The sequence below is a fragment of the Elgaria multicarinata genome, chromosome 15 (genome assembly GCF_023053635.1).
Source record: "Elgaria multicarinata webbii isolate HBS135686 ecotype San Diego chromosome 15, rElgMul1.1.pri, whole genome shotgun sequence".
Lineage (NCBI taxonomy): Eukaryota > Metazoa > Chordata > Lepidosauria > Squamata > Anguidae > Elgaria > Elgaria multicarinata.
In genome coordinates this window covers 30,634,732-30,762,118 of record NC_086185.1, presented here as the reverse complement: position 1 = coordinate 30,762,118, position 127,387 = coordinate 30,634,732, and the positions used below count along the sequence as shown (strand labels likewise).

At 45.0% G+C, this 127,387-nt stretch overlaps 1 protein-coding gene across 1 annotated transcript; it reads left to right on the top strand.

Annotated features, from left to right (window-relative positions):
- The first annotated feature begins 29,887 nt into the window (after positions 1–29,887).
- EDA (ectodysplasin A) lies at positions 29,888–124,129 on the top strand. The gene is made up of 9 exons (XM_063142091.1): positions 29,888–30,204; positions 30,244–30,271; positions 75,650–75,752; positions 109,161–109,187; positions 114,041–114,211; positions 116,444–116,478; positions 116,880–116,931; positions 119,243–119,373; positions 123,021–124,129. The coding sequence occupies exons 1-9, from the start codon at positions 29,888–29,890 to the stop codon at positions 123,270–123,272; spliced, it is 1,116 nt and encodes a 371-aa protein (XP_062998161.1). The 3' UTR covers positions 123,273–124,129.
- The last annotated feature ends 3,258 nt before the right edge of the window (positions 124,130–127,387 follow it).

Sequence of the window (127,387 nt, the reverse complement as noted above, 5' to 3'; positions counted from 1 at the left end):
CACCCAGGATCAGGGGAAGCTGGAGTGCAGCTGCCACCTTCAGGGGGTCATTTTGGCACCCCCAGAAGTTAGCAAGTACAATAGCCATCCTGTTTGTGCCCCCCCCCCCCAAGAAATAGCCCTGGGTGGGGATTTTTTGTGTGGCCTTTTAACTTGCGAGTCCCAAAATCCTTTGACCCATCCAGCTTCTCCTTCCACTCCCACTTTCTCCCAGAGCAAAAGAGAACAGATGTTCTGTAGCAGTGGGGTAGGTTAGACTCTCACTCCCATCAGCCACAGCCAGCATGGTCTGCCATGATGGGAGTTGGTGCCCACCCCTGGTTGAAATGGAGGAAGAAACCCGAGAAGTCCCTCAACCAGACCACCTTCAATGGGCAACGCAGCTCTGTGCTTGAAGGGCACCGTGGATTCTCCTCCGTGGCACAAATCCCCACATCGTTCCTCAAGGAGGAGTTTTTGTTCAAAGATATAATAAGCAAAGTTAGCCGTGCCTGTCCATGAGTAAAAAATCCAGGGTTCAGAGGGAATCCAAAATCCCAGAGAGCTTCAGCTGTGGGGCGGTATATAAATGAAATAAATAAATTAAATAAATAAATAAATAAATAAATAAGGATTAGGAGAAACCAAAATGGCACAAAAATATGCAACCAGTTGAATTCTTCAGAATTCTTCATCGGGTGGTGCAAATGGCAGGGGGAGGGAGGGAGGAACAGAAAAGTCCAACTATTCGGGCAGTTGTTGAGGCCTGCAGCAGACCCAGTTTCAAAGTGGTGATGGCAGAGAGAAGGAATCACTGGTAGGTGCTGCAGGCCTCAGATTCCACCTAGCATTCTGGAGCAAAGAAGCAACGGCTGATCGCTGTTTCTGAAAACCAACTCAGGTCCATCTCTTACTTATCATAGCTGAGACACAGAGGAGGTTCCTGGTCAGGCAGAGGGCAGAACGAGAGAGAAACTTGTCTGTCTTCTTATTGGCAACAATGGAGTGTTCTCAAAGAGTTGGATCCTCAGACGCATCTAATACAGCAGCTGCGGGCCCACAAATATTTCCGCCAGAATAAAAATACTGAAGATGCCACAGAAGGTTTCCTTCATGTTGTTGCAACAGAATCACACACACCATGTTCCTCAGGTCATGAGGCAATGGCTATTTCCCATGCTCTCTGGAATGCGTAATGTGGTCACAGGAGTGCTGTAGCCCAAATTTCTCCCTGGCCCATTCTGTGACCTGCCAGGTTACAGGGAAGTGGCTGGTGGGGGCTACAAGGCAGAGTGAGGAGGCTTCCCTGGCTGTAAGCCTTACTTTGGGCCTTTAGGTGGACTGTTGGCCAAGTTGAAATTGGAAGGGGCTTTGCCAGACTTTTATTTAGTTATTTTATTATTGCACTTATATCCCGCCTTTTTTTCCTCCAAGGAACCCAAGGCAGCATATGTAATCCTCCTCCTCTCCATTTTTATCCTCACAACAACAACCCTGTGAGGTAGGTTAGGCTGAGAGTCAGTGGCTGGCCCGAAGTCACCCAGTGGGTTTCCATGGCCGAGTGGGGACTAGAACCCAGACCTCCCGACTCCCAGTCTAACACTTTAGCCACGACACTCACTTTGCATGACAGCTGATACTTAAAACCTGCTCATCTGGAAGAACTGCCAGTTGTGGTTCTCACCATAGATGGCACCATTGTTTCTCTCAAAAGAATGAGAAGCATACAAAAGAAGTAAACAACACAGGCATAATGAGAGATGTGAAGGGCCTGATGGCTCAAAGAAAACAATATTTACTTCGCCAAATGCCTGTGAAAACCGGTCAGATCTCCTTTTCTATCTAGCCCTCTCAAGGTGGTGAAAGTAACATCATTCCAGAAGTTTCCAAATAATTTCCCAGAGTGTTTCTGTTTGGGTTTGCTTTGGAAAGGTTGAACAGCACCGCTTTTACTGCTCTACAGTTGAAATTATCCCCGCCTAAGAGATAGGACATGAAACTGCAAATGTAGGAGCTCTTGCTGATGAGACCCGGCTGGCCCTGGGCTCCCTGGCCCTGAGCCTTCAGGCTGGCACTCTGAAATGCAGCTGCTGCCATCGCACAAAACTCAACCTCTGATGAGCTTCGCGCCGAACTTCCGCCGTCTTCAAATGGTCAGAAGAGGAGAAGGCCGGTGCTGCTTCTACGAATTTACAGTCTGGGAATCAACATGCAGATCCAAAAGATTGAAATGGCCTCTCCTCTGCTGTTTATACAGAATGAAAGGCATTTTAACGTTTGGTAGGCTTAAGTTGATTTCAGTTGAACTGACTTCAAAGAAATGTGTTTGGATCATGAGATTAGGTTGGAAGCCAGTTCCTCAATCGACAGGAACTGCCTAAAACGAAGTGTTTACTGTTTATGGTGCCAGCAAATGTGAAAGCAAGTACACTGGTTTGCATTATAGGTGGACTGCACCGTTGGTTTTCATATTACTCACTCCTAGTTGTGTCACACTCTTCATTTCCTATCCCCTTTCCCCTCTCCTCTGAGTGGCAGACATTTCCTTCAGTGGCTGGATTCACATAACACACTCTAACCCACCATGGGTTAACGTGTCGTCTGAACGCAGCACGTTTTCTGCAGGGTGGTTTGTTAACTATGCAGTGTAGTTGGTTTACACGTGTATTTATCTATGGCAGCCTTCCTCAACCTGGGGCGCTCCAGATGTGTTGGACTACAACTCCCAGAATGCCCCAGCCAGCTGGCTGGGGCATTCTGGGAGTTGTAGTCCAACACATCTGGAGCGCCCCAGGTTGAGGAAGGCTGATCTATGGAAAGGCAGTTGAGTACCCTGTGCCAGCTTTGCACGTATGTATTTTTAAGCGACCGCAATGGTGTGTACAAAGCCAACCTGGGATGCACTGAGGCTCCTGCAGACGAAGATAACCAGGATGGGAATAACCAAGATTTCCAAAAGCAGCCACTGCCTCCCTCAGAGGCAGCCAACGCACCAGCTGCTGTGCTCTTTAAACAGTGGAAACTACCAATAACTGGCTACTTTGCCTTTCTGTTGTTCTAAAGGTTGTTTCAGGTCTGCACTATTTCCTGGCGTGTATGTATGATGGAGTGAAAGGAGCAGCGGGGTTTTGCTCCCTTCCCCCTTTCGGACAGTATTCCAACTATCTCAGGGCAGCATCACTCGTCCACCAGGAGCTGACCCCCGCCTGTCCCTGTTGCTGTGCCGACCCAGTGATTAAGCCACGACTTCCTTTCCGCCTGCTCTGCTTCTCTCCGCCTTGGCTGGCCTTTGGCATGGTGAGCAGTCTTCCTCTGGGGTCCCACTCTGAAAGTTTCCTCGTCTCTTCCTCACTGCTGATCTCTAGGAAAAGGCTGGGGGGCAGGGGGGAGACAGGCATGCATCCGTGGGGGAGTTCGTGCTTTCATGGTTGTGTGCAGCCCGCGTTGTTGCTCCTTGCACAGCTGCCTGCCTCTGGAACTGCCCCGAAGGCACTAGAGTCCCCGTCTGCCTCTCAGGCTTGGTGGCTGATTGAAAGAGATTTGGGAGGAGGAGCTCTGGGTAGGATATTCATTTGTGGAGGGGGGGACAAATTAATTTCAGCCAGTAGATCTGGGTGAGTTACCCTGGAGGGAATGTGGCCCCCGTCAGAAAAAAGATGTTGCCCGTCCCTCCACTGTAGGATATTATTCTCCAGCAATGAACGTGAAAGGCTTTCCTCCATCCAGTCAACAGTTGCCTGGGCAACAGGGCTCAAGCCACTTACTTTGCATTAGTCCAACAGAACTTCTCATCTTGAGGAAGCAGGACATACAAAAGCAGGCCCGGTGCCAGACTATTTTGCGCCCTAGGCAAGGTGAGCTACTTTCACCCCCACCACCAGCACCCCAAAAATGCCAACTTTTGATTTTTAAGAACAGATGTTTCCTGGAAAAAATAAGAAGCACAAAACTTGAAACTGCTAAATTTATTTTGAAGTGCAAGAAATACGTCATGCCAATTATAGCGAACAAATTGGAAAGGAACATCTATGGGTCTAAAATGCATTATTTAATAGGAATATCACCTTCAAATCATCCCCCCCAACTCACACACGCGCGCGCAGACACGCACTCAGCATCACTCACTCCAAACAAACACACGCATGAACACATGCATCAACTCAAAGACCTTATGCACCCCATTCACCCATACATTCTCTCTCTCTCTCTTCCGGGCGCGTTCCGGAAGTCCGAACGTGGAGCCGCCCCACCCCCACCCCAGCGTCCCTGGCTTCGCTTCAGCTGGGCGGGCGCGGGGCGCCATTTCGCCTGCCCAGGCCCAGCTGAATCCTCGGGCCGGGCCAGCTCACAGCCAACGCGCCTGAGTGCTGCGCTGTGCCCAGCGCCCCTCTTAGCTTGGCGCTCTAGGTGGCCGCCTGAGTGGCCTCTATGGTAGCACCGGCCCTGTACACAAGCACATGCCATGTGACGAGCCTCCACTCCGTCAGGGCCCAGCATGGGGCCATTTTCAGCAACTGCCCAACAACTGAGGAATCCCCTGCTGAAAGAAATGTCTTTATCTCCCTTTATGGTTATGGAGGGCAATAAACACCGACCGAAAGCTCTGGCGTTGGCTGGTCCATGAAGTCACGAAGCGTCGGAAGCGACCGAATGAATGAACAACAACAATTCACTGAACGTTGGGCAGGTTTCATTGGTGCTTCTGCTTACTGCAATAGGTTAGATGGTTTTAAAATATGAGGAGGTTATTCTGTTTTATTGTTGTGAATTAACACGACCTTGAGTGTCTGGTTGAAAGATGGTGGGCTTCAGTCTTTCAATCATGGGCTTTACTTGTCATGGGCACAGGGGACTCAGGCCCTGAATATTCCTCTGAGTCCCTGAGATCCCAACCAGTCTCCACCTTAGCACCTGGGGGGGGGGGGTGTCTGTATGCCACCACTTTGCAGTTGCTTCCCCCCAAACCTTGTAGCATCGCTGCTGTGGGGCGGGAACGCAGGAGAACGTAGATGGCAGGAGGGAGCGCAGGCTCTCTGGCGGCCAGCCTGCTTGTCAAGCCAACCCCCTGCGCAATGCCCTGCGTTCCCCGGGCATATCCATCTCTGGGAACTGCTCCTAGGCACGCCCCCAAATTGAAGCCACCACTGACAAACAACGTGGTGGCATCAGAGCAGACGGAAAAGTTGCAGTAAAAGGACTCTGTGAGAAAGCGCAGTTTCAAAGGTAAAACCCCAAATTGGCGGAGAGTTGGTGGCTGCATCATTTCAACAATGCAGAGCCACTGCGCAGCCACTATGGGGTTAATAGAGCATATAGACACCCACCACCAGCACCCCCACAGGTGGCCGGAAGCTGTGAAGCAGAAGCAGGAGCTGCCTGGAGGCTGACCTGAAAGAAGCAGGGGGTTGGACTCGATGGCCTTGTAGGCCCCTTCCAACTCTGCTATTCTATGATCCTATGACTCTAAGTGGAGGAGCCAACAGGCAGCTCAGCCTCTGCAGGTGACACACGAGATGGAAAAGGTGTGGCACAGACACACATGACTAGGCCAAGTGGGTGAGTGTGAATGAGAGAGACAGGCAGAATTATAGAAGGGATCTTTAATACACCCCTAAATTAAATCTCTCTCTCTCTCTCTCTCTCTCTCTCTCTCTCTCTCTCTCTCTCTCTCACACACACACACACACACACACACACACACACACACACACACACACACCACCTTCCCCTTAAAAAAAATGGAGTGGTATATAACTTCTCTTAGACCCACCAAAAGGATATCATATCTAGAGGTGACCTAGGGGGTTATGGCAATTACCTGAAGTGGAATTTATTTATTATTTAATTATTTCAAACTTTTATAAGCCACGTTTTGGGGGAAACTCTCCCAAGGGCCTATAAAACAATCTAAACCACAAAACAGAATAGGGGTGCAACCCTATTGGTTGGCCACCTCTAGCCAGTTGCCTCCGAGTACCCACAGAGAGGATACTCACACTCCGGCAATCTCCATTGGGATTATTGCAACAGGTTATATGTGAAAACAGTCCAGAAAATTCTGGGACTGGCCAATATGATTGTATTATGACAGCACTTTCCCATCCACACTGACTACCTGTCCATTTCTGGCATCAATTCCAAGTGCTGGTAATAACCTTTAAAGCCCTAAACAGCATGGGGCCAGGTTAACTGAAGGAAGGTGTCCTTCCATATATAAGTACATAGACATTAAGATCATCATCTGTGGTCCTCCTCAAAGTGCCCCCAACCAAATAATGCAAGGTGAGAGAGGGACTTTTCAGTGGTGGCACTCCATCTGTGGAATGCTGGTGTCTAAATTATGGTATATCTGGTAGGGTGACCCTATGGAAAGGAGGGCAGGGCTCCTGTATCTTTAACAGTTGCATAGAAAAGGGAATTTCAGCAGGTGTCATGTGTATATATGGAGAACCTGATGAAATTCCCTCTTCATCACAACAGTTAAAGGTGCAGGAGCTATACTAGAGTGACCAGATTTAAAAAAGGGCAGGGCACCTACAGCTTTAACTGTTGTGATGAAGAGGAAATTTCCCCAGGTTCCCCATACAAATAACACCTCCTGAAATTTCCTTTTCAATACAACTGTTAAAGATACAGAACCCCTGTCCTCCTTTTCATAGGGTCACCCTAATATCTGGTAAATAACCATAGGTATAAGCACACAACAATGTAGTATTCCTGGGGAAGTCCCTCTCCCCTGCCCACCAGCTATCATGGGATTTGCAGCGAAGTTCAGGAAGAACAGAGAAGCCTGAGAGGAAAGGAAAGTAGCAGATGACACCATCCTCCTTGCTAATCAAAACATCCTGGTGCTTTACTCCCTTCCACACCGTGCATGCTCTCTCAGAAAATTGGTAGGCCTTGCCATAAAGATCTTAAGGAATTTAAGCTTGAATCTGACCCCTTTTTGTAAGGTGGGGTGGGGCAGACAAATTCAGAATCCCTTTCTGTCCTGAGACTAACTGAATGTTCGCCTTAAAGGCAAAGTTAGATACGGACAGGGCTATTGTCATTAGATCTAGGCTATTTATGTAAGAGGGATTTGGGGCATAGAGACAGCTACTAGACAGATGCCTTCAGGGTGCCTAACCCTAGGAACATGTGTCAATGCAAGTCACAGCTGAGACATGTCAAAACTGGTCTACATGTCTGAGTAAGGAAAGGGTGTGAACCAAGGAGAGGCGGGTGAAATGGGATCTATTGGAACAGTTATTCTATTCTGAACAGGGCTCAGAGGACATGTTAGTGCTAGATCTCTTCTAGAAGGTTATGAGCCACACCAGCTATTAAAAGTGGTGGGAGGGCATCAGGAAGAAGACAAGGATATATAAAATGGTTTACTAAGTGCTACTTAGGCTACAATCCTTTACCCAATTACCAAGAAGGAAGCCCCATTAAACCACTGGGATTTACTTCTCAGTAGGCATGTATAGGATTGCAGTGTTCGTTGCCTTTTAACCAACGAGCACTGATAAAGTTAAAATGAGTTCTCTTACCCTTTCAATGCCTGCTGATTGGAGAAGTGGGGAGTCCAATCAATGAGCATGTACTCAAGACCACTTAATGTGGTTTTGTAACTCCTTAATGCCATTTTGAACTCAAAATTGATTGGTTGAGAAAGAGTTGGTTCATCTAGGGTTTAGAATCATTAATCCAGGGTTTGATAGCTATTGTGAAGGAGAAGTGGATGGCATTTATTCTGAATTCTGAAAACTATTCTAAAAAGAGTGTGGTTTTGCATACATGGTGTGTGAGAAGAAAGATGAACAGAGCAGTCTTTACAGCTTGGCTGCAAGGATAACCACTATCTTTAGCATAATATTACTGTAGTTGAGCTGTGATCCTTCTATCCACTCTCAATAGCAAGGCTGACAGAAAAACGATATTACTCTAAACAAGACAGACTGCACCACCGACTCTAGCAGGCTCTTCCCAGCATTCATAGCTCCGCCCACCAGTCACAGAAACACGTGCCGACACGGCCCCTACATTAGCCTTACACAGAAGGAGCCAATCCGCACCCAGGGGTGCTGAACACCTGGTCCATTATGTGATCACGCAGCACACACAAGAAACAAAGGCCTCCTGGTGCCCTCAAATGCATCCAGTATTGGACAACTTTATTTATTTAATATATTTCCACCCCTTCTTTAAGGGCAAGCCCTCACAATGCAACTGAAAATGAAAATGGCAAAAATAAAGCAATGGACTAAACATAATAAAAACATCAGATTAAAAATATATGGGAGACAGGCGGAATTCTTGGGGGGAGGGAATTTCACCAGCACCCAAAAGGCTCTTTCTTGGCACGCATCAACATAAGACCAATCAATATCAGGACCCAGGCAGGTGCTCCTTCATATGACCTGACCCCAAAGCGTTCAGTGATTTAAAGTACTTTAAACTGAGGGTGTTAGTGAATAGGTAATTAATACAACTAATGCATAATTGGTGTAATATGATCACATTACCCGGTCTCCACAAGTATTATGGCAGCTGAATTTTGCACCAGCTGAAGATACTGTCCTGAAAAGGCAGCCCTATTGAGAGCACATTACAGTTACCTAGTCTGGTTGAAACCAACGTGCCCGTAACTCAAGCCAAGTCCTCTTTCTTAGAATCATAGATAGTAGAGTTAGAAGGGGCCTATAAGGCCATCGCGTCCAACCCCCCAGTCCAACTCTTCACATAGGTGGAGTTTGGACGACACGCCAATCAACGGTTGTTTCCCATTCTGTTCCTATTATCCTCCCCCGCCCCAGTTGATTATAGCGTGTCATCCGAACTCAGCCACAGTGTCACGGTTGGTGAATCAGCCTAAATTAGTATAAGGCACTCCTAGCCACTGAGATCACCTGAGACAAGGAATATACCTCATACCTGATTATTCAGTGGGGGTTTAACCTCAACCAAAATTAGTTGCAAACCTGATTCTTCATCCAGGTCAGCAGGTCTTCCCAACCAGCAGTACATCCACACTATGTGAACAGGTCATCTGGAGATGATGAAGCTTGCCTCACTGACAGCACTATCCATGTACTACTGATGTCCAGGCTGGATTACTGTCATGCACTGTACATAAGGCTGCCTTTGAAGATGGTTCAGATACTTCAACTGGCAGCTGCCTGAGTGTTGGTGGGGTGAGATGATTTGATCATATCCCACATATACTGCACCAGCTGCATTGGTTACCACCAGTGGGTTTCCATGCTGAATTCAAAGTGCTGGTTGTGAAAGCCTTAAATGGTTTAGGACCAAATTCCTCAAAGGATCACCTTCACCCATATCAGCCTGCCCTCACTTTAAGAACAGCAAGAGAGGCCCTTTTCATCTGCCCACCGGTGAGTTAGGATGGCCACCTATGAGAGGGCCTTCTCTGCAGTGGCACCACAGGTTTGGAATAAATTGCCATGCTCCATCATTGCAGGCTTTTAAGAAGGTCTTGGTTACATATTTTATCTTGGTCTTCTCCTGATATGATTGTTGTTGCTGCTGGTGGTGGCGGTTTTATAATTGGCTTTGTGTTTATGTTTTTTTTAAATCATTTATGGGGTGGTTTTTTTTTAATTGTTTATGGCTTTTTTAAATCACTTTGTCTATCTTAATGGTTATGTTTCATTGTTGTAAGCCACCTTGGGAAGGCTTCTGCCCTGAAAGGTGGCCAAGAAATATTTTAAATAAATAAATTATCTGGATTAAGTTTCAGTTTGCCCTCATCCAACCATCTGTCAGGGATGCTTTAGGGTGGATTCCTGCATTGAGCTGGGGGTTGGACTCGATGGCCTTGTAGGTCCCTTCCAACTCTGCTATTCTATGATTCTATGATCCCTGAGCTGTTTATGAGCCCCCTTGTCTACCCAGGTTTAGTGGATGGAAACGAGATGTAGAGCTGTGTGTTATCTGCATTCTGATAGGACCTCAGCCAAAATCTCCAGGTATCCTCTTGTAACTGCTTCAGGTAGATGTTAAAAAGAATGGGGGTCAAGATGGATCCCTCAGGCATGCCAAAGGCCATGGGGTGGCAAGGAGTCTCTCCCTCCCAACCATCTTTGGGAGCCACCAGTCCAGAGAAGTGTGGAGTCACAACAACACTCTGCCTTCAAGCTCTGTTCTGTTAAGGCAGACCAGGAGGATACCACAGCCATCCAATGGCATCAAAAGCAGCTGAGGAGTCCAGGAGAACCCAGAGGACTGCACTCCCCCATCTGTGTCCTGGAAAGCACATTGATAATTTAGTTGATTGTACATTTAGTTCTTTCTATAGTTGTTTTTTCTTTTTTGTCTTTCTTTCCTTTCTTTTTTTAATTCCATCTTTTTCTACTCGAATAAGCTTCTTTCCCCTAGAAGTTGTATCAATCAACTTTTTTCCTCTTTTTTTATACTACACATATTTACATAACTGTTGGGTTGATATTGTTAGGGGATTGTTGTGCTCATTCCTTTTTTGTATCCCTTTAAATAAAATAAAATTTTATTTATTTTAATAAATATTTTAATAAAATAAAATAGGATGACCAAGGCAATTCCAGTCCCATAATCGGGCAGCCAGCCAGATTCAAATAATCAATGTCACTCAAAGGGTTTGGGAACCTCTTTTATCAGTAAAACACGGCTCCTTTGATTAATGAACACAAAGGGCATGTGGACAGTCTAGCCAAAGACTCAGACAACTTCCTTGGGCGAACACACAGGCTCCATGGGACAAGGGTTCCAGCTACATTGGGGAACAACACATAGGTGATGAGAGAGCATTTTTTGTCCAGGAGGGGGAGGAAGATACCAAGACAAGCAATGAGAGAAACTATTTGTTCTATAACTGCCCCATCACAGGCACAAAGTGTGTTCACACTCTGGGAAAGAGCCCTGGGCTGAGAACAGGTGACAGGGAGCTTGGGTCCCATCAGGGGAACTGTGGACCTGGGACCTATGCACGCTTGCCTGGAAGTAGGAGCAGAACCACTGCAACATAGCGCTCCCTGCTCCCCCATCATCTCAGAAAGATACCATGGCCAATGGTATTGAAAGCCACTGAGAGATCCAGGAGTATCAACAGGGTCACACTCCCCTGTCTCTCTCCCGGCATAGGTCATCATACAGGGCAGCCAAGGCTGTTTCTGTGCCAAAACCCAGCCTGAACCCCAACTTGTTCATGCACAAACCCATGAATTTCTAATTGTGCATGCCAAAGGTTCCAGAGATAAATGAAGTATGTAGGGAGAAAGAGAACAGCCCTGCCTTGTATCCCTCCGTAGGCAAAAGAAGAAGAACTTTGAAAGAATTTCACTTGTCATCATGCATGACTTAAGAAAGAGAGGTAAGATTCTAATCTATCTTGAAAATCCCTGCAGAAAGGTGATTTTTCCATAGGCACAGACATAAATTGGTAATATAATTTGTCAAATATTTTCTCAGCAGCAAGTGAAATAACCATGCTTTTGTTATTCAAGGCAATAAAATTTCTTATGGCCTTTAAATTAACTGCACCTTGCCTTTGGCAAATAAATCCCACCTGATCAGGATCCATTAATATATGTATCACCTGCTGAAGTCATATTAGCAGGTATCCATAGGATGTAGTTTCACACTTTGAAATAGTCCAGTCCACCCACATGCCTTGCTCAGAGTCAGTTTTAGGGCAAATTAAGGGGCAAATCCAACGGCAGGTCAAGAAAACAGCAAATGGTCAAACACCGAGGTACAACCTGGTAAGAGAACAGTTCAAGGAAGGAATACGCAGGTAACAGACAATGTTCAAAGGCACAGAATTACTAGGCAGGAGGGTAAGTTCCAAAAGAAAAGCCTGAGGAGCAGCTAAGCAGGCAAATACATATGCAGTCCAAAAAGCAGGGCCAAGCATGTGTCCAAGAGGTTCAGTGATGGAGCACGGTCACAAAAATCAGTGTCCCGGGCACAGAAGTGAAGGTAAGATGTTGTACCAAGCAGTTGGCAAGTTCTAACAGAAAGATTATATAGCCTCAGCTTCCAGAGCCCCAGCCAGGACTCAGCTGAAGTTCATCACGGGTCCTCTGGCAAAGTCCTACTTGTGAGAAGGGCCTTGCTCACAAGGAGGCCTTTACTCTTGAGGAGCCCTCCTCTGCTACCAATCACTCCTCATAGGAGCACTACTGGCCTGCCTTTTTGAGACAATGACATTAACACTCTCTGTCTTAGAGGCAGAATCCCCCTACTTTTGCAGGGGTGGACCCACAGCCATTTCACCTGTACACCTAAATGGGTCAGACTCTTCCACAGAAGTGGAATACAGGATCCCAAAACTAATCTAGTGCTAGGAATGTGCTATTGTCCCCCAGCCCAGAATGCTCAGGGTGACCTTGAGATGGAAAACGAAATCAGGGAGGCCTCCAAACGAGGAAGTGTTGTAATAATGGATGACTTCTATTACCCCAACATTGACTGGATAAATGCATACTCCAGTCATGACAAAGAGGTTAAATTTCTTAATTCTCTGAACAACTGTACCCTATTGGCCATGATTGGTCAGCTTGGTTCCAGATCATGACCTGGTAGTTGAATCTCTTCATTGCAGGTGCGAAAGCACTTCTTCTAGATGGTAATTTTCCCCAGCCTGTCTGTTTCTTAGAAAACATAGACCAGCACAACTGTGCAAGTTTAGTTACACTGGTTCTGGGCTGATAGGCTTGGCAAACGAATTCTTCCAGTTTATCCAGTACCGGTTCAGGAATTGTGTTCCTAGCGAATTAAGTGCCAAAGTTGCTGTACTGAATGCTTTCCAGTATGAAATTTTACCTTTCCCTGACAAATTACCTGTGCAATCAGATCCAGACAAGGTGTGAAATGCAGGCAACGTAGAAGCTTCTAAGGAGCCTAGCGATATTAGTATCTCTGCCATTTATTTGAAATAATGTTTCTTGAAGTAGGTACAAAGTAAGACTCAGTGGGAAGTTTGGGATACCCTCTTATAGCAAAGAATCAAAACATCTGTCCTGTGCAAATATATAGAGTTTTGTAGCTCCTCTTTCTCTGCCATTCATAGCATGAAGAGTTATCTTCATGTCGGCCTCTTTTTGTGTACTACGAAGACAGTCCAAAGAACAACGTGAGGCGGCTACTTCTATACGCCACACCACTATAGAGTCTTTTCTTTTTGGGGTAATTTGTGCCTGCTGGAGCATTTTTTGAGCTAGGTAAGCAGTTAATTCATCTTTGGGGCTAAGGGGAGAAAGTTGCTTCTTCATAGTAACATTACCTAAGTTGGTTTTGTCGTGGGTCGGCGCAATCCCCCAGAGCCTCTTTTGCCTTGTCATACTCTTGATTGGTTTTTCTTGGTATGTGTCAAACACTAAGTGTATTCATTATACTCCCAGCACTTCTTTTGAATTGTTTTGGTGAAGGCTTCAGCCAGATCTTTGCATGTCTGAATGCCTTTTGACTTATCCAAGGTTTGTAGCTCCACCTTGTCATCTACAATTGCAACAGAGAAGGCGCTTTCATGTGGAGTTTTGGTAATTGCTGTTTTTGGAGTTGTTTGTTTACCGTTCGTGCTGCTGCTTTGCATTGGTGGTGGTGGAATCAGTTTGCTGGCAAAGATGCATAGCCCCATTCTCATCATTAAACAGTGATCGTGGTACAGCAGAGAATTCATCGGGCCCTAATGTCTCACGTAAGTCGACTTGATGCTGTGAACTGCTTACAGCAAGTAGTCAGGCAAATAGTGATCTGTCTGCTCTTCACTCTTTAACAGTACCAGTCACTTCTATATTTATTTTTTTCTTGGCACTTGAGCACAGATTTAGTTTGTTCTTCTTGATGGCAGTAATTTGTTTATTGCAATATTCTCCCTGTTTACTGCTTCTTCAGAGTTGTAATGATGTTTGAGTGAAGCTGCTTGCTCTGGGATCCCTGTCATACTTGGTGTTTCTTCAGATATATGGTCAAGTACTGGTGCTGTTAAAAAATATTGTGCGAGTGCCCTAGGGTGTTGGGTTATGCCTACTAAACCTCCAATAATCTTCAAAGCGCTGTTTTGATGTTCAAGAGCACAGAATGGAATAGTAGTTTTCCTTACAACCATTTCCTTTTTCAAGCTCTTCCCATATTGCAGGATTTGACTCTTTCAAAGCACTCATTTCTGCAAGATAGTATGCCATCATCTCAGAGTAATTATGTAAAAATGCAAAGAAGTACCCAATGATTCCTTCCACTGATGAAGGTTCTTACTACTTGCAAAAAAGATTCCCCCATTGCCATGTATTCCCGCATCATTTTAAATGTTGGGTTTGACTGTCCTTGAACATTGTCAATTCCTTTATATTTTCAGAGATGTTACATTTCTCGATGGCTGCCAGCAGGTCTTGAGTATCACAGCTTTTGATACAATTGCTTTGCAATTCTTCAACCTTATTAAGAATTTCTGTACACGGATGCTTCTTGAAGAACAGTTCCAGGTAGTACTCATACAGTGCAACAAGTGTGTGTATGTGAGCTTCTTCAGCATGTTGAATATGTGAAAACTTTTTGCACAGTACTCTCAAGCCTTAGCTAGACCTAAGGTTTATCCCGGGATCGTCCCGGGGTCATCCCTGTTCATGTAAATAACACACATGATATCCCGGGAGCAGGCAGGGATGATCCCGGGATAAACCTTAGGTCTAGCTAAGGCCTCACAGTACCAACATTCCACATTTCAGAAATACCAGGTTTCAGGCCTGGTTATGGGTCAGAAACAGCCTTGGTCATCCTGGTTAATGACTTACGCCGGGGAATGGATAGAGGGAGTACAACCCTGTTGGTTCTTCAGGGCCTCTCAGCAGCTTTCAGTACCATAGAACACGGCATCCTTCTGGATCATTTATCTGGATTGGGCTTGGGAGGCACAGCTTTAAAGTGGTTCTGATCCTTTTTGGAGGAGCAGTCTCAGAAGGTGGTACTGGGGACTTCTATTCCACCCCATGGCCTGTGGGGTGCCGCAAGGTTCTATCTTGTCCCCGCTGCTTTTTAACATCTACATGAAACCCTGGGGGAAGTCATCTGGAGTTTTGGGCTGAAGTGTCATCATTCTGCAGATGATACTCAGCTCTACATCTCATTTCCGTCTGCACATCCCAGGGAGGCTGTGAAACTCTTGATGCAGTGTCTGGAGGCTGTTTTGAGATAGATGAGGGTGAAGAAACTGAAACTTAATCCAGATAAGATGGAGGTACTGTGGGTTGGGAAACCAGCTACTTTGGATGGAGGTTTACAATTGGTCTGAGATGGGGTTGCACTCCCCCTAAAAGACCAAGTCCTTCTCGGTGAGCCCCTGCCAAAGGAAGTGAGGCAGGTGGCTACTAGGAGGAGGGCTTTCTCTGCTGTGGCACCCCGGCTGTGGAATGAGCTCCCCAGAGAGGTTCGCTTGGCGCCTGCAGTGTACTCCTTTCGCCATCAGCTGAAGACCTTTTTATTTTCTCAGCATTTTAACACTTAATTTAACTCAAATTTAAACTTTGCTGTTTTAATTCTATATTTTAACCTATATCAATTTTTGCTGTGTGGTTTTAATCCTGGTTGTGCTTTTTATATTGTATTTTGTGTTCATGTTCTTAAATTGTTGGTTGTTTTTATGCTTTTCATGGTTTTAATTTTTGTGAACCACCCAGAGAGCTTTGGCTATTGGGTGGTATAAAAATGAAATAAATAAATAAATAAATAAATAAAAGACGAAGTTCACAGTCTGGGAGTCCTTCTGGACTCTGAGCTAACTGGGGAAACCCAGGTGGCTGCCGTATCCAGAAGTGCATTCTACCAGTTTAGGCTGGTACATCAGCTTCAGTCCTATCTGGAGAGGATGGACCTTGCTTCAGTTATCCATGTACTAATCACATCCAGGCTGAACTACTGTAATGTGCTGTACATGGGGCTGCCTTTGAAGATGGTTTGGAAACTTCCACTGGTACAGAATGTAGGTGTCCAAGTATTGGTAGGGGAGATTTGATCACATAATGCATTGGCTACCTGAGTGTTTCTGAGCTCAATTCAAAGTGCTGGTTTTGACCTTTAAAGCTCTGAAAGGTTTGGGACCTAGTTACTTGAAAGACTGCCTCCTCTCATGTCAGCCTGCCTATACTTTAAGATCAGAAAGAGAGGCCCTTCTCATCTGTCCACCTGTGAGAGCAATTAGGTGGGTGTCCACACAGGAGAGGGCCTTCTCTGTGGTGCCCCCAAACCTCTGGAGGTCCACCATGCACCATCCTTGCAGGCTTTTAAGAAGGCCTTAAAAACATTTTGTTTTTACCTTGGCCTTCCCATGATGAGTACTGTTATTGCTGCTGCTGCTGCTGCAGTTCTTGCTGATTTTATTGTAGGTTTTATTGTTTTTAATTGCTATTTTATTGTGATTATGTTTTATTGCTTTTAATATTTTAACTGTATTTATGTATTTTATTGTTGTAAGCTGCCTTGTGAGGGTTTCTGCCTTGAAAGGCGGCCAAGCTTTTTAAAAAATAAAATGCATTTAAATAACATTAAATAGAATATCAGATCCATCAATAAAAGTGCCAATAGCACTAAGTAATGCCATATATGTGTGTAGTTCACCAGGCCTCTGGACGAAGATACTATTGAGACATTATTAGTTGCTACACAGGACGACAGAGACTCAAATCTAATGTCACAACACTTTTTGGATGCTGATAGGGCAAGATTTTGAGTTTACCATGTCGATTATATTGACCCACATTTTGTTTTGAGTTGTTTGTCAGTTTATTTCATGTTAGCAACACATGAAACTCAAGGCCTTCCCTCCTTACCTATTTAGAACACAATCCTATGTATGATTAGACAGAAAAAAGTCCTACAACCCCAGCATCCCCCAGACAGTATGGCTGGCTGGGGCTTGCTAGGAGTTGTCAACCTTCTATCTGAACATGCATAGGATTGCACCTTAGCTATAATAATAATAATAATAATAATAATAATAATAATAATAATAATAATAATTTAAAAAATACATTTTCCATAGGTTTATTTATTACTGCATTTATATAGCTGCCCATAACATCCATTCTTTGGGCGGCTCAGAAACAAATACAACACTAAAATATGGCACAAAGCAATAAAAAACATTAACGCTATAAGCACAATTAAAAGCTCAGAATTAGTCCCAGGCTAAAAAAAACCCCATAATTTATTTAAAGGATCTTGGTAGATGCAAAGGCCTTCACTTGGCACTCAAAACGCACAAAGATAGGACCGTGAGCATGTCTGGAGAGGCCGTTCCGTTCACGGCGTGCGCCAGTTCTGGAACATGCTCTAGGGAACAATCCAGGCCAGTTTGGAGAGATGCTTTGGGAGCTCCTCACAATCCCTTTTATTTTAACCACTCTAAATAATTTGGTGTCATCAGCAAATGTGGCCATTTCACCACTCACTTCTAATTCCAGATCATGTATGAACAAGTTAAAAGGCATTGGTCCCAATGCAGATCCTTAAACAAACCTTACCGTCTACAACCCTCTATTGAGAATATTCCTATTCTCTGTTTTTAACCAGGTACTGATCCGTAAGAGGCCCTCGGCTCTTGTTCCAGGACTACTAAGCTTGCTCAAGAGTCTTTGGTGAGGGACTTGGCCAAAAGCCTTTTGGAAGTCCAAGTAAACAATATCTGACGCTGTCAAAGAACTGTAAAATGTTAATGAGACTGGACTTATTTGTCTGGATGTTCAGCTAACCAGCCTGTTATTTCCCAGATTCCTCTCATGGATCCCGTTCTAAAAATAAGTGTTACATTGGCCATTCTCCAGTCCTCTGGTACAGAGGCTGATCTTTGGGGCATGCTACTTATTTTTTATTAGAAGATCAGCAACTTCACATTTGAGTTATTTAAGAACCCTAAAATGGATATCAACTGAGCATGGTGATTTTATTAATGTTCAATTTGCCAATAAGATCGATAACTTCAACTTTTGTCACCACTATTTGTCTCAACTCCTCAGATTTCCTTCTGGAAAACTTCAGTTTGGGCACAGGCATCTGTCCTACATCTTCTGCAGTGAAGGCAGATAAAAATAATTCATTCAGCTTCTTTTTATCCTCCCTTTGGACTCTTTTAGCTCTGCTGTCATCCAAAATGTCTAACTGCTTCCCTAGCTAGCTTCTACTGACATTCTCAAAGAACTCCAAAAGATTAGTGAGACAGGACTTACCTTTGCGGAAGCCATGTTGATTCTTTTCCAGAAGGACTTGTCCTTCTAGATGCCTACTAATTTTGTCTTTAATAATGCTTTCAACTAATTTACCTGGAACAGACACCCTCAGAATGGAGCTACTTTGGTGCAGAGGAGCCTGGTGCTGCTGCCACCTGCTGCTACATCTTTGCCTTACAAAGAGGTGCTTCCTCAGCACCCATTAAATACAAGGGCATCCCTGCTCCCATGTTTGACTGACCTCCTGTCCTGTCTAGAGCCTTGCCTGAGCTGTTGGGAAATGAAACACATGCCAGAGACATCTGGTCAGGCACTGGTCAATCACAGACACAGACACTGGTCAATCACAGTAAAGGTCTCGAAGCAAGAGGGTGTCATTCTGAGGAAGAGGGAAACGATCCTTTAGAAGGGACCCATTCCTCAGAAGAGAAGCAAATATCCTCTCACACTGAGCATGTGCCTCCTGGGGGAGGGGGGCTTGAGGTAGTGGGAGATTCAGTCATTAAACACATAGACAGCTGGGTTTGTGACAGGCGTGTAGACCACATAGTGAATTGCCTGCCTGGTACGAAGGTTGTGGGTATCATGCGCTATCTAGATCATATGGTAGACAGTGCTGGGGTAGAGTCAGTTGTCGTGGTCCATGTTGGTACCAACGATGTGGAGAAATGTAGTTGTGAAGTCCTGGAAGCCAAATTTAGGTTGCTAGGTAGAAGATGTGGTGATGGCCATCAATTTGGATGGCTTTAAAAGGTGGCTGGTTAAATTCCTGAAGGAGAAGGCTATCAATGGATACTAGTCCTGATGGCTATGTGCTACCTCTAGTATCAGAGGCAGTAAGCCTGTATACACCAGTTGTTGGGGAACATGGGTGGGAGGGTGCTTGTGAGTTCCTGGCCAGTGTGTGAAGAGTGTGCTGGACTAGATGGACCCTCGGTCTGATCCAGCAGGGCTCTTCTTCAGATACGTGAGTAGTAAAAGACAGAGGAAAGAAATGGTGGTTCAACTGCTTAATGAGGATGGTAAATTGATAACAGATGACAAAGAAAAGGCTGAAGTGCTCAATTCCTACTTTGCCTCAGTCTTCTCCCAAAAGCGGGTCTATGACCCCCCTGGAAAAAGTGAAGCAGAAGTTGAGGGGGCAGGATTACAGTTTGAGATTGATAAACAAATGGTCCAAGAACACCTAATTTCCTTGAATGAGTTCAAATCTCCAGGGCCCGATGAACTGCATCCTAGAGTAATGAAGGAGCTAGCGGAAAAACTCTCAGAACCTTTGTCTATTATCTTTGCAAAATCATGGAAGACGGGTGAGGTGCCGGACGACTGGAGGAGGGCTTACGTTGTCCCTATCTTCAAAAAGGGCAAAAAGGAGGAACCTGGGAACTACAGACCAGTCAGTCTGACATCCATCCCTGGGAAAATTCTGGAGCATATTATAAAGAAGTCAATCTGTAAACACCTTGAAATCAATGCGGTGATCACTAGAAGCCAACATGGATTTGTCAAGAACAAGTCCTGTCAGACTAATTTGATCTCATTTTTTGATAAGGTAACCTCCCTTGTGGACTGTGAGAATGCTGTGGACGTCATATATCTTGACTTCAGCAAAGCTTTTGACAAAGTACCACATGACATTCTGATTAACAAACTAGCTAAAAGTGGGCTAGATGGAACAACTATTAGGTGGATTCAGTTGGCTACAGAATCGGACTCAAAGAGTACTTATCAATGGAACCTTCTCAAACTGGGGAGAGGCAACAAGTGGGGTACCGCAGGGCTCAGTCCTGGGCCCAGTGCTCTTCAACATTTTTATTAATGATTTGGACGAGGAGGTGCAGGGAACGCTGATCAAATTTGCAGATGACACAAAATTGGGTGGGATAGCTAATACCCTGGAAGACAGAAACAAACTTCAAAGTGATCTTGATAGGCTGGAGTGCTGGGCTGAAAACAACAGAATGAAATTTAATAGGGATAAATGCCAAGTTCTACATTTAGGAAATAGAAACCAAATGCACAGTTACAAGATGGGGGATACTTGGCTCAGCAATACTACAAACGAGAAGGATCTTGGAATTGTTGTAGATTGCAAGCTGAATATGAGCCAACAGGGCGATATGGCTGCAAGAAAGGCCAATGCTATTTTGGGCTGCATTAATAGAAGAATAGCTTCCAAATCACGTGAGGTACTGGTTCCTCTCTATTCAGCCCTGGTTAGGCCTCATCTAGAGTATTGTGTCCAGTTCTGGGCTCCACAATTCAAGAAGGACGCAGAAAAGCTGGAGCGTGTTCAGAGGAGGGCAACCAGGATGATCAGGGGTCTGGAAACAAAGCCCTATGAAGAGAGACTGAAAGAGCTGGGCATGTTTAGCCTGGAGAAGAGAAGATTGAGGGGAGACATGATAGCACTCTTCAAATACTTAAAAGGTTGTCACACAGAGGGGGGCCAGGGTCTCTTCTCAATCCTCCCAGAGTGCAGGACACAGAATAACGGGCTCAAGTTAAAGGAAGCCAGATTCCGGCTGGACATCAGGAAAAACTTCCTGACTATTAGAGCGGTACAACAATGGAACCAGTTACCTAGGGAGGTTGTGGGCCATCCCACACTAGAGGCCTTCAAGAGGCAGCTGGACAAGCATCTGTTGTTGATGCTTTAGGGTGGATTCCTGCCTTGAGCAGGGGGTTGGACTTGATGGCCTTGTAGGCCCCTTCCAACTCTGCAATTCTATGATTCTATGTTCTTATGATACAAATTCTACTAATTCAGCTTACAAGTAACATGAAATAATAATGTCACAATAAACAATATTAACCATTTAAAATTAATAAATAAACAAATCATTAGGACACTTTACATAGGGCAATGGTGGAAGAGTGAAAGAGAGCCCAGGAGGGGGTGGGGGTGATCCAACTGGAAGAGGAGGAGGTGCTGGGTGTTTTCCTCATCTGTCTTCCTCCTTCCCTCCCATTCTCCTGGAATCCTTCCCACTGGGCAAGGGAAGGGAGATAGCCCTGGGGGGAGGCTCCAGTTGGGACAGGCCCTCAGGTCTTCTAGCACTGCTTTCAGAAATGGAGAGGTTGGCGATTAATGGTGACCCAGCGACAGAGAAGCGGTGTTTTTTTTAATAAGAATAATCTTACTTTCTTGATGAAGATGCAATGCTCTGCTCAGAGATGCAAGCGGTTTGGATGAAGAGGCATGTGGCAAACGGATGGCTGGGATTGCAGGCATATGACTCAATATGTGTTGATGTTGAGTTTCTTGGCTAAGATAGGGCAGAGCTGAAATCCCTAAAATGTGGTGCTTGGCAAACGTTGTTGCATTTGGTGCCAAATTATGTTTTAATTAGGTGCTGAAAGCAGCCTGAGTAATTGTAATTTTGATGAAATCGTCTTACCTCAAATTCAAATCTTGTTTGGAATTATTTACTGGGATTGACACTAAAATTGTGTTGAATATGTACCATCCCACTCTCCGTGCGTGTGTGTGTGTGTGTGTGTGTGTGTGTGTGTATGTATGTATGTATGTATCCTGAATGAACAACCAGCCTTTGGCATTTGGAACATTGCAACTTCAATTGCCTTCAAAGCCCTCAGTACTAGAACAAAAAAAGAAGGGGGGGAGGGGAAGGAGAGAACCAATCTGTAAAATCAGAGGCAGGACAGCATTATGGTGAAGGATATTTTGGTCTGGCACCGCAGCAACGGTCAATCCCTCTATGCCTTATCTGGAGACAGCATCAAATTAAAGTAATGTATATATCTGTTAAGTCAGATGATGTTATCACATGATGCTTTTAAAAAAAAAGGCTTTTACAGTCTAATCCTATGCAAGTTTACTTGCGTGTCCCAAATGTGGGGCTTACTCACAAGTACATGTGAATATGCTTGCGGCCTAATTGTATGGCTGCACCCGAGATGGCCACTGCTACATCATCTATGAAAACCAGAATAGTAACAGAAGAAGGGAGCTAACGCAGTCGCCATGATGCTCACTCCCCAGAGCAAGAGCAGCGTCACAAGGTGGCTCCTGATGAGAGCCCCCCCCCCTCCCCGGGACCATGTACAGAAGGAACAAAAGAGCCAATGGACTCCATTCTTTCTTCCATAGGCTTGGAACTGGCTCCCACCATGTCTCTGTGATGTCACTTCCCTTCAAATCCCTCCTCAAAGGGTTCCCCCTCTGTAAAACCTTTCCTACAACTTCCCAGTTCCAGTGTAACTAACCTTAAACATATCTAACTGAAATAGTCACCATTCTTCCCTTGTTTATCCCTGCCTCCACTGTCCGCCCCTTCCAGTGTGCGCATTGCTAGATCTTAGGCCCCTCGGGGCAGAGACCTCTCCTCTAGTACTCTGAAAGCATGGTGGAGATGTTGTCCCAGCCCAGGACATTTTTCTGCCTGAGGTGCAGGACAAGATGCCTCCCACCCACCCAAGTCAACTGGCAGCTATATCTTTCTTCAATACTGACAATAGCCAGGAGAGAATCCTCCACTGCACCCAAGGGCAGCACGAAAGCTTAGGGGGCACAGGGCAGAGTATGTGAGTGGCATAGCCAGCCCTGTCCTCCAACAGTGGGGAATAGCCAGGGGGCTCAGGAGGTACAGCCAGGGGCAGCATGGGCAACTGCCCATAGGGGCAAGGTGGGGCAACTGCCCCTTCCCTGCTGGATTCCAGATCTGAGGTGCAATAGCAGCTGTTTGTATTGTCCCTGCCCCCTTAAATCTCTACCAGTTTCTAGCTGCTGAGGCAAGGCACCAGACAGCTGAATATGAGCCAACAGTGCGATATGGCTGCAAGAAAGGCAAATGCTATTTTGGGCTGCATTAATAGAAGTATAGCTTCCAAATCACGTGAGGTTCTGGTTCCTCTCTATTCGGCCCTGGTTAGGCCTCATCTACAGTATTGCGTCCAGTTCTGGGCTCCACAATTCAAGAAGGATGCAGACAAGCTGGAGCATGTTCAGAGGAGGGCAACCAGGATGATCAGAGGTCTAGAAACAAAGCCCTATGAAGAGAGACTGAAAGAACTGGGCATGTTTAGCCTGGAGAAGAGAAGATTGAGGGGAGACATGATCGCACTCTTCAAATACTTAAAAGGTTGTCACACAGAGGGGGGCCAGGATCTCTTCTCGATCCTCCCAGAGTGCAGGACACGGAATAACGGGCTCAAGTTACAGGAAGCCAGATTCCGGCTGGACATCAGGAAAAACTTCCTGACTGTTAGAGCAGTATGACAATGGAATCAGTTACCTAGTGATGTTGTGATCTCTCCCACACTAGAGGCATTCAAGAAGCAGCTGGACAACCCTCTGTCAGGGATGCTTTAGGGTGGATTCCTGCCTTGAGCAAGGGGTTGGACTCGATGGCCTTGTAGGCCCCTTCCAACTCTGCAATTCTATGATTCTATGACAGGGCAGGAGGTCAGTCGATTAAAGATGGGAGCAGAGGATGTGTTTAAGGGATGCTGTGGGAGCACCTCCTTGTAAGGCAAAGAGGTAGCAGCAGGCGGCAGCAGCAGGCTCCTCCACACCAAAGTAGCTCTGTCCTGAGAGCAGCAGCAGCAGCAGCAAACACCTGCCCCATCTATTTCTACTCTCCAGCTCTCTGCAACACAGGTGGCAGAGGCAGTAAATTAAAAGCAGGGTACGATTCCATTCAATTCCAATGAGAGCAGCTGCAAAGCAGAGGGCAGGATGTGGACCTGGAAAGGGGGGTGAGGCCAGCATTCTGGCAGGCCCCACCAGGCAGCACCATTGCCTGTTAGGCCTTTGGCTTGGTAGCCCGCGGGAACACTTGCCCTGTACAGCACCCCTCGCTGGCTGTGACTATGGAAATCACTGACTTCCCATCCTGTTTCACCTGGCATGGGTCCCTGGCTGAGTTCACTTTCAGTTAAAGTGAACCGATGAGTTGTTTTCCAGCCCACAGGTGGTGGTGGTGGTGGGGAGAGGAGAGAAAACAGGAATGTTACCCATCTGGGAAGTGGTGTGTGTGTGTGTGTGTGTGTGTTGCTTGAAAGGGAAATCCCTACCAGCCCCAGAATCACAAGGGAAGATGCACTCCTAACTTATACTGTCTTCTTGTGGCTTAAACTCATCCCCACCTGGTAAAAATGCACAGGATTGGACTGTTAATGTTGGTAGGTGTAAGCACCTTAAAAACCCAATGCTTTCACCCACAAAGGCTGAAAAAGTGCTGAAAGAGAACGTAAAGGAAAGAGCGAGATGGCTAACTGTTACGTTATGAGGATAGCCATTCCAAATTTCATCCATGCTCAGGGACATCCACAGGAAGGGGCAAAGAAGGGCAACTGATCCTTTCGGGGGAGCCATAATCTCCAGATTCCCTGGTTTCTTTCTTTGTTTTTTAAAGCAAGCCACTAGCCCTTGCAGAAACCAAGATATGAGGCAAAATGTGAAGCTCTATTCTGTCTATTCATTTTGCGAGGAACTAGCTGGCTCCCACCTTTTAGTGTTTTAGCTGATGCATGAATTTACAGGAATGGTTAACATACGCACTATGTGGGTGTGTTAACCCTTTTGGGAAGTAATTGGAGCTTTATAAAAAAAACAATTTAGAAATCCAGGAGTATCCTGTAGTTGGGTTTGGGCAGTCGTGGGCCTCCCAAAGGCAAAAGGTAGCAGCAAAGACAAGAGTCCATAATCTTTCTAGCTCAGGCTTTTGTTAATTTCTTAAAGGAACCTGCCATCTTTAGCCCTTGCAGGAGGCCCAAGTGGAAGCTCTTCCCCATCTCTCTCTTGGTGTTGACCTTGGAGCGGAGACCGTGTGTCTTGCAGCTCCATGGTGTTTTCTCTTGGACTGCAGAAACAAAGAAACCTCTTGTGAAGGAACCTGACTCTATTGTGTGTTGCCTGTAGAGCAGAGACTAGCAGAGGGCTGCAAGCTGACCAAATCACCCCACCTCCCCTCAACCCCAATATTAATCATGCCGGTCAACTCTGTAATGGCCTTTGGCCCAAAGGGAGACTGAGCGTTGCAGTGATGGGTAGGGAGATAGTGTCTGAACACCAGGTTTACCCTGTGCGAAACAATAGAGGAGTAGACCTGGTACACAACTTTCTGAGGCAAGATCCACCTATCTTGGTAGACCTGGTGATCGGGCCTTATTTCTGCTCAGTCACCAGATCTAACAGGAGTGGCACACCTCATCTAAAAAAGCTATTAGAGCTTTTTAAAAATGTGCAACCATACACAAAATGTACTGTTCAAGGTAAAAATATGCAATTCCAAAATAATGCTGTAGTTCAAAATTCAAGCCATGAAAAAGTTGTAATGGTAGCTGATAACAATGTGAAAAGTAAAGAGAGTAATCCAGGCCCCTCTAGAACCCAAAAGCCTCATCAAGTCTACCCATTTCTCCTCCCCCTGCTAAAGATACTCCCCGTGGACTCCACTGCTGCTCTCTGGAGCAGCTTTCTCCAACCTGGTGCCCTTCCGATTTTTGGGACGTCCAACTCCAATCAGCTGCAGCCAGCATGGCCAAAGGTCTGGAATGCTGGGATTGCGATCCACATTAGGGAAGACTTTTCTAGAGTGTTCTCCAATGTTTTCAAGATGAAGGAAATCATTCTAGGTCATGTGAAGTTGTCAACATTATAAAAATGGCTGCGAGAGCTGGACCGTAAGGAAAGCTGAGCGAAGGAAGATAGATGCTTTTGAACTGTGGTGTTGGAGGAAAATTCTGAGAGTGCCTTGGACTGCAAGAAGATCAAACCAGTCCATACTCCAGGAAATAACGCCAGACTGCTCACTTGAGGGAATGGTATTAAAGGCAAAACTGAAGTACTTTGGCCACATAATGAGAAGACAGGACACCCTGGAGAAGAGGCTGATGCTAGGGAAAGTGGAAGGCAAAAGGAAGAGGGGCCGACCAAGGGCAAGATGGATGGAGGATATTCTGGAGGTGACAGACTCGACCTTGGGGGAGCTAGGGGTGGCGACAGCCGACAGAAAGCTCTGGCGTGGGCTGGTCCATGAAGTCACGAAGAGTCGGAAGCGACTGAACGAATAATAAAAAAAAAACCTGTGTTTGTATTTGGGATTTTTTCACCCTCTTGTTCCTAGGTGTTTTCTTTTATCCCTCATTCCAAATAGAGCTCATGACGCATCTTGAACATAACACTTTTGAACTGCCGTTGTTCAATTCCCAGGACCTTCTACTCTGTGTAGGCTTCTAAATGTCATAGAATGTGATGTTCAGCAACCAAGAGCACCCACAAGGAAATTGCAAAGGTGTGTTGCAGTGGTGGGCACTTTGCACACGAATTAGAAATACAAATGCTGTGCTGCTTTGCCACATGCACCCTCTCAAAATTCCAGCGTATTGAAACCGGATCCCTGTAATTCTATCTTTGTTTAAAAACATCCATGCTTCGTTGTTTACTCATGTTTACATACATTTCCACAAATGTGGTTTTTTGTCCCTTTGTAACCACTATGTTTTACACCTGGTCAGCTTTTCTTCGTATGTAATTCTTCAGACTGTATTACATTCTTTCTTTCTTTTTGATATTGCATTGGCTTGTTTATCCGCTTTTCTGTCATTTATTACAATATTGTTTTTTCCAACTTTTGTGCAGTTGTACGCTTTTAAGCATTTATTTTCGCAGTCTGTATTCAACTGGTGCCGTAGATTGTGTTTTCTCTCTCACTGGCCACCTGCTTTTCATGTGGGCTAGCATCATCCTGCTAAGCAATCCTTTGGTTGAATGCCAATAGCTGCTGGGCTGTTGCCCCAGCTGCCCCAGCCCTCTCCGGGCTCCAGCCCAAGTGCCAGTGGTGTTGTGGGAAATGTTGTGGAGCAGAAGCTCATCATGCTATTCCACCCAAATTCAGGCAGTTGGTTGACCTCGAAAAAACAGCAGTTGCACAGAGCATTATTGAGATAGGAAGGGGAAAGTGCGGGGGCATTCCCCCCCGCCCCCACTCCAGCAGCCCAGTTCTCCACACCAGCAATAACCAGGGGGAGTGTGTGGCACCTGCCCTTCCCATACTGGCTGGAACTCAAGTGGGCTGAGGGTCAAGCAGCCACACCTGAGCCCAGCTGGGCGGTGGCAATGGAGAAGAATCCCTCCCATTCAGGAGGCAACATAGGGACAGCACCGCTTTTCACCGACAGCATCATCCAATGTCTTTGGAACAGTGGTGCCTGCTTCCTTTCCAGGCGGAGTCCTTTGCCTTGGAGAGCTGCACTGTCCATTCCACAGGTGGAGGAGAGCCAGGGGCGAGACCTGAGTGCAACAGCACCATCACTTGGGGAGAGCCAGTACCTGTAGGAGAAGGAGGGACCATCACCCAGGGGAAAGGGGGTGCCTGTTGCTTACCACAAGCACCTAGATGTGAGCCCTCATGGATTTGGACCCTGTTCCTCTGCCTGGTTCTTTTCACCTGGCCTGGGCAGGGCCACAACCTGGCTCAGTCTATAAAGGCGGCTCCTGCTGCTGTAGGTGCCAGATACCATCCAGCTGTGAGCCCTGCAGGACTTGGACCCTCGGTCTGGTTTTCTGTGAGGCTTGCCTTTCTTTTCCAGGCCTGAGCTAGGTGACTGGGAAGGAGGACACCGGTCCACGTGTAGTGATTTTATTTTATTTATTTATTTATAATAAATAAATAAATAATGGGCAGAAGGAGATATGACGTTGTGAGGACGACTTGCCAGTTAATGGTCGTGCCGTGTTCTGGTCCTCCCCGCACCCCTATGAGCCAGACCTCAGGTCTCTGGATGCGGCTTTTAAATGCCAGATTGGTGCATAATAAGACCTTCCTCATCCACGACTTCATTGTGGATGAGGCAGCCAATCTGGATGCATTATCGAGACCTGGGTGGGTGAGCAGGGAGGAGCCAGTCTTTGTCAGCTCTGCCCACCAGGGTACTTGGTTATGTTCAAGTCTATAGTGACACCCTCCCCTTTACTTTCTACCTAGTTATGGAATCTCCATAGATCTCCGTTATTGACCAGGTTTGCACATGACAGCCCATCCTGGCGAATTTACCTGCAGGGGCTGTTGCATTATGCCACGTGCCTGAAGGTGCTATTACTGCCTTGCATCCAGCTTTCTGTGGCTTGTGTGAACCCAGGTAGCAGGGGTTGTTTGAGGGTTGTCTAACCCTCAAATAACCCATTGCTTGCTTTAGGGTTGTTTGAGGTTGTCTAACGCTCAAACAACTGCCGGGGTTCACATGACATGACAAGCCACAGCAAGCCCCTGGCACAATGCGACACACTCATGCGTAAATTCAGGCACAGTGGTTGTTGGGATGTGCAAAGAGTGGCTGGAGGCCTAGTGGTTGGCGCGCGATTGTTGTAAGTCAGTCCCTGCATGCCAGCTAAGGGATAGCAACAGAAGACTATATTGCAAGGTTATTGTATGCCTAATACACTGCTCTTATGGAGATAATAATTAAAGTGCCTTATCTTAAAGGGTTCATTGTAAGGTGAGAAGAGATAATATTATACAACATGCCCTGTAGATATTAAAGCACAGAAAAAATGCTCACTATTGTAGAGTTGCAGTGAAAGTTTGTGTCCATGTAATTTACTTTCCAAAAATCCTGCCAGTATTGTTCTAGGATCGAACAAGCCCAATTGGGATTAAGACTCTGACAAATTCACCAAATGCACCAAAAAACACATGTAAGTTATTAATGTTTTGTAAGATACATGTTTCAATTCTGAATTTTTAATTCTGACAGCCAACCTCTTGCAAAGTGTAACTTCACCTGTAGAATACAGACTTGCTCATATTTAACCAAAAACAAAACCAGCAAAGTAATTCTTCAGGCCATCAGAATTGTCTTAAGCTACCCGAAGCTATAGAGGTGAGAATTTGGATGCCAGGTTACATACCCGGGCACTCCTAGCACATGTGACAACCTCTGGCCATTTCTGCCTCCTCTCCTCCCCTCCCCTCCCCTCCCCATCCTTTCCCCCAGTTCCACGCGGTTAAGAGGAAGGGCGCTCTGGATATGCCTAAAGGACCGTCTGGCGGGGACCTTGTAGACCAGATGGCGCAACCCTGCTTATTATTATTACTATTATTATTTATTTATATAGCGCCATCAATGCTTGATGCAGGCCACGCAGGGCTGGAGCACCCCCACACCTGGCTGCCGATGGGCCCGCCCGCCAGCGCTGTCCTGGGCCACTGGCTCCGCTCTCGTGCGGCTCTTACCTGGAGGGAGATCGCAGTTTTACAAGCCCCCGAGGTCGGCCCCCTGCGCTCCTGAACTGGGCCAGGCGCGCCCTCTGCGAAGCGTGCTTCGGGGCGAGGAGGCCGGCCGGAGAAGGCGCCCGGCCGCCGGCCCGCACTCCCGCCAGCCCCCGCGTCCCGCATCCAGATCGTTCACACGTGCACCGACAGGGCGGAGCCGGAGCCCGCCCCTCGCGGCAGAGGCGGGTCTCTGGGCCGCTCCGCCTCCGGGCGTCCTTCTCTCTCTCTCCCCCTCCGCCCCCCACCCTGCAGCGGGGAATCTTCAAGCGGCTGCGGGGAGGAGGACGAGCAGGCGCAGCGCTCGCAGCCCAGCCCAGCCCAGCCCAGCCCGGCCGGCGCAGAGGAAGGCGGGCAGGCAGCGGCGAGCGGACGGGCGGACGGACGGACGGACGGGCAGGCAGGCAGGCAGCAGGCGGCGGCGGCGGCGGCGGAGGATGGGGGCGCCGCAGTGACCGCTGGGCCGGCGCGATGGGCTGGGAGCGCAGGGCGCCGCCCCCGCCGCCCGGAGCCCCGGCGCTGGACGGCGGCGGCGGGGGCTGCGCCTGCGGCCGGCGGGGCTCGGGCGTGTGGCGCGCGCTGGCGGGCTTCTTCGCGCTCTCGCTGGCGCTGCACCTCCTCACGCTGGGCTGCTACCTGGAGCTGCGCTCGGAGCTGCGCCGCGAGCGGGACGGCACCGAGCCCGAGCCCGCGCCCGCCTGGCCGCCACCGCCGACGGGCAGCGCCACGGCCCAGGCGGCGGCGGCGGCGGCGGCTCCTCCGCCGCCGGCCGCTCCGCCCGCCTGGCCGCCGCGCTTCGCCGAGGACCCCGGCGGCAGCAGCAGCAGTAGCAGCAGCCGGCGCCGCCGCCAACAGGTGAGAAGCGGGCGGGGAGCCGAGGGCGAGGCGGTGCGCCTGGCGCGGGGCCGGCGCTCCTGGAGAGCCGGGGCCGGCGGAGCTCCGCGCGCGGGGCTGCCCGCCAGCCGGCCCGTCCCTGGGGGCGCCGGCGTCGCAGGGCGCGGAGCAGGTTCAAGGCTGGCGGCGGGGCGGGGACAGCTCCTGGGCTTCCCCCCCCCTCCGCCCCCCGCATGGGAGAGAGGAGAGCAGAGGAGGGTCCATCCCCGTGCTTCGCAGCAAGAAGGCGGGGGGGGGGACGCGCCCCCCCCCCGTGACCTGCAGCTGCCCTCCCTCTCCTCAGTGCTGCCCCCACCCCCGGTTCAGGTGGTGGTCTGTTTCCATGGGTTGAGGCTTCGGGCAGTCTGGAAGTGGGAAACGTTGCCTGCTTTTCAGGTGCATGTCGGGAGGTGCATGTCTAATGGGCAAATGCTTTTTTTCAACAAAGCATTCTTTTCTCCCCCAGGAATTATATCGGTATTCTTACTAGATCCAATTTATGCTGCAACACATTTCTATCCCTCCCTGTCCGCTAAGAAGCCATTGGGGGGGGGGGGTTCCACACACAATAGAACCCTGCAACAATAAACAAACAAACAAACAAGAACATCAAAAACTTACATATGAAAAGGCTGAATTAAAAAGATGCGTCTTTACATCATTTCTAAAAGCGGAGTGGGGAGGCCCAGTCGTAATTCTTGAGGGAGCGCATTCTACAGCTTGGGAGCAATGCATGAAAAAACACTTTCACGGGAGCCCCGGTTCAGTCGAGCAGTCTCGGAAGTAGCCAGGTCTTAAGCCATTAGGCCTAAATGTTAAGACCAACATCTTGAATTGGGCCTGACAAGCGAGTGGTAACCAGTGCAGGTCTTTCAGAACAGGTTTAATTTGATCCCAATGTCATGCACCGCTGAGTAGCCTTTCCTGCTGCATTTTGCACTAACTGAAGCTTATGGACACTCTTCAAGGGTAGCTCCATGTAGAGCACAGTGCAATAGCCTAAATGTGCTGTAACTGAGCCAGGGATAATTGTTGCCAACTTCCGGAAGGATTGCGCCTTGTGCCTCAAGCATAATTGTGCAAAGGCACTCCCTGCAACTGGCACCGCCTGAAGATCCAGGGATAGCGTAGGATCAAGGAGCACTCCCAAGCGATGGACCTGATCCTTCAGGGGAAGTACAGCCCCTTCCAGAACAGGGGGTTGAATCCGGATCCCGAAGTCAGACTTTCTACTGGCCAAGAGCACTTCCATCTTGTCTGGATTTAACTCCAGCTGTTTCACCCTTATCCAGGCCGCTTTGCCATCACAGCTGTGGTGATGAGTTCTGCGTTCTCCTCTGAGAACATCACTCCTGCGGACTGAGGCATCCTTCCGAGATGTAGAACTTGGCATTTATCCCTATTAAATTTCATTCTGTTTGGAGGACTCAGGTGCTCAACTAACCAGTTTGTGGTTGGCATGTGGATAAGGAGTCCTTAGCCACAAAAGGGTTAAATGTGTCATCTGCTAGCCTTCCGCATGTGGCTAGCGTTAACCACAGCTGAACATGGTTAAGCTAACCACAAAGCCCTGATTGTCGTCTGAACAGGGCCGTAGAGTAGTAATGGTTATTCACTCACCATTTGCAGTGAGGTAAAAACAACAACCTGAAATGTCTGTCATGTTCATCTGTAGCTGATAGAAGGAGTTGTAGCATATTTTCTGCAACTTGAAAAACAGAGCTTGTGATCTATGCTAGTAGCACAGATGTGCTGGTGCAGCCAGGGATGCAGGCAGAGGCCCCTCCTCTTTCTTCCCCATGCGCCCCATGGTGGGGCTTCATCTTTCGTGAACTGTGCTATGGCCATGGGCTCCTGCCTCCCCTAACTATAGCCTGCCGCACAGTCACTCTGTCTCTCTCTGGCCACCAGGATGCTGCTCCTGGACCACTCCTGCATGCCACCATCAACCGTGGCAGCTGCCAGCTCTGTTGTGATGCCCCACAGGAAAGCAGCTAGCCATCAGCCCAACTGGTCGCAGCCCATTGGCCAACTTGCCTGGTGCATGTGTTGAACAGGGGTTGGGGGAGGGAAAGGCAGAGTGCAGCCAGGCAGCCCCAGCAAGTGCTAGAAGTAGTCCTACAACTCAGGTTTTGAACCTTTTCAATAACAAGATGAAACTATTCAAAATTTGGTGTGCAGAATTAGATTACTTGGGTCAGAGTCAGGATTTCAGGTTCAAGATTTTGGAGGATTTCAGCCTCTCCTGGACAGGGACAGCTTGGCCACGGTGGTACAGGCATTGGTAACCTCAAGATTGGATTACTGCAATGCACTCTATGTGGGGCTGCCCTTGAAGCTGCTCCGGAAACTGGAGTTAGTGCAGAATGCTGCAGCTCGGCTGTTGTCTGGAGCTGCTCCTATGCTGAGAGAACTGCACTGGCTGCCTGTTCACCACCAGGCCAGGTTTAAGGTTCTTGTACTTGTGTACAAAGCCCTAAACAACTTGGGACCAAGATACCTGAGAGAGCGCCTTCTATCCTACCAACCTGCCTGTTCACTGAGTTCATCCGAGGGCATGCTCCTGGTGGTTCCACATAGACCCATCTTCCGATTGGTGTCCACCAGGGGAAGAGACTTCAGTGTGGTGCCCCCCCCCCCCCGTGGAATTCCCTGCCTCTGGAGGTCAGGCAGGCACCAACTTTGTATTCCTTTTGGTGCCTCCTGAAAATGTCATTCCAGGAAACCTTCACTATGCATTTTGCTTCTTTTAAAAATCTATTTTAATGTGTTTTTATTCCGTTTTTATTTTATCTTGTACACCACTACAAAATTTTGAATGGGGAACAGTATATAAATATTGTAAATAAATAAATATATAAATAAAATAAATATTGCAGGCAGCTAAGGGACTGGTGAAAATCTGAAAAATCTAAACTGCAAGTCATGAAAATGTTTCACATATTTGGGCAGTTTTCTCATGCCTCTGACTTGTAGCCAGTAGACCTGGCATAGAAATTGGAGGAAAGTGTGTTCGCTGCCTCATAAACACGCACTTTGCAAAGTGGGCTGGTCTGTAACTGGTGGGGAAAATTGGCAGGGAGTTTGACATTGACCAAGAACAGCAGGCGGATCTGGGCTTTCCGACTGGTAGCTGGCTTGTGGCTGGGGAAGGAACACATGTGGGTTTGAGACCAAATAAACCCCTTGGACAGGATGTAAATGTGGCTTGTCTAAAGCAAGTTTTGTTTACAGAGGCCAGGCTCATAATGAGGAATGCTCAGAGCACAAGCAAAGGGGAGTTGCAACATCTTGACAAGAGTGGAGGTTTCTGAAGCATATTTTATTTATTGCATTTATATCCTGCCTTTTTTTCCTCCCAAGAAACCCAAGGCGGCGTACCTAATCCTCCTCCTCCTCTCCACTTTATCCTCACAACAACAACCCTGTGAGGTGGGTTGGGCTGAGAGTCTGTGACTGGCCCAAAGTCTCCCAGTGGGTTTCCATGGCTGAGTGGGGACTAGAACCCGGATCTCCCGACTCCCAGTCCGACGCTCTAGCCACTACGCCACACAGGCTGATTCCTGTGAATTCCTGGTATGGTAGACCTGTCTGCCTTAAGTCTCTAAGCTTACAATAGGAATAGAAATGTCAAACGAGATGCAGCATGTCCTTGTAGGAGGCCCATAGAACTTGCGGTAGAGCACATGATAAGAGGTGTAAAGGTAGGGTGACCATATGAAAAGGAGGACAGGGCTCCTGTATCTTTAACAGTTGCATAGAAAAGGGAATTTCAGCAGGTGTTGTTTGTATATATGGAGAACCTGGTGAAATTCCCTCTTCATCACAACAGTTAAAGGTGCAGGAGCTTTACTTGAGTGATCGGATTTAAAAGAGGGCAAGGCACCTGCAGCTTTAACTGTTGTGATGAAGAGGAAATTTCACCAGGTTCTCCATATATACAAATGACACCTACTGAAATTTCCTTTTCTATACAACTGTTAAAGATACAGGAGCCCTGTCCTCCTTTTCATATGGTCACCCTAGTAAAGGTCCAGGCTCATTGCTGAGCGCGTCCAGTGGATCGTGTCTGTGCCTGATCCCTAAAGCTATCCAAATTGGTGGCCCAGACTGGGCATGAGCTGGTGTCTTTTGGCTTCATGAAAGTATATTAAAAGCATGGCATTTGAAGAAAGGCGAGCCTTCTTCCATGTGCTGTACACCTACATGGTCCTCCTCCTGTAAAGGAAGCAATTGAGGATAATGCTTCTAATTAACCAGACTCCTGCTTACTAGTGACAGTCCCTTACTTCCTGCCTACATCTGGCTTGGGTGTAGGTGCAGGTGCCCAGCCCTCTTTTAAATCTGGTCACTCTAGTATAGCTCCTGCACTTTAACTGTTGTGATGAAGAGGGAATTTCACCAGGTTCTCCATATATACAAACAACACCTGCTGAAATTCCCTTTTCTATGCAACTGTTAAAGATACAGGAGCCCTGTCCTTTTCATAGGGTCACCCTATCCTGGAATGCAGACCAGATGTTCCTAGTCAAGGCTCCTCGCCTTTGCACCAGTTTGAGAAAGGAGACAAAGGTCTCTTCCAGACTACTTGACAGACAGGGGCTTTTGGGCTTTCAACAATGCCCCTGTCCAATCAGGGAAGTATTGCTCAGTGCACCAAGATGACGCTTCAGTCTGGACGACCCTTTTGCAACCCCTGCCCCCATCCTTTCTCTATCAATTCCTCACAGACCGCTTCTCTGCCAAGGCCAAAACAAGCAGGTGGCTTGCGGGGAGTAGAACCACTCCTCCATCTCTGCTCTGAGAACACTGACAGAGATCAATTCACACAGATTGTAACATTCCAGAGGCTGAACAGGCCCAAACCCTTCCAGACTACTTCTAATTAAATCTTGGCTAAAAAGTACAGGACCCCACAGCAATGGCGAAACTATCCCTGACAGTTTAAGTTGAATGCACCCTGAAAGCAAGGTTAGGGTTGGCTAAACCCATCTTATTTATTTATTTATTTATTTATTTATTACATTTCTATACCACCCAATAGCCGGAGCTCTCTGGGCGGTTCACAAAAGTTAAAAACATTCAAACTATAAAACAACAGTATAAAACCATACTATAAAATACAGTATAAAAGCTCAACCAGATAAAAACAGCAGCAATGCAAAATTACAAATTTAAAACACCAAGTTAAAATTTATTTATAGACAGTTAAAATGCTGGGAGAATAAAAAGGTCTTCCCCTGGCGTCTAAAAGCATATAATGTAGGTGCCAAGCGAACCTCTTTAGGGAGCTCTTTCCACAACCGGAGTGCCACAGCAGATCTTGTTTTAGAAACGTACAAATAAGTAATTTTACCTCTATAGATTTGACATGGTCTATACTGGCCCTGGCAGGGAGCCAAGAAATTATCGTCCCAGATATTTTGGACCCTATTACTATCATACCAGAAAATGAAAGGACTTGTTGGTTGTCAGTATTTTTTGGTTCTTGTATCCCAGTTTTAGTGATACACAGTATGTAAACCTGTTAACATTTAGCTTTCTGAAAAGCTGAAGCCAAGCTGATGTGAGCTCTCTAGACATACAAACAGGCCACGATAGGGAAAGGTCAAGGCTTAAGGAGGTATTTAAAGGCAAATGGCTCCTTGAATGCCACGTAGCATCCTTAATGGTATCTGAAGCACATTTTTAATTAAGTGGAATATGACCACAAACCCCCACTCCACTAGACATGCTCAACATAACTTAGTAATGAGAGAGAATGTTTAATGCTGTATAAAGCTTGCAGAAGATGCATGAGGTGCTTTGTTTGAAAGAGCTATTTACTGTCATGTCTATTAAAAGAACAGTTTTAACAGACATGATATATACTATCAAGCCTGTGGGTATTGTTTATAAAACTTGGCAACAATCCATAAGCTGCTGGAAGCACATAGTAGAAAATGCCAAGACAGAAATCCGTCAATTTCAGTGGTACTTTGGATATATTTTATCGTTTTGCTTCTGAAACTTAAGAATATTGTATATTTGCATCCTCAAACCACTTAAGCATATTAATTTAAAATATGATTAGCATTGGCTTGGATAAGACTCTCAAGAACTTATCCAATGTGTTTGCTTGCGGGTTGCCTGGCCTCTTCCAGTTGGGTTTTATGGTTTCCTCCAGTGGCAGGTTTGCTTCCCTGATTATGACTAAATAGTCCTCTTAAATGCAAACCGCTTGAAATAGTGATATACATCTGTGGTACCGTAGTAATACCACACTGAAACATTGTGGTGTCATGCCAAAGCATGATGGACAAGTCAATGCTGAATATCCTCACCACCACCACCACCACACCACACACACACACACACACACACACACTGTGGAACCACGTGCAAAAGTGATCAACTCCTGCTGGACAGAATGGACACTAGAGAGTGGACAAACGCATGATAGCAGCAGAAGAACACCAGCATGGTGTTATCGTATCACGAATCATTCCACACCACATTGGAATGAGATCTTCTCATTCCAATGTGGTTGCACTAGAACAATGCGACAGCACATCTGACGCCCCCTATATATTGGGACAAGGAGGTTTCTTGAGTGTGTAAGGGGAGCAGTGGAGACATGCCCTGAAACAGTGTTGCAGAAAGACAAGTTGCAGTGGAAGTACTTTTCATCCCCTCTGGAAATGCTGGCCAAGGTTACCTGAAGTCATTTCGTGCTGTCTCTTCTCTCCCTGCCCACAATAAAGTCTCCCTTTCTAACATTTTCTCCACTTACCTGGAGCTAGAACAAGACAAGTACTCAGGATTTTGATTTGGACAATGCTTGTGTGGATGTACATATAATGCTGTTGCTGACAAACAGTTCTGTACTTTAGCCAAGGCAGAAGGTGAGGGAGGAAAAATAGCTCAGTGGCAGAGCAGTTTCTTTGGATGTAGAAGGTCCCGGGTTTGATCCCTGGCATCTCTAGTAGTGCTAGGAAGGAATCCGGCCTGAAACCCTGGAGAGCCACTGCTGTCCGTCATTGTTGACAGCACTCGGCTAGATGGACCAAGGGGCTGATTCTCTGTAAGGCTGGTTTCTCTGTTCCTAAGATAGATCTGGATCTACTGGTAGATGGTTGGATGATTTTGCAGTAGATCAATGCAGGTTTCTGGATTCTAGTTGTTTAAGAATTGCTGAGCAATTAGCAGGCTTCTTTTTTACCAGTGGCAAAACCTATGGTGTTTGAAAGTGGTGGGAAATCATTTCTCCAACCATAACACCAGCCCCTTTTCAAACCACAACGTGCCAGGGGCAAAGGGACTAGCCGATGTGTGATAGGTGATGAAGGACAGGAGGAGCCCATTGGGATTCTCACATGGCTGTTGAACCACAGGGTCTGGGTCTTATCAGTCAACAGCCTGAGTGCTCAATTTATCCAGAGTAAGTCACAACACAACACAGTCAAGCCTAATTGGTAGGTAATTCCTTCCCTCCACTGGAGCCACCATTTTCCACCCAGCTCCTCTTGGTGGACTTTGGGCTTCTAGTCAAAGACAAAAGTCTGTCCACATCTGCTGTGTTCTGTCCTTTTCTGGGCTTGCCATAGAAGCTCCCTCCTAACTGACAAATCATGGATATTCCTTCTCCATTCCCTACCTTCTATAATAGTAATGTTTCCGCTTGCTATTGTATGTGTGGGACAACATCATTTGGTTACGTTCATCTCTCCCTGCTGCATCCTGGTGGGATGGCTGCTGAATGACAGTTGAGGGAGAGGCAAAGGCCCAGGAAATTGGCTTCTTTCTCCTCATGGGAAAGACGCTCTCCCCTCTTGATGATTTTAGGTGCCCGTTTCTGCATCTTTTCTAGGTTAATGATTCCCTTTCTAAGAGATTATGACCAGAACTGCCTTTTGTTTGGAATTTTAAATTTGTGATACACTGCTTTCCCCCTTTAACATCACTTAGATATTTCTATATTTCTATGACAAAACATACTTGAGTGGGCTTACGCAATAAATACAACCCAAACAATGCATCTGCACACTATAGTCCAAATATCTCTGCACTTGGAGTGATATAATGGCATTATAATACTGGTTGTTTGGTTTTCAATCCTTTTCAACATGCAGGTGCACATAAGGTATGTCTAACGTCTTTTGTTTCTACAAGTGCTTATACTTGAACCAGACTACTTAAAGGTTCTTGACACTTCAGTTGCCAATTAGAGAAATGTTCAGTAGAGGACTGTGGTTATGTGGAGCTAATTGTTTATTAGCAGTAATAATGGCAAAATGTTGGAAAAGGCTCACCAAGTTCTAGTTCGGCGATTCAAGTCTGAGAGATACAGTCCCTTTGCCTCGGTTCTCAGTGACTTGAAACAACCCACTAAGTCTTCGTTGCGTTGGTCTCTCAAGAAGTAATAGAAATGGAACACTACTGGCTTGCCTTGCAAGATTAACACGATCTTTATTTGTTTGCAGAACGCGAGGCAATTCTTCCAACAAATGTATTCTAGACATAGAACATAGTAAGGTACTAAATGCATAAAAGTTCATATGGTTCTTGGCACGCCTTTTTAGCCCTTGGGCTTTCTGGAAGTAATCCAGGAAATAAATTTTGGAATCGGCACAGTCTTAAGCTCTAAGGGCTCTGCTGAATTCTTGCCAACCATTACTTTTTCCAAGGAGTCTAAACTATTTTTTATATCTCCTAGATGAACCTAACACACAACATGAGTGTGCTTTTCTATAATAAGAACTTGTTTGCTTTTACTATTTGTCTTTATATTCCCTTTCTGGGATGGTTCTGATGGCAGCTTGCTCAAAACTCTAATCATGCTTTTGGACTAAACTTATTAGTAAAGGTTGTTGTCTGTGCAGGGCACCACAACAGGAGCTCGATATTCTAGTTCACAGAAGAGGATTTCTTATACTCTCTGTTAGCCTTCCCCAATGTGGTGCCCTCCAGCTGTTTTGGACTTTACTTCCCATCAACTCCAACTAGCATAGTCAGTGGTCAGGAATCCTGGGAGTTGTAGTCCAAAATATCTGGCGTGCACCTGATTGGGGGAGACTGCTCTAGCTCCTTGTGGTATTTCAATTCCAAGATTTCTTGGATGATCTGAATAAAAGTCAGTCTGGCTCCGAGCATGGCTATAAAATGGAGAGAGTCTTGGTCACTCTTGATAGATGGCTCACACCAAGAACTGGAAGTCCATTCTGCTTGATTCTTTTGGACTTTTGAGTGGCTTTTGAGGCCATCAACTCCTTCTGAATTGCTTGGCTGTGATAGTACTGGAGGCACCTCTCTCTAGAGGGACAGATGCATATGTTGGTGCCAGGAGATTCCTGTTTATCTCCTTAGCCAGTGTCTCACAGGGTTCTGTGTTCTGTCATCTGGGAGAGGTCATCTGAGTATTTGAAGTATGACCATAGGTCAACCTATGGGGTTCACTTCCACAAGATGTAGTAATGGCCACCAATTTGGATGGCTTTAAAAACGAATTGAACAGATTCTGGAGGAGAAGGCTACCAATACCTGCTGGTCCTGATGGCCATATGCTACCTCCATTGTCACAGGCAGTATGCCCAAGTACTGGAGAACATCAGCGGGAGGGTGCGGCTGCAGTCATGTCCAGTTTATCGGTTTCTTGTAGGCAGCTGTTTGGCCAGTGTATGAACAGAATGCTGGACTAGATGGACCCTTGGTTTGATTCAGCGTGGCTCATCTTATGTTCCGTTGACTTCCAGCTCTATATCTGTTTTCCATCACAGTTCTAGAAGGTGGTTAAAGTGCCTGCAGTTAGTAATGAACTGGATGATAGTGAACAAATTGGGCTTAATCCAGAGAAGACAGAAGCGCTAACTTGGGAACAGGAGTTCCGTCTATCTGGGATAGGATAGCAATCTTCTTTGAAGTACTGTAAATACGCTCTACTTTGAAATCTACTTTGAAGCAATGAGCATTTACACCAGAGTCGCTGATTGTGATTGTTGCCTTGCAATAAGTTCACTAGCTTCTAGTTAAGAACATCAGAAGCGCCCTGATGCTGGATCAGACCCAGGGTCCATCTAGTCCAGCACTCCATTCACACAGTGGCCAAGCAGCCGTCGACCAGGGATGAATAAGCAGGGCATGGTGCAACAGCACCCTCCCACCCATGTTCCCCAGCAACTGGTGCACCCAGGCTTACTGCCTCGAATACTGGAGATAGCACACAACCATCAGGGCTAGTAGCCATCGATAGCCCTCACCTCCAGGAATTTATCCAACCCCCTTTTAAAGCCATCCAAATCGGTGGCCATCACTACATCTTGTGGCAGTGAGTTCCATAATTTAACTCTGCGCTGTGTGAAGAAGTCCTTCCTTTTATTTGTCCTGGATCTCCCACCACTCAGCTTCATGGGATGATCCCAGGTTCTAGTATTTTGAGAGAGGGAGAAAAATGTCTCCCTGTCCACATTCTCCACACCATGCATAATTTTGTACACCTCTATCATGTCTCCCCTTAGTTTGTTGCTGAGCCTGATTCATAGTGTTTATTTTTATTTAAATTATCCAGCAGAAGTTTATTTAATGCCTCCAGATGCTGGGACTTTATTCTTTTGTGTGCGTGCACATGTGTGTGTGTGTTTGTGCGTGCTTGCAACAGCATCTAAAATTATCTGCTCCTTTGTTAATACAAACACTGCCTAATTTCTCTTTGTGGCCTACTAGTAAAAGGAGCCTGTGTACTTTATCAAGGATGGAAACCATTTCTGAGAACAGCTGGATTTTATATTTTCAAACATGGAGAATCTAACATTCCCCCCCCCCCTTTCTTCGACTCAGCAGGCCCTTCCTTTAAGCATCACGTGACTTATATAGCCTAATTTAAATGTCTGCTGACCCCTCCTCCTCCATTCTGACTTGGGACTCTGAACATGCAGACAGTGTGACTTGCACCATCAGGTACATTCCTACGCACATTCCTATGTACACTTGCCTGGGAGTGAGTCTCATTGAACTCAGTGGGTCTTACTCTGGAGTAGACTAGTGCACTATTAACATTTGCATCCACACAAATTAACGTTTTGGTTTTAATTCGATGCCTGCAAATATTTTAAGGTATGACGACTGAATGCCATGTACTTCCCTTACCTTTGACTGGAAAATGAAGACACTGTAAGCTTACTAATGGCAGCAGGGCTGAAGAGCTGCATGCATAAGTATATGCGCAGAGGGTGTGCCATTGTTGACTGGATCTGCTAGCCAAGCAAAGACATGTGGATGTTGAGTTCGTCCCCTCACCAGCTGAACGGGGAGAAGTGCCTCCGCCTACCAGCAAAGGCGCCACCCCCACCCCCTGCTCTTGGGATGGCTGAAAGGGAGTGTTCTGGTTTCAGCTGGAGTTCAGCGAAGGGGCTCAGTCCCTCCACAGTCAAGTGGCGGCTACAGGATCCTCGCCCCTCTCTTGCAGAAAGACTTAGGCCATAGCTAGACCTAAGGTTTATCCCTGGATCATCCAGGGGTCAAACCTATTCATCTAGGTGACACACAGGGGATCCCCAGTGCTCAGGCAGGAGCGAACCCTGGATGATCCCAGGATAAACCTTAGGTCTAGCTGTGGCCTTAGAGTGGTCTGGCAACCTCACAGAAACCTGCAAAGCTGCTGGGGCGATTCCTCACACCTCCATAGAAGCACATTTGGGAGGGCAGTTTCTTGCTAGTGGGCAACGTCATACTCACCATGGCGAGCACCATTGTCAGTTCCTGGATAAAAAAATAATTGCAATGTTATTTTTTGGTTTCTCTGGAGTATATCCATTCCAGTTGCCCAGTGTTACTTTAACTGTACTCGTTCATTATTAGTAACCAATTTATGAAATGGATTTTTTTCCAGCCTACATCACTGCCTTACACCAGGATGTCTGCCTGCTCATTAAGATCTCCCTAGAGGCTCTTCTTTGCATCCCACCAACATCTGAATTACGTTTGGCTGGGGATGGGGCAGAGCTGATGGTGTGGAACTCCTTGCCAGGGGAGACCCACCTTTCTTTGCCTAGTAGCCTTCCACGAGGTGCCAAGACTTTTCTTTCATTTTGACAGTTGTCTGAGAAGTCTTTTGAGGAGTCTTGATGTTTATCCTGCTTAATTCTTGATGTTTTCAACTCCCTGTGTTTTGAGTTCTCCCCATGGTCTCCTGATTCTTATCTTTTGTTTGATATCTTTAATGCATTGTGAGTCTTATTGTAACTCTTGCTTAAGCTGCCTTGAGCATTTTTATAGAAAGGTGGGATATTGTTTTGCAATCTTCTCCAAACACCTAGAATCTGCACAAATTAATAGCAGCTTTGTTGCAACTTCCATGCCAAGAAAAGAACATTTTGTGCCTCTCTCTGATCATGAGGTTTGGAACTTGCTCTCTTTCTTAAAACAGGCTGAGAGTTTGAGGAAACACATCATATCAAATATCAGACTGCTCACAGTGCACTTCATCCCATGCTCTAGATAGCACAAGGAAGAACAATGTGCCATTCTTCTAATCCATACAGTCGGGGGCAGAGTCAATGTTTCATGAGTTCCATTCCTCAAAGGTCGAGAAGGCTGCAAGAGAGCAAGTGTGGCACATGGCTTTCCATTGTTAAAACCTGGAGCAGCACCCACTGTGTCGTTGCTGCTAGTGCTATATTCTTCTTCGTGGTTTCTGTTCATCAAACATATGGGCTTTGCATCTGCGTGGAACCACGCTTTGGGAAACCTCTAAAACTGAGGAACTCTTTTTTGGTGGGAACCCTACCCCACGGTCTCACTGCGCATGTCCCAAGGGGTTCCCACCCACCTCCTCAGGACACATGACTCTTGCAGGACACATTGTTGGAAGCTTCCTTTTTCTCCTTGGTGATGCTACTTCTCGTTTTTTCCCCACATGGCATTTGGCTTTTTTCCTACTTCCTTTTCTCGCTATATATATTTCTCTTCTTTTCTCCATTTTGTTGACGTCTCTGGGGCATAGGTTACTGAAGGCCCTTTTCAGAAAATGTGTTAGATCTGGCAGTAAATTGCCACCAGCGGACAGACACTCTCCGTTTAATTTCCTTGGGGGAATCTCCATCATGCCTGGATCCAGATCCAGCTGGGGGGGGGGGCTTCCCTCCTGCTACCAACTGTTGCTGAGGAGGCCATCAGAGTGAAAGGAAGTGGCAGCCAGGCAACCTCTATCATGCCTGAATCTGCATGAGGCTATTAGAGGGAGAGGAAGTGGCAGCCCTTCCATTGTGTCCATGACTTTCTGAACTTTGCAACTAAGTATCTAGTGTCTAAATTTGCTTCCCCCCCCCCCCCAATCCCCTTTCCTTTTGGGTCATCTTTTTGGATTTTATGCATGTGGGCAGGGATTGTCTTAAGAATTATTTTTGTAAGCCGCTTTGAGAGCCTTTTCTGGCTAAATGGCAGGATAAAAGTGCTATAATAAATACATGTGATAGAAGCTTGCCCCCATTGCATTAGTTTTTCTAAACAACCCAGACGCAACTGCTCTGACCGTCTCCAGGTGGTCTTCTGGAAGACGTCAGTACCAGCGGTTCACCCTAAGAAGCCAGTGAACATTTATTTATTTATTAAGTGTTTACAAAGTATAAGCCTGTATTTGGTGGTGGTAAAGTTGCCCATATTTTTAGTTGTGACTGATCAGGATAGCGAAATGATCTGAACCTTTGTTCTAAAGGAATGGTAAAACTGCCCCTTGTTTTAAACAGACACACACAGAGACACTGAAATTAAACATAGATGTTATATCAAAGCACTTCTCCAAGGGAAATTGGCATAATGTGCAAATGGTATGATAAATTGGGTGGTTTATTCTTTTAGAAGTGCTACTGGTGCTTTGGGCATCTCGGTTCTTGTTATAATGATGTTTCCCTATTGAAAAGGGGAGAGTGCTGGCACATCCTTCTCCCTACCAGAAAACACAGTATGGCCTAAAACATTCCTTCTTTCCAAGATCAGAATGCAGCTATCTGCATGCTTTGTATATCAAAGAGATTTTGCCTATACGACATCTCTGTACCTATTATTATTATTATTATTATTATTATTATTATTATTATTTATTTATTTATATAGCACCATCAATGTACATGGTGCTGTACAGATAACACAGTAAATAGCCAGACCCTGCCGCATAGGCTTACAATCTAATAAGTTGTAGTAAACAATAAAGAGGGAAGGAGAATGCAAACAGGCACAGGGAAGTGTAAACAGGCACCGGGTAGGGTGAAGCTAACAGTATAGAGTCAGAACAAACTCAATATTTGAAGGCTATAGGGAAAAGAAAAGTTTTTAGCTGAGTTTTAAAAGCAGTGATTGAGTTTGTAGTTCTCAAGTGTTCTGGAAGAGCGTTCCAGGCGTAAGGGGCAGCAGAAGAAAAAGGACGAAGCCGAGTAAGGGAAGTGGAGGTCCTTGGGCAGGCGAGAAGCATGGCATCAGAGGAGCGGAGAGCCCGAGCGGGGCGATAGTGTGAGATGAGAGAGGAGAGATAGGCAGGAGCTAGACCGTGAAGAGCTTTGAAGGTCATGTTTATACCACCTTCTGAAGGTGTGTATCAATCAATCAATCAATCACTTTATTACGGTCCGAGACCAGCGCAGGTGTGCATCAACACTTGTACATAGGGATTTTCAGCTGTTATTTAATCCATTCGGTAGATTGTATGTAGTTTTCTTCTCCAGCATTCACAAACCCAGGCAAGTGGATTTTTCCCCCACTGCAAAAATTACATAAAGAAATCCATACAAAAGAATGCAAATTCTATAGCAAGTTATGCAAGTATAGAATTTATGTAGCAATACACAGATTTTTTTTGTAATACAGTGCATATTCTTCTTGGGTCCACTTTTTGCCACCTTTTGTGTGCACCACAGCTGCGTTTTCTCTGACAGGTTCTGTGCAAAGAATGTAATTTTACTAAATTCTTATTATTTCTCAAGTTTTGTCCCTTTCCTTTATTGGTCTTTTAATTTCTGAGTTTGTGAAAACCCTACTCATGTTTTTAGAACATAAGGACATCAGAAGAGCCCTGATGCTGGATCAGACCAAGGGTCCATCTAGTCCAGCACTCTGTTCACACAGTGGCCAACCAGCCACCAGCTGTTCCAGGGCACAGTCATTTAGGACATCAAGAAATTTAACCTCTTTGTCATGGCTAGAATATGAATTCATCCAGTCAATGTGAGGATTATCACCCATTATTACAACACTTCCTCGTTTGGAGGCCTCCCTGATTTCATTCTCCATCTCAAGGTTACTCTGGGCATTTTGGTCTAGGGGATAAATTTCCCCCCCTATGAATTTGTTTACATACATTTCATAGGTTTAAAAAACAAAAAACATGTCCACAGGTCCTGCCTGATCTGCAGATAGCAATCAGATGCATAATCCACAGATTGGATCAGTCACTTCAATCCATTTTGGATTTATTCAACATCCCTACTTGTACTTGGGGATTAAGGCTGCTATGTAACTGGTAAGAAATTACTGCCACCTAAAGACCAACTAATGAGTTTAGATATTAAGTTGCTGGTGAGAAATGTCTTTGCTCTCCCCAGTTGTAAAATCAGAAGACAGAACTGATTAGGCTTGGCTGTTGCAATATTATTATTATTATTATTATTATTATTATTATTATTATTATTTATTTATTTATATAGCACCATCAGTGTACATGGTGCTGTACAGAGTAAAACAGTAAATAGCAAGACCCTGCCGCATAGGCTTACAATCTAATAAAATCATAGTAAAACAATAAGGAGGGGAAGAGAATGCAAACAGGTACAGGGTAGGGTAAGCAGGCACAGGGTAGGGTAAAACTAACAGTAGAAAGTAACAGTAGAAGTCTGCACAACATCAAGTTTTAAAAGCTTTAGGAAAAAGAAAAGTTTTTAGTTGAGCTTTAAAAGCTGCGATTGAACTTGTAGTTCTCAAATGTTCTGGAAGAGCGTTCCAGGCGTAAGGGGCAGCAGAAGAGAATGGACGAAGCCGAGCAAGGGAAGTAGAGGCCCTTGGGCAGGCGAGAAACATGGCATCAGAGGAGCGAAGGCTTACGTCCAGGTTTACATCCAGGCTTACGTCAGGGTTTCAGCAGGAGAGAAGAAAGGCAGACCCGTTAAAGGCTTTGTGTTGGTGCACGGTGCGGTTCCTGTTTAGGGACAAGGTCCTAAACATCCTGATTGTGAACTAAACTTCTAGATACTAAATTTTCTGTGCATTGGGCTAATGACAAATGTTATATATTAGTAGTAGTAGTACTCAAACGTGGAGTCCCTAATCTGAAATGGTGCGGTTGTAAGAGGGCTGTTTCATTCGATGCTTCTGGATTTGAAACCATGAGCTAGATTTTACAGAGGGGAGTTGCATGCTGATCAGATTTCTCATTTTTGCTGAGTTATTTCTGTGTTCTTACTATTTGCACAGAAGCACAATGTTTTTTTGGCCTGATCTTGTGCACACCTGTGCATTTGTATTCTCTGCCAATAACTTGTTGAATCTAAGTGCTGGAGGAATTACCTTTTGAAAATGTAGACATTTTGTGCCATAGGCACTGATGGCTTAAGTCAGGAGTGAGATCTCCCTCTTAAGATTTGGGCGGTGTAATACAAGTCAGGCTCCACTCTGTGCTAGTAGGTAAACTGCTTCGCTGCTAAAGTGTTCACATCAACAGACAAATACTTCCTTCTGTTTTGCTTCCTCAAAGCTGTCTCTGTGTGTGTGAGTGTGCGTGAGTGTGCACGCGCAAAGGACAAGTACCGTATTTCTTCGATTCTAAGACGCCATCGTTTGTAAGACGCACACTAATTTCAGTGCCACCAACAGAAAAAAAGCTTTGATTCTAAGAAATAATAAACGCACCAGTGATTCTAAGACACATCCGTTTTTAGAGATGTTTATATGGGGGGAAAGTGTGTCTTAGAATCAAAGAAACATGGTATTATAGGAGGATGTTAATTCTTATCCCAGAGGCCATTTATAGCAATCCTGGCCCATATAATTTAATAATGTGGGACTGAGGTGCAGATTCTTGGGACAGCAGTGCAGTTGTTTCAGTTTTACAACAGACTTCAGTCCTAACTGTCTCGGTAATAACAGTGTTGTCATATGGACTCTGCTGGAGTCATTTACTATTTGAACCATGGGCCAGTCGGGGCTGCAAACCAGAGCGGTGAAAAGAGATCGACTCGGGAGGGCCTGCGTTCTGAGGGGCAGATGTCGGTCGCTCAGACCCACTAACCTTGATAATCTTGCTGTCTGCATCAGCTTGAAAATGAAACCTTGCAGTAATTTGAAGCAGCAGCAAGCATTCCGTGGTACTCATTATGAGTGGCAGGAATGATGCAAAGTTTGTTTTCAATGCTGACTTCAGGCTCTTTGAGGTTTGGTTGAAAAACTTCAGTGAAAACCACAAGAAAGCCATTGAGTGCATAACTGAACAGGTGGAACAAATTTGTTAAATCTGTTATTAGAAAAATAGCAACTTGCTTTTAAGTAATAAATCAATCCACAGTTCATTGTTTTTCAGTTGCAAGAGGGACTATTAGGGTGAGCTAAAATCTAAAAATATCTCCAAATACAAAATTAAAATCTCTGTGGAACTGCTCTAAATTAGCATATTTGGTTGCCAGTGCTGGTGACACGGAATAGTTCAAAGCTCATTGAGATGTCTCTTGTGATGCAGATGTGACTTACAAGAGCCAACTGCACGCATATGTTTTAGTTTAATTAAACTTCATAATTGCAGCTCACAGATCCAGCCTGAAGTTGTGAATCTCATTTATGCAATATCTGCACCAAAAAGCTGATAGTGTAATTAGCAACTGTTTTCTTACCATGAGTTGTTTATGCCCCGGAAGGTCATGTGAACAGAATCACTATTAATGTAGAATTCAGTATTACTGGAGGCAATGCAGCACCACACTGGACTTGCAAGTGTCTTAGTTTTGAGCATTGCGGAAAAGCTCTGGGATTTGCTGCCCTCCTCAAGCTCCCACGTCCCTGGGAGGACTGAGTCGAGTTGGCTGTGACCAGAGACAGCCTGATCCGATCAGGTAGAGGGGGATCACACAACTGCAAGCCATTCTGGGTGCCGGAATGAGTCAAAGCTGGAAGTGAGTCGGCAGAGAATTATGGCAGCTTGACACTGAAGAGGCAAAGGAGAGAGTGGGGTGCAGGAACAGAGAGCAAAAAGCCCCGAGGAGGAGCACAGGCAAGTGGGGGAATCCAGAGGAAGAAAAGTAGCAGAGAAGTGCGGAGACAGAGATATGCTTACCTCTTCTTAGGTGGGGTATTGCGGCTACTACCTTTATCCCAGAGTATGGGGAGTTCCTCACGCTGAGCCTGACTGGCCATATGTCCCAGCCTCTTGTGGTGAGCAGGCCATGCAAACTGGGAATTCCCGGACCTCCAGATTTGGCCAGTCAAGGGCAGAGGCGCTGGGATGCAGGCAGGGATCATCAGCTCCTAGAAGAGAAACATGAGGGTAAGAAAAAGAACGGATCGCCTACAGTTGGGGCCTGAGAAGGCTTCCATGAGGTGATGATCTGACAGTTCTAGGAGTGAACGACGGAGCAGTTCTGCTCTCTAGGCACTAGGGCTTGCAAGAAAGGTGTGTTTGCTTCATTTTGACTCTTTGGGTCAGTGAAGTAACAAGGATATAACATGATCATTTCATGGAATCTGTGGACCAGACAGTGGGGGGCTCTGCCTTCCCCTTCTTTGTGACCAGATAACAAGCATATATATACCACTTTTCAGGTATTAAACCTCTCAAAGTGGTTTACAAAACTTTGAGATTATTGCAGATGGAATACTCTTTAGTCCAGCCATTCTGTTAGTGGAATGAAGGAGGAGGTAGTTTTTGGCAATCCCGCAGCCCTGCAAAATATGCCCTAGAGGGTCGGGGAAACCCTTTGGAACAGCGTGGATGGTGGTGGAGGGGGGATAGCTGAAAATGGCTGAGGCTCTTGGAGGGAGAAGAAGCAGTTGTCAGGCATCCATCATTGAACCTGGATACCTACTGAGAGCCTTCCTCCCTCCTGCTAAAGAGTAGACCACCCATAGCTCTGGTTAGCTTCGCAAAGCTGCCCACAGTGGGGGGCACTAAAGGCACTCCTCAGCCAGGGTGCTCGTGGGCAATGCACTTCACAGGATGGAGGGAGAGAAGCTGGTTCCTGAATGCAGGCGGCACATCTTGCCCCAAACAGGAGCTGAAGCCGAGAGCCAGAGAACAAGAGCGGAGCCGGGCCCTGGTTGACCAGCTCCCGTGTCCCACCATCACCAGTTAGCTGATAAGATAATCCCATATTGTATGGCCTGGAGGCTGGCAAACTATGGCTGCCTGTAAAGGCTTCTGGGTGAATGGCTACTTCTGCCTTTAAGCTAGCAAACTTTTATTGCCTTCTGTAGCAGTCAGCAACATTCCTTTGTGTTATGGGAAAGATGGGTCAAAAGCGCCGTTAGTGATCTCATGAGAATAGCAAGTGTCTTATCTATTTATGTCTGGTACTGTATCTGGAAGCTCGTAATGAGCTGACATTCCAGCCTCCTCATCCAGTTAGTAAGTGCACCTGGGTGAAGAGGATCCTTATGTGTGCCAAAGAAATCATAGAATCATAGAATAACAGAGTTGGAAGGGGCCTACAAGGCCATCGAGTCCAACACCCTGCTCAATGCAGGAATGCTAAGTAGTGCCTTGTTTATCACAACAATTTACACTTATGCTATAGATTCCTATGATGAGAAGAACTGCTTTGTTATTGGTAGCTATGAAATCCATCACTTGCTTAACTTGGCAGCAATGCCAAGTTCATTTATGCTATAATAGTTCTTGTGCCCAGGGGTGGGGGTCCAGACTGGTTGAAGGGGCTTCCTAGCAGGATGCTTTCGCAGTCTGGTCCACTTTTATTGGGATATGTCTGGATATGCTGTAATACCCTAATACATTAGTCTCCTTGTAAGCAAACCTATGAGTCTGACTACTTTGTCTTCTTGGCAACCCTGAAGCAACCTGAAGGTCACGGCTGGAGCGAGATGGACTGTAACACATATTAAAGAGATGCTGCAGGGTCCAATTGACACAAACGACAATTGACCCACACTAGAGGCCTTCAAGAGGCAGCTGGACAACCATCTGTCAGGGATGCTTTAGGGTGGATTCCTGCATTGAGCAGGGGGTTGGACTAGATGGCCTTGTAGGCCCCTTCCAACTCTGCTATTCTATGATTCTATGATTCAAAACAAAACTTGAGGAAAAGATGCAGCCGAAGTTCCATAGTTGTAAATGCCAAAGTGGCGACCCACTGATTAAGCATCTTGTGGTGGTGCCCACAGCAGTTTATCCCATTCCCAAATGTGGCCACTGGTCAAAAAACGTTTGCGGGGGACATGTTTAGATGGCCAGAATTTTGAGAGGGGCTCTAGTAACCATGAGATTGCCAAATAAATGTAGGTGTTTGTTTTGTCCTTGAACCGTCAGACCTCCTGTCTTATTCTTAGGGTTGGGGGGGGGTTCATTTCTGAGTTTTTTTTAGGTTTGTCTATCCAACCAGAACTTAATACCTATTTGCAAGGTATGGGTCCTTTGGGAGAGTCACATGCTGCTCTACCTTGGTGGTTGGATGCTACAGAGTAAAGTATGCAGCAACATGAAGTCAGAACATTATTGTTCTGCCGTTTCTTCACAATCTGTCCAGTCGGGTTGGCATTTGTAAGAAAGGCTAGCAGCACCATCAGTGAAGGATGCTTGCTGTAGTGTGGCCTGTGTGTGTGTGTGTGTGCGCGCGCTCATAGGGAATCTCCCTGCAATGTTGATTTGGCATAAGCCCAACAAACCACACAGGATCACATAGAAGTAATTATTTCAGTAAACAGGAGGTGGCATTGCTGACAACACAGAGCAGACTTTCACAGTGTTACACTGAGCACAGTGGCTTGGATATAGTTTTTCATGGACAAACCCCTCATTCTCAGGGATACAACCCTTTAAACTGGGTTTAGTTGTAGGTTGGATTCATTGGTATTTCTTAATTCTCTGATTCAAAGACCTTTTTGAAAAAAGGAATATGTTCTCTTCCACCTGGTTTGAACTGGTTCAGATATCTATAATGCATAGAATGATAATGATGGTATTACAGTAGTAATAGTAGTAGTAGTAGTAGTAGTAGTAAACAGTAGATAATAGATTTCTAGCCCACTTTTCATGGTAGAACAGTTGCAAAGCATGCAGCCATGAAACTCACTGCATGTCTTTGGAAAGGTCAGGGAGTCTCAACCTAACCTACCTTACAGGGCTGTAGTGAGAACAATTGAACAGAGGACAATCAATACGTATGCCACCTTGGGGTCCTTGGAGGAAATGTAATTAATTAACAACATTCAACAAATCATAGAACCATAGAATAGCAGAGTTGGAAGGGGCCTACAAGGCCATCGAGTCCAACCCCCTGCTCAATGCAGGAATCCACCCTAAAGCATCCCTGACAAATGGTTGTCCAGCTGCCTCTATATAAATATAAATCACTAGAATAAATTATAAGTTAGCAGTAGCAGATAAACCTTAGTTAAACGCACCGTACACTAAAATCCAATGAATTAATGTTTATTATGGTCATATGATCCATTCAGTTTAAAATATAGAACACAACAGAATTGCAGTAAAACATACAATTTATCTAGTTTGCCTGAATTAGTTAATGAGTCAGCTCTTAAGCTCATAGCAGTTAGAGAAAGGTTAGTCTCCTGCTCAGTAATGTTTGGAACCTTATCTGATCCACAGTGTATAACCAGTCTTTCACCTGGATGCCCTGGCAAACAAGTCAGAAGAGGATAAGTTATACCATATCTCAGATCAAACTACAAGCAGCAGTAGAAAAGTACATTTGTCAGAGTTCCAGAACTTCCATCTGTATTGAACACAATCTATATTGAATTGATACTCTTAAAAACCATCCCTAGGGTACTATCATAGGTAGAACACTAAAATTGGGTTTGGACAACACGATAACCCATGACGGGTTAATTAAGCCAAAATAACCCACTCTGATAACCCATGGTCTGCAGTGTGGGTTATTTAACCCATCATTTGGGTTTTTAGATTCTTGATTGTTTTATCATGTTCCTCATGGTTTTAATTTTTGTGAACCACCCAGAGAGCTTCGGCTATTGGACGGTATAAAAATGCAATAAATAAATAAATAAATAATCATGGGTTATTGTGTATTGTGGTCAACGGGTTATTTTGGCTGGCTACAGAGCTGTGTGGCAAGAGCAGTCAAAACAGCTGCCACGCTGCTGTTCACTGACTTACTGATTAGGATCATGTCAAAGCGATCAAGCCAGCAGTGTAGAGGAGGCAGGCTATGAGGTTTGGTCCTGATCCTGCAAACCCCTAAGATGTTACAGGCATTTGCTTTTTGCTGCACCTTGGATTTTTGCTTTCACAGTTAATGCTGGTTTTTCATAATGTATCAGGTGACTTCTTTGTAGAGGAGGCTGGCAATGAAGCTTGGTTCCAATCCTGCAAACCGGCAAGGTTTCCTAGCCGTTTTGGGGGATCATGGGATTTTTGCTCCTCTGGAGTAAATGTGCAAGGGTTTGTCGGTGGAACGGGTCCCTCCCAAATAGGAGAAGCTGTGTATGAAGTTTTGTCATGATCCTGCAAACCTCCTACTCTTCAGAGGTGAAACAGCACCACTGCTTAGGCAGGTAGACTGCAGCAGGACACGGGGTGGGGATTGAGTCAGATTACACGCAGAATAGCTTAATAAGCTACTCACAGTAGCTTATTGATCTGATTGTGTGGGTGGTAACAGTAGTTTATTTTCAAAATAAGCTATTGTGAGTAGCTTATTAAACCAATCATGGCATAAAGTGATGTCCAAATGCAACCTAAGTCTTGCAAGTATAAATGCTCTACCGGCTTGTATATGAGCAATTTCCCCCAAAAAAGTAGTGAAGTGCCATAACTCAGTAAATTCCATGAGCCTTGGGGAATTTGTTCTACTAGCCAAAGAATATAAAATTTGTTTTTCATAGGCTGGATAAAAATTAGAGATCTAAAACTAAAAAAATGGGATTTTAAAAAAATTAAATCAGATTTTTTAAAATTATAATTGGTTGTTTTTTTTAAAAAAAAACTTCCTCATTTAAAAAATAACAGTCACAATTAAGTCTCATCATCAACATGTTCATCCTACAGAAATAAGAACATAAGAAGAGCCCTGCTGGATCAGACCAAGGGTCCATCTAGTCCAGCATTCTATTCAGACAGTGGCCAACCAGCCATCGGTCAGGGACGAACAAAGCAAGACACAAGTGCAAGAGCACCGTTCCACCCATGTTCCCCAGCAACTGGTACAGACAGGCTTACTGCCTCGAATACTGGAGGTAGCACCCAATCATCAGGGCTAGTAGCCATTGATAGACTTCTCCAGGAATTTATCCAACCCCCTTTTAAAGCCATCCAAATTGGTGGCCATCACGACATTTTGTGGTAGTGAATTCACAGTATTTCCTTTTATTTGTCCTGAATCTCCCACCAATCAACTTCATGGGATGACCCTGGGTTCTAGTATTATGAGAGAGGAAGAAAAATGTCTCCTTGTCCACATTCTCCATACCATGCATAATTTTGATGAGAGTTGAAGTTCAAAACATCTGGGGGCTATCAGGGAGGGGAAGGTTGGTCTAGTAGATGACTTCTAAAATGTTTTGATATTCAAAATGTGCTGGTTTTCTGACATCTATTCCCATTTCTTTCTCTTGGAAGAGAAATCATGTGTTATATGGATGCATGTGAAATAACAAATACTGTGCGCTTAACAACTGCCCTAGGATCTAATGACAAAAGGCATATATTTCAATACATTTACTGATTACGGTAATGTGTTCTAGATTAGGTATGTTTGGTAACATACTCCAACTTCTTAAAAAGCCAGCTGTACTCTAGTTCTTCCAGAGATCTTCTCAGGAGTCTAGTTTACTATTGTACTGTATTTAGTATGCAAATACAGTCTGCTAATAAAGGCACAGTATGTTGGTATATTCGTGAAAGCATATGAAAATAATCTTCGAAGGACTTTGAAGGCAGTCTTTTTACTAATTGCTTAACATAATGAGTAAAGCACAGTGGAATGTGTCAACCAACGCTCAGGTGTTTAAAAACAAGTCACTTGACGTTGTGTATGTGAAATAGCAAATTGAGACTGATGAGGCTGCTGTCATGACATGCAGTTGGGCATCATGTCTGTGCAAAGCCAGCTGCTTTTCTATAGTTCCACCAACTGCTGAAAATTACTAAATACCTTTAGAGTTCAGAAAGTGCAGTATAAGCTGTCTTCAATTAAATACGATGAGCTGATTGAAAAAGCTGGCTAGTGTTCATCTAGAGTTTGTAAAAGTTCTTACACATTCAGATAATACCACCCTTTTATCTTTTCAAAACGAGTCTCTCTTTATTGGGCTCTTGAAATCTTATGCTCTCGTTACATTTAGGAGTACCCTGGGTATAAAAAAATGCCCAGTGCTTTATTTGTTGCTGGAAGCTGAAAACATTCACAATGATATATACTTTGTTGTATGAAGAGAGCAGACAGTCAACAACTGAAGTTCTGGTTCGAAAAGTCCTGGTGCAAGTCTTGAAGCTTTCACATGCTGCATAAGCTGATGGTCAACAGAAGTCTTCGAATCTTAGAGCACGTCAGATGCCTCCGTTGGCTGCTCAGAGGATACAGTCGTATTCCTGCTATAGTGTTGTATATTGGTTGTGTAAATGTTTCTGCAGCTATCTGTAACTTTCCATGACAGAAGCTAGGATGAAAATCCAATAGAGCTAAATAGCTTAAGAACATAAGAGCCCTGCTGGATCAGACCAAGGGTCCATCTAGTCCAGCACTCTGTTCACACAGTGGCCAGCCAGCCATTGGCCAGGGATGAACAAGCAGGACATGGTGCAACAGCACCCTCCCACCCATGTTCCCCAGCAACTGGTGCACCCAGGCTTACTGCCTTGAATACCGAAGATAGCACACAACTATCAGGGCTAGTAGCCCTTGATAGCCTTCGCCTCCAGGAATTTATCCAACCCCATTTTAAAGCTGTCCAAATTGGTGGCCGTCACTACATCTTGTGGTAGTGAGTTCCATAATTTAACTCTGCGCTGTGTCTACAAGGATAACATTCTTAGGATGACATTACTTGTTGGAACCTCCATCTTGCTTGAAATTGCCTTAGAATTCCCCCACAGGTTTGGACATTCTGAAGTTGTCTTACACTGAAAAGATACACCAGGTGTTGGGGCGTCTTTAGCACCAATAAGCACTCACACCATTAGATGTTCTATGGGCTGGTTAGTGAAATGATGGTAGAACTACATTAAATGGTTAATAACAAAACCCCTTTGCTTCCTCGATCGCCCCTCTAAAGAACTTCAGATATTCAAAAGGGCCATGGGAGAATGGGAATTGACTTGACCTCCTTTCTAACTGCTGTAGTGATGTGTGAAGTAGGGATTTGTCCACTTCCATTCCACACACACAAACACAGACAATTGGGAACTACACATATTGTGATAACAAATGGGAGGGTTTCCACTGGAAATACAAAAATGCCAGCCACTTTCCAACCTTTCTCGGCCATCACTGAAAAGCTTCCATGATCAGAGGACCCAAACTAATGTAAGCCAGCTATACTTCAGTCCCATTGACAACGCCTGTGAGGCAAGCAAGTTGCAACAATTTTTAGCCCCACTGATTTCAGTGGTAATTGAGAATGATCAGTGTTGTCTGGTTCACAGCTAGAAGGTCTGCAATTCTTTATTTTGGAAATCCCTAGTCTTTAAGCAGAACAGCCAATTTTGTAAAGAAAATAATTTGAGTATACTTAATGGGCTTTTATTTCAGTTGCTGAGTTTGGTATTTGATGGATTGGCAGAACCTAGAATTAGCTCCGATCACTGCATCCACAGCACAAAACTTGATTTTGCTTTATAATTGCTTGGGGTGTGGGTGTGCTCAGCCTCCCCTGAAGCAGCTGTTTGTATGAGAAGGAGGGGTTTAGTTTGGAGACAGCACCCTAAAGTGTATGCTGACTTTGAGCCCCTCACCCTGTTGCTTCAGACGGTGAGAGAAGACTCCTGTTGAAACCAGTGGGCGGCGGCGGGGGGGGGGCAAGTCAGCTCTTAAAATGAAGCTCAGCTGCCCCACCCCAGTCGCAGTGGTAGGGAGGGGAATGATTATCCGCTCTTCACTTGACCCTGAGGGAGGTGCGCGCCCTTCATTTATTTATTTATTTATTTATTACATTTTTATACTGCCCAATAGCCGAAGCTCTCTGGGCGGTTCACAAAAATTAAAACCACAGTAAAACACCCAACAGGTAAAAACCCAATTACGAAATACAGTATAAAAAGTGCAACCAGGATAAAACCACACAGCAAAGTTGATATAAGATTAAAATACAGAGTTAAAACAGTAAAATTTAAATTTAAGTTAAAATTAAGTGTTAAAATACTGAGTGAATAAAAAGGTCTTCAGCTGGCGACGAAAGCAGTACAGTGTAGGCGCCAGGCGGACCTCTGTGGGGAGCTCATTCCACAACCGGGGTGCCACAGCAGAGAAGGCCCTCCTCCTAGTAGCCACCTGCCTCACTTCCTTTGGCAGGGGCTCATGGAGAAGGGCCCCTGTAGATGATCTTAAGGTCCGGGCAGGTACATATGGGAGGAGGCGTTCCTTCAGATAACCTGGCCCCAAACCGTTTAGGGCTTTAAATGTCAATACCAGCACTTTGAATTGGGCCCGGACCTGGACTGGCAGCCAATGAAGTTGTAAAAGGACTGGCATCATGTGATCTCGCCGGCCAGTGCTGCTTTTGAACCTGAACTGTGCTTGGCTCAGAATATTCCCTTACAGTACAGTGAATTGTGCATGCACCCCCACCCCTTCTGGAGCTGGCTTGGTGGGGCTCCTCAGTGTAAGATTTGTCTTCATAACTGTGGCCCACTTCCAGGTGGGAACCTTTCTGGCCTTGACCTGCTTCTTGGGTATCTAGCATATCTACTTTACTAATAGGAAGCATGGATTGGTTTTGGTCAGGAAATGGGAGATAAATAGTTGGAACCTGCATACCCATCGGCACCCGACTGAGACGTACAAGGGCTAGTGAAGACTTGCCTGCACTCTCTTCTGCTTTCTGACACCTTCACCAGAATCTTACAAAATCTTCCTCCTGCCAAGAAAAGTTTGAAGTGTAGGTAAAAGAGAATTTTCCAAGAGTTTGCAACTGCTACAGGTGTGAAAAGTTTAGCTTTTTTGTATTGCACATTCTAGCCGCAGTTGTTGTTCAATCATCCAAGAGAATCTGAAGCCATTCACAGCATTTTTTTATTTGGCAGGAAAGATGATGATGATGATGATGATGGCTTAGGATTTTTCATATATAAAATACTTTCTGTTCTTCATTCCTCTAATCTCTTAAATTGTTTATCTAAGACTTTTCTTAGATTTGCAAAGATTCCCTTCATTCTCTTTAATAAGAAGTACGTACTTGATTCACAGTAACAGCAGATTCAGATTAGTATCATTTTACTGGCTTCAATGTCCACATAAATGGCTAAAAGATACAACATCTTTAATGTTCTTTCAAACTCAAAAGTTGGAGCTGGTTTAGTGTCATGTTTGCATTCATGATCCATGTGAAAATTGGAATGATGCTTAGGCCTGCAGACATCTTTGTGTTCAACGTATCACCAGTCTAACAATCCAGTCACATCTTCTCTCATTTTCAGTTTGTCAAAAAGGAAAGCAGCAACACCAATATTCAGAGGAATAGCTCTTACTTCAGTACCTACAACACAACTTCATTTTTGGTTTGTCTTGGGCACTGAAATATTTAAAAGAAATTATTTTGAAACACCATGACAGAACTTTTAATCTATCATGGAGTAGAAATCTTATTTTCCTTTTTTTTTCACTAAGAACTATTTTTTTCTCCAATAGCTTATTATTCAAAATTGTTTTTTAACAGAGACAGCTGTGGACCATCTGTGGACCATCTGGACTGCAAAGTTAAAAAAACATCTGGATGCTTCAGTGTGTTCAATCCCCAAATACTAACCAATTCAGACTATATGTTTTACTGTGCAACATCTTGTCTGACACTTTACTTGCATGTTTGACATGGTGAAATGTAGTTTGTGCTTTTTAAGGAAAAGAAGAGTTTCTGACAGCTCCTTCAGTAAATTCTTCCTGGCCACTGTGCAGCTACACAAATGGGATAACTTATAGATCTCAAAGTTTGGGGGGCTTCTTTTTTATTTATGATTTTTAGTCCCAAGTGCTTCATTCAAGGGGCGGAGTTAGCATCCCACTCACTTAGCTCCATTTTTGCTGCCATAGGGTGAAGATCTCTTGGAAGCTGGTTTATTTATTTATTTATGTATTGCATTTTTATACCGCCCAATAGCCGAAGCTCTCTGGGCGGTTCACAAAAATCAAAACCATAATAAAACAACCAACATGTTAAAAGCACAAATACAAAATACAGTATAAAAAGCACAACCAGGATAAAAGTGGTGTGTTGTGTGGACTTCTCAAGGAAATCCCCCTCGCTCTTATATGGAGCAGGACCTCTTCACAAATGTGAAGAGTTGTGGGGCCAAAGTTCCCAACTTCATGGATACAATCTTAATGTGCACCAGCGAAGGCTATACAGTTTGCAAAAAAGAAAAGAAAAAGTGTCCCCCAAAGCAAGAGTGCTCCAGGCTTAAAGCTGCATTGTGAGAGGAGTTACAGCTGCTAGAGAAAGCCCTCTAACAAAACATACCAAATATATCCAGTGGAGCAGAGATCCTGCTGTTCCACTCCACTTGAGAAGCTCAACGGAATTGCTTTCACACGGAGCATCAGTGGCAGCTACAAAGCAGGGATAGGGGAGCTCTCTGTCAATCAAATGGAATCCCAGCAGACCGGGACTAGGATATATGTGTAGGCCCCAATAGGTCCCATGTCCTATCGGTCACTATCAGTTGGGTAATGGGAACCCTGCGGCATAGAGGCCTCTGATGTACACCCTCTAGCAGGAGGATGAACATAATACGTTGGTGGCTGGAGACAGACTCAAAGGACCCTTCATTGCTACTCTGGGCAGGAGAGTTCCCAAGTAACACAGAAATGAGACCTGACGATGGACCCAAAGTGCAAATAGTCATTCCCAAGACAGACACAGGTGGGGCTCGATTCAATAATCCAACCCTATTCAAAAGTCTTGCTTGTTTCAGACACGATTAGGTCAGGAATCTGTGCTACCACAGGGTGAAAATGACACACCTGCAGCAGGTTTGGACTTGGAATGTGAATCTGAATTGCAACGGTTGGATTCCGAGTAAGAAATAGCATCAGAAATGTCTGCAGAAGAACTTGAGTCCCCAAGCTTCTCTTTTATAATGAACAAACCTTGAGATTTACACATCTAGCACCTATTCTTGAGCACACCTTGAGGAGCAAGGGAAGAAGAACCCGCGCCCCTCCTTAGTGGACAGAGAAAGACTGGTTACACCAGGTCCATTCTTCCTTAGCTTTTGATGCACACATAAATAAATGTCCAAGTAGTTACAGTCTGCTCTCCCTTGTTTCCGAACAGATGACTGCCTTGTTAAGTGTGTTGCCTGATTAAAAAGCAATTGGATAGAGTGATGTAGTCTGAAACCATCAAACTAGAAAGGCAACAGATTAACATGGCTGAACATCATTGATTAGGGAGGGCTGCGGGAATCTGGCCTCTCAGGTTCTCTCTAGGGGGGCATAGCATTGCTTTCCCTATGTGGCATAAATAAAATTTCACAAATACCATAAATAATATACATTACAGAAATTGCTTATGTAAACTTACAATTTTCATAACGCCATCAGAGAACTCTATAGGGCTGTCTTATACTTCTGAAGATAGGCAGGTGAAATCATAGTTGAAGGCAATATATTATATACCATACAATAGAAGTTATCAATCTCCTACACATAACTCAAGATGAAATGTCAAGGAGGATCTGGGTATCTTGCTGTAACCTGCAAGAGTGTGTCTCCAAATGCTTGGTCTAAATTACATGAGGGTGTGTGTGTGAAAATCCGTCTCCTCATTGAGGAGGAGCTAACTGATTTCAGTTTCAAAATCTAACCCATTTCTTGTGTATTTAGGATTTTATCCTTTGTGTCATCTGTACTGCCCGGAATTTCACATCAATGGCATTGTGTCTGTGTTCTATAAAATGATTGACTAATGGGGTACTCATTCCTTTGTTCCTGATATTACAAAAGTGTTCCCTAATTCTCATCTTGAGAGCTTGAGATGTCTTGCTCACATAGATTTTTTTTTTTTACATGGGCACTAGATTACATATACCACATTTTTTATGTTAGACGTGGTGAACTGCCTCAAGGAATACATTTTTTGCTAAAAAACAACCAAAAAAGTCCTTTCCAGTTACTTTGAAGTGTTTTATGGAATATGCAATGTCCCCAGAAGGTAAAGTCTGATGATGATGCAGTTCCTGGTAACACATTTGCATGATTTGATGTTGTTGTTGTCGTTGTTAAACTCATTCTTGCCCTAAAAATCCCTCATGAGTTCTTTTAAAGGAAATCTGTAGTTTATTCTGACATCCTGGTACAACTTCTTTTTGTTTCCTTGTAAGCTGTTGGTTACATGACTAAATGTTAGGGTAGAAGTGAAATGGATGACCATTGGTTATCTCCATTGATAATTTCTGGAAATTAACTAACCATGGCATGGTTAGTTATTGCTTCAATAGTCCACTGTTGACTAATGTGTTGTCCGAACTGAGCCATTGTTTCTTATTGACCAGGAATGTGAGCTAGCACACCTCTCATGGGTTTTTCTATCAGATGGTCTCTGTGACTCTGTATATGAGTTATGTGCCTACACAGAACAATCATTCAGAACACTCTAGAGCTGAACAGAGTTAGGCAGGAGTTCTGCCCACACACTCTGCATGCACTCCGGGTGTGGCTCCTGCCTGCCTCCCAGTTTCTTTTGATCCACCTCATGGCTGTTGTAGCACAAACATTGTTTATTGTCCCCTCTTGGGATTATTTATTTATTTATTTATTTATTTATTACCCACCTCTCCCTCTGGATCGAGGTGGGGTACAACACCAAATACAAAACACCATAAAAAACATATAACTGATTTTAAAAAGTAGCAATGAAAAATACCTTTCCTTGTTGCCATTACATCGGCATGAAGAGCCAATGAATTGTGCACTCTTCAGCGTGATCGGCTATTCTTGGTATTCCACAAAGATAAGGTAGTCCGGTGCTCAGACTGTTCCTTTCTTCCCAAAATACTTTCACCATTCCATATAGTTTAGGACAGCATATTACCATCTTTCCTTCCTCAACTTACTTTCCCATTGGACGTCAAACTTCATTCCTTAGACCTTAGGAGAGCCGTACCATTTTATTTCAACAGAACAGCATAGCTCAGAATGCCCCCTCATTCCCTTGCTGCCATTCTGGCCCTGTGTCTTCACAGCGCTTTGCCAAATAGGTCATGTCAACTATACTTCTTGCTTTTATGGCTTTCTCTCTCTCCCCCCCCCCCCCCAGTAAGTACATGGTCATTCAGTGTTGGCCATTGCATCCTCTACTGTTTTCCTCGGGGGCATTCCAATTCTAGTGCTGCAACATGGGCTCTATGTTCCATCTACCTTCATCAAATCTTACCACCAAAACATCAGGGCTCATGCAGGTCGGCTCTTTCTACAGTTTTGGTATGTGATTTCCCTCCTCTGGTAAGTCTCTTGCTTTTCAGAGGGGTCATCTCTAAATTCACACAAACCACCCTCCTCCCAGCTTTGATGCCTCCACTTCTTTTATTCCACCACTGCAGTGGACTGAGAGGAAAGCGGGAGTCATGCCTGAAGCATGTGCAGATGTGATGGGAGGGTGGGACTCCCACCTAAATGCTATTCAGCTTTACTATTTCCAAATGCAGAGGTGCATAACCAATATGTGTGAGTTTGCAGATGACCACTCAAAGAACCACAGTTACAGGTAAGCAACCTGCCCTTTTCTATAAATGGAGCTGTATAGGTAGTCATTATTATTATTTTGTAATTGTCCAATCTAAGAGATTAATTAAAGTTGTAATGTAATGGGTATTTTTTTAATATTTTAAATTTAGCTAATCATGGCCCCTCCAAGTAAAAAAAGCACCATAAATATATCTCTACCAATTTGATTAGATGCATGTAGAGGGATTTCCACGGGAAACAATATGTGCCTGTTTCCATAACTAGATTGGTGTCTTGGGTACCATGGGACATCCCATAGCAAGCCCTTTGATTTGCTAATAAAAATAGTCCGCAAGTGGCAATTGAACACCTCAGTAGCATAGCATCTCCCAGAGACCACTCTGCTATCAGAGAAAAAATACACTAGTAAAGTCAGATAGAAACAAATCCCATTACATACTCATAGCCTTGGTTTGACCCAGACAACAGCCATGGTATTTTGGCTTACAGTTAAGTCCTGCAGCTACTGTTAATTCCAGACATGCTGTTGCAGGACAGAGGAGAAGCTGAGGATTTTCTGCATCTTGGGAACATCGTTTGTTGGGTTAACAGAACTCTTCTTGCCAAGATGTTGTAGAAGTCTTCTTGTCAAGAAAGCTTGCTGACATGAAGTATAATGACAAGCAGGAAAGATTTGCAACCTTTTTCTTTCAAATTAATTAAACCATCACTAGGTTTTGCATCTACCTGGGAGTTTTTCAAGAATTCAGATGTGACTTAAGTTTTCTGGAAAGTATATGCAAAGAGAATCTTGAATTTATAACTAAACAGAGGACGACTTGAAGAGCAATCTCAAGATAGAATGCTTGCCGTCATTTGCAAATCTATTTTTCCTTCGTAACCAGAAAGCAATCTCCACATTAGGAGGCAGAGTTCTGTTCAAATTTTCTTAATAGCTTCAGTACAAATAGCATGCATTTAAGCAAGTCTTCATTAATCTTTAATTTATGAAGATGGAAAATTGCTTAAGGACTCTTAAAGGTAGGTGCATGCCTTTTTTAAAAAAAAACGTTCCGCTTTAGAAGAATGAGGTGGGGGCACTTTTTCCACTGTTGATTACTCAGACATCCTGCCTCTATCTAGCCCCTTGTTTGAAACTAATATCAACAACGAGAGACGAAGATGATGTGTGCCATATGTGTATACTTCTAATTTGGATCTGTTTGGGGCATTTTGTATGTTTTTAAATTGAAGCAAGGCTTAAAGTAAATTTGTGGAGTCTGTTTTTAGCATGTCTTGCTTCAGATTAGAAAGATTTGCTTTTCAGAATTGCCTTTTTGGTCACATGCCTTCAGTTCCCCGGTAGCAGTGATAGTGAGGAAGGAAAAAAGAGAATGTAAAAAGCTGAAGAAGGAGCCAACGGCGGCGTTGTGTTGATAGATGGCCACCATTCAGCATCCTCCCACTTGTGCTCTCCAGCCACAACTATTGAAAGGCATGGAAGTTAGCAGTAGTAATCAAGACAAGTAGCCATTGTTAGCCTTATCCTTTATGGATTTGTCTAATCCCCCTTTAAAGAGTCTCTGAGAGGAGGCATCAGACCACCACTGCATCTTGTGGCTTCAAATTCAATTTGTACAGTGTGGAGAAATTGGACAGGGAGACGTTTTTTCTCACTCTCTCATAATACTAGGACCCAGTGGGGTCATCTCATGAAGATGTTGAGAGTTTCAGGACCGATAAAAGGAAGATCTTTTTCACGTAGCGTATAATTAAATTATGGAATTTGCTACCAATGTATTGATGGCCACCAATTCAGATAGGTTTAAAAGGGGATTGGGCAAATTCATGGAGGAGGATAAGGATCTCAGTGGCTCCTGGTCCTGATGGCTATATGCTTCCGCTGAATGCCAATTTCTTGCAAATGTGAGCCAGAGGGGTACTGTTGCATTCAGGTCTTCCTTGCGCGTTGCCCACAAGCTTCTGTTTGGCCCCCGAGTGAACAGAATGCTGGACGAGATGGACTGTTGCCCTGACCCAGCATGGCTCTGTGAAGAAGCCTTCCTTTTATTCAGTCTTGTGGGATGAGTGCCTTGGGTTATAATATCTGGAGACAGGAAGGGGAATCTTCTTACCTTTGAATAGGCGTAAGCTTTCTTACTGCAACTCAACTGGCAATACAAGTATGTGGACAGACCCTGCAAACCAGATGCTTGCTTGTGGGTGAAACTGGATACATCATCTTTGTTTGCTCCCCTCCATGCCCTGCAAGTGTTTTGTTGATGCCCTTTGACTCAAAAAGAAAAACTTGTAATTTCTGTTTGTCCTTTCGTGCTCTGAAGAAGTATGCAAATTGTTGCATGTTGATTGGAAACATGTGTTATAAATGCACGTGCCTCTGTCCTGTGCTTTTTCCATTGCTGGTTGAAGAAACCCAAGTGCATGCTTTACTCTTGGACATCCCCTGAAAGAGCATGTGGTTTAAGGTGTATCCAGTAACTTTGGGAGGAGGCGTTACGCACGCTGCATCCTCATTCCTTGCAGTTCTTTATAACTTTTATTCACCATATGAATCTTGTTTATTTGTAGGCTGCCAGTTAGGATCTACTCCTTACTGCAGGGGTCTCCATCACAGTGCCAGTGGTGCCAGTGAATGGGACCCCAGTGTGGTGCCTGTGGGCACCTGAAGCTTATTTTATTTTTTCAATTCTTAAAAATATACATACATGGATATGTATGACAGGCATCTAGCTTTCTAGCAATTATACATGGGCTTCAACAAAAGGAGATCAAACATCAGAATAAATATTCATTTGAAGGTAGCCTCTGTATGCCACTCTTTCAAATATTGAAAGTGTTATAAGGTCCTCAATCCATTGCAGGACAAGAAATAATGGGCTCAAGTTACAAGAAGCCAGATTCCTGCTGGACATCAGGAAAAACTTCCTGACTGTTAGAGCAGTACGACAATGGAACCCATGACCTGGGGAGATGGTGGGCTCTCCCACACTAGAGGCCTTCAAGAGGCAGCTGGACAGACATCTGTCAGGGATGCTTTAAGGTGGATTCCTGCACTGAGCAGGGGGTTGGACTCGATAGCCTTATAGGCCCCTTCTAACTCTGCTATTCTATGATTCATTATAGGAGGTGAGTGTTTATCCTTCCAATGTTGTAATGTCAAAAGGGTGCAGAGGATAAATTTACACTGACCATTTGTTAATTTCCATGAAGGCGGTAAATAATCTAGAACCGCAAGTGAATATAAAAAACTGTTCCAGTACAAAAAAATTCTCTGTAATAACCTCCCCACAAAAGAAGCAACTACTAGGCAGTGCCAAACCATGTTTAAAAGAAGCATTAGCTGTATTGCACTGCCAAAATTTGGCTGTATTAGTCAATCCCTTATTAAAGAGACATTGTGGTGTCCAATAGGCACGAAGCAAAAAGTTTTTCCTAATAAGATGCAGCCTCAGATCCATAGATGTCAAAGGCAGACACCAAAGGTCCACTGATTAGGCATTTTGTGGTGGAGCCCACAGCAGTATCTCACGTTCTCAAACGTGCCCAAAAAAGTCCTCTAGGTTTATATAAAAACATAAAACCAAATTCAAAGACAAACAGACAGCAGTACAAATTTCAGTTATAAAATATAGGTCAGTTTAAAAATAATACTAGACTTCCTAAACAAGTATTATTGGCCAAGTCCTTGAAGCAGCTCATTAAATTTAGAACTGCAGTGAGATCTAATTCATGAGAAAGCAACCTGGAATAAGTAAGTTTTAAAAACCCATTTAAAATCTGGCAGCAGATTTTAAGCTGTGGGGAAGTAATCCAACAATCTGGGGACCACCAGCAAAAAGGCCCTGTCTCTTGTGCCTGCCAATGAGCAAGGCCTCTGAAGTAGACCTTAATGCACATGCAGGCTTGTATAGGTGTAGGCAATCCCAGGTAAGCTAGTCCCAAATGTTTAGGGCCAGCAATTTTAATTGGGTACAGAAATGCATGGCCAACCAGTTCAGTTGATAGAGAATGAGTGTTGCATTCAGTATCAGCTGATGTTCCCAGATTGTCTGCAGAAGCAGCCCCACGTTGAGTTCATAATGAATCTCTCCCAAAGTCTGCTCTCCTTCACGCATCCTTCCAGGTAAACCAAGGGTGGGGAAGCCTTTTAAAGTGCAGTAGTGTGTTTCCTCAGGGGAATTGGTTGTGGGGTGTCAAGTACTGGGGCCAAAGCCCAAAGTAGGCAGAACACCCCTTTGGCAAAGACCCCCTCCTGCTCAACTGAACGTTGGGGAAACCAGCATGCTGTCAATGGAGGCAGAGAGCGACCTCTGCCCACGTTGGGAGCTCACAGTGGGAACAGCCTTGCTGGGGAAGACAGGCCCTAGTCCAGAGAAGAATCTGCTGCAGGGCCCAAGTGGCCATTTCCCATCCCCTGTAGTAAATGATACGGAGTTTAGGGGTGCAGAAGCATCATGGCGCAATCCCATGTCCCATATAAACAACAGGACCCCAGATTTACAGGAGGTGGAGGTGCTGGTGTACAGAAGTTGTCAAACTAGAACTGCACAGTAGCAGGTGAAAAGTGGCATGCCAGGCCTGGTTTGGGAGAGCAATCGTCTCTGTAGTGCTTGGCTTTCCGGAGGCAATCAAGATGCTAGTCAAGGTGGACCTTTGGTCTGATGCAGCTGCAGGGAAATACTTCTACTAGGAAGCATAGTCTAAACTTCCAAGTTTGGGAGATGTTCTAATTGTTGGTGTGTATCTCATGCTTGTCTTCATGTGTCATTAAAAAAAAAAAAACTCTCTGTATTCTTGCTTCTGGCAAACCTGTGTACAACAGCCTAAACAAACAAACTGCTCCCAATTCAGTACGATTCATGTTTGGGCAAAGACTGTCTTTCCTCTTCTCTTTTCAGTGCACATTATAATATATATTTGGAACAGTTATATGATCTTGCAATATAACTGCTGTTGATGTTTTAATTACTACTTCTTAGGATGTAATCTATGTTTTGAAAATACACTATAATGAATGCCAGTATTAGCAAAGAAAAGATGTAGTAATTTGGTTGTGGTTCTCTAAGTATCTGATAAGGAAAACAAGAGCATAATTAGGGATTTGGCTTGCCAGTGTGCCATGTGCAGAAGTCCAATGGTGAAAGGGAGCTCAGTGGAATGAACAGACCTGTTGCCTTTGGTTACACTCAATGTTACTTCGAGCCTTCTTTAGGTTTGTCCAATTACCTTCACTATTCTGCATTTCAAGCCTTTCAGTCTTGCTAGTCAGTAATTCAGAACACTGTGCTGGATTTTAAGTTATGCACCTTAAATCATGTGAAATCAAGGTGATTTCAGTGTTTCATTCACTTACTCCTTTCTGCAGAAAATGTAATGAATGCATGTGATGCCTTTGAGTTGATAGCATTACACTCTAGTCACAGTGTGAATAGAAGCGTAAGAAGACCTTGGCAGAAGGAGGACATTGGAAATGGTTGAGCACCAGAAGAGCATTTCATTAAAGAAACTACTTGACCTTTGATGATTGCCCTGTATGAGAGACATTTACATCTCTGAGGAAATGGCTGATGATTTACTCCTCCAAAGTGTTCGAAGCAGGGTTCATTGAGGATGTGCTGATCTTTTGTTGATGTCTCTATGTATTCCCAATAGTTTCAACCAAATAGTTGCCTGTAATGTTCATAAAGTAAGAGCTAACCTACCAACTAATACTTTGTTTTAAAGGATAAGGGCTTCGAAGTCCACCTGTGGTTAAAGAGGAGTAAAACCTATACAGAAGGAAGGAAGACAGATTTGTGTACAAAATCACCACATGAGATCATAGAATAGCAGAGTTGGAAGGGGCCTATAAGGCCATTGAGTCCAACCCCCCTGCTTAGTGCAGGAATCCACCTTAAAACATACCAGACAAGTGTTGTGGAGTTATGGAGCTGTCATCTTGGCAGAAAAGGAAGACTAAAATGTCCCAACTAGGATAAAGGAATAAAATGCCTTCAAATTAGGGTCAAGGGACTGTGTTTGCAGGCAAGGGAAGAGAAGGAGATTCAAGGAGGGAAGAGATGCCTGAAAGGGTCTATCCTTGACTAAAGGCCCCGCTACTTGCCTTTCCTTGGCGGCTGCCTTATCAAAATATCCATCAGCATGTGGGTCAGGTAGGTGCTCCAGGTTACGGGCACACACTCTAACATACACACACACACACACACACACACACACACACAGAGGACTTGGAGGTGGTGCCCTCTCTCTTCCACGGTGGTTCCCCACCCGCTGGTGTTAGTTGACATGTTGCCTGTCAGCCTGATTCTGATCTATGTAGCCTTCATGACATGCATTATATAGCCTGTCATGAATGGCAGATGTGGCAGAAACAGTGCATTGTATGTTCCTCACTGTATGGCTATATTGACTTATATGGGAGTCAGGCACTCCTTGGGATAAAATCTGGTTCTGGGATTTCTCACCCTAACTTCGTACAGTTTTTTTCTTATGACATTGAGCACAATACACTGAATGGTCATGTTGGGAGATCCAAAAACCTTAGTATGGGAAGTGCCATTACACACCCCATTCCTGTAATGAAGCCTTACTGTAAATGTAGCTCTCCCTGCATCAGTGGTATATTTAACAGATAATATGTAGACACACACTCACACTCTACCAAATAGTTCAGGAAAAGGGAATGCTGGTTGCAGTCCTCTAGAGTTGGGAAGAGCATCAATGGGCCCTTTTTGACCAACATATCAAGGAAAAGGAAAGGAACCTCTAGTGCAAGCACACTGAGTCATTACTGACTCTTGGAGGGACGCCAGCTTTCGCTGACGTTTTCTTGGCAGGCCTTATAGCGGGGTGGTTTGCCGTTGCCTTCCCCGGCCGTTATTACCTTTCCCCCAGCTAACTGGGTACTCATTTTACCCACCTCGGGAGGATGGAAGGCTGAGTCGACCTGAGCCGGCTGCCTGAAACCAGCTTCTGCTGGGATCGAACTCAGGCCGTGGGGAGAGTTTCGGCTGCAGAAACTGCTGCTTTACTGCTCTGCGCCACACAAGGCTTATGAGAGAGGTGCTATTTGGTGTCCCTTCTAGGTCAACTACTGTGTAAGTCCATTAAAGCCTGAAGTGGTCATCTGTCTGGGTTTATATCCTCAAAGTTTCCGACTTTGTATTGTGTGTTTAGCACAAATATTTGTGTGGGTGGCTTATTTTGTAATCTCTGAAATCAAACTGTGTTTGTATGAGCCCTCTGGAAGCAGCAAGGGCAGCATATGGAGGCTGCCCACCATGCTGTCCTGGCATCCCAGAGTTTAATTGATCACCCTCTCCAGATAGACTTGCAGGTCACATAGGGAAGGGAAAAGGCTCAGTTCAGATAACACGTTTCTCAATGGTGGTGTTAGAACTCCACAGTGGAGTTTTTACACCACTGTTAAGAAACGAGTTGTCTGGCAGGAAAAACTCAATGCAGCGGTGGAGGATTGTTGTTTTTTTGGAAAACACTCCATGCAGAATATCCACATTGTGCAGAGGAGAGTTCCTGCACAACCATTGTGTTGCCTGTTGTGTGGGGTGTGGAGGGTTCCATGAAGTTTTCTGTTGCATTGAGTTGACTTTTCCCACTGGCTACAGAGTTCCCTGGCAAGAGCAGTGAAAGGAGTGAGTGCTGCCCTAGGAGAGCCGCCGGGACTGGGGTTTTTTTTTTTTTTTTTTGCAGCAATGGCTGATGGGATTTCATTGGGAGGACAGGGGGAGAAGAGAGGGCAGAGAAACTGTCAATCAAACTTCACAATGAATTTTATTCAACTCCATGGTAGCCCACAGTCACACAACCATCAGCCGTGCTTCAGCCTTGATTTTATACTTTTTCTTCATCAAAAAGATAATGGGCTGTCACATTTCTAAACTTGACCTTCATGTCCTGAATCAGTAGAGAGGGATCAGGATTGTGAATATTATACAGAGATGATAACAAGAAGCTGGAGAAGAGAAGATTGAGGGGAGACATGATAGCACTCTTCAAATACTTAAAAGGTTGTCACACAGAGGAGGGCCAGGATCTCTTCTCGATCCTCCCAGAGTGCAGGACACAGAATAACGGGCTCAAGTTAAAGGAAGCCAGATTCTAGCTGGACATCAGGAAAAACTTCCTGACTGTTAGAGCAGTACGACAATGGAATCAGTTGCCTGGTGAGGTTGTGGCCTCTCCCACACTAGAGGCCTTCAAGAGGCAGCTGGACAGCCATCTGTCAGGGCTGCTTTAGGGTGGATTCCTGCATTGAACAGGGGGTTGGACTCGATGGCCTTGTAGGCCCCTTCCAACTCTGCTATTCTATGATTCTATAAGCTTTGTATATGATCTGTCACAACTTTCTGTTTTAGTAATTGCTCCATACCAAGACTAGGGAAAATTCTAGAGCATCCTCTCTAACAGCAAAGGCTACAGCATATGGAATTCCATGAGCCTACTGCTCAGAACAAAATAGATAATCAGATGTAATTTTGGACCCCGCCAGCTGCCCTGCTTCTTCTGTTCAGGAAAAAGTAAGGGGAAAGAGCAAATATCCATCTGGCCTGCTTGTCAGTCGAGTTAACGAATTGACCCCCTGCTTTTGCATCCACCCCCCCCCCCACCCCCCCCACACACTTCAGTGTTGGTCCAAAGTCATTTTGAGCTTTAGAAAGGCTGAGATTAAGACTAAAGGAATGAGAGGAAAGGCATTCAGCGGTCACTTTCTCCCATTTGTGTTAATGTGCATATTAGCAGGATGTCAGTGATGGGGTTTGCCTCACTGGGAAGAAGGGATGCAAGTCAGAGGGTGAGAACTGTGTATTTGTTTTATCCTGAATATTCTAAAGCTTAGATTAATTCAGCATTTAAATCAATGTGATTAAATTATGTTATACATTTTAAATTAATACAGTTTTGAAAGGTGTCTGGTTACACATTTAAAATCAAATTGAATATTTATGTTAAAATAGAAAAAAACCACCTTTCCAATTCTTTCCTGAACGTGGCCTTTCTAACTATAAGTGCCAAACTGAATATAAAAAGCAGGTGCATAGGCCACAGTTCCTGTCTTTAAAAAAGAGAGCAAGGCTGTGAATGTGATCAGAAAAGCAGGAGATGGATGTTTAACTCTGTCTCTTGCTGTGAAAAGTGAGAAATATTTGAAGAGAGACGTGATTAAGGATCCTCCTGTAACTGCTTTCCTTTTAAAAGTGTGTGTGTGAGAGAGATGGGGGGGGGGGAGCGAAAGAAAGAAAGAAAACGAACTTATTGGGATACTGTTACACTGTGGGATTTTCAGAATCTCTTAGAAGGGCCCAGGTGGATTGCACTTGGATGTGTGTCATTGGGCAGGTAGGCTTTTGATCTGCAGTTAGGGAAGAGTCTACTTATCTGATTAGAATCATAGAATAGTAGAGTTGGAAGGGGCCTATAAGGCCATCAAGTCCAACCCTCTGTTCAATGCAGGAATCCACCTTAAAGCATCCCTGACAGATGACTGTCCAGCTGCCTCTTGAATGCCTCTAGGGTGGGAGAGCCCACGACCTCCCTAGGTAACTGGTTCCATTGTCGTACTGCTCTAACAGTCAGGAAGTTTTTCCTGATGTCCAGCTGGATTCTGGCTTCCTGGAACTTGAGCCCATTATTCTGTGTCCTGCACTCTGGGATGATGGAGAAGAGATCCTGGCCCTCCTCTGTATGACAATCTTTCAAGTATTTGAAGAGTGCTATCATGTCTCCCCTCAGTCTTCTCTTCTCCAGGCTAAACAGGCCCAGTTCTTTCAGTCTCTCTTCATAGGGCTTTGTTTCCAGACCCCTGATCATCCTGGTTGCCCTCCTCAGAACACGCTCCAGCTTGCCTGCATCCTTCTTGAAGTGTGGTGCCCAGAATTGGATGTAGTACTCAAGATGAGGCCTTACCAGGGCCGGTTATTTGTCAGGGAGACACTTAGAGCTAGGGACAATGCACTCACGAGCTTTCCAGTGGTGAGTCTCCTGATGACACAAGTGCAAAGCAAGACACAGTTTCTGAGGCACTTGGAGGCAGTGAGGCTTCTTCGCTTCTCAGCAATCTAATGCAGTCCCACATGGCTACAGGCATGAGCCCTGCCTGCTCTCCTCTCAGACTCCAGACATGGGTGGGAAGCAAACGAAGTTTAATCCCGATACGACAAAGATGTCTCTGGTCAATAGAATACCCAATCAGTGAATAGGAATCCGTTTTTCTTAGATGGTTAGGATTTCCCTTAAAGACTCAGGTCTTCAGCTTGGGTGAGCGCCTTGATTCAGTTCTGAGCTTGGGTGCTCAGGTGACTGATGGAATGCTGTTGCCCAGCTGTGTTTGGCACATCAACTGACTCTGTTACTTGAAACATCAGATCTGATCATGGAGACAATTTGTTATTGTTGTTGTTTGCATAGTGCTTTCAAGTGTTCCAAGCATATTCCATCTATTACCAAGTTGTAATCCGTATAGCTAACGAAAGTCAGTTATTTCTTGCCACACTGCATTATTGCAGGGGGCGGGAGGGCTGAGACTGAGAAAGAGTGGCTTGCCTAAAATCACCCAGGGAGCTCAGAGCAGAGGTGGACCATTGGGTCACCTGATGTGTTGCTCTGTCTTTTACAGGGCAATGAGATGAGCAGTACCTCATCGCCCCCAACATCCCATCAGGGATCTATTCTCCAGGAATATGTGGAGAAACATAAAAATTGTGCCAACTCACCAATCCTTGTTAAAGTCAATGGTTTCTAACACTGCTGAGAGCTTAAGAAAAGTAAGAATATAAGAAGCGCTATATTGGATCAGACCAAAGCTAGACCAGCATTCTGTTCAGCCAGTGGTCAACCAGCTCAGAATTTCCTGGCTTTCCAAAGAATTTTGGAAAGGCCCATGCCAGCTCAGAATTTCCTGGCTGGCATGATAACCACGGGCCTTTCCAAAATTCTTTTTTGGTCCCACCCCCATGGCAGGGCACACTCTTGAGCTGGTGTGTTGTGGTAGGTGTGGTGAAAGTGATCTGGTTGTAGGAGAAAATGAGTTGATGCCCTTGACATGGATAGATCTACACTTGGTTAAGTTAGGCCCACTGTTCTGTTTCCTTTCTCCTAACTCCCAAACCACAGAGCCCTATGAGCACTACCTAGGAGGAAAGAGTGTGCTTAGGAGCAAATTAATCATCTTTAAGCACTGGTGGGATGTGCTCAATATGGTGAGGATAGTTAACAACCTAGCTTCTGTATTCTGAACCAGTTCAAGTGTTTCTAAAAACTTCAAAGGCAGCCCCATATATTGCATGTATCAAGCCTGGGAATTCTTACAGTGGCCTGCTTTTTCTGGAAGGGGTGGAGCTACTAACTGTAGTTGGAAGGTGATGGTCTGAGCTACAGGTGACACCTATTCAAGCATCCCCACACAATGAATTTGGTCTTTAATGGAGTATGCAACCCCATCCAGCACAGGCTGAATATCCCCTCCATAATCAGTTACATTGCCCACCTAGACCACCTTTGCTTCGTCAGGATTCAGCTCTTGGACTCCAATTTTATCTCTGATCTCTATTCTGTTAAGGACAAATTCTGGCGCACAGAATTAAAAACCTGTTGCTTTCTTGTTCCCGAACACCAATTCAACCTTTTTTTTAAAAAAATAGGAAAATAGTTCCTTTATTTTAAATTTACTTGGGTATTATTACAACTTTAGGCAGGTGGAGGATAAAAAGTAAAATCTGGGGTGGAGTGACCTCCCTAAGGGGATCACACATTCCACAGAGTTGAGGTATCTTAGTCTTTTTGAAATTTTATACTACCTTCAGCACCTGTGCAATGAGTGTATAGCCCACGATGCACTAAATTGAAATCCATGCTGTTACAAAAAAAATGTGTGCCAAAAAATCGTAATGCTCTGTTATATCTATTTGAATATTATATAGTTTCTGTCTTGAGTATTGGCAGTCCCTTAGCTCTGAAAATTAATGTGGGAGAGTTTGCTAAAGGTACATTTCTGTGTTACTAAACCTGACGTTGAGAGCCTTTTCTCAGAAGTTCTTTGTTGGCCTCAAAGTGAAAGCTAAGGAGAGACAAAGCTTTAGCAATCTAGTTATTTCCATTGCTGCTGCTTATGGTCAGACATGGTGTGTGGGGTGAGGTGGGGCGGGTGTCCTAGAATTGCACTTGCATCCTGCCTGCAGCCTTGAACTTGGAATAGCAGAAGTGTCTCATGGACCAAAGTGATAGAACAAAGGGAGTGGTATTGTCCAATCATTGCCTTCTGCAAGTGGTAGCTATTCTTATTTTTAAAGGCAACCTTTTGCTTAATGTGTGTTAACTTGGTGGCTAAACAGTCGTCTGTTTTGCCAGCTGTTGATAACACCTTTAAGGAAGAGTAAGGACATTATTGTGCTTCTGGGAGCAGCAACCTTAAAAACAAAGTAGAATAAATACATTTTAAAATGCCTGAAAGCCATATGGGGGGAAAAACATTTTAACATTCCACCTAGAATTGAACAAATAAGGGCTACACTTTATTTATTATTAAATTTATTTTATTAAAAACATTTGTATCCCTCGCTATATCACTAGGGGCTCAGGGCGTCATACAGATAAAATTATTCAACAACCCCTTGTGATGATGAAATTCAACTGGCCAGATGCTTCCATTTTTGTGAACCGCCCAGACAGTTTCGGCTATTGGGCGGTATAAAAAATGTAATAAATAAATAAATAAATAAAATTTTCATCGCAGGTTTGTTGTGGTTTAATTTAGGCGTTAGTTTCATATTAAGGCAGCAATCCTAAACGTGCTTGCTAGGAAGGAAGCCCTGCTGAGCACAGTGGGACTTAGGCCCCGTAGAGGAACCTGGTGGCATGGCTGGCTTTGCATGAGCCTGGTGCGCTTATTGCGGTTCTGTGGGTTATTCAGGCTGATGACCCACGATGCGAATTGGATAGTGAGCTGTGGTCTGGCTGATATTGAGGTCCTGGTCTCCTTCTCCACCCACCTCCTTCAGCCAATCTCCACCTGGAAAGCTAAAGAACAGAGAATTGCTCTCCTGTTGCATTTCCCCCGACTTCTCCTCGAAATTCTTTAAAATAAAATCCGTGAGTGCAGTTGCCACTTCCTGTTGTTTGTTTCCAGTGTTCTTCCCAGTTTTACAGTCCAGAGTCTTGAGGAGAGCTGTGGAATGCTGCTGGAGGTGGTGGCTGTTTTGCTCATTTTACTATTGTGCATTTTAACGTCTGCAAGCTTCTTTGTGTGCACTTATCGTTTTCCACCCCACTGTTCTGTTTCATCGTGTTTCAGGTGGCAGTGCTGAATCTCTTCTCCCCTGAGGATAGGCCTCCCTATGGAGAGGAAACCCGTGTCCGCAGAAACAAAAGGAGCAAAAACAGTGAAGGATCAGAGGGTGAGTTTGCATCTCTTTTATGTTTATTCGAATGCCTCCAATGTCTTTGTTCATGTGCCCGCATATTTGTCATACAAAGTGCCAGTATGTATCCTTTCCTGTAGTTGATATTCAAGCTAATTTCTGCATTTTGCAGAAGGGGAGGCAGATTTGTGGACATGTATCACTTCAGATTGGTTCTTAGAAAGTTAAATTCCTGCTCTACATAGTCTTAGAGGGAATCTACACGTTGTACTGAAGGCGCTTGCGTGCGCCTCCAGTGCGCCCTCAAAACAATGGTGTAGACGGAGAAAGAAGAGACGGAGGAAGAGGTGGAGGAGGCAGCGGCTGGGGAATCGGCCGCGTCCTTGCCACCACCACCACCTCCCCGCCGGCCTCCTGCTGCCGGGGTAAGAGCCACCCGGGTCGGAGAGATCAGCGGAAGCTGATCTCTCCGACCCGGGTGGCTCTTACCCCGGCAGCAGGAGGCCGGCGGGGAGGCGGCGGCAAGGACGCAGCCAGTTCCCCAGCCTCCTCCTCCTCCGCCTCTTCCTCCGTCTCTTCTTTCTCCGTCTACACCATCGTTTTGAGGGCGCACTGGAGGCGCACGCGAGCACCTTCAGTACGACGTGTAGATTCCCTCTTAGTTGAATTAATTTGGATGTCAATTTTAGTATCAGTAGATACTGGCTGTTGCCCTCCTGTTGTAATTAACGCCTGACAAAAACTTCCTTGCCAGAAACATTTTTATGGTAATAGAATTAATTTCTTCTTCAGATCCTTTCTAGGATTCTAATGATAGCATTTTGAAGATTTTGCCTTACTTTTTTCACTTTGAAACTTCTTGTACTATTTTGTAGCTTTAACTGTGTGAAGTAAATCAATTCAGATTTAGAACACCTGAAATGCCAAATATTTTATCTTCCCACACAAATTATAATAGTCGGGGACACAGCTTGCAAATTAAGCCTTTTGTATCCACCCAATTGACAATCTACATTTAGCATTTAAAAAGTAGAAGTTTTCTGTGGGTCCACTAGAAGAAAATGTATGTAGAGATAGCAAAATAACACTTAATAGGACCAATAAAAAATGGCAAAGTTTTCAAATTCATGTGCAAACTTTCAGATTAATGAGAACTTTTCAGGCTGTGCAATAAGTAACAAAGTGTGTGTGGGGGGGGTGGCATCAACACATATTGATCAGTGATTCACATCTGTTGAAGAACCAAGCAATAGTTTATGCATTCCAAGGCCTTCTCCCTGAGAAGTGTTCATTGGAGGCAGAATGTGAAGTCGTGGCTGGCACAGGGACTCATTAAAGCCCCATGGAAGTGGGGGGAGTGGTTTTCCTGGATTTGGGATCTGTGGGCTCCAGTCCTGTACATACAATGTTCCTTTCCCTCCATGGTTAGTGCAGAGGTACTGCAGCAGCCACAGTCTTCCCTATGAAGGATGAGCTGAAATCTGCATCCCTCTGAAGTGGAGCAAGGCTCATTCAGCCCACAGATAGTCAGAGCTGAGACCTCCTGCAAAATGGTAGATTTTTGTAATCTTAGGATGTCTTTGGTCTGTAGATGGCTGTAGGGTTGCAAAATGGGTAACTTCTGCTAAACTAGGCTTGGAAGACAAGAAAGTGCTGCTGGAATGAAATTAGGAGTAAAGGAACAACATAAGTAAGGCAGGTACTTTATTGCTGGTCCAGCTCCCCGAATGAGAGTTAAAAGGATCAGAAAGAGTTGTGTCCAGAATGGTCCAAAGTGATGCTGAGCCTTCTGAAGTTGGAAGCCGTTAGTGTATTCAGTAGCAGAAGCAGCTGCGAATTCCACGAGCCCCAAACCCCTGCCCGCCAACTGGACCTTAAAGATTGCTACGATTGATTTCTTTTATAAGTGCCTCAAGCTAGCACCAAATACAGCAGGATTGTGGTAAAGCAGTCCTTGGTCAGCAGAGCAGGAGTGCAGACAGCAAAGGGTTAACATCCTCCAAAAGAGGAACTCTTTGTCCCTTCCAGAGAAGCAAAGCCTCCCCGTTTCGTTTCTGGCTGTTCCTCTTTGAGAGACTAGAGCAAGCGTTCCCTTGGCTGTTCCTGCTTGGGAGTAGAATGAATTTAATATTTCCCTCGCCCTTTTGTTCTGGGGGCAAGGGGGAGTTAAGGGGGAGGCTGCTAGGACAGGCAGAATTTAATCCCACTGCCCCCCTCTTGCTGTTTGTTCAGTTGCCGTACCCCTGCCCCTCCTCCACCGCTATGCATGTCGCAGGTGCCAGTGCCTTGGATTGGGGCCCCTGTAGGAAAGGTCAGCACAGAAGTAGATTTCCCCTCTATGACTTGGTGCATGGAAATAGCTGTCCTGCAGTTAGAAGTTTACAGCATTTGTTGTAATGTTTTTTTCCTTCTCTCTCTTGCCCAAATTATTTTGCAATTTCCTCGCTGAAACAGTTTCATTGTTGCCAAACTCCAGGAATTAACATTTCAACCTACTTTCAGTTCCCCCAAATGCTGCTAAATATGTTTCAATGTGGAATTTACTTGGGTGGGTGATTCCTGCTAAGTGTAGCACAATTTAAAGTGAGGGGCGCAGAAGATAAGAGCTTGGCATCTTTCTGCTAGGGCTACAGTATCATCAAGTTTTAATTCATTCCACAATTAATTATTAAAACATGTTCCTGAAGGGTTTAGACTCCTTAAGGCCTCAATCCAACACATACCAGCACAATAATAAATCTTCAACGCAGTAATGGCCCGCATGGTTAAATAGCCTTGGGTTTGTTAACCATGGGTTCTTTGGGAGCACACAAGCTCCCAACTGCTAGCCCACTTCTGGTGGACTAAACAACCCTGGGATGCCCCATTCCTGAGTTGTTCTCTGAGAGGAGGGCAACCAGGATGATCAGGGGTCTGGAAACAAAGCCCTATGAAGAGAGACTGAAAGAACTGGGCATGTTTAGCCTGGAGAAGAGAAGATTGAGGGGAGACATGAGAGCACTCTTCAAAGACTCAAAAGGTTGTCACACAGAGGAGGGCCAGGATCTCTTCTCGATCCTCCCAGAGTGCAGGACACGTAATAACGGGCTCAAGTTAGAGGAAGCCAGATTCCAGCTGGACATCAGGAAAAACTTCCTGACTGTTAGAGCAGTGCGACGGTGGAATCAGTTACCTAGGGAGGTTGTGGGCTCTCCCACACTAGAGGCCTTCAAGAGGCAGCTGGACAGCCATCTGTCAGGGATGCTTTAGGGTGGCTTCCTGCATTGAGCAGGGGGTTGGACTCGATGGCCTTGTAGGCCCCTTCCAACTCTGCTATTCTATGATTCTATGATTCTATGACATGTGAATCTGGAACTCTGGGTTGTTGAGGAGAAACAACAAAAGAGTTAGAACCCAAGAACAAACAATGGGTTAAAACTCTGGATTGTTTCTCTCCCTATAACCCAGAGCTCCAGATTTGCACATCCCAGTCAACAACCCGGGGACAGGGCATCCCTAGATTGTTTAATACAATGGAAGCAGGCAAGCAGTTGGAAGACCGCATGCTCGCTTGCTCCCTCGCGCTCCCAAACGACCCCTGGTTAACTGTGGGTTGTTCAATGGGGCGAACTAGTTCAATGTGTTGGGGAGTGTGGTGTAAGCATTACAAGTGATGCGTCGTACTTGATATATTTATTTATTTATTTATTTTATTACATTTATATACCGCCCCACAGCCGAAGCTCTCTGAGCGGTATGCATTGATATAGCCCGATTCCTCTTGAGTGTCTCTCTGGGGAAAGGGCTCTCGGGCGTTATGGATCTCCGATATTTCCACACAGTTTCAGAGTTGAAGTAGAGTCCACTGCCACACCTGCCTTTGAGCCTGCTGGTGGCTTTGGCTGGGCACCTCTTTCGCAACACTTCTCCTCTGGGCAAGGAATGCTTCTGGGACAGCCTTTTGGGAGGAGGTTTGTCTGTCTGTCTGTCTGTCTGTCTAAGTGGGATTCAGCTAAAAATGTAACTGGTTTGTGTTAAGCTAAAAACAAACTCCAACCAAATAGAAACACAGCTGTTCAAACTGTTGAATATTAAGCATGGTATTAGTGGTTAAAGCAATAGGGAGCTATCGTATATAAAAATAAACTCTAATTCCAGCCAACAAGCCTCTGGATATTTTATTTAAACATATTAGTCTGCATATGTTAAAAGTGTGGCAATGTCTGTCAACTCTGTAACAAACAGAACTCTTTGGATTCCCACCTAAACGCCTGAAGGGAAATGCAAAACTACACAAAAGAGTCATCTTGCAGGGGAGGAAGGCGCAGCGTCTAACGTGAACCTGCACAACTGCTCCAGCTAAGTGGGGCCAAGATGTGTGTTTTCCCCATTCCTCACCCGCTGTGAATAATTCTGGAGTTGACAGATGTGCTTCAGCAGGGGTTGCATTCAAACCCTGCTTTGGACATTGTCCACTCAGCAAAAAAAAAAAAAATGAAATGAGACTGTAGCCTGAATTGAAGTTGTAAATTTTCACACCTTTTACTGGCTGTTAAAAGCCACCTGCAGTGAAGTTTTGAGGATAAAATGAAAATCTGTTGATTTGTTCCTAATTTGTTTACTGTAGGTCCTTAAAAGAAGAAAAGTCTTGAACAAGACATTCCTAAAAGTAACACTAAATCTTGTCTTATTTAGAATTGTGCTTGCATGGTAAAAGTTTACATTGGAAGAGTTTGGTTCTTCATGGTTGTTGTGCAGTGGCAGGTATGCATTGTGTGCCTGTGCGGAGCAGTGTTCCAAAAAATGTCCAGAGCTCCCAAGAACTGGAGCCGTTGGAGTGGGGAAAGCCTGTCTGCGCCAGGGCCAGGCTCAAGGGTAGGCTGAGTCTCTTTCCCGCTTTCTTTTCAAACAGCATGAGATGGAGCTCTCCCTAGAGCTCCACAAGCACTTCTTTTACCTCAGATTTCATCTTGTTTAATCTCCCTCATCTTTTACCTCATTGTTCATTTTTAAGAGCAGACAGTGCTCTGAGTCCAGAAAGCCTGTCCTTTATGAGTATTCCTCACAAGATATTTTACCTCAGTTTCCACCTGCCTTTACACCCTTTGGCATTTTTCTGTATTCTGGTTGGCTTCATCATGTCAATCTCCATCCGCACTGCTCGGGTCTTCTTAGCCAAGTATGTCAAGATCAGGCTTCGGGCGATGTGCTTCTCTGGGAAGGAGTGTCAGTCACCTTCAAGCCAACACCTTTCTCTCACCTGATGCCTCACAGGTGCCCCAGTCTGACCCTTCTGCCGGGATAATAGCCTCTAATGATAACAGCCCTTGAGCTTACGACGTCTGATCCAGGTGCTAGTATAAAGCTTCCTTGCGTGTGGTTCTGGACCACCAGTGTTTGTGCCTTTGCCCCCCTCCCCCCGGTTGTCACATTGGTCTCAGCCATGGTTCAGTGGCAGTCTGGCCTGAAGATCCAGTGCTGTTGGGTTTGCAAATGACTAATTCTTGCAATGATGCTAAGACGGGCCTCATGGGGGGCCAAGGAAGCGTGAGAGGGATACCAACAAATCTCCAAAGCTGCACATATTCCATGCACTGTTCTTTCAGTAGCCTCAGACAGCCCACCCCCTCGCCCCTGGCGGCTTCGATACCTGGAGCTCCTCCAACCCCAGCTCAGTCCGCAGTGCTTAGAACAGTCTCCGCCCTTGCTTCAGACTCCGTGTCTAGGGTTTCTTTGTACTGGTTGTTCTGATACTTGGCTCTAGCCTTGATATCTAGTGCTCTAAGTCCTGCCACAGTACCTAGTGTTTCTTGATGCCGATAGTTTTAATACTTTGCTCCATCCTCACTACCTAGGCTTCCTTGGATGTTACAGCTCCAGCCTTGGCATTTTTTTATTATTATAATTACATTTATATCCTGCCTTTTGCCCTCCTGCAAGGAACCCAAGGCAGCTTATGTGGTCGTCGTTCTCCTCACAACAATTCTGTGAGGTAGGTTAGGCTCAGCATCAGTGACTGACCCTAAGTCACCCAGTGAGCTGCATGGCTGAGTGGAGACTAGAACCCGGATCTCCCCAGTCTGAGTTGAACACTCTTAACCAATACACCACACCGGCATCTCGTGTTTCCTCTAGTGGCAGTGTCTGCACTCAGCTCAAGCCTTGCTACCGAGTGTTTCTCAGTACCGGCAGTTTCAGTCATCAGGCCCACCGTTGGGACTAGCATTTGCTAGAATTTCTCCTTGGTGTCTGTTGTTCTCTACCATTGATGACCTCACTGCTTTGTGCTTTTGTCACAATCGCACTCAAAGCCCCCATTCCCAGGACTCTGTGCTCTCTGTGCATAGCACAGGTGGTTGGGATGCACATGCATTACAGACACTTTGGTACATATCGTCTCCATGTGTCGATGACTTTGGTACCTAGTGGCTCCTGGTGCCTCCATGCAGAGCCCACATTACACATGGTACGGATGCTTTAACCCTACAGACCTTTTTTTAAAAAACTTTGGACCTAGACTGCATCTTGGGATTTACTGGTTACTATTAGATGCCTCCTCCATATGGGCAGTTCCTCATCTTATTGGCCAACTCTTTGTGCTTGGCATACCTTAGAGCTCTGTAGGATGATCTATGGTCCCAGAACATGTTAATTATTTATCATATTTACACCCTGCTCAGCCAAAAAAAGGCGCTCGGAGCAGCTTACAATTAGTTAGCAAAAAATACAGTCCTTGTCCTCAGGCTTACAGTCTAATAAAGACATGACACACAAGGAAAAGGAGTCCAGGAGGGAATAGAGAAAGAGAAAGAAGGATCTAGCCAGTGTATTACCTGGTATTTAAGACACAGGCCATAGCTAGACCTAAGGTTTATCCCTGGATCATCCAGGGGTCAAACCTGTTCATCTAGGTGACACACAGGGGATCCAGTGCTCAGGCAGGGGCGAACCCTGGATGATCCCAGGATAAACCTTAGGTCTAGCTGTGGCCATGGTCTCCAGTGCAAGCCCTGGCACACTTGAGCCATTTTCAAATGCTCTCAAGATCAGTTTTGGTGAATCTCTGGCCCACAGGCCTATGAGACTTCCCAATGTGGTCTCCAGGAGCTCTCTACGCCTTCCTGTAGATCTCACTCCTTTGGCTTTGATTGTGGCATGCTGGGATGAAGGCCAGGACCTCTTCATAACTCTGATGAGTTGGAGAAAGTCCCGGTCTTTATCCGCAAACCAAGGGCTTTCATTTCAGTGCACCGTAATGGAAAGAAAATGCTCCCTCAACGGATCTACACGGATCAGCTGTGGGGGCGAAAGCAGGGCAGCTCTTGGAAGCGTCTGTGCATGTTTATGCCAGTTGGAGCTGAGGAACCAGTCCCTATGGATTCTGCCGATTACACGGCTGTTCCGTATTGCTGGTGATCAGGGACTGTGCACATTTACACAACTCCCCTGCATGGAGATGGTGCAGCTGCTGAGCCTCCTGTTTATGTATATATTTATGATCTATATATTTCCCTTGCAATGTAGGAAGCTGCCTTTATACGGAATTGGACCCTTGGTCCAACTAGCCCAGTACTGTTGACACTGAGGCCTTAGCTAGACCTAAGGTTTATCCCAGGATTGTCCCGGGGTCATCCCTGTTCATGTAAATGACACACAGGATATCCCGGGAGCAGGCAGGAACAACCCCGGGATAAACCTTGGGTCTAGCTAAGGCCTGAGTCTGGCAACAATGGCTCTCCTGGGATTCAGTTAGGGTTTTTTTTTTGCAGCTTTATCTGGGAATGCCGGGAACTGAAGAGCCTGAGACCTTCTGCATGTACAGCGGCTGTTCTCCCACTGAGCTACGGCCCTCCTCTCTTTGGATAGATGCACCTTTAATTGACGCCCCCAAATGACCTTGGCCTCCACTGTCTTTCCTTGGTAACAGTTTGCAACCAGGGCTTGCTCAGCTCTTGCTCATCACCTGCTGTTTTTGCTAGAGATCCTGTGTCTGGTGGAACATCTGTTCTTTCATCATGAAATGTGCTTCCCCTCCTTCCCCGTGGGGATGGGACAGACAGGCAACTCTGTTTGTAGCTCTATAGATGCTTCCACGGAGCAGCTATGTGCTTCCTCATCTTTGATTCTTCACTGCTGCAATCTGAACCATTTTCGTTAATTCATTTTGTGATCTCTTCCTGAGTCTTAGGCTACTCTGCAGGAGTATCCCATCTGGTGAATTAGCCATGAGGCCCTATACAGGTTTCTGTGGCTTCCTTCCTCTTGAGTGCTTCTCTTCAGGATATATTGACTACAGTTCAGACGCAAGTTCTCTTTGCTACCTCCCCTACACACACACAACTACCCCCTTTTTTTCCTCTGTGGATGTACTGTTGCAACCTCCCTTCTCTCCAGCTATAGATCTTACTTTTATGCCTGTCCTGTTATTCCTACCTCCATACACCAGCCATATCCTTAGGGCAGAGCTGTGTGTTTCCTCCCTTCCGTCCATCCATCCATCCGTTGCCTGGAGCCACGCCTGGCCTTGGCCTTCATCCGTTGGGAGGGGAGGGGATGCAAACAGATGCAGCCCAGAAGTGCCAGGAAGAGTCCATGTGCCAGGGATGGGGAAGCCGTGGCCCTTCAGGTGTCGTTGGACTGGCTTTGGCCAGTGTAGCCAATAGCGGGGATGATGGGAATTGCAGTCCCAACCACATCTGGAGGGCCATGCATTCCACAGACATGCCACCATAGACCGGCTACTGGTAGCTTTCCTTCCATCTGGCTGAAGTGCCTGCGGGGGTTGGGGGGGGCACGCCTGATCGCTGCTGCTGTTGCCTTCTGTGGGAGGAGCAGGGCCCTTTGCAGCATGGCGGTTTTTAGTTTTATGTATTTTATATTTATTCCCGTGCTGTTTCTTGTATGGTATTGTATTTTATTGTTTAGGCTGAACTGTCTGTTATTGGGCAGACTTAAAATTTAACGAATAAAGTAAATAAGTAAAATTAATAGTGAGGATTTCTTGGGAAATTGCAGTTACCTTAGACTTGCAAAGGTACGGTGCTTGTTTATCATTGTCTCTTGTGAGTTCCTGCCATTTTGGTGGCATAAAACTGATACGTGGCTCGGAGAATGAGATCCTTAAATACTTGACAGGTCCAAAGGATCCCATGAAGGTGCAATCACAAGTATCCCAACAGTTAGTCAATAGTTTGTTTTTTGTTACTTTTAAATCTTTATCTGGAAGTGCTGCTGTGGCAACACCTGTAGGCAGTGGGTGAAACGGTAAGTCTTTTGCACCACGTATATGTTAGAAACTGGTGCCAGATGTTATTATTATTATTATTATTTATTTATATAGCACCATCAATGTACATGGTGCTGTACAGAGTAAAACAGTAAATAGCAAGACCCTGCCGCATAGGCTTACAATCTAATAAAATCATAGTAGAACAATAAGGAGGGGAAGAGAATGCAAACAGGCACAGGGTAGGGTAAACAGGCACTGGGTAGGGTAAAACTAACAGTATAAAGTCAGAACAAAATCAAGTTTTAAAAGCTTTAGGAAAAAGAAAAGTTTTTAGCTGAGCTTTAAAAGCTGCGGTTGAACTTGTAGTTCTCAAATGTTCTGGAAGAGCGTTCCAGGCATAAGGGGCAGCAGAAGAAAATGGACGAAGCCGAGCAAGGGAAGTAGAGACCCTTGGGCAGGTGAGAAACATGGCATTAGAGGAGCGAAGAGCACGAGCGGGGCAATAGTGTGAGATGAGAGAGGAAAGATAGGAAGGAGCTAGACAGTGAAAAGCTTTGTAGGTCAACAGGAGAAGTTTATATTGGATTCTGAAGTGAATTGGAAGCCAATGAAGAGATTTCAGAAGTGGAGTTACATGGTCAGAGCGGCAAGCCAAGAAGATGATCTTAGCAGCAGAGTGGTGAACAGAAATCAACGGACTGATGTGAGAAGAAGGAAGGCCAGTGAGAAGAAGGTTGCAGTAGTCCAACCGAGAAATAACCAATGCATGAACAAGAGTCTTGGTAGAAGAGACAGACACAAATGATCGAATCCTGGCAATATTATACAGAAAAAAACGACAGGATTTAGCTACTGCCTCAACATGAGGAATAAAGGAGAGCGAGGAATCAAATATAAAGCCAAGACTACGAGCTTCCTTGACTGGAGTAAGCGTAACATTATTGACAGTAAGAGAGAATGAGAGATGAGGAGAAGGTTTAGGAGGAAAAACAAGCAATTCAGTCTTTGCCATATTACATTTCAAATGACGATGAAGCAGCCAAGCTGAGATATCTGAAAGACATGCCGAGATACGATCGTGAACATCAGGAGAAAGATCCGGAGATGAAAGATATAATTGTGTATCATCGGCATACAGATGATATCGGAGGCCATGAGATTTTATTGGAAGAACAAGCTTTTCCATTGTGCATAACAACATGCACAACAGAAAGCTCTGGCGTGGGCTGGTCCATGAAGTCACGAAGAGTCGGAAGCGACTGAACGAATAAACAACAAATAACAACATGATATGCCTTGTTCTTCACTTGTCGTGGCGGGGCCAGGGTGGGGGTTGGGGATGCCATAGGATTTCTCGTATCCTGGCCTCCCCTATCTCCTCCCCTGCCCACTCACTGCAGCGCCCCCTTTCATACCTCTCCAAGCTGTTCCAAGGCCACTTTTTGTGACTTCATAATGCAGGTGCCTCGTTCCTGTCTGCAGTGGCTGCAATGGGGGCAGGATCGGATCCCAGAGCCCCCTTCTGAGGTTGTGTCTAGGACCTCGGAGAAGGGACTCCAAAAAAAATCCTATGATCTCTGGACATGGTCCAGGCACCCTAGGATTGCTCCTGAAGTGAATTTTCTTAAAACTGTTGGCAAGCATCCAGAATACATGCGGCCATATTCTATTTAACAGGAAGTTGTTTTATTATGGTTTTAATTTTTGTGAACTGCCCAGAGAGCTTCGGCTATTGGGCGGTATAAAAATGTAATAAATAAATAAATAAGTCCTCAAATTGTTTTCTAAATAAAAGGAATCATATTTCTGCAAAACAGCTGATTTGAACTGTGAAGCAAGATGAGTTGGTCGCTTGGACTGTAAATTCCAGAGGAGGCTGCCGTTTTTATTTTATTTTAAAACAAACAAACGTTTCTGACCAGACAGTGCAAAACAACAAGGAATAACATAACAAGCACACACTTAATTTTAAAAATAACTCTTTATGCTACAATATGTTAGATAACATACAAATTATTGAACTTATAATGATTTTCATTCTCTTTTCAGCTAAGCATCTTTCCAAAATGAAAGATGATCCATTAGCAGTTCCATTTTTCTTACACCAAGATGTCACTTCCTTGTTTTTTAAAAGCTTTAGCCCAGAGCCAGAAGATGCTGGCATTCTTCACCCTCTAATGCTAGCCAATTTCTCTGTGTCATTTACCAGTATCTGCATATGAGGTGCGACTTACAGCTGAAGGCGTCACTTCTATAGAAACAGATAATGTCTTGAGTTCCCATAATCACCGCAGCCCAATGTGGCTTAAGCCATGCTGGGTTGCAGTACGTGCCTGGTGACTTTTCAATATTCAAGTTGCGAACGCAGCTTGTCATGTTGTCTGAACCTGGCAATGGTAGGCTGTTGCTGGCGTTAGAAAACCACCCAGAATCCATGGGCTATTTTAGAGTTCTGGATGGTTTGGTAATCACACCAGTAACCAACCCTTGCTGGATTTGACGGCATGACAAGCCTCTGTTGTGGCTTGATTATTCAGGATGACTGTCTGCACACACCACAGCCCATCGAGGTTTAAATAAGCCACAGTAGCTGCATGGTTGTGCAAACGGGCAAAATGAGTTAACTCATTGACTTGGTTCACATGATCAAAATTACCCAACTACTATGTGGTAGTACTGTGGTTTGCGGTTGCCCAGGGGAAACCATTCCATAACCCACCCCCCACTAGTAGCTTGTTGTGTCATCTGAACCTGGCAAGGGTGGCTTGTTGGCATGGTTAACAAACCACCCAGAACCCATGTGCTGTTTTAAGGTCACAGGTGGTTGGTTAATGGATGACATGTCAAGCTACAAGTGAGTGTTGCATTACCGAATGGGCACCCAGAAGCCATATATTTAAGCCATCATGGGTGATATTTATATGATCTTCCTCTGGAGTAGACGTAAAGAATGAAAGCTGTGGAGTGGTATGGAATTCGGCAGTGCAGGAAAATCAGATTTGTGGAACAGGAAGGTTTCTTTTGTCTTGAACTTTTTTTATGATTCTGGCCACTTCTGGCTTTTCAATTTCAGCACCAGCTCAAATGACTAATACTTCTGTCAGCAGCTTTTTGCTCATATTTTATTTGTTACTCACAGGTGAAGAGAGAACTGAAGCAACTGCTGAGGGAAATAAGCTTTATACTTGCAAGCTACAACCTGCTGCAAATAGCTATAGATGTTTTTAAGAATTCTGTAGTCAAGCCGACGGGCTGTGACTACAGAATGCTGGCTGTGGCTGATATGCAGAAGCTGTCCTCTCCAAAATATCCCAGAAGGGCTGGGTGCAACTTCCTTCAGGCAACAACTGGGTTTCTGGGATGTTGCGTGCTTCCTGGCCTGACTGAGGCTGGGAGTGTTGTTCTTCTATGCAGGGACCAGATTGGGCTGGGAAGATTGGGGGAGGACCCAGAGTCACTGTCCTGCTGAGGCCTGGCCAGAGCCTTCCAGCTGGGCTACAACACTCCCAGGATGAAGAAGAAGTAAGAGAGCTCAGGCCTTGGTGGTGGTGAGTGGTACAATCTTCTAGAGCAGGGGTGGGCAGAAAGTAGATCTCCAGATGTTTGGGATTTCCTCTTCCAGCATTCCTGGCTCATTGATCATGCTGGCAGGGTGTTGTGGGAACTGAAAGCCGCAATATCTGGAGATCTGCCTTCTACCTGCTGCAGCTCTAGAGGATGTCATAAAAAACTCTCTGGTTATTTGGTTGGGAGGATAATTCACTCTGCGCTTGTTCAAGGAACTTAATCTTACTGCTTATGCCAAGGGATTGAGTCCTGATATTGAAAACTGATGACAATCTGGTAGTCCATGAACATTTCTGGTCAAGCTACATTTTTCCTTGGTCAGCAAAGATTCCACATGTTGTCCTGGTCCTGTACTGCCTTATGGAACATCTAGACTTACTACTCGAATACGGCTCTCTCTCACTGTTCAACCCATCCTGCCAGCTACCGATGTAAGCAACAAATTAGCGTGGGTCACCTTACAGCAAGATTCCTCTAGCAAAACAGTAAGGCTCAGATGCTTCATAAAGCAATACAGGAACAGGACAACTTGAGGCATCTTTGCTTGTCTCAGGCACACCATCCTCCGCATCTGGCCTTAAAGACCCAGGAAAAGTGTGGGCGCATGGAGAGTGAGTTGGAAGCAAACACAATGTCTGAAATTGCACAACATCATCGCTGATCATGGGGTACTTCAGTTAAGGCATCAGCCTTAGCTTCCCATTTCCTGGTTTTGTGAGCTTGAGGCAACATGAGCTGGCCTTCTATCTGGTAATTTAAACAAGTAGGTTTCCTCATCACATATATATCACATATACGCTGCAAATTGAATATATATCACATATATGCTGCAAATTGAAGCACTGGCCTTCAGCCACTCTCCATCTTCTTTTCCTGGTAGAGGGTGTGTGGAAGGCTGTGGAATTATCTGGAGAGGCCAAGTGAAGGGCAGCAGAATAGAACGGAAGGCTACGGAGCAAGGTTGGGGGTGCAAGGGAGGAGGGGAGGTAGGTGTGTGTGTGATGCATGCCTTTATGTGGGTGGGTGGCGGGGGCCACATATTTGAGAGAGAGAGGATTGGCAAGGTTACCCTAAGACAGTTTGGGGGGTGGGGTGAGGGTGAGAAAGGGCATGTGTATTTGGATGAGGATCCTGGTTGAGAGAGAGACTATGATGTGGAGAGGGAGCAAAATCTCCCGGGCTGGTCATGGATAGGTTGCTGGCAGGTCGCTTGCCTCTGGACCTCACCAGTTTGCCTTCTGTGAAACGGTTTTCTATTTTGCTATGTGAGGTCAACTGTGTGGTTTGGCAATTGGGGCTCAGGGTAAGCTCTGCCTTGAACTCAGCTTCTTTGGCAAGATATTTGTCCCTTCTCTAGCCAGGTCCCATGGCAGCCATTTTGTATCTAGCAAAGTGCTTGGTGGCACCCGTTTCAACCTTCCAAATACACCATGGGCCCAAAAAGGTTGGGGACATCTACTTTGAAAAAGCAAGTAACCCTGGCTCTTGGCTGCCCCTGCCCCCACACTTTGGCCCAGTTTACACGCCATAAGAAGCCACTGTGGGTGATTTTCCCCATGGGGCTCCTTGCTGTGGCAGTCAGCATTTTGAATATTCAGGTGCAGTGGGGACAAACCATGGCATTTTGTTATGTGCTGAAGATGGTTGACAAGCCACCCACAACCCTAAAACAGCCCTTGGGTTCTGAGTGACTTGTTAAGACTCCAACAAACCCACCACCACCACCACCAGCTTAACATGTAACAACAAGCTACAGTCTGCCCCTGCCATGGCTTGAATATGAAAAATGGCAGCTACCACTTCAATTAGAAGCCTGTAGGAAAATTCACCCACGTTGGTTTCTCATTACGTGCGAACCAGTTCAATGGTTTTTAAGTTGGAATCTTTTGGCATTGGCATAATTAGAATTCTTTCCAAAAGAAACCTTGGATAGTGTCTGAAGGCTCTTTGTTGCATTTGCACCTTTTCTCCAGGGTAGCCTTATCACCACTCAAATCAAAGCCCTGTTTGACATGGTCTGCATGATATAGCAACCCATCATGGATTAATTTACCCTCAAGGAGCTGCACCATTATGAACTTGGCCTGTGAGGGTTATTTGAGGGCTAAATTACCCTTGCATAATCCACAGTCTGTTGCAGGGTTATGCAAGGGTTGCTTAGTCCTCATAACATGACGCATAACATGACAACCACCAGTCTGGGGTTATATAATCCTAATGGTGGCTGGCATGCGCTGCAGCTTCTTGAGGATAAATTAACTCACGAAGGGCTGTCGTCTTGTGTGAACTAGCCTATAGTTTCAGGCTGTGAACCTGTCATGGTTTCTGACCCATCTTCATAGGTTTTGGACTGTCGGTGTTCTTTTCTTGTCTCCACACCCTGCCACGTCTTTTGTACAGATAGTTATATAATACTATCTTTTTTGTAGACTAATTTGGACTAATTGTGAGCCTTAATATCAAACCTGGCCACATAATTGTATACTTAATCAATAAAAAATAGACGTACTCTGCTCTACATTCACATGACTGCCAGTTCACTCCAGGGTCTCATGGATTCGCGTTATTTGTAGACCAAAGAAATGAGAGTTAAATGCACAAAATCATTCTGTGCAATAAACTTTCCATCAGTCAGTTCAGCTCCTGTTATGTGACCTTTGTCGTATTTCTAATGAATGGTGAAGGAGGAGGCAAACTCCGGTGCTCAGGACAGAAAGAAAATGTATTAAGCTCTACGCTTTTCTTATCGTGTGGATGGATAAATGTGAACTCTGATCGTGTTAACCAGCCACACTTCTGCTTTCCGTTAGAAGCTTGATCTTGATGCCTTGCCCCCTAACCTGAACTAAGCGAAAGTGCTTGAAATTGCACAATTGTCTTCTTGTTGCCAAGATTTTTTTCCCCCAGACAAGTTTAGGCCAAGTTGTACAAGTATTCCAGTAATTTTGTAATTAGCTGCTTGTCTGAAGTTTTCCCCACTTTTTTTTAGTTGTCATTTCATTATGTTTGGGAGTAGAATTGCCAACGTTTCAATCTAGTGATGCTAAAAATCTTTTTTCCAATAGGAAAAACCTGCTTATCCAAACTTCTTGAAAATGCTGGCCCTTCACTGTCACACTTGCTTGTCATGCAAATTTCGGGGGGTGGGTGGGGTGGAACTGGCCTTTTCCTGTAGCTTTTCTGAAGGCCTCGTATACATATTTGGAAAGAGTTTCTTCCATACGGGTTCCTTGTAATGTGTTAGGAGTCTTGAAAAAGCAATAGCTTTGGGAATCGATCTCTCTAAATGTTTAAGTTATCAGTAACATGTTCTGTTATCACTATGGAAATGTAGCATAATTTGACCCAAAACATTTAATTTTTTTTACAGTTTTGGAAGAGATGAGATGGAAATTCTGTAAGATGCTTTATACTTGGCTTGCCCCTCTTTTAAATCATTTGGACATGTTATGGTACACATTCTGCCAAACTATTGACAGCTTCTCCCTGCTTATAAATCTGCATGTGCATGTGCTATGCTTAAAAATTCAATAAATAAATAAAAATGCAGTAAATAAATGAAATAACATGTGATACAGAGTAGGGGTGTGCAAAGTGGGTCTTCTCTGCCTCAAAATTCGAACTGGAGCTCCATAGAGGTGATTCTCTGCCTCAATTTCAGAGCACCCCACCCCTACCCCTTCCTCTGCCTCATCGAATTACCCGTTGAAGAACTGTTCAGTATTCGGGTAACTGGTATTAACAGCAATGCTTACAGCTCCCTCTGTTTTAAACATAAACACATGAAAATTGGCACAGTGATAGCTCTTAAGGAGGGCTTTAGCCTTGCTAAGTTTGAATCAGATCGGTTCATGCTTTGATTTTTTAGGAATTTTTAAATGAAAATTACAAAAATGCTTACATCTGTGTAATTTTTATAGATGAAGAGATGAAACTTGGCAAGGTTATAGCTCTTAAGGAGGGATTTAGCCATGCCAAGTTTGTTTCAGATCCATTCATGCCTTCATTTTTTAGGAATTTTTAAAAAACTTTCCCCACTCCAGCCTTCTCCAACCTGGTGCCCTCCAGATCTATTGGACGTAGCCACCACCACCCCACCCCTGAACTGGAAGCCCAGCCACTGAAATAAAGAACCTGCATGTGCCTGACTCAGGGTTAGAAGCTATCTCACTCACCATGCCAGCCAGCCAGCCAGCCCAGCAGCACTTTCACACTGTGGAAGTGTGGATGATTGACTTCTAGGAGTCTGAGCAGAAACACGCTCCCTCTCTCCCTTCCCCTCCCAATGGCCAGAATCAGCAGCCAGTGAGTGTTTTCCACTCCTCCAAACACTGCGATTGGAGGAAAACACGGCCATGGACAGCGCTGTGGCAATTCCTAGTTGGTTAGCCACAGATGTTAATATCAAAGCTACCCCTCACCACACTCTGCGCCTTCCCCAGACACACACACACACACACACACACACACACACACAGAGAGAGAGAGAGAGAAGGATAATTCCAGAGACTTTAGAAGCTCCGATTGGGCACGTCTCTGCTCTGGAAGATCGAATGCTCCGCGGATGTTCGCGGTTACCAGATAATTCCGGGGTGGAGTGCACATCACTAATACACAGTAATAAAAATATACTCAAATGTTGCACCAAGAGTTTCTTTCTTTAGTGCATTTATGAAATTCGAGGCAGTGTACAACATCAGGGGAAGGAATGTACAATAATGGAACAGCCGGTTCAAATTTGACACTGCTAACTACAGGTTTAAATCCCTAGAGGGAAATACGTGTGTATGTTATTAGATGTTATTAGATCTTAATCCATAATCCTAAATAAAGAACAACAGATAAATAAATGGCACACAAACAAGATGCTTTTTCAACATTTATTTATCCACAACTGATTCAACATACAATATCCATATGTGAAAAGGGATGTGAACCTTTAGATTCTGTACCTGGTGGCATCCCCTTGAACGGCAACGGCTTCAAGTAAGCATTTCCTGTAACTGTTGGTCAGTCTCTCATGAGTTTGGGCTCATTCCCCCTTTACGGTGCTGCTTCAGTTCTGACACTTGGCGGCTTCCTTGCATGAACAGCTCATTTCAGGTTCTGCGAACAATATTTCAATAGAGTTTAGGTCCAGACTTTGATCAGGCCATTCTAAAACATGTAATTACTTCTCCTGTAGCCATTCTTTTGTACATCTGCTTGTATGTTTAGGATCATAGAATCATAGAAGGGGCCTCTAAGGCCATCGAGTCCACCCCCCTGCTCAATGCAGGACCATTATCTTGGTTCATGACCCACTTTTCATTCAGGTTCAGCTCACAGATAGATGGGCTGACATTCTCCTCCAGAATCTTCTTATATACTGTAAAATTCATGGTTGTGTCAAGGATAGCAAGCCATGCAGGCCCAAATTATCACATTCCTACCACCAGGCTTGACAGTTGGAATGATGTTCTTCTGTTCAAACTCAGTGTTTGTTTGTTTTTGCCAAACATAAAGTTTCTCATGGAGGCGAAAACGTTCTACTTTTGACTCGTCTATGCAAAGAACATTGTTCCAGAAGTCTTGGGGTTCATCTATGTGCTCTTTAATGGACTTCAGAGGAGAATCAATGCTCTTTTTAGAGAGCAGTGATTTCCTCCTGGCTATCCTCCCATGAGCACCATTCTTGTTCAGTCTTTTTCTGATCATTGAATCATGAACATTCACATTAGCCAAGGCAAGAGTGGCCTGCACACCCTTGGATGCTACTCTGTTGTTGTTGTTTTGTCTTCCTAGATTTGTCCTTGGAGAGATTTTGGTAGGATGACTGCTCCTGGTAGAGCGGCTGTGGTCTTGCACCTTCTCCATTTGTAGACTATCTGTCTGACAGTGGACTAGTGGAGCCCCAAATCCTTAAAAATTGTTTTGTAACCATTTCTAGACTGATGAGTAGCAATAACTGCTTTTCTGAGGTCCTCAGAGATGTCTTTTGATCTCAGCATGTTTCCACACATCTGTATCATGAAGAGCAAACTCACAAAGTTCCTGATCCTTTTATAGGGAGGGGCCTCATAAACTCACCCTAATTACTTAAACACCTGAGTCTAATTATTCCCTTTAATTGAGATGATGCAACTTACTTTTGCACATACCCTGACTCTTAAATATTCATTGTTTGCCTAATTTACACATTGTTTTATCTCACAAGATACAGAATTGGTTAATATAAATCCTGTTGGATATTTAGAAAAGAACTGGTTTTGATTCACAAAGACTATGACGCTAAAACTATGGGATTACCATAATTATCATTAGGGTTCACAAACTTTCTCTCACCACTGTAGGTCAAGTCCAGCCACTTCCCAGTCTGAAGGAACGCAAAGCCTTTTCCAGACTCATACTCTGGATGAATGTAGAATGCCTGCCTGCCCTTTCCTTTCTCTATAAACCATTGGTGGGTGGGTGGGAGGAATCTCTTCCACTCCCTCCCATGCCTATGCACTTGATGTTTGTCTGGCACCATAAAACGTGGCTAGAGGGACGTCTTGACTTCTCTGTGGGCAGCCTTACACGTGTGTGGTAGTGGAGATGGCCTTCTCTAGTCTGGACCTCTTTGCCTTATGCCCACTTCACATTCTGGAAAATAGTTCCTTGGTAATGACTTGAGGCCATGCGCCAAATCGTTTATGTTCAGCTACCAGTTGGGTCATTTCTCACTTATGTCTTTTTGCTAACTAATAGAAGTTTTTGAAACTGAACCCATCTGGTTCTAGTATGAGACAGCAAATTGGAAGAAGAGCACAAACTGTGCCCAACTATACATTAATCCTTCTCCGCACTCCTAGGAGCTGGTGGAGACAGCTGTCTCGAGCAGCTTTCTCCAACCTGGTGCCCTCCAGATATTTTGATCTCTCTCCCATGAGCCCCAGCCAACATGGCCAATGGTCAGGAATGTTGGTAGTGGTGGTCAAGAACATCTAGAGGGCACCTGCTTGGGAAAAATTGTTTATTCCAGTAGCGAATAAACAAGTATGGTGGGGGGCTATGTGCGTGCAAAAGTAGCACAATTGCTGTCAATGCTGCTCTAGTGCTCTTACCACAAGGGGTTTTCCTGCAAGCAGGATTGCTATAGAAGCTGGACCAGAATTCTCGGCTTGGCCTGTGATTGTCTAATTGCCTTTGCCTCTATCTGAAAGGAGCAGAAGCCTCCATCACAATTGGATGAATGTGCATCCTTTGCCACATGGGTTTGCACAGTTCTGTTGCTGGAATGTGTATGGATATGCATGACTGTGTGTGCACGCATGCACATGCATGTGAAAGAGCTTCCATATGTGAGTCACTGACTTGAAGGACTTTTTTTAAAGGACTTCCCCTGAGCCATTTTCTAGTCAGTTTTAGGCATCCAATAAGAAACATGTTGTTGTGGGATGAGAGACATCAGAGACTGTGTTGATTTAGCTTAGGGCTGTTTGTAAGAAGCCAGGTAGGACTTCCGGGATCTAGCAGACAGGAGAGTCCTCCTAGGTTGGAGCATGGCTTTTCACAGAAGTATTGTCCTGGCTGTGGGCTTTCAGGTTTTTCCAGGGTTGCCAAGGAGACAAAAGTAGCCAGACTCACAGGTCTGCTTACAAAGAGACTAAATTTTTTGGCATATCCCAATCAAAGTGGACCCCCACCCCTGGACACATGAACAGTTACAGCATAACTGAACTTGGCATTGCTGCCAAGTTAAGCAAGTGATGCATTGCATAGCTACTAATAACAAAGCAGTTCTTCTCATCATAGGAATCTATAGCATAAGTGTAAATTGTTGTGATAAACAAGGCACTACTTGGCATTTCTTTGGCACACATAAGGATCCCCTTCACCCAGGTGCACTTACTAACTGGATGAATAGGCTGGAGTATCAGCTCGTTAGAACCTCCAGATACAGTACCAGGCTACACAGATAAGACACTTGCTGTTCTCATGAGGTCACTGTAATTGTGCTTTTACCCATCTTTCCCATAACACAAAGGAATGTTGCTGACTTGTATAGAAGGCAATAACAGTTTGTTAGCTTAGAAGCAGAAGCAGCCATTCACCCAGAAGCCTTTGCAGGCAGCCATGGTTTGCCAGCCTTCAGGCCGTACAACAGATCATTGCCTCCTACTAAAATAAATGAGAAGCTTGACACAACGTATTCTACTTTGAAGAGGCTTATATCTTGGGGCAGGGGTGGGAATCCAGTGGCCTTCCAGATGCTGTGAGGAGAGAGCTGCCAGCATCCCTGAGCAGGCTGATGGGAGATGGATTTCAACAACATTGGAAGGGCACACTTGCCCCTGCTCCCTGCTCATAGGGTGGCCTCCTCTGACGAGGGACCCTCTGGTTGTTTTGGGGCAGAAATCGCATCAGCCCAGCCTGTATGGTCAGTGGTCAGGGATAATAGGGGTTTTGGTACAAAACATCTGGAAAGCCCCACATTAGGAAAGGCTGTTTTAGAGTGATTATAGATTATAGGAAGAAAGAAGCATGTACAAAATACAGTAAGTGAAGAGATGCAAACTATGATCATCCTTGCCAGTGAAAAGATCCCAAATACTATGTCTTACTAGCTTCATCAGCTGTTTTTCTCCACTCTAACATGGGAATGTTTCGAAGAGAGCAATATTTGCGTGAGCTGTAGGCTAGACCCAAAGTTTTTAAAAATAGCTTTGAGGCTTGAGTCTAAGAAATTCACAGTTTTAGACCTCACCACTAGGAGATGCTGCCTCAGCTCTAAAGCCTTTAACCATTGTCATCAAAATAAAGCTTCTCTGCCTAAAAGACTCTCAGTTCCTATGCCTGGATCCTAGGATGTAGCCATGGGATTAACACCACCACTAGAAACAACTTTCAGAAAATTAACAGTGTTGATTAAGGGGTATTATTTACAAAAGAAGATAAAATGTCACCCTTCAAATATTAGTCTGAGATTGCTTAAAGGTTCTTAAATTAAATTAAATAGGCTTAGTTACCATTCCTAACAGTTAAGAGCAGCAGGTGAGCAACACGTACCCCACGGGCCACAGATGGCGCTGCTGAAATTCAGCTTTCGATTGTGTGCTTACAGAGTGACAAATAGCATACTTAACTCTTTGGCCTCTGAAGTTCTTGTCCATGATCTCATCGTTGCCATGCCAAATGGAGGACCATGGTGTTCTTTAGTGTGTGTGTTTTTCATTTTACGTCACCCAGCCATATTTTAAACCCAAAGTCTATTTTGCCTACATCAGTGTAGGTGTACAAGCATGCTTCAATGTGTGCATGCATGCATGTGTGTACGCTCGAACCTCTTGTGATGGTATAATGCCAGTTGCCTCTTTTATCTCCATGCTTCTAGGAGGAGCCTCATAACCAACTTCTGTGGGTTTCTTGACATCATCTGGGAATTGCTTTTGTGAATGCTTCATTAGGGAAATAGGATTATGGCTTGAAGTCAATAAAAGTCAACGTTCTATGTTTTGTTCTCAAGCTGAGGAAAACATCCTGAAAACTATGGGAGTTGAGGTTTCCTGTTTCATTTCACGATAAATTTAAGACTGAACGTTACACTTCCATTTCTGAACCCTCAAGATAGGCTTCAGAAAACTAGAAGAAAGCATCCTCTAGGGAGCTTAAGAATGAGTCATCTTATATCATTGAGTGGGAATGTGCTTGAAATGCTTGGCCATGTTTCCAGAAATCCTCAGGCACACTATTTTATCATTGCAATAAACTTGTTAAGGTCAAAGAGGGGAAGAAACTGTTGCTGTAATTAAGAACTAATCTCTTCCTAGGGATAGTCTTCATTTTTATTAAGATATTTATATGAACTTAACTCAGTTCCTTCTGCCTCTCCTTTTAGTCCTTCAATTTCTTATCTCTGAGCTCACATTTTTATGCTGAACACATTACAATAACATCCCAGAAGCTCATGTGTTTTGCAATATATTACTTCATTATTTGGAAAAAGTTGCTGTGACTGTGGCCTCCTGGGAGATGGAGAGCGAGGAGAGGAGGATTTTTGCCTGGTTCTGTTAACACATCTTTGAATGAGTCAGACATAAAGGGTTATCCTTCTCATCTTAGTCCATTCATGATGGTACGAAGACTTCTTTAAGGCCTCCATCCCTCTACTCTGGCATTAGAGCGGAGGGAAGAAATACACGATTTCCCCAGCGTTGGCCATTAACACAGCCGGGGGGGGGGGGAGGACAAAGGGGGCAGAACAAAAGGACATTGGGGTGAAAGTCCACCGGGTGTGTCCATCTGGGCCCATGAGGGCTAGATGCAGGGGCATCCTGTGCCCTCGTAGGCCCAGGCAGAGTTTCACCCCAACGCTAGCCACTGGGCTCTGTATGAGCCCCTGGACTGTTCAGCATATTTATAAATTACTTGGATGAGGTCATGGAGGGGATGCCTACTAAATTTGCAGGTAATAAATTTGAAGCAGGAAGTGGTCGCTGACACCATAGAATCAAAATTCAATAGGGTCTTCTTGACAGGATGATACAATGGGCTGAAACCAACAAGGTGAAATTGAACAGAGATAAATGTAAAGCCTTACACTGGAATATAAAGAATCAAAGGTAGAAATATAGGATGGAGGAGACCTGGCTTGGCAGCAGCAGGTATAAGAAGTATCTAGGTATCTTAGTGGAGCAAAAACTGAACACGAACCAGTACTGTGATGCAACTGCTAAATAAGCTTCATAAACCAAAGCATGATGTCCAAATTATGAGAAATAATAGCTCCACTCGAGTGATCTATACTTGCCAGGTCAGGCCACATGTGGTGTTCTGTGTCCATTTCTGGACACCACATTTTAAGAAAGACGTTGATAAATTGGAGCGTGTCCAGAGGAGGGCGACAAGGATGGTGAAGGGTCTGGAAATAAATTCCCACGAGGAATAGTTGAAAGTGCATGGTATGGTTAACCTGAATTAGAGGAGATTCAGTGAAGACTTGATAGTAGTCATCCAATATCTGAAGAGCTGTGTCATGTAGAAGATGGAGAGTTTTGTTTTCTATTGCTCCAGTGGAAATAACTGGACATTGTAATGTCCAATGTAATGTCCAATGCATGGACATTACAAGGAAACAGGTTTTGGCTAAACATTAGCAGAAGTGTCCTAATGGAAAGAGCAGTGGAGCAGGCTGCCTCAGGAGATGGTGGGATTTCCTTTGCTGGAGGTATTTATTCAGATCTTGGAGAGCTGTTTGTCAGGGATGCTATGGCTGTACCCTGCATTGGGCAAGGGATTGGATAGATGATCTCAGGCGTCCCTTCCAAATAGATGAATCTATATGAGGTTGGCACACATTAATGCATTTCCATTTTGGGATGGGGAGTGACAAAATATAGTGTGAGAAGCAATGACAACTGTCACATCCCAAAATGTAAAGAAGTTTTAATTTTTGAGATGTCAGATATCATTGGAATCACGTCTTCTAAACATTTTAAGATAGAACATACCTTTCAATCTTCTAAAATTTCTAACTCTTTCACATTTTTGTTCATCAAGGCGCATCTTATACTAGAGCTCAACCAAAATGGCTCAGTGTGTGTGTGTGTGTGTGAAAATGATCCCTTTTGTGATCTGGAGGGCGTGCAAGTGGGATAAAGTGTTCGTCCGTTGGATAGGAGTGGGGGGTGGGGGGGAATTGCATCTATGCCTCGCTGAAGCTCTGGTCTTCCACACTGCTGGGGCAGTTGCATTGCCCATCTTTGCCATGTGGGAAATGGGGATATGTATTCCTGCAATGCCAAATTAAGCAGGTCCATGCAATGGGGGAGAAGAAAAGGCACAGAGAAGCAACTGAGAAAGGTGTTCACAAGTGGCAGCCCAGGAAAAACAGGAACAACTTTTGAGACACATTTAGGGGACAGTGTGTGCCACAAAACTTTTGCCTTGAACGCGTTTGTGAACCAAAATTTGGTACAGCACTAAATGATCTAGTTTGTTATCAGCCAAAAGGGGTGTTCCAAATTGGCCGATGGTTGCCCTGTTACAACCCCTGGGTAATTGTGTGGTTAGGTGGGGGAAGCATTTCCTGAGGGGTAGTCATGTTGGACTATTGCAGCAAAAACATCGAAGAGCCTTGTGCTCTCTTGAAGACAAACCCATTTATTATGGCGGAAGGTTGCACGGACTCAAGGGCATGTCATCAGATAGCGGAAGGTTGCTGCAGTCTGCAGTAGGTGAGAGGGAGCCGCGGTGCAGTGCTCCTCGCAGAGTCGGATGGCCCACACATGCTGACCTGAAGCACACGTAACGCTTTAGGCGAGCGGACATCCGTGCGATTCTTTCAAAAGGGCCCCTGTTGTGGTTGCATTTGCTTTATACAAAGCAAGTAAATCAGTTGCTCGTAGGTTCTCTGAAAGATTGAAGAACTCCTGTGGTCTGAGAGGAGGTGAGGCAAAGCCACGAGCTTTGGTGGGACCTTGGGATTGGCCAGCAGCAGCAGCAGTATCCCACGTCTCCTGGGAATGAGCACGTGGAAGCCATCGGCGTGTGGAACCTCCCAAGGCTGCTCATAATGGTGGGAGGGGCGAGAGGAAGAGAACCGCCTAAGAAACGGTCCGGGGTTTGCGGAAAGAGCCGGCACGTTTCCCTTGGCTGCACTTGGCACAGATGTGCCTCTTGTAAGAGAGACTGCGAACACTGACGTCCTATCATGTGGTTCTCATTCCTTCTGCTTGTCTTTGAAGGTAATTGGTTCCATCCATTTCAGATGTGTTTGGCTCGCCACAGTTATTTGTACTTTCACTCTGTTTATAATTTTAATGGTGTGATATATATAACATGAAGTAAAGTCTTATGACTTTGAAGGTCTGAATGGACAGATTTCCATGTAGAGAGTTCTAGGAGGGAGAAGTCCTTGCCCTCTTCCAACTCTTCTTTAAGACCTGAGGTCACTTTCGCTGCTCCCTTGCAGAGCAGGGGGCTCCTTATGGCTAGAGAGCAGTTGACCCTTCTGTATGGTGTGACTTGTGAATACAAAACTGGACATCTAAAGGTTCATGTCCTTCCCTAGAACAGTGTAGAAAACACTTGAGTGCAGCTGTCTGCCTCACTCAGGCTTAAAGCATGTGAGCTAGCCTGGTTTTGCGGGGGTGGGGGAGTTGTGAGGAGAACACGAGTGTGGGGAGGGTAACCATCTAAACCAGGGGTGGGCAGAAATTAGATCTCCATGTGTTTTGGGCTTCACCTTCAAGCATGCTGGACCATTGGCCGTGCTGGCAGGGGCTTCTGGAAGCTGAAGTCCAAAACACCTGGAGATCTACCTTTTGCCCACTCCTGTCTAAACCAACCTGAGTTCCTTGGAGGAAAGGCAGGCTAGCTATCAGGGCCAGCCCAGGAGATTTTGCTGCCTGAGACAAAGGACAAAGATGGCACTCCAACCCATTCCATGTGCAGAAGGGAACCGGGCTGGTAGTTGGATCTTACTTTAATGCCTGCAATGGCCCAGCACCCTGCAGTGCACCATAGGTAAGCAGGTTAGTTCAGCAGCTGCAAGATGGACTACGTGGTTCTGCCCTCCAAGGGAGGGAAGACTAGAAGCTGCTGCCCCAAATACCTGCTCCCTGAGGCAGGTTGCCTCACTCTGCCTAATAATAGGGCCAGTCATGCATGATATAACCATAATAAATATCTAAATCAATGTATATAAAATAAAATGTAATGCTGTATTAGTTATTGCCTTCCACAGTAGTAATCCTGGATTCCTTTAGGGCTGACGTGTTCACACATATGATCATTTTTGCAGGTGAAGGATACCTTAAGGAGGAGTGTGCTGGGGTGCAGGCTCTGAGGGCAGGGCCCGCTCCGCATGGCTCCTCAGTAGGTCTGCAGGGAAGGGCTATTACATCTGGAGGTAGAATATGTGAGGCTGCCCTTTTGGGTGGGGTTGGAGAGAAATGTGAGGTGTATGATACAGGAGTGAGGAATGAAAACCACTTCAACAGAACCCCTAAATGGTCCGCTGCTATCCATGTGAACACAGACCTATTATCAGTTTATTGTGATGCTGGATACCTTGGCTGTGATACAACAAAGCACTTAGTATATGCCTAGCAACGTGGGGATGGATGATGTCAGAGGGAACATTTCCCAGAGCTTTGAAGATGGGTGCTCTTCCTCTGTCAGGGATTATGAAAGAGAAGATCACTGATTGGAATAGATTATTGTATTTTGTCCCCCAGAAATTCAGATTGGAAGATTTTACTAAATGCTAGACCAAGCAACAAAGTGAAGAAGAATGGCTTGTGTAATGGGAGGCCTTTGAAATATGAGGAGGTGCCTTGATGTTCAATGTCATACAGCTGGCTGAATAAGAGTAACTGCCAATTCTGTGGAGTTTAGCACAGGGTCATTGCTTTTTCCCACACCTCCGTCACCACCTCATTGTGCCTGGCTAAACACAGCTCCATCGCTCTCTTCATGGAGTGGGGAGTTCCTAGGCTGTTCTTGCCGCAGCTGTGGGGGTTCTGGTTTTGTTTACATTGCACTACTCTAGCTCTCTCCGTTTGGGGCTGCCCATGGAAATGGCCCGGAAAAGCATCAACCGGTTGACAGTACAGTGGCTGCAGTACTGACAAGGAGCCTTATGTTTGATCATATAACACCAAGACTGCAACTAGCTACATTGGCTCCCAAGTAGTTTGCAGGCCTAGGTGCAAGAAATAAAATGAATGTAATTCTTTAATTCTTTATTGATAGTATTTATATACATAAGATGCTGGATCAGACCAAGGGTCCATCTAGTCCAGCGCTTTGTTCACACAGTGGCCAACTATCTAAAATATATTCCAGAGCGGTAAACATAGGGATAAAACAGTAAAAAGAAAGATTAAAAACAGCAAATTAAAATGGTTCAATTTAAAACAAAGGACCAATAAATACAGTGGCTGGTCAGTGAGGAATGCTTCTTGGACAACAGTTGTTTCCAGGATGAGCCGGAAGCAGTCTAGTGTTGGTGCCTGCCTGTCCTCCAGAGGCAGGGAGTTCCAAAGAGAAGGGGCCACCACACTAAAGGCTCTTTTCCTGGTGGTCTCTAGCTGGGTCAAAGCTCTAATCGAGCCACCATCATGACATCCCATGGAAGGATTATCGTGCATACTGCTTCGGACCTCCCTACTATGAAAACGACAGGTCTCCACCATGATGGCACCAACCCCGAGCGCATGTGGACTACAGAGGGAGAAACACACTGAGATACTACTCTTGATATTCCTAGTCCCATCTTCTCACAATATGCGTAGCTCACTCTGAGAGGCACACAGTATTGAGATTGTTCAGAGAAGAGGCTAACCCAGCCTACAACTGCTCTGGCACCTAAGCCTTCCATGCTAAACTTCACTAGTCTACCATTGTCTATGTGTCCACCCCTTCCTCCCAAATTCTTCTAGAACATCATTCTTGTAAAGGTTCCATGAGTACCAAAATACGCATAATGCCTTCAGTATCACAGCATCTGATTACAACAACACTGACAGTGACTTGCACACCAGCCACTCCTAACCAGCACCAAAATCAAAACCAGCACCAAAATCCAGCTTGGGGGACCAGTCATCTGGTTAGGACAACGATTGTTCTGATTCATCCTTACCTTCATCTATGGTGGCCTCCACCTCCTCTCCAGATGCAACCGTTTGGGACCAACACTCTCTCCTCATTGGATGATGTTGGGCCTTATGCCGATCAGGTACTTAGGATATAGCTAAGTCTCTTGGCTTGGTGTTCAAGGCCCTGCTGGCTCCTGTTAAGGACCCGGTTTTTAGAGATTTCAGTCAACATGACTCCACCAGCAACTATACCCATGTTACTCACCCTCCATCATGCAATCATGGTCTAAATCCTCTATTGTTCCACCTAAGTCTCGAAAAAATTCAGGAGGAAGAATGCTGTTCCAGCTCCTCATTGTATAATTCTTGAGGCATCACAACCTAAGGGCCAACAAAAGCCCCACTTGGAACTAGTTGACTCAGAGGGAAGGAAATTGGTCTCCTTGGGCTGTAGAATTTATTCCACAGTTGTCCTTGCGCTCTGAGTTACGAACTGTGACGTTTGTATAGTGGCCTATCAACAATTTCTATGAGAGAAAGTGGCTACTTTCTTTGATCATCTTGAGAATATAAAAACCCTACTGATAATATTTGAGGCCAAAACTCACAGACTGGCAAGCCATCAGTTCAATACAGCATACTACTTGGCTGACTTCAGCTCCAAGGAGATGTTTGCAGCCATATCACTGAGATGTCATGCTTGGCTGAGAACTGTGAGACTTAACCAAGAGGCCAGATCCAGAGTGGAAGATCTTCCATTGGATGGGGAAGGGCTCTTTAGTGCCTCCACAGATGAAACATTGGACCACATCCTTCAGCTTGCAAAAGGGGGTTGCAATTCTCTTCTACCTCCATGAATCATCCTCGCTCCTACATGTGCCACCAGGGCCCATGAATATGCACTTCTCAGAATCAGCCTCTAGCAGGTCAATGTCCCAGATGTCACCTCTACCTAGGTGACCCTTCCAAAACAACTAGCACCAATGCACCAGAGGAAAATACTCCGATCAGTTGAAATACCATCTTTGATTCATATGGGGGTGGGGGGTGGAGTTCAACCCTCAACCTTCTTCTTTGCTAACTAACTCAAACCTTTCCTAGCAATGTGGGAATCAAACACGACCAGTAAATGGATACTCTTAATCATCTGGCTATACCATCAAGTTCAACTGGACCCCCATTCATAGGGTTCTGCCACTTCAGGGCATTCTGCTTCCATAGGTGTGCAGTGTGGTAACCTGTGCTCAGCTGTCCACCTTCACTAAGTAGTGCTGCTTGAATGCCAGGACATATACAGATGCAGCCTATATCTGAGTTTCTCTGCAGTTTTAGTGTAACATCTTCTGATGACTCACAGAGACCACAAAGAAGGAGGACAGGTTGCTTACCTGTAACTGTAGTTCTTTGAATGGTCATCTGTGAACTCACACACCCCATAGGGTGGGCAGGGCTTCCACCTAAAAGCTAAAATGCTAAAAACTCTAGAAAGCTAAAAACTCTAGAATGTTCCAAATGACTGTTCTGCACAGTCATATAACTCATATGTGAAGTTCACAGAGGACCACTCAAAAAACTACAGTTACAGGTAAGCAGCCTGCCCCTTTTACACCTCTGATCTTGCATAAGTGATGGTTTTGTTTGCAGCCATTGTGCGCAAGATCCTTTCTGCTCACTTCCAGGGGCCAGCATTGATGAGGAGCAGAGAGAAGTGAGCAGCTCTCCAAGGAAGTGGGTGATTGTGGGGCACTTGCAGACCATTGAGCCATGCAGGGACTCACGTGGCCCCAATCATGTAGCTGGATAGTTGATCAACCGGCAGCAGCGAGGCCACGAGCGCTTGTTGGTCCCAGGTCCCAGTAAGTCCCTCCCTCCCTAGCAAAGCGTGCTTGGAGATGTAGGATCTTCGGTGTACACAGGGCTGTGCACTAAATGGCGGATTCTCTATAAAATGGCCATCAATGCTTCAGAATTTGGGAGCCTGCACAGCCATGTATAAATGCATTGTAGTAATCTAGCCTAGATGATACCAGGGCATGGATAGCTGTGGCCAGGTTGTACTTTTCAAAGAAATTGTTCAAAGGCACTACATGTTACAGAGCATTCTTATGCATCCATCCAGAACAGACTGAACCCCCGTTATTTAGATTGAGCTTCAGTTTATTGGTTCTGATCCAGCCCTTTACTGTAACTGGATATCTGTTCAAAATGTTCACTGCTTCATCTGAATTGATGGCAAGTACTGGAGTGATCAGAATACAATGAAAATTCACTCCAAGTCCTTGGCTATAATCGCCACAGTTCCATGGGAGAAGATGGAACCTTCCAGAATCCTACAGCATAAATGCCATGAAGTGTCTCCCAGCAACACTTTCTGAAAGCAGTCAGGTATTATTAGAACTACTTGAAACATGGTGCTTCCAGTTCTAACCTATCCACAGCTATCAGTACAGAAGGGCACCATGGTTGATTAGGGTGACCATATGAAAAGGAGGACCGGGCTCCTGTATCTTTAACAGTTGTATTGAAAAGGAAATTTTAGCAGGTGTCATTTGTATATATAGGGAATCTGGGGAAATTTCCTCTTCATCACAGCAGTTAAAGTTGCAGGTGCCCTGCCCTCTTTTAAATCTGGTCACTCTAGTATAGCTCCTGCACCTTTAACTATTGTGATGAAGAGGGAATTTCACCAGGTTCTCCATATATACAAATGACACCTGCTGAAATTCCCTTTTCTATGCAACTATTAAAGATACAGGAGCCCTGTCCTCCTTTTCATATGGTCGCCCTATGGTTGATGGTACCAAAAGCTATTGAGATCAAGGAGGATCAACAAGGTTACATTCCCCTTGTCTGTCTTCGGGTGCTGATCATCCATTAAAGTGACCCAAGCCTGGTTTGTTGATTGCCAAAATCTTCCAGGCCCAAAGATCCAGAGATGATGTTTTTAGGAGGGGTCTCACAACTGCCTTCTTCCCATCCCTCAATGAAAGCATTCATTTAGTAGAAGCAACCATCTCTTCCTTGGCTAAGATACAATAAGGAATGATGGGCAGGGGTCACACAACTAAGTAGTAGGCCACACTCTTTTAATCACCTGTCCTCAGCCCACAGAAACTGAAATTTATCCCCCCCCAAAAAAAAAGGAAACTCAACAAAGATTATCTAATATTTGTACTGAAAACAATGTGGAATCCAAAACGGATGGTCAAGTGACTTTTATTTGTGAAACTCCTAGCAGACAGATCACAGTGGGCAATCAAGAAATTGGCCAATTCTTACTTGAGGGATCCAAGCCCTTCACTACTCAGAAAAGTAGTGGCAGAGGAATGTTTGTGCGTTGCTGCCATTGTTACAACAGCATAGACTCTAAAACGTGCTTTAACCCATTTTGGGTCACATTCACCTTGAGTTCTCCTCCATCTGTGCCATCATCCCAAATATTGAATTGCTCTTAGGTCCCCAGAGAACTAAGGAGCAGATTGGGTGGTACCAAAGAGGAGAGGACTAGGAAGAACCGTATCAGTTGCCTCAGCTGCTCCCGTGTTCCAGAGATCCACTAGGGCTTTGATGAGAGTGCCGGTCACTTCTACAGGGCGCTAGCTACCTGAGGAATCCTTCGGGCTCCAACCATCTCACACGCATGCAGAGATTCAAAGTCCCCACAACTCTCAGTCTGATCAGGCAATGATCTATCAGTGATAAGGACATGGGGGGAAGTCTGTGGACCCAAAAGTCTGTGAGGAGCCGGCTCTGCTTCCCCTTTGGAAAAAGTGATTCTAGTAAACGGAGCTTTTAGTGGAGCGTTTTGTGAAGAGTTTGAAGTGGCCTTCCAGGGAAAGGTGGCTTTAATTATGCAGCATTAAAGAGAACTTTTGACCGGTTTCACAAAATGAGAAAAAAAGTATTCTCCAGTCCTCTCAGAGGCCAGGTGCTGGGAGGGGAGAGACAAGCCAGGTGAAATGCATCACAGTCCAGGTGTGGCCCCAGGAGTTCCATGGTAGACCTCATTTTGTGTTCTTCAGAAAGTGTATCTGAGAAATTAATCCTGTGAATTTGCTGACAGGGAAAAATGTTATTTCTTCTCTACAGTGTCCCTTCTATGACACTAAATGACAGCAGGGGTGCAGATGCTACACACATTGGTGTAAATGAATCCAGCATGCTTTTCTGTTGAGATGACTACATTTAAGGGCGTATTTAATGGGCGAAAAGTGTCTTGTAGGGCCTCATTTTGATGATTTCAGCAACATTTCAGAATGTACATGAAAATAAGCAGGAGTACACAAGTCTTCTGCTTATTTTCATGTAACTCTCCTGTATGTACACAAGGAGGGCAAAGGCACAGGAAAGTGGTCCTAAACATAATGTCCCCTGCCCACCCCACCCAAAAAGCTGACTATGTATTGAAAGCCAGGGCACTGAAGGAAATTTTCCCCCATCATGGCATTCTTGTTACAAAATTCTTCTTGAAGGATTTTTTATAGAAATTAGTAGGGTTGTGCACCGCCTTCACTCAAATCCCTGGATTGAAGGCGAGATGGGCCAGTTAAAACCAGAGCAGCATTGGGTCGGCCGAAGGCACCCCAGGGCTGAAGCAAATAGGCCCCAAAGCCTTGGGGTGCCTCGGGCCAATTCGAGGCAGTGCAGAGCCGCTTCCCCACTGCAACTCCCATTACCTTTCACCATTTGCTGTGTTGGCCAGCACTCCAAAAACATCTGGGGGGGCACATATTCTCCATCCCTGCCTTGAGCCACTGGTTTTCAACTCTCATTCATTCGAAACAAATAAGCCGGATAGTATAGGTTTTCCAGGTCTTTTTAGGTATACGTATTTGGCCTTTGCGGAGGAGGGGGTAATTTGGAATCTTAGTCCAGCCTTCTCCAACTTAGTGCCTTCCAGATATTTTGGACTTCAACTACCATCAACCCCAACCAGCATGGATAATGCCAGGAATGCTGGGCATTGTAGTCCAAAACACATGGAGGGCAAGGGTAGGGGAAGACGGACCTAACCTATGAAAATTGTCATCTGTCTTTTCATTCGTTGCTAATGTCTATAAGCCTTAATTTCTGGTGGCTGAAACACCTTCTGTTTTTCTTTTGTAGGCACAAGTTCCTCTAAAAAGAAAAAAGGTAAGTAAGTGTGTGTTCATAACTCTTCTGTCCAGCCCCAATGCATACAGAAAAACAGCAGTAAACACTTGAATCTATCCTATCTAAAAAGACAAGATCGCCTTTGCCGCGGGTGGCTCGTTCCACTTGCCTGAGCTCAGTCTGGCTTTCCTTGTTATTGCATCCTCTGAGCAGGCCTCCCAGCTGTTTTCCCACAGTGCCGGGGTGGTAGACATGCCTGGTACTCCCTACCAGGGCCAGAGGCAAGGCCACTGCCCACCTTGTCTGTCTCTCTCTCTCTGTCTCTGTCTCTCTCCCTCTCCGTGTGGCCGATCGCTGGAGTGGGAAAGCTGTCCAGGTGCTCAGGCAGTTTTTTCTGAGCATAACTGATGCCTCCAAATATGGTGGTAGTTCAAGCAAAGGAAAGGGGATATTCTCCCAGCTTTGTAAGCAGGAATCTCACTTGGACGGAAAATCAAATGCGCACTAGCATTGCCTGCCTGCACGTGCTGCGTTTGGATTACATGTCATTGTGTTACACCTGAAGTAGCAGCTAATTTAGTAGCAGAACAGGCCTCTGGGGCAGGATTAACAGAAACAGCTGTAGTGTGATGCCGCCGGGGGGTGGGGGGGAGTCTGCCTAGTGAAACCTGGCTTAGGTGCACACTTGATCCTGTTTTAAGGGGAGTCTAGGATGAAGATGATTTAAACCCAAGGGATTTAATAATAAATGCTATTGGGGTTACGGGTGTAAGATTTGCAATGAGGTTCAAGGTTATAGTTTTATATGAGTGTCAAAGAAACTGGCAGGAGGTATTGTTCTAAGGTAGCTGCTGTTTTTATTCCCCTCCCAATGCGCCATGTAGGAGCTGTAAAGAGCCATCTTATGGCCCTTAGACAGCGTTTGAGGGCTGTGGAATCTTTGGATTCCCAGATCCGAGGTCAGAGGCAGCACATGGAGATAACGGCGGCAACTGCCTTTCCGAGGTTGCTTTTGTGACCTCAGGGAGGGGGTAACGGGGGCACTCCTGGGGGAGGGGAGGGGGGAGGGGGCAGCTCACGCTGCACCCTCAGGCCTCTCCAGATTCCTTCCCTTCCCCTCCGCAGTGCCACAGCTAGACAGGGAGAGTTACAAAAGAAAACTGTTAAGAAGAATTACGGGAAGAAGGGAAAAACTAGGAAGGATTGTTGTGTAAAGGAATACAACATGTGTGCATTCTCAGTGCTTAAGCTCTCATGAAAGGGGGATTGCCAAGGCCTTTTGCCTGTGTGGGAAATTGACCATCACTCTGTAAAGGTGAGCAGAGGCTGTAATTGCTCATTAGTGAGAGAGAAACATTCTGCATATGCTCAGAGGCATTATTCTTTATTTACATTTTCTTTTTGACTACATTTCTGAAATTTAAATAAATTCTAATCATTCTAAATTTGCAGATACGCAAATAAGAATATACGAGTCATTCTAGGGACCCTACTGTTTACATCACTCCAGTGCGAAAACTATTTGTTCTTACTTTGGTTTCTATTCTTTACCCAGTTACTGATCCGTAAGAGGACCTCTCCTCTTATTCCATGACTGCTAAACTTGCTCAGGAGTCTTTCGTGACTTTGTCAAAAGCCTTTTGGAAATCCAAGTAAAAAATGTCTACCAGGTCAGCCTTGTCCACATGTTTAGTGACACTTTCAAAGAACTCTGAAAGGTTAGCAAGAAAAGACTTACCTTTCCAGAACCCATAACAATTATTTTTCAGCAGGACTTGTCATCCTTCTATATGCTTACTAATTTTATCTTTAATAACTCTTTTCTGCCAAGGTACTCAGAACAGATGGTAAGCTAACTGGCCCGTAATTTTCTGGATCCCCCGTGGATCCCTTTTTAAAGATGCCCTACATCTTATGTAGATGCAAACAATACATTCACCTTCTCTGCAATCTCCTTATTCTCCCTTAGTACTCCTTTAATTTCATTGTCACCAATGTTCCAACCACCTCTCTAGCCAGTTTACAGCTTTAAAGGTTTTTTATTGTTATTTTATTAGCAATATGCTCCCCAAAATCTTTTTTTTTTCATCCCTTGTTGTCTGATTGCATTTCCTTTGTGCAAATTTGTGTTCCTCATTTGGCCAAGACTTTCATTTTCTTAAATAAGCCTTCTATTCTTTAATTCCCCAATTGTCAGTTCTGTTCTGTTTTAGAGACAGTCATTTAGAAATTGTCTCGGCCGTGAGCAGAACACAACTTGCACAAAGGAAATGCAGTCAAACTATGGGGTAATTGAAGTGAGCTGGTTCTCCTATAGATGCTTTCCTGATTTCATTCAATCTCAAGATCGCATTTTGGGCAGAGAGAAAATAGCATGTCCTCAGTACTAAATTACACTTTGGGCCTGGAATTGCTACACACAGTGATTCTTTTGAGAAGTCTTCCCCTTTAAAGTTTCTAGTCTGCTTAAAACCTCAACCCTCTGACATACAGAGCGACATCTCCTCCACTTCACTCTTCCACATCTTTCCTATAGAGCTTGTATCTAGAGATGGCTGTATCCCAATGGTACTCTCCATTCCACAGGTTCTATTATGCCCACTATGACTGGCTCTCATGGCACGACTGAGCACCATGGCTTAATTTACCCATGGGGGCTGTTGCGTCAGACCGGATGCACACAGGCGCCATTATTGCTGGCATCCACGGCACCCGGCTTGCCATGTCTTCTCATGTCATAGGAACCCAGGTTAGACAATCCTCAAATAACCCATAACTTATCTAACCCTCAAGCAACCAGAGAGCTTCAGCTATTGGATGGTATAGCCTATGCGGCAGAGTCTTGCTATTTACTGTTTTACTCTGTACAGCACCATGTACATTGATGGTGCTATATAAATAAATAATAATAATAATAATAATATAGCAATGTAATAAATAAATAAACGAACGAACGAACCCTTGCTGTCTGGGTTCACATGATACAACAAGCCATGGCAAGCCAGGCACCCATGGGTAAATTGTTGCAAAATGCAATAGCCCCCAGGGGTAAATTGTTCCCTTCATAGCAAATGCAATAAGCCATGAAGGGGGAGGGTGGAGCATAGAAGTGAGTGGTCCATTGGACTAGTCCAAGCACTTTGTCCACCTCCTCTGGCCTCAACAACTGATAGTCATCCTATAAAATTAGACGAGTTGGTGTTCTGGACAACTCGCCAATGGGAATGCATTAATTGTAAAGTCCAAGTCATGAAAAATACAAGTAAATTTTATCTTCAAAGAGGCTTGCAAACTTCTCATAGCAACGCCTCTTTCCCTTTGGCCCAGATTGCAGCAGGCTGTGAACCACTCGGAAAAGTGCTGCTGGTCAACACCGAAAAGATGCAGTGCTGTTGGGGAAGCAGCTTCCTCTTTGGCACAATCACGGCTGCAGAATAGGCTTGATCATAAGCTCAGTCAGACTCTGTATTTTAGCCATCTACCCTCTTGACTCTGGACCATGTGGAGTCATCCTTGCATCCTCTTTATCTCCTTCATTTGCAAAATTTGTAACGTTTGTATCATATACTGCGGCATCACTTTCAATTTAGTTTCAGTTTTGTGAGATTTAGCCCAAACTGCGCGCCTCTGGCCAAGAGGAAATGCGATTAGTCCTATTGAATTCCAAACTGCAAGAGCTACAGTGGAACACAGCTGGATGCAGGTTCTACCCCTGTCCTGAGTTTTAGATTGGCAACACATTGAGGCAAGGACCAGTTGTCTTGGAACCAGGCATATTTCTGGCATTATATTCATAATAAATATTAGTGCTACACCAAACTTTCATGAGATTATGAAATATTTGCTGGGAACATTGTTGCATTGGAGGATACAGTAATCTTTGTGAAAATGCCATCGCCACCCCACCCACCTGCACACACACACACACACTACAATGTGTGTTGCTGCTTTGGGACAAGGGAGTCACGAAAACTCTCCTCCAGGACTACTGAATTGCAAGACGTTTGCTGTTGCCAGCTCCAGTGAGGTGCGGCTCCACCCACGCTGTTGCTTCCCAGAGGTTATGCCTTCCGAGGCCCATTCACATTCTGCTGTAACCGGTCAGATATGATTACTAGATTGGAGTGAGGGTGGGACCAATTCCCTACCTTTAGTGTATGAAAAATCTTCCAAAAGATTGTGTTTTGCAGAGGGTAAAGATGCTTGTGAAATGCTCCTCCCCTTATTTCAGCCCAGCCCTAAATCTTAAAGGGAACATCAAGCACCTCGTCCACTGTGTTCAACACTCTAAACACTTGCTTGGCTTGAATTAAAAAAATCTATTTATTGCATCTATTAGTTGCTTTATAAACATTCAGGATCAATTATAAAATAAAGTGAAAACAGTAAAATAGTGTGGGGGGGGAATGAAATCCAAGTCCAGCATACAAGGATAAGCAAACGCCATCAACAGTAAAAATAAATTAATCGCAGAGAAGAGCTAAAACCCACGCCCTAAATGCTGAGCCAATAGCCATTGCCAACAGAGACTGATAGCAAAATGTGGAGGGGGTGTCAGAAATTCCTTAACCTGGCACCAAAAAGACATGAGCAAGCAGCAATCCCTCTCCCTCATAGCCACCGCCTGTTTGTTTGAGGGAGGCAGTCCGAGGACTGAAGCCAAGCTGAGCGAAACCTCCACATCCACATCTCTTAAACGCCTTCTTGTCTCAGTAGATGATCTCTTGCTGAGTCTGTCTCTCTTGGGAGCTTTGAAAAGTTCCAGGTTAGTTAGTTGTTGGGGGCTGGCTAGAGGGCCTGCTTCAACCAGCATGGCTGTCCTATGGGAGCACATGAGGACCTTTGGAAACCATGTTGATGGAGGTGAAGCTGAACATCCTTTATCTCCACAGGCAAGAAAACTGGGCCCCCCGGACCCACCGGGCCCCAAGGCCCCCCTGGACCTCCAGGGCCCCCTGGAATCCCAGGGATCCCTGGCATACCAGGCACCACAGTGATGGGCCCTCCTGGCCCCCCAGGACCTCCTGGCCTCCAGGGCCCTCCCGGGCTGCAAGGCCCTGCCGGTAAGTGCGAGGGAGGCTGAGGGAGGGCGTTACTGCAAAGACGGTAGAAGCACAGCACCACACATGATGTTAGAGCACGGGGGCCCCAACCCCTTTGAGCCCAGGGGTAGGTACATTTGGAAATTTGAGGAAACGTGGTTGACACTATCACAAAATGGCTGCTGGTGGCATAGCTAGTCAGAAGGGATAAGAAGCTGAATACAAGGCAGAGGTTGGGTGTGAAATACAAATGCCAAGCCACAGATTTGACCCCACAAAGCACAACAAAATGGCCATTTCTCAGAAGGCAAACTGATGAGGCACAGAGACTAGTAATGTGCCACCCAGGGGGCAGCTCAAGACTCATCACCTCTCTCTCGCCCACCCAGGATCACCGCCAAAACATGCACCCCCTTACTCTCTCAAGATTACTCACTCACACACACACTCGGAACCATTCCATAAAAACCCCTTGATCCAGTGAGGCATGGCTCCATCCACACTGTTACTTTCCATAAGATATCACTGGATTGATGTGATTGGCTGAAAATTGCCTTACAACTGCTGGAGCCTCAGCAGTAATTGGCTGAAAGCTTTGCCAATTCCCTGAGAAGAGGCCCCCAAAAGTGAAGCTCATAATTGGGCCCCCACTTGACTGAGAAGACTGGACCAAGGGAGTTTCGTTATGCGAACCGCTTGTTTGCAGACCTCTCGCCTGGACAGCATCGGAGTGGAAAAACAGCTTGAGTCTAGAGAATCAGACATGAGAGAGAAGCCATGGGACCAAACACAGCCAAGAGTGTCTCTGCATTAAGAAAAGCTCCGCACAGCCTTACCAGGTCTCGGATCTTCTCACGTTCAAAACGGGCTCCAGATAGCAACTAATAACATCCACATGTTTTTGAATGAAAGGGGAACGCTATTGCAGCCTATTCTTTGAAATAAAATAGCACCATCTAGTAGCAGAACAAATCCTTTCATAACTTGGATACTAGATTATCTCTGTATTTTTAAAACACAAGATTATGGGGGGAAACCACAGGAGACGTCCTGGCTGTTGACGACAACATGTAATCGACCCGCAAACTTCCGCAAGTGGCCAGTCACGAGGGGGCTATAAATCTCCTACTTCACAGTAGCTGCTACTCCTGCTTTCTGCAAAATCCCACAAGCGCTATGGAGAGTTTGTGAGGAGGGAGAGGTGACTTCTGATCCTATACCTGTATTTTGCAGAGCAGCATCGACACACTGCAGGCACTTTCTGTCAAAGGAGAACTTGCAGGAGAAAAAACTCTCTCTCTCTCTCTTTGATGGGAGAGGTGGTTTCTCACTTGGGCTTTTGCTGGCAGCAGGAGGAAGGGGCTGCACGCATCCCCTGCAGAAGTCCAGCACAAGAGCAAGCTCCCTCCGCCGCCCCCCTTCCCAGGGTTCTCTGAAGGAAGAGTCATGGGTTTGGCAAAGAAGCCAAAGAAAGATTTGCATTTGAATTAGCTTTTCTTCTTTGGAATTTTAGGGATGCATGACGTGTCTTCAGAGCCCAGCCTTGTTTCCGCAAGGATCACATCTTTTGTTTGGTTTCGACAAGAAGCACATGCACTGGATGTGAAACGCTTGTGTAAAATTGATACCAAGTCAAGCGTAACTAAGTGCAATATTGGCACAGATATTGTAACCTAGAAGCTAAAGGAACAGAGAATAAACTCTTCTAGGGATTTTTTTTGGTTAAAGAACCCAAACATATGCTTTTGAAACACAACCTCTAGTAAACGACGATTTCCTAATAGTCTGTACTAGTTCTTTTGATGTCTGACTTCTAAGTGCTCTGCAAAATTGTGAGGTTTTCACCATCTCTTCACTTTCTTCATTGGATCAGCCTTGATATAACTGGTTTTAGAGCAAAAGATGAAAAAGAATTTGGAAAGAATGTTCTAATGATAGAGGGTAAGGCATAGTAGCCCTCAGCAGCCATTCCGTGCCAGAAGATTGTTCCAGATGGGCTGGCTATGGATGCATCCAAGCCCACAAGTGTGAATTAACTGGGGGTTTTTTTAATTATTTTCACGGGGATCATTTGTAACCTTTTATTTCCAGATGAGGCTATAGCCCTTTTCGTATGAAGGCAAGTTATAATATGGCTCAAGCACGATGTTCTGTCCCTAGGCAACTGAAATCCCAATGCTGTGAGAGATCCTGTAGAGATGGTGGTGAGAACCATGGTAAACACCACCTGATTATACATATTCTGTTTTGCAGGTAGCACAGACAAAGCAGGACCTAGAGATGCTCAGGTTAGTGGACTGCCTTGGGGGAGAACGTCAGTAGAACTTTGACCCAACTGAATCTGCACCTTCTTTTTCATGTGATGAACAGGCTACATTTTCTAGACATGCCTTTTTATTAAAGCAAAGGTAGCTTTCTCAACAAATGCCACTGATGACTTGCCTTAATGCTTGCACAAATGCCAGAAGAACTGCCTTCTCTCAGATTAATTTCCCGAACAAGTTCTGCCGAATTGCTTTTTAACAAATTCTTGGCAGCCACATTGCACATTTTGGCACTTCTGTCTCAAGACATATACGAGAAAAGCAAATAAAGTCCTTTGTATAAATGAATGCATTTAGTCTCATATGGACAAGAGTATAAAATTCTGAACCTGTTTAATCTTGATTTGCTGTATTCTGACTTGCAGCCAGCTGTGGTTCATCTCCAAGGACAAGGGTCAGCAATTCAAGTCAAGAATGGTAAGAATCCCAATCAATTGGCCACTGAATACTTCTCTGCCAGTTCCATTGCTTGTAATTTTTTTAAAGAACACTGTTACACAAGGCAATGGCTCAGGTCCCAGTCTTCGCAGTATAACAATTTATAACCACATGAATCCCCTATCTGATCACCCTTTGTTCTCCTTATCCTCGTCTCTCTCAGGAACTTCCAATCAGTTAAATTAGTTGCCAAACCAACTAATTAACCTTTTTTGCTTTTCACATTCAGCAGATCTTCCTTTTTCAAGCCACACCCTCCATTCCCCCACGTTTAATCTTTTGTTGCCCTTGTCTATGTCTTCCAAGTTCTCCTCCCAACAAAAGTGGTCTTTCATGCTTCACTACTGCTACCACCACAATGAATCCTAATTCTTTTTATTGTGCCATGGCCCTGCCTCGTTCATGGAATTTTATTGGGAATCCAGATGTCAGCATCTTCCACTCCTCCTTCTCCTGTGGTTTCCTACCACTTCTTCCAAATATTTTTCACTATGGAAAATCCTTTAAGGAGGTAAAGCTGGAGCTGCTGGAACATGCTTTCTGATTCAGGGCAACATTAGGACCCCCACCATCTGGAAGCACCCTGAGTCTTGGGTCCCTTCATTAAAACACTGGTCATGCTTTGTAGAATTTTCACATGGAAAGGAGGGCTTCCTCTTTTGCCAGGTCCCATGGGTCTTTCTAACACGCAGAGCATTATTCCAAGGATCAAGGGAGTGGTGAGCCTCCGTTGCCCGTGCACATGTTCAATACAGAGAGCAGATGGTGGCTCTGCAATCTCTTCTCCCAGTGCTCAGTCTTCATGGGGCTATTTTTTTCTTAGAAAAGAATTGTACTTCTGCAACAAGGGGTTACCCCAAGCCTGCTAATTCTTTGGGGTGTTTGGCAGCATGGGATTTGGGGGAGGGGTGCTATTTTGCAGTGGTTCTGCTCTTATCTGGCTGAGTTCTCCCATAATATAGTGTGTGTGTATAGAGGGGGCTTTTGTTCAGGGGTTCCTTGGGATTCTATTTTTTGTACTTTTCAACATTGACATGAAGCCACTGGAACAAAACTATGGTGCAACCATATTTGGAATACTGTGTACAGTTCTGATCACCATACTTACAAATAGATATTATGCAGAAAAGGGCAACTAAAATGATGAAGGGGCTGGAGCATCTCCCCTATGAGGAAAGGTTACAACAGCTGTGATGGTTTAGTTTGGAAAAAAGGAGGCTAAGGAGGGACATGATAGAGGTGTACAAAATTATGCATGGTAGGGAGAATGTGGATACGGAGACATTTTTCTCCCGTAATACGAGAACCCAGGGTCATCCCATAAAGCTGATTGGTGGGAGAGATTCAGGACATATAGAAAAAAGTACTTCTTCACACAGCACATACTTAAACTACCACAAGACATAATAATGGTCACCAATTTGGATGGATTTAAAAGGGGGTTGGATAAATTCCTGGACAAGGCTATCAATGGCTACTTGCCCTGACAGCTATGTACTACCTCTGGTATCCAAGGCAATAAGCCTTTATACACCAGTTGCTGAGGAACATGGGTGAGAGGATTTTCTTGCACTTGTGTCCTGCTTATGGAATCCTGGTCAACAGCTGGTTGGCCACTGTGCGAACAGAAATTTGGACGAGATGGACTCTTGGTCTGATCCAGCATCAGGGCTTTTATGTTCTTACGATAGGGGCTATATGGAGCTTAGAGGTTAGGTCTCTTTTGGCTTGTAAGTCAGTTTGGGGGCCCTTTTAGATTCAAAAGAAGGCCAGAAATAATTTTATAAACAAATACTATAGCTCTATCCAAATGGGAACTGCAACGAAAGGCGGCAGCAGGGTGGGGAGCTCCTGTTCATGGCTGACTGGATTCCTTGCCTCCTCCTCCAGGAGACCCCCTCCAACCCCTTCCCTCCCCAACAGCAGGTCAGTATCCCATGGCTGCAAGGATGGTCCGTCCTCATTGGGCTGATTTGGGCTTTTTTCCTAAAGGGTTTGTTGTACTTCTGCAAATCCTAGGACTCCCCCAAGCCTGTGTTCTCCTCCCACCCGTGGGTTGATGGTGCCATTTTGCTACAGGAGCACTAGCGCTTGGAGAACTGAGATCGCTATAAGATTATGATGGTGGTGGTGGAGACCTTCTTGATTATGCAACACTTAACCAGAGGGTCTTCACCAAAGTAGGGTTGCGTTTAGTAAGAAATCAAATCTGGATAGAGTCTGTATTTGTGCTGCTCTTGTGCTTTTCATCCTGACGAGTACTGAGTGACTGCCGTTTTCTCATACTGAGATCTTTCAGGTGGAGTGCTCAATGACTGGTCCCGCATCACGATGAACCCCAAGGTGTTTAAGCTGCACACCCGCAGTGGAGAGCTGGAGGTACTGGTGGACGGCACATACTTCGTCTATAGTCAGGTAGAAGTGAGTACGGTCTTAGGCCTAACTCCTTTTCTTATATCCTAAATGCTTTGAGGAACCATAAAGTTAAAGGCAAGGAAAGTGTGTTGGTTAATAAGCATTCCATATTTTAGGGAATAAGGGATGATGGGGTGAGGGTGCGGGGCGGGGGGCAAAGTAATGCCACGAAAATACTGGCTGTGTTAGATCCTGGAGCATGTCTGCATTTTGTATGTCTTTCAATATCCTCCATTCACCTTCTACCCTTCCGTTCTTGAAATTGGGCTGAGATTTCATTGCAAAGTTGTTAAACCAGATGCCTTTCCTAAATCCAGAAGGGAAGGGGGACACCATGAACTGAATGGGTAAGGCCCATAGCTCAAGTCCCTCATTCAGTCTCCAGCATCTCTAGAACCATCAGGTGTAACATTAGAAGAAATCTGCTAACAGCGAGAGCAGCTCAGCAGTGGGACAGGCTGCCTTAGAAAGGGGCGAGTTCTCTTTCATGACCTCTGTGCACCACACATTCGGGCTCTGAGCCTGTGGAGTGTCCTGTTCAGGAAACTTACATAGCTGAGGGATTTTGGTGGGAGCCCTCCCCCACCGTCCCATTGCACATAGAATAGCAGAGTTGGAAGGGGCCTACAAGGCCATCGAGTCCAACCCCCTGCTCAATGCAGGAATCCACCCTAAAGCATCCCTGACAGATGGTTGTCCAGCTGCCTCTTGAAGGCCTCTAGTGTGGGAGGCCACAACCTCACCAGGCAACTGATTCCATTGTCGTACTGCTCTAACAGTCAGGAAGTTTTTCCTGACGTCCAGCTGGAATCTGGCTTCCTTTAACTTGAGCCCGTTATTCCGTGTCCTGCACTCTGGGAGGATCGGGAAGAGATCCTGGCCCTCCTCTGTGTGACAACCTTTTAAGTATTTGAAGAGTGCTATCATGTCTCCCCTCAATGTCCCTAGCGGGTCCCTGTCTATTCCTTCAGTTTCCTTTCGACCGCCTCATTGGGAACTTCTCTTCATTTAGTGAGCTGTTCTTGCAAACTGCTGCAGTTTTGTTCCTTCTTTTCTTCTCATACTGTTATTTTTACATATTAACTTTTTCTTTTGTTTTGTGGTCTTTGTAATCGCCTTATTGCCTCAGGCCGTATGGCCCTATGGGCGCCTTTCCACAAATGTGACCTCCGTGGAAGTAAACTTCTGCCCACAGATGGCCATTGCGTTTATCTTTTCTGCCTTGGGGAATGACACGCATCAGTCTGACCGACTTTGTGCAGTTTTGTGGAAGAAGGCACTTGAGGTGGTGGATGTCTCAAAGAAGCCTATGGCTTCAACTAACCCTTCAGAGGGTCTGCAAAAAACTGTGTCTTTACCAGGGTCTTCCTCATCCTCTAGTTGTTCTCTGTCTATGGGCCAAATTGACCCACGACCTCCTGGGTGGTCAAAGAGCCAAACCGACCGACCCACACTGGGATGGTCACTGAGCCAATACAAACCCCCCCCCCTCACCTGGACAGTCATTAACACTTTCCTTGGCAAAAATGTAGTCAGTGACAACCAGACCTCCAAAACCTTCTTAGTCTAAGAAGAAGCAAATGAAGGAGTCTAAGAAAATGGTGGAATGGGAATCAGGACAGTCTATATCAGCCGCTTTGATAAGAGTCCCCTCTCCACCACCATTGTGGACATCAGCTGCTGTAGTACTGATGCAAGACCCAGTTCTGATAGTGTCGACATAATAGGATGAGATCAGAAATACCTCGCCAGCACCATCATCGATCATCAGAACCAATCCTTTTAGTTCGGCCAAGGCTCACCGCATTGCACTGGGTCCCAGACTCGATGTTCTCCAGCTACTCAGCATGGAGGGACCATGCCTCTAGATTGCACGAGCAACCCAGGTATCATTCTAGATCGCTGCTGCCCAACTGAGACAGGCAGTTTGACTGGGTCGTGCTTCGCAACAGACTTCATTGTTGGGATGATCTGCATCATGAAGATCAAGGGAGCGAGGATTATTACTTTTGCCCAGATTATTTGGGGGACAAGCCTCTCTAGGCCTCCGGATGAGAATCTATTCCTGGCTCCACCACCTGTATCTTTGTCTGTGGCAATTCAGCCAACACAGTTCACCACTCTGGCCTTGATGACACTACGTCTGTCAAGTGCATTGAGTCAACTGCCCCCTATAGGGCGATTTTTGATCCAACCCACTTCTGTAGAAGTCTTGCCACGCATACACCAACTGATACCATGGAACCAGTGCGGTCTCAACAGCCAGACCTCCAGTTTCCGATATGGATGAGCATCAGTCCAACTCCTCTGTAGCATTGTCTATTTTTTCTCCATATGCAAGAATGGGTGTTGAGGATCTAGCTTCTCTGTCTGAAGATTTAGGTCAACTTTCAGAACAGATCCTTCAGTTGGCTCCATCTCTGGTACTAGAGGCACAAGAATTTGTTCCCCCAGTCAAGGATCTGATTTTTTATGCGGCCTATACCTAAATGTCTGCCCTGGTGGCAATCCCGCTCCTTCCAGTGCTGTGTCAAACCATCCAGCAGTCCTGGAAGGCCCCGTTATCCATGCCCCACCCCACCCCCCACATCTAAGCAGCTTAAGAGCATGTGTCGTATCCAAGAAAAGGATGCAAATTTTCATTTTATACACCCTGCTCCCAACTCTGTCATCACGGAGGCTTTTCAGGGGAAGTCTTGGGGGTCTATTTGTCACCTGCAGACAAGGAGGGGTGATGACTGGACTTGATGGGCAGGGAGATTTATTCTTCTGCAGTTTGGGGATTGAAGTTGTCCAGCTGCAAGGCAGCCATGTCCTACTACCAATTATTTTTTATGGGGAAAGGTTGGAAACCTGTTTGAACACCTTCCTGGTGACAAACAGGATCTGGCCCAGATTTTTCAGGGTGAGGCTATACACCTCTCCCACTAACAAATTAATACCTCCTGACATCATCAATTGCAATGCCAAGGCCATAGCTGGCTTTGAGACCGCATGCTCGGCTGAGGTCTGCAGAATTCTCACAAGGTGCCCAATCCTGTGTCAAGGATCTTTTGATGGATAGAGACTGTTTAATGTGAAGACCAATGAGGCCAGTTTGGGGTGACCCAGCATATGGGGCTGGGACACCCACCCATTCAGTACACACAATGCTTGTGGTCTTACCCATCTTTGTATCTGAACCAACAGACACCAATGTAAGCAGATGTCTCCCAGTGAGTTAAACAGCCTCCCAGTGCAGGTCAGCCCATTCACATGTAGAATTAGCCAACAAAGCATGTGCCTGCTTGGGGCACCAATCTCTGAAGCTGAAGACAAATCAGAGCCTCAATTTTTTGTTAAATGCAGGGATGTTTCTTGGACAGATTTCTGGAGATTGATTGTATCAAAGTTTTACGCTAATTTGTTCAAGATTCCCAGCCATACCCTTGGTTTTCTTGCCGTTCTGTTGCAAAACGTTGTGCAGTCTCTTGTTTCAGAGTGGCTTGCAACCATGGTGAGATGGAGACAGTAAGAAGCAATAGAAGTTATTCATTCTGCATTTGAACAATGAATGTGGTTTCTGAAATCCATCTAGATGGTCCATGAAACGTAGCCGTGCCCTTGCTCTTCTTCTAGTGATGCTGTTTTTTTCTCTGTCCATTTCCAACCAGGTATATTACATAAACTTCACAGACTTTGCTAGCTATGAGGTGGTGGTGGATGAGAAGCCCTTCTTGCAATGCACACGAAGCATTGAGACAGGCAAGACCAACTTCAACACCTGCTACACTGCTGGTGTTTGTCTCCTCAGAGCCCGCCAGAAGATTGCAGTGAAAATGGTCCATGCCGACATCTCCATCAACATGAGCAAGCACACCACCTTCTTTGGAGCCATACGCCTAGGAGATGCACCAGCGTCCTAAAGGAACTTGACATATAAGGAGGAGGCTCCCCAAACTGCATAGTGCTGCTCTTCAAGAGTTGCAGGTGGCTGTATAACCCCTGATAAGTGCCACAGGGAAAACTGACACGTGATATTTCTTTGTTGATGTAAATGCAGGAAGGAAGAACATGAATCCCTGTGGTTTGTATTAGGGTAGTGTTGAAAGGCAGATGATGGAGCATTTGGAGAGGGATGAACAAGCCTGTGTGACCTTCCATCAGTGTTTCACATCTTGCAGCACTGATACTCACTCAAGACTTGTGTTAATGGGATTATTTCCTGCTTATCTGTTGCACTAACAAGGACAGCTATCACAGGAGATGACAGAAGGCATGCCTCTACAGAGTTGTTCATTGGTGTGCTCGTGTACACCAAAGAAAGGATTGGGGGTTGTGCTTCTCCACAAAGCCAAGCAAGTTCCTTTGTAGAGCAATGGTGTCCCACTGTGGGGGGGAGAACAAGATGGTGTCGACAATAATCCAATGGATCAAGAGCTTCTGGGCAGTATTTGGAAGCTGGCAGCAGATGCTGTGACCACCAGAACAGCATTGTGCTTGTCAACAAAATAAAATGCTTTTCAGCAAGCTAGTTCTTCCAAATGCTCATGTTACCAAGGAAACAAGTAGCAATGCCAGCAAAGCCCATAGCAATCTTTAATGCCAAATAAAGGGTGACCCTCAGACCCTTCCAAGGGAAAATGTTCCTGTAACTAGGAGCTTCACATTTAAAAAAGTATTGATGTCGATGAGGAACTAGTCACAGGGCTTTGTAAAGTTGCATTCTGACCAGTTAAAATATTCTGGCAAAAAGGGAAGTCTGCTTTAAAGTCATATACGTTCGTACAGGCTTGTGTGTACCTGTTTTGCAATCTTCCTATCTTCAGCCTGAGAGCAACAACTGATTCTTGTCTAGAGAAATCTGTTCCAATTAGTGAGCTGAATCATAGACAAATAAAAAATTGTGTGATCTTTTGGTTGCGTATCTTATGTGATGCCGGTTCTTGACAAGCTTTTCCAAGACAGATTTTTTTTTTATTAGAAAGGGAGGCTGACAAAGCGCAGACTCTGGAATTTAGGGAGCAAGTCCATTCTGAGGGATTTTCTTGGGAAATAAAAAAAAATAATGTATTTCAGTTGAGGAAAATAGTCTGCACAGATAAATTTCAGCCAAAGTTCAAAGCAGCAAATGCCTTCTTGCAACAGGTGGGTTCAGGCAGAACAATTTGCCTGCTTCAGATAATGAACCCAAGTGTGTGTTTTTAAGCTGTGAGACAGATCCTCTGGAGGACCCAGTAAGCATTGATCTAACAGACAGACAGAGGGACCTTTTAGTGGTCTCCCCCCACCCTTTGTAATAGTGAGGCAAGACAGTGAGGAAAGACAGGCTTTGTGGATATAACCCATGTTGAATGGAACAGACAAATATCGTTACAATCTTGCTTAGCCCTGCCCATTCTCAAAAACACCTGTCCTAATGGAGCTGTTTTCAACCCACCCCAAGATAGTTACAGCCTAGAGAAGCACAGGAGAGACCATTTTAAGCTGGTCAGGCCCATGTGGGCGGTGTCTGCTGCATGTACCAGTTTTGAAAGCAAAGTGAGATGGGGGGATGTCCAGAGGGTCCTCTGACTTAGAAGTCGAGTGCTGTATTCGGAGTAAGGGTTATGGAAAGCCCGAAGATGAGAGCATTGATAAGATGTAAATTGACACTTCCTGACTGTGTGAACATGAATTCTTTGGAATTCTGTTCTAATGGCTCTGCTATTTTGATCTCTGGCATGTTTTCAAGCCCTGTGGGAACATGCAGAAACGTAGCAACAACAACAAAAAGTATTGAGAAGCTTGTATTCATGGCTGGATCTTTTGTACGCTGGCAGCAAAATTGACAGTGGCAGCCACTTACAGGTGCCTTGCTTAAGAAACTGCCTAGTTGCACCCGAAAATATAACCTCAGCTTACCATACTCTGGGCCTCTCTTCGTTGTGCCGACAGGCTGATGTGACAAACCAGCCTCCCAACAGGACAGCATCTTTCTGCACACAGCCCAACTCTGCAACCTTTTCTGCTTGACAGTGCTTGCAGTTGGTTTTGTCATGATTGAAGAACACTGGTTATTCAGAGTTCTAAAAGTGTAATAAATAAATCTCTCTGCTCAAGCTCTGATTGGCAAAAGAGCTGCACGCATGGGACAGCCAGCCCATCTTTCAGGGCCAGGAGTTAGACGGGGCACCCTGATGCTGCTCGATTGGTCAGCATCTTTATTAACAATATGATTTGTATATAGAATATATATATATATAATGTATATAAACAGGGATGTAAGTTTATGTAAATTGACTTATTTTCTTTGCAAATAAAACTTTTCTGATCTTATTTCAACTGCTCTTCTGCTACATTTGGAAGATTTCAGGCCACAGTGGCTGTGGAGGAGTTCTGAGGGGTTTCTCTGTGAATCTGGCTCTCAAAGGATCTGAGCCTTGAATTTCTGATAGGACACGGAACATTCTGGACAGTAAAATGGAGAAATCCCGACATGCTTGATAGAAAGGAAAACTCCTGGATCTACAGGCTCAAAACTTATTCCCTCTGGCCTTAATCTGGAGATTAATTTATACCACTCATATCTCGATTCTTTCTCCTTCGGAATTTTCATCTCCCAGCATTCAAAACTACCACTCTGGGTGTCCATTTAGCATCACACCTACTGATGAGGGCAGAAACAGAAAGGTTTCACTCTAAATATATTTTGAAATTACTCTGTTAGTCTATCTATCTATAATGAAAGAAAAGAAAAACCACTAAAACTGACTGATGGTGCAAATAAACAACTCTCTTAGCAGCAATTAGATAGAAATGCTAAGCCTGGTCTGGTGAGAGGCGCGTGCCAAGGGAATGCCACTGAGCGCAAAAGGCTGGGGCGGGGGGGGGCGCACAGCAGCTAAACTTGGCCCATCTTCCTGACCTAGTGCTACCACCAAGTGGCCGACAGCCTTGCTGCAGACATTTCCATGGGAACTGCAACTTACACCACCCAGACCTCCTGCAGTATTACAGTGACAAATGATACTTTTAATGGTTTTTAATCTTTGTAAACTGCCCAAAGAGGTTCAGCTATTATGCTAATATAATAAATGAAATTACTTGTACTCAGTTACACATCTATCATCTAAAATATTCATTGCAGTTTCACGAGCAGAAATCCAGTCTTCAAGCACGTCAACTTTTGACTCCATCTTTTGAAGACAAATGTCAATCGAATCTACGGACCCCTGAAGAGTACTGATGGAATCGTGAATCAGTTTCAACTGTTCAAGCTGCTTTGACTTTACTGTGAATTAACATTTCTTATCAAAGCAAGCAGCACTTGCTCCCTCAGCTGCAACTTTAGAAACCTTTGCAGGGTGGGGAAGGCAACGGCGGCGTAGGTGGCATCCCTGAACTTTTCTTCCTTCTCCATATAGCCATGGCTGCACTCATCTGCAAATCACAACAAGCAGATATAGATGGAGAAAAATAAAAGCTTAGAACAAATAGCAAATACCCAGATAACACGACAGTCTCAAAGCGATTTTCTTGAAGCTGAAACTCGGGAGACACACAGCAGAAATCCAATTACGACACCATCTCCCACCGGAAACTCTGTCAGATAACCTACAGTAGATGGTTTCACATGTGCGTTTTGATATGCATAGTTAACAGTTAGCTGTTCTCTATCAGAAGACAACCGGTAAGGCAAACATGCAGCCTAAGTGAAGAGTCAAGCTGAGGTCAAGAGGTAAGCGCGTTATCTAGAAAGACCCAGCTCAGTCAACAGACAAAAGACAATGAGTTTCTGCTAAGAGTAGTATTTGCAATGCTATGAGTTTCTTGTGGAAATATACCCAATCATGACACTGTATGACCTAATACGTAACTTGTTTGCCACATAGTATAAAGTTCTGGATGCGAAGTATTCGGGGCTGCTGCTGCTGCTTCTGAATTTGAAGCAGTCTGTCTTTTCGCTGCGGAATTAAAGCCAAGGCTTTGATCTTACCCCGTGTCGATTTGTTATTTGGTTCCAGTGGCTAGACATGATCCTAGAGAGAGAGCGCTCAAT

Excerpts from the sequence above, each read along its gene's own strand:
- EDA (XM_063142091.1), top strand. The coding sequence starts at position 29,888 with ATGGGCTGGGAGCGCAGGGCGCCGCCCCCGCCGCCCGGAGCCCCGGCG. Across the intron at positions 116,479-116,879 it reads CAGGACCTAGAGATGCTCAG|CCAGCTGTGGTTCATCTCCA; the intron begins GTTAGTGGACTG and ends TCTGACTTGCAG. Across the intron at positions 119,374-123,020 it reads TCGTCTATAGTCAGGTAGAA|GTATATTACATAAACTTCAC; the intron begins GTGAGTACGGTC and ends ATTTCCAACCAG.